We start from the raw sequence: 142,768 nt of genomic DNA on the forward strand, positions 1-142,768 counted from the left end.
TCACTTAGGTTCCCTTTCCCAGAACTTATTTCTGTTTTCACTTTTCATCAGCCCATGTCCTGGTCTTCTTTAAGCCTCATGCACCAGTTGGGCGGGTCCCTCAGCTTGAACTCTGGCTTTATGGGCTTCTCACATCAGCCTTCTGACTGCAGCCTGAGAAGATCCCACAACTGGGCACATGGATGTTGCTTACAAATGCAAGTTTTTCTACCCAATGCTGAAAACAGATAGTTTAGTTGTCTTTTTTCAGACTCCCTTTCCTTTTAATGATTATTTCAGACCTTTACCACTTTTTAGAAGCTTCCAGCCAATACAGCCTCCTTGCTCATATTAAGTAACTTTTATCTTCCAAACACAGTAGGTTTCAGGTACGTTCTTCTACCTCCTACTGAAGTCCTCCTCTGCTCTCTCTGGCGCAGTAATCTCTTAATGGATCTTAATGTTCCATTACTGGTCTCCTCCATCCCATATCCTCCTCAGTGCTGCAGCCAAAATACATACCTCAAATGTGTAACACCCTTTGGTGACTTCCTGTGTCCTGTGGGATAATGTCCTTCCTGGCTAAAAAGCTTCCTTTTCCTTTCTTCATGTTCTCATGCCTCTTCATAAAATACTATATTGGGAGGAAAAGTTTTCTTTTTCTTTTCTCCTCTTCCTTCACTCAATTTTCCACATGGAATGGGGAAAATATATTTCTGAATTATGAAACCTGTGTTTGCTAATAGGTTTGTCTTCCCTCAAGCTACACAAAGTCTTTTTTTTTTTTTCCAAGGGTAAACTCAGTTGTGCACATCTGGCTCCTGAAGAATGAAGGTAAATGCATAGAACCTTAGATCCCAGTGGCAGTCTAATGTAGCTTCATCAACAGTAAATATGATATTTTGAAGCTTCTCTGAATTCTGTCCCTATTACTGTGTCACTTCAGAATCTAGAGAGGGAAGGATATGAATAGTTAGCATTTATAAACCCATTCATAATAGACCCTTAATTTTCTGGCTCATATTGCTGCTTGCATATCATCTAGTGTCTTTACTTTCAACATCAGTAACCCCTGGCCCCTGATCACTAAGCAGGCTATAATCCAGGCTTTCCAAATTACCTGTGATTCCTTAAATAAGTAATGTTATTTCACTTGTCTGCATATGCATGGCAAAATATTTTCCTATTCAGATTCTCCACTTAACTCATCCTAAATCCCTGCTCAAGTATCATCATTACTGTGAAGTCTTCTCTGATTAGCTCCAAACAGAGTAACCATTTCCTCCAAAGCTTCATTTCATTTCTTTCTTTCTTTTTTTTTTTTTTTTCCCAGAGATGGGGTCTCATTTTATCACTCAGGCTGAAGTGCAGTGGCCTGATCATAGCTCACTGCAGCCTCAAACTCCTGGGCTCAAGCAATCCTCCCACTTCTGCCTCCCAAAGTGCTGGGATTACAAATATGAACCACCTTGCCTGGCCTCCAAAGTTTCTTATACTTTTCTCTCTTAACAGCAGTTTCCACATGCTATCACAACTACTAGACCATATACTTTTACAGTGCAAAACTATCCCTTGTTCCTTCACGTACTGCCTGGCATTCATGAGTGCTAAAAACGTTTCCTTGAATACAACATTAAGTAAGTGAAGAAACACAGGAATAAAAATGAATGCTACAATGAACCAAGATTTCCGCTGAGTGACCTGAATGTTACAAAGAAGCAAAAATGTCTCACTGTAGAGGAACAATTACCCTGCTTGGAATGTAGGGATTATGTTAGCATACAAAATTGATTGCTTGATCAATCTGGAGTAGAATAGCTCATGAAGCATAGTTATACTTAATAATATAAAAGGCAGAGGGGCCTGAGGGGATCTTACTGCTTAATCTCTGTCCGTAATGTCTTCGACTTACAGACAACTTGAGTTCAATGATTATGATGCCCCTCGCCTCAGGGATCTGTTTCCATCCAGCTTCCAAAGATGGGCATACACCAGCACAAGCATAGAAAAATAACAAATCTGTATATTGGACCCTCTGCTTAGTACTGAGAAAGCTGGTTTGAAGCCAATAAAGTCAGGCCTATATGTGGAAATTGGCACCATGGATTATGGTTTATGGGGTATGCCTCCAAGGGCAACTCTGCACTTATCCTGTGGCTTCTGGCTTCCAAATTTTCTAGACACTTCCCTCTTGGGTAAAGGAATAACAATTGGCTTACTTCCCTTGCAAACCATCCTTGGAGACTAAGTACTGCCTTGTCTTCTACTGAGAGATGACCATATTTTTGGTACCTGCCTTTCCTTGTGGGAGATGTTTCCTCTGTTTACATAACAAAGGGGCTGTAGCAGAGATGATTGGAGCTGGACTTACAGCAGAACCAAGTCATGACAGCCTGTTTCTGCTTTGTTTTCAGCAATTTTCTGCCAGTTCTGGCCACCTCCCTTCCTCTGGAACATGCTGATTTCAGCAAGTCCAGCTCTGTCAGTTCTCCCTCCCGAGTCTATTGGTTTCTGATCATCTGATAATGCTTTGACCACACTCAGGACCCGTCTTTGTCCCTCCTCTTAACATACTTGCAGCTCAAACTAAATATTGCTGCCTGGGGGCCTCCTTCCAGCCTTAAATTTCAGCTCATCATCTTCAGCTGCCTTGGTCATGGCTCTGCTATTCTCCTTGATCCTTGGTGAGTATCTCTGCACCTGCTGGTTTAGGCTTCAGAGTTTTCTGGAACTTTGATTAGGAGAACTTTCTCCCTGCAAACCTGGAACAGATTTGGATGTTTTTCAAGGGTGAGCTTCTCCTTCCTTTCTACATTTGGTAACTAGTCTAATCCTTAAAAGCCACTTAATCCATACACATTTGTAATTCACTTTATCAGATTTTTTTCTATTTTCCTATATTTGTAATGACAAAGTAATGATAGTTTATCCCATTTCTCTTTTTACATAAATGTTCCTAAATGTACTATTAGTAAGAAGACAAATGAATGGGCACTGGGTAGCAGCAAGTAGAGCCAGGAAAGGAAGTAGAACTGCAAGACAATCACCTTTCATTGATCATATTGTCTGGTTTCCTCTGAAAAGTGTTTCATAGAATGTTTTTTTTAAATATAATTTTCTGCAGTTTCTCATTGCTTAGAGTAATCTAGAGATCAACCTAGTTAATCTGGTGATTGTGGAGCCAAAGACACCTGGTTTTCAATCCTGCCTTTTTGATTTCTTAGCTTTATGAATTCGTAGGTTACCACACCTCTCTGAAGTCTTGCTCTCTCATCTATGAAGTGAGGATAAGATTACATTCCTCAGAGGTTTTTAGCAGTATTTTTTATAAGATAACTAATATAAAGCATCTAACAAGGCCTGGTAAGTCCCTACACTAATCAATCACATCCACTTTTATGTCTTGACCTAGTGCATCACCAAAGCCCACGCAAGCCTCTCAGCTGGACACTTTTGTGTTCAATGTAAGGGACTGACCACATCTTAAACATCCATACAGCCCCCACACCACTCAACGGCTAGTCCTGCCCCTCATGGATATACTACTGGGTCTTCCAGGCTCATCTGCACTTCCACCTGCTTCATGAAGCCTTTCTGGTCCATGCCTTCTGCAGTTACCCACCCTACTGCAGAGCGTCCAAGTCACTTACTGGCGATATCACGTTTGCACCTGCATATCAGGCTTGCCATGCTCACTTTCCTTCACATGTACACATGCTGGGGTGGGGGTTATGCAATTTTTCCCATTATGTATAATATAACCTTGAGTTTTGGACAGTTGCAGAGAAGGCCTCCTTGAGTCCGAGAGTGGCCACATTCTGAAGATTAAGGGAATGAGGGTCATGAGAAGTTACTTGGAAACCAAAAAAAGAAAATATTCCAGGGTAAACCACTGAACTACTTGAATCTTCCTGAAAAACTGTAGGCTGGAGGTCCAAAGATATTTGCTCCTTCCGAAAAATCCTATAAGATGGGGGAGGTGGGTGTTTTGCAGTTGAAAATGCATAGGCCTCAGGGACTCCTGAAGGTTACAGGGTTCAGGACTCTCTGCAGCATTAGGAGGGACCTTATGGAGAAAGGAGTCCAAATACACAGAGATCCTATAGGAAGAAACTCCCATGTGTTAAAGATAGGCTGGTGCTGGAATCTGGAGGTTTGGAACTACATATAGAGCTACTTTCTGAGCTATTCATCTAAATCAACTAAAACAGCCTGCAAACTGATAATGAGGTTTATAATTTTAAATGGTAGGAAAAAAACAAAAGAAAAATCATATTGTATGGTGCATGAAAATGACAAGAAATTTAAATTTCAGTGTCTAATAAATAAAGGTTTAATGTAGCATAGCCATCCTTATTTGCATACATATATGTGACTGTCCTCAGGCTACAATGGCAGAGCTGACTGGTTGCAACAGACACTATATGGCCCACAAAACTGAAAATATTACTGTCTGGCCTTTTACAGTAAGAGTTTGCTTACCTGGTCTAAATGCTGTGCCAACGAACACAGGCATATCCTGCCCCTTTGCCCTACTTTCTGCACTGCGCACCGTGGCATCTTTATCTTCCCCAGCCAGTGCATCTTCCCACTGGCCTCCAGCACTCTTTCTTATTGAGTCAAGAGGCTGCATCACCACACTTTTACTTCAGGCAGTAATAACCAATCAATCTAATTGACTAGAATAGGAAACCAATCTATCCACCACTGTGTGTGAAGGAAACAGGCCGAACCAGTTAGCTGTGGTAGAATTGGTCTCTGTGATTTCTAGCCAGTGTCCCTGTGTCCTTGGAGGATGGTCATCCCAGAAGAAGGTCCCAACAGGACTGACATTGGAGGTGCTGCATCCACCACTCTTGTCTCACACGGTTCTGTGAAGGCTTTCTAGAGAGTCGTGTTCTTTGAATAAAGTCTTGGAAATTGACCTCACTCATTTCCTTCTTTCTTCACCAGCCATTTGCACCAGACCTGGATTCCTAGGTAAGATTTTTGGGGGTTTCTGAGAGGGAGGCTTCAAGCTCAGGAGAGGGGAAATTTTGAAGTTTCTTGAGCCACAGAGAAAGACTGGTTCAAAACAGGCCCAGCGTACTTCCTTTCTGGCTTCCTACCTCACCCACTCAGTCTTGTGTGGGCAGATTTCCACCTCCAGAATTTAGAAGGGTTTGGGTGGTTTATTCTGGCAGGGCACCTCTCCCCACTTGGTTTCTGTGGCCACTTGGCCAGCATCCAAGTAAGAGCTAGGTTCATTTCAGGTCTAGAATGCACTTCACTGCCTTATGGGCATACCTGAAAAATGAACTTTCTTTCGGTGTCTTCCTGTTTGGTTTCCAGCATATCCAGGTCCCCCTGCCAGGCTTAATGGTATCTTTGTTTGAATTAGAAATGTATTGTTGCTTGCAGCACATAGCTTGACCAGCAGAGTATAGGCTGGATTTCCTGCTCAGGCAGTCTTTGGGTAATGCACTAATTATAAACCCAAGGAAAGGGTGCACAGAGAGAGTGAGTTTATAGAAGGGGAGGCTACGGGTTGTGGATTAGCAGTTTCTTGTATATTATCCCTCCACTCTCCCTTTCTGCTTAATCATAGAGACTTTACCAGAGAGGGGCAGCCAGAAACATTGCTATTGGTATGAAGAATTCTATACCCTGATGGATGCAACCTTCCTGGGTTCTCATCTGGACATTCAGATTATTCTTTTCTCAGTCCTTCTGTTTCATCAAGCTGAATTTCTTGTTTTAAAAAAAATTTGTTTTTTAATTTATTTCTTCTTTCTCTGAATTTCTTGTTTATTTATTTTTTGTTTTTTGGTTTTTTAAATTTATTTCTTCTTTCCCTTGGCTATTTTAGTCTTCTACCCCATAGAAAATGAAAACTGATTAAAAATTGAGAATTTTGTAATCAGCAAGGAAAGAAATTATACTGTTAATCCTGATAGCTAGTATTTCCTGTAGTACGCAAAAATGCCAATCCAAACTCTAATCTCAGATACAATGACCCCAAAATTATTTATGGTTCATGCTACTCATGAAGATAAAAAACATTTTTGGGTAACTGCTCTTAAATTATATTTTTATCCAGATCTATGAGCCTTAAACTCAGTTGTGCGGAAATGAAAACTTTTCTTAGTTTTTTATGGTTTATATAAAAGTCTTATTTTTTTATGGTTAACTTTTAATTGCTATCTATAGCCTCCATTTTTATATATTTTTTTCCCAAAAAAATTTAAGGGAGAAAAGGAAAGAAACAAAGAAACAAATGCATGAACTAAACATAAGCTTCCTGATGTAGTTTAAAATTAGCCAGATTAGAGTTTTCTCACTGAACTACTTCTCTTAGATTGATTCTAAACTCTGGGGAGTTTGTGTGCAGTTGAGACAAGGCAGTCTGTGGGAAATCTGGTCCTCAGCAGTCATGTTCCATCCATGCATGCAATCTGGCTCATCCCATGTGAACCATGTTGGCCCTTATTAAGCTGTTCATCTTCCAATAGGCCATAGACTTCCAGTCCAAATGTGACCTCTCCTGGTGCACCAGAACTCTCTCAGCTAACTGTCTCTCTCCATGTAAACATGGAAAATTCAGCCTCTGCCATATTGCTCTGAGGCTGCAAGAGGCTTGGTGGGATTGCCAAGCATAATATAAGCTTCTTGAGGGCAGCAATGCTATCTCTCTTGTTCATCACTGTTCTCTGAGTTCACTAAAAAACAAACAAACAAAGCAGAAATATAGTACTCACCTAACAAGTGTTTGCTGTCTAATAGGCTCTTCCCTGGTCTCCCTACACAGCCATCTCTACTCTCCTTGCATGTCTTGGTGGAAGGAAGAGAATTTCTGTTAGTCTTTTCTTTTTTTCTCTTTTTTCAAGACGGAGTGTCGCTGTTGCCCAGGCTGGAGTGCAGTGGCATGATCTCGGCTCACTACAACCTCCAACTCCTGGGTTCAAGCAATTTCTGGCTAATTTTTGTATTTATTTATTTATTTATTTTTTTGGTAGAGACAGGGTTTCACCATGTTGTCCAAGCTGGTTTTAAACTCCTGACCTCAAGTGAGCCACTTGAGTCAGCCTCTCAAAGTGCTAGGATTACAGGCATGAGCCATCGCACCCCACTTCTGTTAGTCTTTTCTACTGCCAGAGTTCTAGTCATGAAACTGAACCAAGTCCTAGATTTCTCACAACTTATCTGGAGGTTCCATGGATCCTCTCTTGTGCTGCTAGTCCCTAGAATTAGATCAAACTCTTGGGGCTCTGAGACTCTGACTCTTCCCTTTCCCAGTGCTCTGTATTTCTTCTGAGGTGGGCACTCGAACAAGGAACAATTTCATAGGAAGCAGCAAGGATGGGCATGGATTGGCCACTGAGAGTGAGAGATAGTTAGGTTGTTCAGCCTGAATTATAGACACTCTGCCTCAATCTGGCTGCCATGGAGAGAGACAGAGTCAAGAAGGAGAAAAACACAACAGATATTCTCTTTACAGCTCTGTTCGGGCCTGGGGCTTCCTCTTTTGGACGATGTAGCCATCAGACCACCACTTTCATGAGCATGATTTTCCTCATCTGTGAAATAATGGGGTGGACTTTATGATCTCTTTAGGTCCTTCTGATTCTGACCTCCAGAGAATCTAAAACTCTGCTGGATCTTCAACCAACCTCTTTTCTTTAATCTTCAATCTGAAAATGCCAGCAGTCATGTCCAGGTATCTTGAAGTAGAGTTTCTTGGCAGGGTACCATTAAGGCTATAGCAGAACCAGAACTCAGAGATGGAGTTCTGAAGCTCCTCTTCCTCACCTTTTCTTCTGATCCCTCATTTCTAGTTCCTCAACACTCTACACCATTTGAATGGTGGAAGAGTCCCAGATTGACTGAGTACATGCCTAAGGACCCTCTGAGCTCCTCTCAGGCCTCTAGCTAACAACCTGTCTCTTTGTAGCGTCTCCACCTGGAGTGCGGTTGGTGGGGGGCCTCCACCGCTGTGAAGGGCGGGTGGAGGTGAGACAGAATGGCCAGTGGGGCACCGTGTGTGATGACGGCTGGGACATTAAGGATGTGGCTGTGGTGTGCCGGGAGCTGGGCTGTGGAGCGGCCAACGGAACCCCCAGTGGTATTTTATATGAGCCACCAGCAGAAAACGAGCAAAAGGTCTTCATCCAAGAGGTCAGTTGCACAGGAACAGAAGATACACTGGCTCAATGTGAGCAAGAAGAAGCTTACAATTGTTTACATAATGAAGATGCTGGGGCATTGTGTGAGAGTGAGTATGGCAGGGGCCCCGGACCACTTGCCAGCTGCCATACCCCTCATGGCCACTCTTGTTTGTCTTCACTCCCCACCATAGACTTTCATACAATGGCTAATTGGCCCCTCACCCCCCACATTTCATACTTTCCCAATTGTCAGTGCTGGAGATAAACAATATCTTCACCTGGAACTGCTATTTCTACTTGATTGACCAAATACTTTTATCTTAGTTTCAATCTATACGAGAACTTGTTTCTCTTGTTTACACACATGCCAACATACACACCACTAAACATTTGTTGAATAGAGTATCCTGTATCTGGAGCTGGGCATGGAGTTATGGGGAAAGAAATGAGCTCACAAAGTACAATGTATGCTTTTTAAAAAATAGTCTCAATTTTCCAGGAGTTTATCTTCTAGTCAGGTAGATAGGAAATACTCATAGGAAACTAACACAATCTAATAGGTGGATAGATGATAGAAAGATATATAGACAAACAGGTCTGTGTTCCTTTACTTCCCCCCGTATACTTGCTTTCTATGTATGAATAGTCTCTTCTCTTTTGTTCATTAGACAGTGATGTGACTGAGGAGCTAGTCCATGACTCCTCTTTCTTTGTCTCCCCACATAATTTGTTTCTAGAGAAACAGTCACCTTTTGCCTTGACATTGAAGACTCAGTCCTATTTTTTAGAAAGATTGAGGGTTGGGAGCACTAATCTGATACATTTAGTTTGCAACGCCAACAGTGAACCAAAAGGCATTTGGTGTTGGACATATCTTGTATGTTATTGAATTTATTTTTAAAAGTCTATACAAGATCTCTTGTGAGGATCAAATGACAAGTTGAATGTGAAAACAATTTGAAAAACTAAAATGCTACAGAAATGATAATGATTCAACTTGGAATTTGGAAATTACATTTTCTTCATTAATTCCCTTATTCATTCTTTCAGCAGGCATCTATGAGGCAGTGTTAAGCACTTTAGCATGCCTTGTACTAAACATCAAGAACTGAGAGATGTGTCCATTGGGCCCCCTTTACTGAGAAGACCATGTTCTGGCAGGGAACAGACACACTCTCTTTCTTTCCCTTCAGACCCAGAGAGCCCTTTATCCCCAGTCCCAGAGAATGTCAGGCTGGCTGATGGCCCTGGGCATTGCAAGGGACGCGTGGAAGTGAAGCACCAGAACCGGTGGTATAGTGTGTGCCAGACTGGCTGGAGCCTCCGGGCCGCAAAGGTGGTGTGCCGGCAGCTGGGATGTGGGAGGGCTGTACTGACTCAAAAACGCTGCAACAAGCCTGCCCAGGGCCAAAGATCCATCTGGCTGAGCCAGATGTCATGCTCAGGACGAGAAGCAACCCTTCAGGATTGCCCTTCTGGGCCTTGGGGGAAGAGCACCTGCATCCATGATGAAGACACGTGGGTCGAATGTGAAGGTAATGCCTGTGCATCCAGAGACTAGGTTTATTCATGGATTTAATTATGTGGAATCTCATTCAAACAGTATTTACAAAGAGCTACTCATGCACCAAAGGACCATTGCAAACTTATTTAATTGGACAGATAGCTAATTCCTTTGTTTTTGAAATGGATATAATGATACCCAATTTTGTACCTGAAAACGCTTTAAATATTAAGCACTATATTAATATGAACTCTTATTATTTTGAATTCTATATTGTAAGAACAAGGTACATCTTTCTATATATCTGTTAAGTTCTTCAATTTTTAAAACTTATTAGAATGTCATTTATAAATATTAGATTTATAAAATAGATGGGGAAGTGAAAAGATCCTTGTGAGGGAAGCCGACCTGGACAACAGGGGTTAGAACCTGATGGAGAGCGAGAGAAGGAGCTCTAATCACAGAAATACAGGTGGAGAGTTTCAAATGTGCTTATGGGGGTGGTGAGGATGTAGATGATCTTCTTGGCCAGTTGCAGTGGCTCACACCTATAATACCAGCACTTTGGGAAGCCAAGGTGGGAGGAGCACTTGAGCCCAAGAGTTTGAGACTAGACTGAGCAACATATGTAGAACTCTGTCTCCTAAAAAATAAAAAGAAAAACTGAGCTTGGTGGCATGTACCTGTAGTCCCAGGTACTTGGGAGGCTGAGGTGGGAGGATCACTAGGGCCCTCGAGGTTGAGGCTGCAGTGAGCAGTGATCACACCACTACATTCCAGCCTGGGCAACAGAGTGAGATGATATCTCAAAACAAACAAACAAAGAATACAAAATGAAAAAATTTTAAAAATAAATGATTTATTTTTTCTCCTTTCCCTTCCTGTCTCCAACCCCTGACTTCCTCCCCCATCCTGCAGATCCCTTTGACTTGAGACTAGTAGGAGGAGACAAGCTCTGCTCTGGGCGACTGGAGGTGCTGCACAAGGGCGTATGGGGCTCTGTCTGTGATGATAATTGGGGAGAAAAGGAGGACCAGGTGGTATGCAAGCAACTGGACTGTGGGAAGTCCCTCTCCCCGTCCTTCAAAGACCGGAAAAGCTATGGCCCTGGGGTTGGCCACATCTGGCTGGATAATGTTCGTTGCTTAGGAGAGGAGCAGTCCCTGGAGCAGTGCCAGCACAGATTTTGGGGATATCATGACTGCACCCACCAGGAAGATGTGGCTGTCATCTGCTCAGGTAAGTCCTACAGATGGAGAGTTCACAAGGGCTGGCAAGGAGGATGATAAAGGAAGAGGAAATGATGGGGGTGTACTCTGGGGAAAAGGGTATCTCCACAAGCGCCATGAAGCTGCTCATAGTCATCACCTGCTCTGTAAGTACTTCCAGGGATATGGCTGGAAGTTCAGGTCCTGTGGTAGGTTTTATTCCTGGGGCTGGTGGGTAGAGGTAGGGCTGACACTATGCAGGTATTGATTGTAAGAATATACAGGTATTGAATGTAAAAACGAGAGGTGTTCTGAAAATTATTTGATCAATGTCTTTATATTAAACATGAAGTGAAAGTTGGAGAAACTAAGCAACTCTTCAAAATCATTAAAATTGCTTTCAAATCATATAGCAGAACCATAATAAACAGTCTTTACTCTCAACCCAAGGTTATTCTCTTAGATGACCCTAACCTTGAAACTCTAAGTTAAACTATGAAAGATGGTTCTACCTCATTCTATTTGCCATCACTCCTAGATTTTAAATTGGTCTGTGAGAGTGGAACTATGGTAGGGGGCTTTTTGAGAATGCCCATGAGAGAGTCTTATCAGAGAGACCACAATACCAGCCCTGAACTATAGACTTCTTCAGGGGATTGAAGGAAGAAGCCCTGTCCCAATTTGGTTAAAAAATGCAAGTGCAGCCCCTGGGTGGCTGACTCAAAAGAGCCTCGGGTCTGAAGCCTCATTGTGTAATCCATGTGGGGCTACTTGGTTAAACCACTGACTCTGGAACTAGATAAGAACTGATAGTTGATCAAGGAATATGGGAAGCAGTTAGTGCCCAGAGATGAATAAATTTAGCTGTAGGAGGCTAGGGTTTGACCCTGCTGCTGCTACTTTGAAGCTGTGTAATGTTAATCACTTAACTCCTCTGAACCTAAGTGTTTTCATGGGTAAAATAGAAAGACGCTTGTCCAGTTTACCTCAAAGACTTTGTGATTATTTGAGGATAAGATATGTTAATAGATATCAGTACTGTTTGTGACTCCCATGGAGCTAGCTGAGTAAGTCCCTGGGATACTGCACCAGGTTCTGGCCTGGCTCACATCAGTGTGGGATCTGTACATAGCTTAGCTCTTTTTCCTGTGTTGAGCCCCAGACTTCTCCCTTAGCTAATGTGAGTTTCAAGTGAATAATTCCTTCCTGGCCTTTATACCCATCCTTACTGCATTTTCCTCTTCTCTTTACAGGATAACATCCTGGTGTTCTTGATGCTTGACCTGGCCCCACTAGCCCTGCCTGCCCTCTGCTTGTTCTCCTGAGCCCTGATTATCCTTGTACTCATTCTGGGGCTCAGGCTTGAGCCACTACTCCCTCATCCCCTCAGGAGTCTGAATACTGGGCTTATGCCTTGTTCTCAGGGACAAGCAGCCCCCATTGCTGCCTGTAGATGTGAGCTGTTGAGTTCCCTCTTGCTGGGGAAGATGAGCTTCCACGTGTCCTGTGCTCACTTCTGACCCCTTGACGTTGGTTCTGGCCTTTCATGCCTCTTCCCAAGCTGCCTGGAATCCTCAGACCTGTCACTTTGACCGAATGTGCAGACCATTACTAAGGCAAGATCTATGTCTGCAAACAACATTAAAGAAATGAAACAATGAAAGGAACATTTGAAGGAAAATGTGGGTAGACATTTTCTTGAAACTTGGGGGAAAGCTTAGAATTCTTTTGATTGAACTACTTTTTTTTCTCCTAAAGTTTCAGGTGATCATAATAGCAACACTTCACTATTCTGTTACTTCTTAGTGTAAGTACACAATTCTTTCAGGAGCAGAGCAGTGTCCTATAATCCTAGACCTTTTCATGACACTTAAAAAATGATGTTTCATCCTCTGATTGCCCCAGTAAAAATCTTTGTTGTCCATCCCTGTACAACCTGCCAATATGGTTGATGTTTAATGAGAGGGATGTCAAAGATACATTTTACTTTATTCAAATAAAAATAATTGGTTACTGGGAAAAGGTCAAGAAAGAGGCAGAAAGAGGTCAGGGAGGGATAAAGTTGTGTCTTATGCCAAGCAAAGTGAAAAATATCATTTTCACTTTATCAACTGAGTCTTTGGGGCCTGTAAGCTTGAGGCAAGACAGAAATAAGAGAATCAAGATTTGATTGTAAAAATTGACAACTTTAGATTCTGAGGCTAGACTGAGTACTTATTATATGGCTACATTTACACATTGACACTTATCTAATAAATCAGATTTCACAGTCTCAACAGTTGCTTCTCTGTGTGATATGCTCTTTCTGCACATGGAGAAGCAGCTGTGTCAGATTCTCCACAGCAGTCTCCCATACAGGGTTAAGTAGAAGAGAACTTTCCAGCAAATACAACCATATGCGTAAAAAGCTGTCCTCTGGGTGTGGAACTGTCTCCCAGTCTATTTCTGCTCCAGCCTGTGTTCCCAAAGTCAGTTCTGCTGCTCCTGCACTTCAGGCTAACACATCTCTGATAAGCCAACTCTAATGCCATGCCTGTATCTGACATTTTTTTGCTTTTTCTTCTAACCAATGTGTTTATGTTTCTAACCCAGATCACACTGGTCTCTGGCTCCTTACTCAATTAACTCTGTCAAAACAGTTCAACAGTCAAGGAAAGACAGAGAGTAGGAGGAGGGGTGCAGTGGGACGGGAGGAGAATGGGAGGGAGAGAGCCCAACACTTGGCTGGGAGTCCGGAGGCAAAACTGTGATTCCCTAAGTCACTACCTGTCCTAGAGGATTCATTCTTAAGGCACTAGATTTTAATGAAGGATGAAAAAACACTGAAGAGAGAATGAATTTCTGACATTGTAAAGCTGAAATGGTGGAATAACTGGGTCCTCTGAAAAAAAAGTCCCTAAGGAAATGCACGGAACTGATATTATTTGCTGACAGACTTGTCCATTCATTAGGTTCAGGGCATGCTTGTCATGTTTACTCTGCATTATTCAGATAGGAAATGTAAGACAGATTGCCTACAGAAAGAGCTAGACTCTTGAATACCGGCTATGGGATCCCATGACTGCTAATGACACTGGAGTGTGTCTCTGTATTCTAACCCGTGGTTCCATTGTAGTTCAATTTGTTTAATAAATATTTAAAAGCTAGCAGAGGAAAATAGGTAGAGAAACCTAGCTTCAGAGAAGGGAAGAAAATGCTCTACCACATGGATCAGAGAATCAGAGGAAGCCCTTCCTCAGAGATATATGAGTAAGAATGAAACAGATGCTCAGAGGGGAACATAGATGAAACACACAGAAAACCCAGAAAGTATTTTTGATTTCTCATTTTTGTCTCTTCCTGGGGTCAAATGGCATTCTGGCCTTGGGTTCTGTGACAAACTTCTGTATTGTACATAATAATTTTTTTGAAGTTTTTGGTTGACTTATGTTGGCTTTTGTACTTCCAACCAAAAGAACCCCAGATAATATATTTATTTTAAATTCATAAAATGATAATTCATTAATTTTTTGTAAGGCTGAGTAGCTAAACCTAGTTATTACTAATGAATAGACTCTCATTGCATTTGTAAAATCATGTTTATGGATCTGAAAAGATAAGGACCAGGGGCTATAAACACAGGCCTATTTCTATTTCTATTACTCCAAGATATTACTTTTGTGTGGACCTGGTTGTATAAATGCCCAATAATTCTTTTACAAAGGTGACATTTAAAGCTCATGGCCTCCGCATTAAAACACAGATCAATTAAAGGTCTAGTGAAGGTGGTTTATAGAAGATAGGCAAATCAGAACTGATAGTGATTCATGCTTCCTGTTTCCTCTGTTGGAAAAGCCCTCTTCGACTTTGTTACCTGATGAACTTTCAATTATTCTCAATGTCTCATTTCTCTGTTAAAACGTAATTTAAATCAGGTTATAACCCTGCTAAAGGGCCTTTGAGAGCTTCTCATTGCACACGAGTTAAATGTAAACTTCTTACTTTGACTTAAATGCCTGTGCGTGATCTGGTCCTTGCCTACTCCTCCAACCTCATCTCATGCTACTCTTGTCCTCTAACAACACATTCCCTCCACATGGGCTTTCTCTCCTTTCCTCTAATGCATCAGATTTACTCAATTGTGGTAAATCTTCCAGAGGAGCAGAGTTTTTGGAGAGGAGCTATCAGAAGCTCTGTTTAGACATGTTAAGTCTGATACCTATTAGATCTCCATGTGGAGATAAAAGTTTAGAGGAGTGGTCTGGGCTTGGATACATAATCTGGGAAACCATTGCACATACATAGTATTCAAAGCCATTAGACTAAAGGATTTCAGTCCCAAGAAAATGAGTGAGACAAAAAAGGAGAGGAGATCCAAGAACAGAGCCTCAGAGAACCCACATTTAATCCAACATTTAGCTTGGATTGCCTTGAAACGAGGATTTAGGTGCAGATTTTTTATTAGGTCATAATTTCAGGAAACACTTGTGAGAGACTGAGGAAGGTTAGTAGGAAAGAAATAAAATCCAATAAAGTGAGCATTAATAAGTTGGTTACTGCTAGGGGCAACTGAGTCTCCATCTCACTGGGGGTCTTCTGAGGCACTGTGTAAAAATTATTTCAAAATATTCTCATCAAGGAATGAGTAAGCTGAAGTATTTATCTACCAAATCTCATATCCCATTGATTGAGAGTTGCTCCTGCTGGTGTTAAACCTTGTGTATGGGCTGAGTGAACTCCTGAGTAACACTGAAAATTACAGGTAGAAAAGCTAAGACACACGGACACTTGAGTAGGGAAGCTGTCAGCATGCATAAGACCTGTCCATCACAGGTGTAGAAGACAGTGAAGTAGGAGTAAGCATGAGACTGGTATATTTAAACCAAATGAAGAAAGTGTTTCAACAAGGAGATATGTATTGACTGCGTTGTTGGACCAAGTAAGATGAATTGACTATTGGGTTTGACACCATGGAGTCTACATTTTCTAGATGCACCCTAGAGGTACTCCCCTCTGAGGTCCCACTGTCTTCCTAGGGCATTGCAAGGAAATGAGACTTAAGTTGTTGCTCCACATAGAACCCAGAACCACTCAATCACTCCTCCTCCACTTACTCTTCATTTTTTCCCTTCCTCCATCAAAGGTTAATTTGAGTTATACTGTGAAATGGTTGAGGCAGAAGCCAAATATAAACCTTCTTCTGGGTTCTAGAAAAAAATGGAACATGAGGAAGAGCTAATAAAGTTGCAATGATAATAAACTAGAAGTGATAATGGCACTTTTAACTATTCTACTATGGGAATTTGCAACTAAGTTATGCTTGCCTCTGGACCCCACCTTATGCTGCCTACCCAGATACCTCTGGTTGGGCTCTGTCTTGGTTATTTTTCTCCTCCTTAATACTTTCCCTGAAACTACCTGTGATGATTAATTCTGTACGTTCATTTCACGGAGTCATGGGGTGTCCATATATTTGGTTAAACATTATTTTTAGGTGTGTCTGTGAAGATGTTTCCAGATGAGTTAGTATTTGTATCAGTAGATTGTGTAAAGCATGTTGCATTTACTAGTGTAGGTCAGCATCATTTAATCTGCTGAGTGCCTGAATAGAAGAAAAACACAGAAGAAGGGAGCATTTACTGTCTACATGACTGCATGAGATGAACATTGATCTTATTCTGCCCTTGGACTGGGGCTTATACTTGGTGCCCCTGATTCTCAGGCCTTCACAGTTGGATCAGAACTTACATCAGGTCTAGTTCTCAGGCCATCAGACATAGTCTGGAACTACACCACCACCTTTCTTGTGTCTCCACATTACACACAGCAGATTCCCAGCTTCCATAATTGTATGTACCAATGTTAAATAAATTGTAACACACACATACACACACACACACACACACCCCATTTGTTCTGTTTCTGTGAAGAACTCTGACAAAATACAGATTTTGGTACTGAAAGAGATTCTAGAGGAATGGAATTTTAAGGATAAATTTTCTGAATTGGTTATGGGGTTTCTAAAATTGGCTGTATAATCTGATTAGATATAAAAATCCTGGTAACTTTATTTACAATAATAAAGATAGCACTGTTTGTTCATGGCTTGAATTGGTAATAAAGATACAAAAATTTACACATTAGATATTCCAAATCAACCACTCATAAGAAGCAAGAAGCTGAGTGACTATGTTTATGATACTTTCAAACATTTTTGGAAAACTAACAAATGCAATGAGATTAGCTGGTTACTCTTAATACTACTGGACAAAGTGGTGAAAGAAAAAGATGAGCTCAGGGATTTGAATTCACAGCTCAATTACCACATTAGTCACCTGAAAACTTTTATATGCGCTCTGAAGGGAGACCCTTATCTCCTGTAGCTACAGAGTTGAGATTACTGAAAATCAAATGCTGGATTTTAATTGTGCAACTGGCTAAACTACAAAACAATTTAACCCCCTGGAACTTCAGCATATCTACCATTAAAGTGCAGGCATTGATTGGGAAATAATGAGATCCTGTAAGTTAGGATGGGGATGTGTGAGAAAACTCTAAGGGAGCCTAACCACACCTGGCAGAGTGGTATCCACACCCAGAGGTACTGGCCTCTCTGTTCCATCTGAGGGACTAAACTTGCATTGCCTGAGGAAACTGTATGGCCTCCCCAGAGTCATAAAAGACAATGTTGATTCTCCTCAGGACCCACTCCTTCACTCCTACCACTTTTCTTTGATTGTAGATCTATAACTATACTCACATTGCAACAGGCCTCTAAAGGTGAATATAAATTTTGACCCATGAGGAAGTCACACTACACTCCAAAAGAACTGCTTGAGTTTTTCTAATTCAAACAGACAGAAATCTAGGGAACACATGTGGGAATGAATACTAAAGGTATAAGATAATGATGAAAGGAACCTAAGTTTGATTAGGCATAATTTATTGATATGGGCTTACAAAGTATATATTCATTCTTTAATCTTGCAGCTCAGGAAGGTGAAAAGGGCTCTCGCAGTTTGTTTGGTTAGTAGGACAAAACATGGAACAAAAGGTGGCCCACAAAGAGTGAGGCAGCACACACTGCCTTGGATTAATGTAGAAGAAGAGATTCAATGACTTAGGGAAAGTGGACTGTTAAAGAGGTTTTATCATTTAAGACCTACTTACACATACTAGAATGGTTCGGAAGACATACATTTTATCATTAGCTGTGAGAAATAAATTTCCGAGGGGAGCCCTGGCATCTGAAAAATGGTCATCACTCTTCTCTGTAGGTTGGCCTTGCAGTGGAAATTGCAGTCACTGAATTGGGAATCAAAATGCAATAGGAGCAATTGGATCCCAGGATGGCAGGGGCCAAGTGATAGCATTCAACTGCCAAAGGCTATGTAGGTGTGGTTACCAAAGTGTACAACAAAGTCAAAGCAACCATCAGAATAATCTGACTCACAGAAACCTATGACACTGACTAGATCATCATGTGTTTCTGGAATTGAAATAGACAGGAAGCCTACTAATTTCTTACTTGTTCTATATAAACAGAAACATTTTAGGTCAAGCAAACAACAGTCTAACCTAAATCATAGAAACAGAGAGTCACAGTCCTCAATCAATTTCTAGAGTCGAGCCAATTTACAAAGCTAGAACCTCCTGAACGAAGGAAAGGGCAGGTCCCTTTGAGGAAGAACACCAGTACAATACCAAAAATTTGTTAGTAATCTTTCTCTAAAGCCTCTCCAAAGGGACCTATAGCCTTTTTCCAGGATAATTGTGCACCGGGGAAAAGAGAATAATCAGACTTCTTGGGGACTATTGGATTCTGGCCCTAATTCATTCTGAATAAAGAAGACCCAAAACATAATTGTGCTCCAGAAGTCAGAGTAGGAGCTTATGAAGTTCAGGTGATCAATGGAATTTTAGCTGAGGTCTGCCTCACATTGGGTCCAATGGGTCCCTGAACCCATCCTGTGGTTATAACCCCAGTTCCGGAATACATAATTGGAATAGGTATACTCAGCAGCTGACAAAGACCCTACATTGTTTCTCTGACCTGTGGAATGAAGCTACTGTGATGGTAAAGTCCAAGTAGAATCCAATAGTACTGCCTCCACCTAGAAAAATAGTAAGCTAAAAACAAGACTGCATCCTTGGAAGAATTGCAGAGATTAGTGACACCATTAAGGATGCAGGGGTAGTGATTCCTACAACAATTCTGTTTAACTCACCTATTTGGCCTGTGCAGAAGACAGATGGGTCCTAGAGAATGCCAGTGGATTATCATAAGCTTAACCATGAGGTGACATGAATTGCAGCTGTTGTACCAGATACGGTTTCGTTGCTTAAGCAAATTAACACATCCCCTCATACCTGGCATATAGCTACTGATCTGGAAAATGCCCCTTTCTCCATCTCTGTCAATAGGGCTCACCAGAAGCATTTTGCTTCCAGCTGGCAAGGCTAGCACTACATTGTCACTGTCCTACCTCAGTAGCATTTCAATTTTCCAGCCCTATATCATGACATACTTCACAGAGATTTTGAGTGTCTGCCTCTTCCACAAGATATAACACTGGTCCATTACATTGATGACATTATGCTGATTGAATCTAATGTGTGAGAAGTAGCAGCTGCTCTAGACTTATTGGTAAGACATTTTTGTTTCAGAGGGTGGGAAATAAATCTGAAAATAATTTAGGGGCCTTGTACCTCAGTGATATTACATGAAGAGGCAGTTAAAATATCCACAATCTCTACTCCTGCTACACTGCCTTCTCTCTCCCAGCCTGTACCTGTGGCTTCATGGGGAGTTCCCTCCAATCAGTTGACAGAGGAAGAGAAGACTCTCTGGCCTGATTTATAGATGGTTCTACATAATATGCAGTCACCACGTGAAAGTGGACAGCTGTAGCACATTCCTGAGACATTCCTAAAAGACAGTGGTGAAAAAAAAATCTTCAGTCAGCAAAACTTAAAGCAGTGCACGTGGTTGTGTACTTTACTTGGAAGGAGAGATGACCTGAAGTGCAACGCTACAGAAATTCATGGGCTGTGGGCAAGTTTGGCTGGATGGTCAGAGACTTGAAAGAAAGATGACTGGAAATTTGGTGAATAAGGAAATTTGGAGATGGGATATGTAGATAGACCTCTTTGAATGAACAAAATAAATGTGAAGATATTTGGGTTCCATGTAAATGCTCACCAAAGGGTGACCTCAGCAGAGGAGGACTTTAATCATCAAGTGGATAAAATGACGCATTCTGTGGAAGTGGGTCAGCCCCCTTCTTCCAGCCAACCCTGTTGTGGCCCAATGGCTCATGAACAAAGTGGCCATGGTGGAAAGATGGAGTTAATGCAGGGGCTCAGCATCATGAGCTTGCACTGTCCAAGGGCAACCTGGCTACAGCCACCTTGGAGTGCTTAATATGCCAGCAGTGGAGACCACGCTGAGTCCCTAATATGGCACTACTTCCCGGAGTAATCAGCCAGTTACCAGGTGGCAGGTTGACTACATGGGACCACTTCCATCATGGAAGGGGTAGTGTTTTGTCCTTACTGGAATAGACTCTTACTCTGGATATAGATTTGTCTTTACTACACACAATGTTGTCTCTATTAAAGATAATAATTAAAAAATTAGTTGGGTATGATAGTGCGCTCCTGTAGTCCAAGCCACTCAGAAGGCTAAGGCGGGAGGATCACTTGAGCCTGGCAGGTTGAGGCTGTAGTGAGACATGATCATACCACTGCACTCCAGCCTGGGTCACAAAGTGAGACCCTGTCTCAAAAAAAAAAAAAAAAAAGCATTAGCCATATGAGAAAAAAATGATTAATTGGGCTTTACCAAAATTAGATAATTCTGATCTTTTTTCTGTTTTTGTTTTTTGACAAAAATTGGAGAAGCAGCCTTATGAATAAATAGGAGAATAATATGAAGAGACATTTCAAGGAAGAAAATATACAAAGGGCTAATAAACATATGAGAAATGTTTAGCTTTATTGGCCGCCAAAAGATGCAAATTAAACTCATAAGATATCTCTACACATGCATTGAATTGGCTTTAAAAAAGAAGTTGGAGAGGATATGGAGAAACTGGAATTCAGACTGCTGGTGGGAATGTAAAATAGCAAAAACCACATAAGGAAGTAATTTAAGTTTATTGAAAAGATAAGCATATTCTCACTCAATAATTCCACACTGGAATATTTACCCAAAATTTTGTACATGAGTGTTTATAGCAGCTTTATTCATACTACATGGATGAATCTCAAAAATGTTATGCCAAAGGAAAGAACTTAGAAACAAAAGAGTAAATATTATATGTTTCAGTTTATAGGAAATTCTAGAAAAGGCAAATCAAATCTATAGAAAGCAGATGGAGAGTTACCTAGTTCTGGGAGGTTTGGGGTGACTGGGAAGGCACACAAGGAAACCTGTTGCGATGATGGAAATGTTCTAGATCATAACAGTGACTGCATTTACATCAGTGTGTATGTTTGTCAAAAATCATTGAATTATATGCTTATGATGGGTTCATTTCCATGTGTATTAATTATAATTCAATAAGCTGATTTTTAAGAAAGAGAACTATAAACAAAATATTGAGAGTGGTAGTTACTTCTGGAGAGTACACAAGGAGTGGATTAGAAAAGTCACACTGAAATAGATGCAATACTATCATATTAGTTATGTTCAGGTTCTTAAACAGTCTGGGGATAGGCTCATGGTTTTTCATTTCATCATAGTATTTCACAATTTATATTCATGTTACTTTTTTGTGTGCATGCATGAACTATCACATTATAAAAACAGAAGTGTGAGAGAGCTTAACAAATAATGTTACAGCCTCTACATCTGTGGAGGAGGAAACACATTTTAATCTGAACAGCTTGTGAAGGCACTGGAGCAGGACACACAGGAAGAGATGTAATGTGAATCAACCTAAGGCCCCAACAACAGATGAATCCATAAAGAAAATGTGGTGTGTGTATATGCAACGGAATACCATTCAGCCATACAAAATGAAATCCTGTCATTTGTGACAACATGAATGAACCTGGAGGACATCATATTAAGTGAACTAAGCCAGACACAGAAAGACAAATACCACATGACCTTACTTATATGTGGAATCTGAAAAAAATAAGAAGTTGATATTACGGAGGTATAGCATAGAATAACATTTATCAGACACTGAGGAGGGAATGGGGAGGGAAGAGAGAGAAAGATTGGTCAACGGGTACAAGGTGACAATTCGATAGGAGGAATAACGTTTGGTGTTTTATTGCACAGCAGGGTGACTATGGTTAATAGTAAGATATTATATATTACAAAATAGCTAGGAAAGAGGCTTTGAATGTTTTTACCACATAGAAATGAAAACTGCACAAGCCAATGGATATGCCAACCACCCTGATTTGATCATCACTGTGCAACATATATATGTATTATACTACAGCGTCAAATTGTGCCCCATAAATACGTACAATTACAATGTGTCAATTAAAACATTAAAAACCCAACAGATTAAAAGAAAAAGAGAGAGATGAAACAGCACGGTGTATGCAAAAACAACTTTACACCCTGGATTTAGAGGGCTCTACATTCTCTTTCAGGAGAATTTTTTGCATTGATCCTGAAACTTTACACTAAGCAAGCGTATCCCCACACAGGCTTTCCCAAGCCAATAAATAAATCTATGGGATACCTATTTGTTTTTAGCAATTTCGCTGTTAGCCTGGTTACCAACATTGCTCCCTTTTCCCTCTAGTTTTGCGTATCACTGACTAGTTTCTTTTCTCAGTCATACTCGTTGAACTGGGTACCTGGACTTAGACATCATTGCCTGATAGCATCTTTCCCCTAATAGGTTACTTTCCACGTGTTCTAGTTATTCTTAATCCTAGACACTCACGGATTTAAGAAATGTTGAAAATTAAGATAGTTTGTTCTCCTCCAATCCCTAATCTAGGCTTCACTTGCCTAGAACTGGTAGTCCTAATGTGCTAAAGGTAGCAATGGGAGAGATTACAGGTAGTACCCTGATTTTGAGGGAAAAGAGGGGCAATTTTACAAATCCCAGAGTTAGTACTAACGGTGAACCCTTCTCAAGTGCCCTGAAGCTAATTTGCATATGTTTATTTTCTGTGTTTCATTTTCAAACATCCCCCAGATTGTAATTTGCCATGATTTTATTTTTCAGTGACTTCATGCTCATTTACTGGTACACTGAAAGTTTAAATATCAAAGCATATATCTGTATGAATAGGTCGACCCTGTACACAAGTCATCATATGCAGCAAGGGTCAGACACTGCACACAGCCTGGGTGACAGCCCCATCAGTCCCTGGCTTAATGACGTGTTTGCATAATATGACTATACTAGAGAAAGTTGGCATAGTGGGACCATATTGCTGAACAAGAAGAATGTGCTGATTAGAAACAATCCAGGAGACATCCCTATCAAAGGTGAAAAGTGTTGTAGATGTATCAAAGATGAAATTCAGCAGGACCATAACCCGATGAGACTCATCAAAGTAGGAACCTGCCTTTAGAAAACTTCCTTTGAAATACCCGAATTCTTGAAAAAGTCCCTCAAATATTGATGTGTACTATTATCTGCAACTTGTGGAATTGAATCAAACTGTATTTAAAAAGGAGCATCTTTAATTTTCTCAGCCTTCATAGAAGAGGAAATGGAGACTGGTCATTGGAGGGCTCTTCTTCCTTCTACTTCTGCTGAAGGGTAACTTCTGATCTCAACTTCCTCAAACCTCTGATGAGCTGCTGCTGCTCGACTCTGAGGTGCATTGTTTTTTTGATGAGAGGCATCTCTAGGTACCATCCCTGACCTGGTCCTCATGCTGCCGAGGCTGTTGCTGTTGATCTGTGGTGAGTTGGACGACTTAGAGCAGGGTATGGGATGCATTCACGCTTGGGCTCTGCTTCCTGAAGGGCTGTAAGGACTTCTTAGGATGAAGGTTCTGTCAGGTAATGCTCAGGGATGCTCAGATCTCCACTTCCATTGAGGGCTCAGAGTCAGGCAAAAAGTTGTAGATACTTCAAAAAGCCAGAATTTTCAAAAAAACCTATCATTTCAGTTTTTGTGTCATAGGAGGTGTTCCCTGTCTGTCTTCCTGTCCATCAATAATTGTCTTTGTTCTTAGTGTTTTCAACAGCTGCCAAAAAAAAAAAAAAATCTACATAATAAATTGACCTCTGAATTCCTTGCCCTTCTTACTACCAACATTATTTCCTTTTATCCCTCTCTGACTCCCCATTCCCACAGTCAAACCTTAGAACTTATCATCCTATGACCCTTTGTTTTCAGTATACATCCCCCGCCGCCCCCAGTAAGTTGTGTTTCTAGCTCACTTTCTCTCGCACTCTATTTCCAACAATTACCCCAGGACTACTTTTCCATTATCAGTGACTACACTTCATGTGCTCACTTCTCATGGTACTCAGCTCAGATTCTGCAGCTCACCACACAACACTCCCTCGAGTACACCTTCATCTCTTTTCCCCCATAGCACTCTCAGGTTTACACGCCTTTATGCATGCTTCACTCCCAGGCATAAACAGCTGAATGGGATTTTCTTTTTAAACGCACAACCCTGTTGAATTATCCCCTTTTAAGTGTAGGACCCCTGAATCTCAGGTAGCCAGCAGCAATGCCAGGCAATTATCCTACATGTTCATAATCCATGTTGCTCCATGATCACTATTGAATACCTTATCCTGTCACCTCAAACTTCTCTGTTCACTCTCATTGTATAATCTTGCTTCATATTTCATTGAGAAAATAAAAGCAGTCAAAAGAAAACTCTCTCATCTTTCTGTTGCTGTCAACCTACTCAACTCTGCATTCACATACACTGCCTTCTCTTCCCCTACCACGAATATATTGCCCCTCATCCTGTTGATGACAAGACTCTCCACTTGTGCATTGGGCCCAAGACCCTCTTACTTTCTCAAAAACTTTGCTCCATCATCAATATGTTTCTTCAATCTAAATTATTCTCATAAGTATACAAACATGCTACAGTACCTTTTATTAAAAAAATATGTGAAATATTATTCACATATAACACAATTCACCATTTAAGCTATACAATCCAGTGGTTTTTAATTACAATCACCGAGTGGTGCAACTATTACCACAATCATTTTCGGAAAGTTTTCATCACCAAGAAATAACTCCATACCCACTAGGAGGCATCCCCAATTTTTTTTCCAACCCCCTCACCTATACTCACCGCTCTATCCAGTGGCCACAAGCAATCATTGTCTACTCTCTGTCTCTCTATATTTGTCTATTCTAGACACCCCCCCATATCTAACTGTAATTATATACCCATTGAGCAACATTTTCCTCATTCCTCCCTCCCCACTATTACCCAAGCTTCTTGTAACCACCATTCTGCCCTGTCCTTCTATGAAATCAACGTTTTTAGATTCCACATGAGTGAGAGAGTGCAGTACTTGTCTTCCTGTGCCTACCTCATTTCATTTAACATAATATCCTTCAGGCTAACCCATGTTGTTGTAAATGATAGGATTTCATTATTTTTATGGCTGAATAGTATTCCATCATGAATATATACTGCATTGTGTTTATCCATTAATTTTTTGATGAACATCTACATTGATGCTGTCTTGGCTATTGTGAATAGTGCTGCAATAAATGTGGGACTGCAGATGTCTCTTTAACATGCTGCTTTAATTTCCTCTGGATACGTGTCCAGTAGTGGGATGGCTGAACCATATGGCAGTTCCATTTTTTATATTTTAAGAGCCTTCATACTGTTTTCCATAATAGCTGTTCTAATTTACAGTCCCACCAACAGCACATGAAGATTCTCTTTTCTACACATCTTTGACAATACTAGTTATCTTTGGTCTTTTTGATTATAGTCATTCTCACAGGTATGGGGTAATATTTCATTGTGGTTTTGATTTGCATTTTTCTGATGATTAGTGATGTTGGGCATTTTTTAATACACTTGTTGGCCACTTGCATGTCTTCTTTTGAGAATTAGACCATTGTTAATAGGGTTGTTAGTATTGTTTGAGTTTTTATGTATTTTGGATATTAATTTTTCTCAGATTTTTTGACTGCAAGTACTTTTTCCTATTTTGTAGGTTGTCTGTTCACTCTGTTGATTATTTCCTTTACTATGCTGAAGCCTTTTGGTTGTGTGTAATCCCGTTTGTCTATTTTTGCTTTTATTGCTTTTGCTTTTGAGGTCCTAGCCAAAAAATCACCGCCAAAAACAGCGACATAGAGCTTTCCCCCATGTTTTCTCCTAGTAGTTTCAGTTCAGGGTCATACATTTAAGTCTTTCATCCATTTGGAGTTGATTTTTGTCTATGGTGAGAGATAAGAATCTAATTTCATTCTTCTGTAGGTGGATATCCAGTTTTCTTAACACTATTTAGTGATGTCACTGTCCTTTCCACATTATGCATTCTTAAAACCTTTGTTGAAAATCAGTGAGCTATAAATGTGTGGACTTATTTCTAGGCTCTCTATTCTGTTCCATTGGTCTGTGTGTCTGTTTTTATGCCTGTACCATGCTGTTTTGACTATTATAGGTTTGTAGATTATTAGAGTTTTGAAGTCAGGTTGTGTAATATCTCCAGCTTTTCTTTTCTTCAAGGTTGTTTGGCTATTCAGGGTTTTTTATTTGTTTGTTTGTTAGTTCCATACAAATTTTAGGATTGCTTTTTCTATTTCTGAAAACAATGTCATTGGTATTTTGATAGAGATTGCATTGAATCTGTAGATGATTCTGGGTAGTATTGATATTTTAACAATATTTATTCTTCCAATCCGTGAACATGTTATATCTTTCAATTTATTTGCATCTTCTTTAATTTCTTCATTAATGTTTTATAGTTTTCGCTATAGAGATATTTCATCTCCTTGGTTAAATTTATTCCTAAGTATTTTATTATTTTATAACTATTGTGAATGGGATTGTTTTCTTGATTTCTTTTGCAGGTAGTTCACTATTAGTATATAGAAACACTACTGATTTATATGTTTTGTCTGTCTATCTATCTATCTATCTATCTATCTATCTATCTATTATCCAGCAACTTCATCGGTGAAGTTGATGCCCAAATCAGTGACATAGAGCTTTATCATTTATTAGATGAAATTTTGTTGGTGAAGTCTTTAGAGTTTTCTACATATAAGATTATGTCATCTGCCAACAGGGACAATTTAACTTCTTCCTTCTCAATTTGGATGTCCTTTCTTTCTTTCTCTTGCCTAATACTTTAGGTAGGACTTCCATTATTATGTTAAATAGTAGTGGCCAAAGTGGACATCTTTGTCTTTTCTAGATTTTAGAGAAATGCTTTCAACTTTTCCCCATTCAGTATGATATTAGCTATAGACTTGTCATATATGACCTTTATTATGTTGAGGTACATTTCTTCTATACCTAATTTTCTGAGAGTTTTTAGCATAAATGGATGTTGAATTTTGTCAAATGCTTTTTGTGCATGTGTTGAGCATGTGATTTTTATTCTTGATTTTGTTAATGTGATGTATCATGTTTATTGATTTGCATGTTGAACCATTCTTTCATCCCTGAAATGAATCCCATTGATCATGGTAAATGAATTTTTTAAATGTTCTGTTGAATTTGGTTTGCTAGCATTTTGTTGAGAATTTGCACATCTATGTCCATCAGAAATATCAGCCTGTTCTTTTTGTTGTGTTTTTGTCTGGTTTTGGCATCAAAGTAATATTGGCCTCTACCTAGAATGAGTATGGAAGTGTTTTCTTCTTTTAATTTCTTTGAAATCGTTTGAGAGTAATTGGTATTAGTTCTTTAAATGTTTGGTAGAATTCAGCAATAAGCTATCAGGTCCTAGGTTCCTTTTTGATGGAAGACTTTTTATTACTGATTGAATTCCCTTAGTTGTTATTGGTCTGTTCAGATTTTTTATTTCTTCATAATTCAATCTTGAAGTTATATGTGTGCAGGAATTTATCTATTTCTTCTAAGGTACCAATTTCTTTGCATATAATTGTTCACAATAGTCTCTTATAATCCTTTACCCTTTATAATCTGTGATGTCAGCTGTGATGCCCCCTTTTTATCTCTGATTTTATTATTTGAATTTTATCTCCTTTTTCTTATTTAGTCTGACTAGTTTGTCAATTTTGTTTATCTTTTTTAAAAAACTGACTCATTTCATTGATCTTTTGTATTGTTTTTCTAGTCTCTATTTCATTTATTTCTGCCATAGTCTTTATTATTTCCTTCCTTCTACTAATTTTGGGCTGAATTTGTTCTTGTTTTTCTAGCTCCTTGAGGTGAAACGTTAGGTTACCTATTTTAGATCTTTCTTCTATTTTCGATGTAGGCATTCATTGCCATAAACTTCCCTTTTAGAATTGTTTTTGCTATATTTCATAGATTTTTGTATGTTGTGGTTCCATTTTTATTTGCCTCAAGAAATTTTAAAATTTCTTTTTAAATTATTTTTCATTGACTCATTGGTTCTTTGGGAGCATGATGTTCAATTTTCATGTATTTGTGAAGTTTCTGAAGTACCTTGTGTTATTGATTTCAAGTTTTATACCATTGTGGTCAGAAGATACTTCATATAATTTCAATCTTTTTAAATTTGTTAAGACATTTTGTTTCCTAAAATACAATCTATCCTTGAGAATGTTCCATGTGCAGATGAGAAAAATGTGAATTCTGCAGCTCTTGGGTGAAATGTTCTATAAATGTCCATTAGATCTATTTTGTCTACAGTGTAGTTTAAATTTGATATTTATGTGTTGATTTTCTTTCTGGATGATTTTCCATTGCTGAAAGTGGAGTGTTAAAGTCCCTTACTATTATTATATTGCAGTCTATATCTCCTTTTAGATCTAATAAAATTGCTTTGTATATTTGGGTGCTCTAGTGTTGGATGTATATATGTTTAAAATCGTTTATATCTTGTTGATGAATTCACCCCTTTGTCATTATACAATGGCCTTCTTTGCATCTTTTTATAGTTTTTGACTTAAATTCTATTATATCCGATATAAGCATAGCTATTCCTGTTCTCCATTTTCATGGTATTTCTTTTTCATCCTTTTACTTTCTGTCTATGTACGTCCTTACAGGTAGAGTTTCTTGCAGGCAGAATATAGTTGGGTTTTGTTTTTTAAAATCCATTCAGCCACTCTATATTTTTTAATTGAATAATTTAATCTATTTACATTCAAGGTTACTATAGATATGTACGGACTTACTCCTGACATTTTGTTGAGTGCTTTCTAATTGTTTTGTAGCTCTTTCATTCCTTTGTTTCTCTCTTGTTATTTATCTTTGTGTTTTGGTGGATTTTTTGAAGCACTAGGCTTTGATTCTTTTCTCTCTCCCATTTATGTGTCTGCTGTCAATTTTTTCTTTGCAGTTACCATGAGGCTTATATAAAAAATATTATAGTTATAATAGACTACTTTAAGCTGATAATAACTTAACTTTGGTCTAGACATTTTCCATTGCCCCCATAATTTATATTTTTGTTGCCTTATGTAACATATTTTATATTGTATACTTCTGAACAACTTATCACAGCTGTAGTTATTATTGACCATTTTCACTTTTAACCATCATACTAGAGATTTGAAATATTTACAAATCACCATTACAGTAATGAGATTTTCTGAATTTAATGATCAATTTACCTCTATCAGTTAATTGTATACCTTCACATGTTTTCATGGAGTAATTATTGTCCTTTCACTTCTGGTTGGAACACTCTCTTATGCAGTTACTTTAAGGCTTGTCTAATGGTCTTGAATTCCATCAGCTTTTGCTTGTGTGGGTGAGACTTTATTTCTCCTTCATTTCTGAAAGACATCTTTTCTGCGTATAGTATTCTTGCTGAAAGTTTTCTTCTTTCAGCACTTTGAATATATCATCTTATTCTTTCCTGGCCTGCATGATTTCTGGTGATAGATCTGATGATACTCTTATAGAAATTCTCTTACGTGTGACTTGATGTTTCTTCTGTGTTTAGAATTCTATTTCTACCTGACCTTTAACAATTTGTCTATAATGTACCTGGAGAGGACCTCTTTGGGTTAAATCTATTTGGGGATTTTTGAACTTCATGGATCTGGTTGTTCATATTCATCCCAAGACTTGAGTAGTTTACAACTACTAGTTTATCAAATATGCTTTCCATCACTTCCTCTATATCTTTTTCTTCTACTACTCTAATAATACAAATATTTGCTCACTTAATGGTGTCCCAAAAGTCCTGTAGGCTTTTTTCATTTAAAAAAAAATTTTCTTCAGCTATCTGAGGTACTTCAAAAGATCTGTATTCAAGTTTAGAAATTCTTCTTCTTGCCAGGAGCGGTGGCTCAAGCCTGTAATCCCAGCACTTTGGGAGGCCAAGACGGGCGGATCATGAGGTCAGGAGATCGAGACCATCCTGGCTAACACGGTGAAACCCCGTCTCTACTAAAAAATACAAAAAACTAGCCGGGCGAGGTGGCGGGCACCTGTAGTCCCAGCTATTCGGGAGGCTGAGGCAGGAGAATGGCGGGAACCCGGGAGGCGGAGCTTGTAGTGAGCTGAGATCCAGCCACAGCACTCCAGCCTGGGTGACAGAGCGAGACTCCGTCAAAAAAAAAAAAAAAAAAAAAAGAAAAAAGAAATTCTTCTTCTTTATCTGGTTTACTGTTGAAACTCTCAATTGTAATTTTTATTTCATGTGTTTAATTTTTTAGCTCTATGATTTCTGTTTGGATTATTTTCATGATAGCTATCTATTTTCAAATTTCCTCTTTAGGTCATAAATTGTTTTCCAGATTTTATTGAACTTTTCATCTGTATTCTCTTATAAGTCAGTGAGTTCCCTTAAGATTATAATTTTGAATTTTTTAGGCAATTAATAAATCTCCAGTTAGTTATTGGAAAATTATTTTGTTCTTTTAGTGGTGTCATGTTTCCTTGCTTTTTCACGTTTGTTGTGTTCCTGCTTTGACATTTGTGCATCTGGTGGAAGAGTCTCCTCTTTCAATTTTAGAGTAGCTTTTGTAAGAAAAGACTTTCACCTGCAGATTGATCCTAGGCCACCAATGGATCCTTAGTTGAGGAAGGTGCATTGGTTTGGTTCCAGGTGAGCATAGTAGTGTGGTCTCTGTGTAATTTCTTCAGCAGTAATCAATGTCAGCAATGCTTGTGTGTGCCTCAGTGTCCTAGACTGTAGGAGTTTCTGGGGGTAGTGGTTGGCAGGATAGATTGTTACAGTTCTCAGTGGCAAGAGCTTTAGGGATCTTCTTGTTCTTTTCCTCATAGACCCTCATACCTGAGAGGGTCTCTTTTGGTGTTCGTTCCCAGCATGGGTCACAGGCAGGCACGGTAGTACTGTGTTCCAGGGCACAGATGCTTGAGGTGGTTGTGGTCCTGCACTCATTGTCCTGCACACAGTGCCACTGCTGTGGCATCTGTGCCTGGATGTAGGTTCATTGTCTTAGGCATAGATGGACACAGCTCTTTCACCAAGGCAAAGAATGTGACTCTGAAGCACTCTCCAGTATCTCAGGCCCAGTGGGGAAGTCAAGGGGCAAGGTTGTAGCTGTGACTTTGATCCTGGGGGGTCAAGATACAGCACTGTTATGGCTCTAAGGATAAAGGGCTTTCCAAAGGCTCAGACACTGGGAAGCATATCACAAGTACAAATCAAATCCCAGAGTCAATGGACACAGTGGCAACTCAGGCACCAGGAGAGAGTGTATTACATAGTGGTGACTCTGGACCCTGGAGTGGTGGGACACAGTAGTGGCCCTGGCTCTATGATGCCAGGTGTAGTGACAGCAAAAATCCTGGAATGGTGATAGGATGCAGTTGTGGCTTCAGCTCTGGAGAGCAGGGAACAGGACAATATTGGGCTCACTCCCCCATATCACACCATCACACCAAGGAAATGGTGTGTGTCAGCAGCTCAGGCTTCAGAGGGCTAGTCCAGATCCAGGCAGGACACTTAGGTTGTTTGACCAGGAAGGGCAGAGTAATACAGATTGGCAGGTGCTGTGTTTCCCCAGGGGTGAGGTGCCAGGCTGGTTTTCACACCAAGGGGGCATGCAATTGGTCTGCTGGCTCAGCTGTGGCTTCCCTAGGGGCAGGATGCCCGACTGGATCATATGCCAAGGAGGCAAGCACATGGCTGGTTTTCTGGATAAGGCTTGACTTCCCCACTGGGCAAGACAGCCTGTTCCTTGGCAGGGCAGAGTGTCATGTGGACTCAAGTGACAGGATCACAGCTGTCTCCCTGAGCCTAGATTTTGAGTCCCTGGGGTTGGGGCACTGAAGCCACTAGGATGGAGAAAATTGAGTGCTTCCTAGACAGCTTGTTCCCCTGGGTTAGGATGCAGGGCAGCTTGGCTAGCAGATGGTGTACTACTGTGTGTAAGCATGATGCAATGATGGTGAAGCCTCAAGGATGAATAGACGCAGTGACTACTGCCCCCAAGAACAGAACACACTCTAGTAGTTGCTCTAGTTTCAAGATGGTGCTGTGCAGTAGTAGCTTGGGTTATGGATGGGAGGAGCCACAATATGGGCTCTTACTCTAGCATAATGCAGCCACATGAACTCCAGGCAGATTCCAAAACTGGACTTAGGGCCTGTGAGAACTGCAGGATACTCCAGCAACAAAGACTGCCAGTGTCCACAGATATAATGGGGGCTTCTGGGGTCTTCTTTACCTTTTGTTTTTGGGAAAAACCCCTTCTAGGCCTGAATCCCAGCCTGCATTCCAAGCTGATCCTGACTGAGGAGACAGGGTTGCAGAGGCAGGGTGTTCCTTTGCCTTCTTTATGTAGCCATCCTGAGTTTCTGTGCTCCGCAAGGTTTCTGCCACTCCCCTGCTATACATTTCAGTGCTCTCCTTTAGACACTCCAGTCAAAATGTAGTTGTTTCCTTATTGTTTCAGTGTATTTTAGGAGGCAAGGGGATGAGTAATAGACACCTCTAGTCAGCCATCTTGCCAACATCACCGACAATGTCTTTTCCCTTAAAATACTACAAATATGGCTTCCATTTACTACACCATTTTTCTGTCTCCCTTTATAAAGTTTTCAGTGCACCAGGTGTGGTGGCTCATGCCTGTAATCCCAGCACTTTGGGAGGCTGAGGCAGGAGGATCGCTTGACACCAGGTGTTTGAGACCAGCCTGGACAACATAGCAAGATCTCGTCTCTACAAAAGATAAAAAATAAAGATAAAAAATAAACAGTGTAGCATGGTGGCACATGCTTGTAGTCACAGCTACTTGGGAGGCTGAGGTAAGAGGATCACTTGAGCCCAGGAGGTTAAGTCTGCAGTGATCTGACCTCCAGCCTGAGTAACGGAGCAAGATCCTGTCTCAAAAAAATAAAATAAAGCAAAACATAAAGTTTTCAGTGAGTTGCTGTCTTTGCTTCACTTTCTTTCATTCTTTATTTAATATTTATTTTTAATTTACATTACATTAAGGTTTACTTTTTTGAAACACTGTCTATAATTTTTGACAAAGATTTAGAGCAACATAACCACCAGCAGAATCAAAATACAGGACGTTTTTATCCCTTCAAAAATTTCCTGGCTGGACGCAGTGGCTCAAGCCTGTAATCCCAGCACTTGGGGAGGCCTAGGCAGGTGGATCACCTGAGGTCAGGAGTTCAAGACCAGCGTGGTCAACATGGTGAAATTCCATCTCTACTAAAAATACAAAAATTAGCCAGGTGTGGTGGTCCATGCCTGTAGTCCTAGCTACTCGGGAGGCTGAGGCAGGAGAATTGCACGAACCTGGGAGGTAGAGGTTACAAATGAGCTGAGATCATGCCACTGCATTCCAGCCTGGGTGACAGAGTGAGACTCTGTCTCAATAAATAAATAAATAAATAAATAAATAAATAAATAAAAGAAAAAAATTTTCTTATGCCCTCAATCCCTTTTATAGTCAAATCTTCCCCCATTCCTAACCCCTGGTAAACTCGTCTAAGTCCTTGTAATTCTTCCTCACTCTTCCTTGTACCCACTTAAATCAGTCTTTCATTCTTACCATTCCATTGAATTGTTCTTGCACATAGCATCAACCATCTTTTTGTTGCTGCATCCAGGGGTCAATTTTAATTTTTTAATTTACTCAATTTCTCAGGGGCATTTGATCGCTCTTTTTTTGGAACTACTTTTCACTTGGCTTCTGGAATATCATATTCTGCTGGTTTTCTTTCTAATTCAGTATCTGTTGCTTTTCAGGTTCTTTGCTAAATTATTTAATTTTTTTAGAGTTAGGGTCTGACCCTGTTGCCCCAACTGAAGTGCAGTGGTATGGTCATGGCTCATTGCAGCCTTGAATTCCTGGTCTCAAGTGATGCACCTGCCTCAGCTCCATGAGTAGCTGGAACCAGAGACACATGCAACCACACTCAGCTAATTAAAACATTTTTTTGACTGGGTGTGGTGGCTCACATCTGTAATCCCAGCACTTTAGGAGGCCAAGGCAGGTGGATCACGTGAGGTCAGCAGTTCAGACCAAGCTGACCAACACGATGAAACCCAGTCTCTACTAAATTAAAAAAAAAAAAAATTAGCTGGTTGTGGTGGCACATGCCTGTAATCCCAGCTACTTAGGAGGCTGAGGCAGAAGAATCCCTTGAACCCGAGAGGTGGAGGATGCAGTGAGCCGAGATTGTGCCATTGCACTCTAGCTTGGGCAAGAAGAGTGAAACTCCATCCCCCTCAACAAACTTTTTTTTTTTTTTAAATAAATTTATTTTTTGCCGCCCAGGCTGGTCTCAAACTTCTGGCCTCAATCAATCCTCTCACCTCAGCCTTCCAAAGTGTTGGGATTACAGTCATAAGCCATGGCGTCTGGCTTGGATCCTTTGCTGACCTCAAAATGTTGGATATCCTCAAAGTTGATACCTAGACTTCATCCATACTCACTTCCCCAAATTATATAATTATGTCACCTCATGTGCCACTTAAAGCTTAAATGCAAGCTTATTTCTCTAGCTTTGGCCTCTCTTTTAAATACCTCTTACATTCTGGTATCTAATAGACATCTTAATAAACATCTTAAACTTAACATCAGGTGTTTAACAGGCATCTTAAACTCAAACAGATCTCTTGATCTTCCACCGTACTACCACCACCCCAAAACTTAACCTATTTTCCCCCACAACTTCTCCAATTCAGGAAATGTCACAACCATTCTTCCAGTTTCTGTGGCCAAAAATCTAAGAGTCATACTTAATTCTCCTCTCTCTCCTTTTGCACTTTCTATTTAATCCACAGCAATTCCTATTAATTCTACTTTTAGAATTTATACTAAAGTCTGACCATTTCATATCACCAGCACTGTCTAATCTGAACCACTATCTTTACTCCCCTACACTAAATTCCCACTAATGTTCTCCTTGCTTTTCTTGCACTTCTATACTGTTTTCCTCACGGTGTCAGAGTGATATTGTAAATTAAGCAAGAACTGTCCATAGTTCCCCATCACACCTAGAATGAAATCCAAAACTATTGCCAAGTCCATAAAGTGCCCATGACTGGATCCTTCCTATTTCTCAGACACCGATAACGACCCCCTGCCCCCTTACTTGGTCAGCTCCAGCCGCCCTTGCCTTCTCATTCCTCCTTGTACAAGCGTATTTCCTCCTCAGGATACTTGCATTTGATGTTTTCTCTGCCACAGATGCTCTTTCCCAAATATTCAGAAGACTTGTTTCCTGATTTCATTTAGGTTTTTACTGAGTCTATCTAAATCTATCTAAACAGTTAAGACCATCTAAAGATGCTCTGTATCTTATTTCTCTGCTTTATTTTTCTTAGAGCACCAATCACTCTCTGAAAGAATATTATATACTTATTTTTAAATTGGCTCTCTCCCACTGTACTATAAATTTCTTGACATCAAAGATCATCATTCATGTTCACTCCCATCACTCCAGGGCCATGCACAATGTCTGGCATACAGTGAGCACTTCAAATTATTTGTTGAATGGATAAATGTATAAAATATGATTTTATAGTACCTCCTATTGATTATTTTCTCTTACCTAAGGAACTAATTATTCAAGTAAACATTTAACCTAAGAAAAAGTAAGTGTCTCAAACCAAGCTTGGCTAAAATAGATGATAGTAATGACACAATATTTACTGAATAAGTAAATTCCAGGCACTAGTCTAAGCTCCTTAAGAATATCAGTTTATTTAAGCTTCACAAAAACTCTGTGAGGTAGGTGCTACTATTATCTACACTTTACAGACAAGGAAACTAAAGCACAGAGAGGTGAAACATTTCTCCCACAGTCACACAGCTTGTAAGAGGAAGAGCCAGTACTCAAATCTGTGTCATCCAGCTACAAAGCCTGCATTTTCCCCAGAATTATTTTTTCTTCATCATTGAGCCATAATATTATGGTCAAATCCTTTGGATAGAAGAGAATTTTTGGAGGAATTTGAATTCCTTTTCTGTACCTAAGCCTCCTTTGATCTGAAATTGGTAAACAAAGGGTCTCTATGCATTGAGTATGAGGCTTTGCACTCTCCTTGCCTGACTCTGTTGTTCCCACGAAACCGTCAATACAAAGCTGGACCCTCAAGACTTTTGAGAGGAGGAGGTGGGAGTGGGAATAAGGAACTTGAAGAGGGAGCTGCTAAGTAATTAGTAAAGACGCCACCTCCTAATCACAGACAACACAAGTCATTGGCAATTACTTTCTGATCATAAAAAAGAGCCATGTGTTGTTCTGTGGGTAGGTGCTCTGTGGGTGATGCAGAATATGGGGAAAGGAGCAGAGAGAAAGAAGAAAAGAAGCGGCGGTAAGATAAGGAGGGAGGAAGAGAAGATGAAAGAAGGAAGGGGAGAAGAGAGAACGAGGGAAGGAGGGAGGAAGAGAGAGATGCAGGGAAGGTACAAGGGATGGAGGGTGTGGTGCTGGGGAAGCTCTCGGAGGATTTAAACTTTGGAGATGTGTGGGATTTGCTGCTCTGTACTGATCTCTGCTGAATTCTCTCCCAGCTCCACTCTGTGAACCCGCCGGTGAGTTGCACTTCCTTTTCTTCTTCAAGGTCTGTGGGTATTTTGTTACTTAGGTCAGCACAGGAGGCCTGCGGATTGCTGTCTTAGCAGCCCCTTCCTGCCCAAAACATATCAGGGTGACAACTACTGAGGTGTACAAACAGCAGTGACTCCCTTGGGCCTGGGCTGCTCTGTCTTCACATCAGTCTCTGCACCTGACACATGTCTGCTCAGTGGGGTGAATAGGTCTTGCTCTGACCTTCTCAAGAACACAGTCTTATTTCTGGGAAGTCCCAGCACAGGGAGGGAGACACTGTTTGCACAAGGAAGGCAAAGGGTGCTGAAGATTCATGCTAGAAGCATCTCTGTCCTCCCAGCCTCAGGAGTTCCAATTCCCAGTTGTGCTCCTCGGCTGGGTGTATCACCATGGGTGATGAAGGAAATGCCGAAATCACGCATCCACGGAGAACATTAGAGTGAATCCTCCAGCCATGTGTGGAATGAAGTAGTACTGCTGCCTCCTTCCTATTTTTAGCTCTCCTCTGCAGCCACACCTGTTACCCCAACTCATTTTCTCTTTCGGACTCTGGTTTATGCAAACTTACTTCATTGCTCTGATCCTGACTCAAAGTCTTACCTTTACCAGAGGAGGAGAGTAGAGACTTCCTTTCCCCACCAAGGACTCTTCATTAGATCATGCTTAATGTTAAAAATGTAAAAATTGCTATCTTGTGCAGAAAATACTAGCCACAGAGTTAAAAGAGATTGTCCTGCCACCTCAAGAACATCGGCTGCAAGTGCAACTAGGGAACACAGGTTCTCAAGTACCCTAGCAATTCCTGTGACCAGAAAGATTCAGAGTCAGTCTAGCCGTCTAGGTTCCTTATCTAATGTTTGTCCAAGTCTAACTCACGACTTGTGTTAATACCATGCATGCCTTTTGTCTGGTCTCATCTTTACCCCTAAGCCCAAGTGCCCAATCCTAGCCTAAGCAGAAATCCAAAGCCATATCAAAGATGAGGAAACCAAGTTTCTCTCACCAGGTATTTTCCAGATAGTCTCTGCTATCTAAGAATTATCTGAAACAAGTTCTGAGCTGTAAGACTGAGTTCCAGACCCTTGCAATCCGTCCTGTCCAGTTTCCCACTTCATCACCACTCTAGCCTCATTGAGAATAGTGGGTTACAGATGCCCAAATACTAAATGCCCCCCCGCTTTTTCTTTCTGAGACAGAGTCTCACTCTATTGCCCAGGCTGAAGTGCAGTGGTGTGATCTCAGCTCACTGCTACCTCTGTCTCCTGGGTTCAAGTGATTCTCCTGCCTCAGCCTTGGGAGTAGCTGGAACTACAAACGCACGCCACCATGCCTGGCTAATTTTTGTATTTTTAGTAGAGACAAGGTTTTGCTGTGTTGGCCAGGCTGGTTTTGAACTCCTGACCTCAGGTGATCCACCAGCCTCAGCCTCCCAAAGTAGTGGGACCACAGCCATGAGCCACCACGCCTGGCCTAAATACCTTTTTATTTATTGCCCTGCTTAGCTCCAAGAGCTGTGCTACTGGTCAGTCTTCTGGGGACCACAGTTTTCCAAGGAAAGACAGTGACTCTAAGATATTCCATGCCTTAGGACAAAGCGAATATTCTGGTACTATGGATGGAACTGATGTTTAAAAGTTTCCAAAAAAAAAAAAATTTCAGCAGAAAAAAACTTAGAGATTACAGATATTGAACTAAGAATCACCCCTTACTAATCCAAAGCACTTGTCATTTTCTTCTGGTGAGGAAAGAAAGAAGTTTTGTCTTAGGGAAAGTATAATATTTTTCAAGAGGCAGAGGCTCTGAGGGTTGGATAAACAAATGTCCACACAACCCATATCTATTAGGTGTTGTGACATTTCTACGGGCTGCTGCAAACTGGGGAGATGAGGAGAGAGCAGAGCACAACTTTATCATCTTATCACCAGAAAAGAGCCCCAGGCCAGGAGCGGTGGCTCACCCCTGTACTTAGTACTTTGGGAGGCCAAGGCGGTAGGATCACTTCAGCCCAGGAGTTTGAGACTAGCCTGAGCAACAGAATAAGACCTTGTCTCTAAAAAATAAATAAATAAAATGAGCTGGGCTTGGTGGCATGTGTCTCTAGTCCCAGTTACTTGAGAGGCTGAGGTGAGATAACTGCTTGAGCCCAGGAAGTTGAGGTTGCAGTGAGCTGAGATAGCATCACTGAACTCTAGCCTGAGAGTCAGAACATGATCCTGTCTCAAAAAAAAAAAAAAAAAAAAAAAAAGAAAAAGAAAAAGAAAAGAGCCCCTAATATCCCAAAGGATTAAATTAGCTCTTTAGATCATGGTTTCTACAGAGGTTTGTAGAGAAGCTGTGTGGATGGTGGGTACTGGGCATTTCCAAGCAAATACACCCCATTGCTTCTAATGGAAACAGCAATAATAGGGGCAGGACAGAGTCAGCGATGAGGGGATTGGATTCTCCTATGTCTTTCCTGGACAGATCAACCCTGCAGGTCCCATATTCTGTTTTTGAAAAAGATAGTGTGGTTCTGAGATGCCAGGGGAAAGGGAACAGAAGAAGATAATGAATATGGCTTACAAGGATAAAAGAAGCATATTCACTTTGAATAAAACTTCAAGCTTCACCATCTCCAATGCCAACTCCAGTGACAGTCTTCAATATTATTGTACTGGCTTCAAGAAAGGTACTTTTGGTTTATGGATAGGAACTTCAAAAAATAATAAGATCCAAGTCAAAGGTAAGGGTTGCCTTCTGCAAGATAACACTGCACAGGGGCAGGATGTACCAGGCGTGAGCAGGGTGAGTTCATGGAAGACCCATGGGCCAGTGTGGGGAGGTGGAGGCTTGTGGAGTGGCCTGTGTGTCCAACTGGCTGTTTCTTTGAGTCTTGTTGGCAAGTGCTGTGACACAAAGTGCCTCTTACCAGAAACTCTGAACTCCATTAATCATTTGTGTTTAATTCCTCTCTCTAGGGCTGTTGTTGATAGTCAGCCCCTCCCATCCCACAGAGGGGAGCCCAGTGAACCTGACCTGTAAGATGCCCTCTCTACAGAGTTCAGATGCCCAGTTCCAGTTCTGCTTCTTCAGAGATGCCCAGGCCTTGGGCCCGGGCTGGAGCAGCTCTCCCAAGCTCCAGATCGCCAACATGTGGAAAGAAGACTCAGGGTCCTACTGGTGCGAGGCACAGACAATGGCATCCAAAGTCTTGAGGAGCTGGAGATCCCAGATAAATGTGCACAGTGAGTGTCAGTGGGGTCAGTCTGCCAGGATAGATAGGCTGAGAAGGACAGTGGCAAGAGGCTAATCCTCACTGTTATGGGTTATATCTCTGCAAGAGTAGGAGCTGTTTGAAAGATATTCCTGAGTTTCTCTCATTATTAGGATCCTTAAGGGATCTTCCCTTATTCAGTCTGTTTCCATTCAGGCAAACAGAGAGTATTTAGGAAACCCTTACTGTGTGTCTTCACCGTGCTGGAAGGTGTGGGGAGAAGAGCTGCATAATGTTTGGTCCCTGACTACACGAAGTTGATGCTCAGCCAGCACTCTGAATGACTAGGGTTAAATATGTGATGCTGCATTGTGTAGGACTGGCTGTTGACTACAGACAAGGGGGATAAAGGACTGAGGTACTCAGAGAAGGCTTTGCCGAAGGAATATGTAGAATAGGTTACCGGAGCAGGGTTTATGGAAGGGCAGTTGGAGCTTGATTTCCAAAAAATAGAAAGAAAAGAGTGCTTTGTAATTCATCTTGTTATTCCACGTCAGCGTTGACAATTCCAACATCCTCTGCCATTCTATCGTGCCATGAAGCAAATGTCTAATACTTCCAAAAGGCTGTGCTCTCCCACGCTTGCTAAAAACTCAATACTGGTGAAACTGGACCACCACCACCACAATAATCATTGAGCAGTTTATACATGGCAGTCCCTATCCTAGTGCTTCACAGATATTGTGTAATTGTGAACCCTCCAACTGCAGGAGATAACTGTCATTACCAGCAATCTTTTACATATGGGAAATTGTATCTCAGAGAAGTTGAGTAATTTGATCAAGCACACACAGCGAGTAAAAGAGTTGGAACCACTCTTCAAACGAGGCAGTTCGATTTACAATTTGGACTTATAATCACTTTACTATACTACTGTGCCTTGAAAAAATGAAAGTTTGAGAGATTAGGGTAGTGGAAGTCACACTGTTCTAAGGAGAGAGCTGATGCTACACCTTCTATAGTAATACTATGGTGTCTTTCTTATCCTATCACCATCACCCAATCAATCAGCAGACCCTTCCCCCTCACCCAAATTAAGCTATATATGTCATTGACTTCACTCATGCTCTTTGCTTTCAGGACTATCACATCTACTTACTGTCTTTGAAACTCTCCCTACTCAGGGTCTTCCTATGTCATCTTGTGTTCACACAGGGGTCCCTGTTGCTGATGTGAGCTTGGAGACTCAGCCCCCAGGAGGACAGGTGATGGAGGGAGACAGACTGGTCCTCATCTGCTCAGTTGCTATGGGGACAGGAGACATCACCTTCCTTTGGTACAAAGGGGCTATAGGTTTAAACCTTCAGACAAAGACCCAGCGTTCACTGACAGCAGAGTATGAGATTCCTACAGCGAGGGAGAGTGATGCTGAGCAATACTACTGTGTAGCTGAAAATGGCTATGGTCCCAGACCCAGTGGGCTGGTGAGCATCACTGTCAGAAGTAAGTTCCACTACCCTCCATTCAGCCAGCCAGTCACAAACTGGGCTCCACGTTTCCCTGGGGCACACAAAGTTTCCCTGGGGCATGCTGAGGAAGTTCAATGGGGCTGAGCATCGGTGGGCAGGGATTATGGGTTTGCTGCATTGTCAGAGACTGTCTCTTACAGTCTACTATCTCCCTCAGTCCCAGTGTCTCGTCCCATCCTCATGGTCAGGGCTCCCAGGGCCCAGGCTGTGGTGGGGGATGTGCTGAAGCTTCACTGTGAGGCCCTGAGAGGCTCTCATCCGATCCTGTACTGGTTTTATCACGAGGATGTCATCTTGGGGAGCAGCTCAGCCCCCTCTGGAGGAGGAGCCTCTTTCAACCTTTCCCTGACTGCAGAACATTCTGGAAACTACTCCTGTGAGGCCAACAATGGCCTGGGGGCCCAGCGCAGTGAGGAGGTGACACTCAACTTCACAGGTATAGCTCAGGCTATGGAACTGTGTTGGTCAATGTCTCCTTCCCAGCATCCTGGGAGAGTTTTGCTGGTTCCACTATGCTTCCGGGGGTGTGCCACCAATGGTGGGGCCTCTGTGTGAGGTGCTGTCATGAGTGATGTATCGGAGGGGCATAGAGAACTCAAGGTTGGGTGCCTGTCTTCTCTTTTCATAAATGTGATAAGCCACAAGTCCCCAGACAAATAAATAAATCGCCACTTGGAAGAGCAGACCTTGGGTAAAACCCACACCCAAGATGTCTGCTCTCTAAGCCCCAAGCCCTTCCTCTGAGCAGATCATGCACAGGTCTCTCCCTCTAGTGCCTACTGGGGCCAGAAGCAATCATCTTACCTCAGGAGTCATTGAGGGGCTCCTCGGCACCCTTGGTCCTGCCACTGTGGCCTTATTATTTTGCTACGGCCTCAAAAGAAAAATAGGTTAGTATTTAAAAGAGAGTGGCATTTTGTTACTGTGATCTTTGTTTTCACTGAAACTGTGACATGTATACCGCAAAAGATGTATATGCTGTTAACCACCTTGCCTGTGAATCTGCCAAAAACCCCAGCAGGTAGGAACAGTGCCTATTAACATAGTGTAACATTTTTGGTAAAGTTCTCCACCCCTCATGTGCTATCAATTGAGGTTCGAGTGATATTTTGTGCTTCTGTGATTTAACTTTTATACAAAAATGTAATGATTTGGCCAGGGGCAGTGGCTCACGCCTGTAATCCCGACACTTTGGGAGGCTGAGGTGGGCAGATCACGAGGTCAGGAGATCGAGACCATCCTGGCCAACATGGGGAAACCCCGTCTTTACTAAAAATACAAAAATTAGCTGGGTGTGGTGGTGCATGCCTGTAATCCCAGCTACTTGGGAGACTGAAGCAGAAGAATCACTTGAACCAAGCAGTCGGAGGCTGCAGTGAGCCGAGATTGCACACTGCACTCCAGCCTGGTGAAAGAGCAAGACTCTCTTTCAAACAAACAAACAAACGAACAAACAAACAAACAAACAAACAAATGTAACTATTTAAAATAATTTGCCACAGAAGAGAAATATGGTTAGCAGTTCCAGCTATCCTGACTATGTCCCAGTACTAAAGTCAGTGCATCAATTCTTAGTCACCTTCAAGTATTGTCACATGCTTTTTCTTCTCTCTGAAATGCACGTTCACATGTCCACATGTTCTACTTATTGCTGGAAATTTCTCAACTTTCCTCTGAAATGTCATTTTTTCCAAGAGGCTTTGCCTGGCCTGCACAGCCTGCAAATGTCCTCTCCCATTATGAGTTCCAAGTTATTTAGATTCACATGTTATTACGATTGGTAATTACATATTTATTTATATATTTAACCTTGGTCTCCTCTTCACTGAGGAAGTTGGAGACAGGGCAAGAGAGGACACTACGAGATTCTCATTTAAATTCCAAGCTTTTCTGACATCTTTGGGTACCTCACACCATCTATAGCATGGTTATGGCAGCACCTGCCTCCAAGGACTTTTGTCACAATAAGATTGGGTGGTGTGGTTGTAAAACAAAACCAAAACATATAATAAATGTACAAGTTTAGAGACTTGGGTCCCAGGTCCTAGATCTGGTACTAACTGGCTTTGGGAATCTCACTTAATTATTCAGGACTCGAGTCTCCGTCTGTGAAATGAAGGCTCTGGAAATGATTGCCAGGATGTCTGCTGGGCACACAGTGGCACCCGCAATGGGCATCTAAGCATGAGGCATATCCCTGTGCAGGGTGTATAAGAGCACTGACAGTGAGGGTTCTTCCATTTATGTGTATGCTCATTTGTTTGTTTTGCAGGAAGACGTTCAACCAGGGATCCACTCAGGTGAGGCCTGTTTTCGCTGTATGTGCCAATAATGCAGAAAAATCTATTTTAAAAATAGATTTAGATTTGTTCTCTCCTGAACTTTTTTTTCTGTTTTATTATACCCAGAACTCACTACTGAGTTCTCCTACTGGCAGCTTTGAACAATTCATCGTCACTTCCCTTCTTTTAGATTTCGTACATTAACGATTTTAAATCTTTTTGTCATTTTTCCTATTGTTCCCTTTCAATACCACTGCAGAATATTAAAATCACATTGCAGCTGGGCACGGTGGCTTGCACCTGTAATTCTAGCACTTTGGGAGGCTGAGGTGGGTGGATCACCTGAGCTCAGGACTCCAGACCACCCTGGGCAACATGGTGAAACCCCATCTGTACCAAAATACAAAAAATTAGCTGGGCATGGTGGTGCATGCCTGTAGTCTTAGCTACTCAGGAAGCTGAGGCAAGAGAATCCCTTGAGTTTGAGAGGTGGAGGTTGCAGTGAGCCAAGATGGCACCACTGCACTTTAGCCTGGGTGACAGAGCGAGACTCTGTCCCATAAATAAATAAATAAAAATAAAATCACATAGCTTTCACCAGGATCATGCATTCATTCAATCAGTCAACCAATATTTGAGGATCTGTAAGCCATTCCGTTGAGTGCTGAGAGGTGTGAAAATATAAAAAGCTCTTGAAAGTTTTAAAGTATTTTAGGATAGGTAAGATACGTGTACATTTCTGGAATGTAAGACAGACAGGAATAAACATACCGAACAGTTATTGGTGAAATTCTTTAGATGTTTAGAGGAGGAAAATATTTTTTTTAAATACTCCCATCTAGAGATACCAATGTTTAGTTGTCTTTTTAATATAATGTATTATCATTTATGCCAACAATAAACAGATTTTTTTTTTCAAATGAGAGTAGCACTCTTTCACTGGTATCTGCACAAGAAGGAGCATTTTCTTTTGCCCCTTCCTCAAGTTGCTTGTTCTGCCAAGCAAAGTGTTTTCCATCTGGAGTGAGTCAATATTTATTCGTTTAATATTTAGGGAGCACTCATGATGCAAACGACACTATTCTGGGAATGGGCAATACCATGCCTTACGCTCATGTGCTTGGTCTGCAGTGCCCCACAGCCTGTGCAGAGGGCCATGGCTCGTGCCACACTGCTGTGCCTTCTAGCTGCTCATTTCCCCATAACTCGGTATTCTGCTCAGGACCATTTGTCATAGGCTTCTCTCCTTCAGTGTGATATCTGCATTATCTGGGATGTAATTTCAGATAAGTAACATGTGTCTCTGTGTTTGCAGGAGCCTTCCCAGCCCTGTACCCCAAGAGTTCCCCTACCTCAACTCACCTACCCCAGGACAGCTACAGCCTACATATGAAAATGGTGAGCCTTTCCAAATGACCCAGGCCAAAGTTGGTACAGCAAGCTTGGGAAGTGACAATGGGATAACATCTGCTAGCCAGACCTGACTTTGCTGTGCCCCAGCCTCTACTACAAACAAATGACTTATCTGTCTTCATGGCTGTGACAGGTGGAAGGTATGGAGTAATTTTAAAGACAGGAATCAGGAGCTGTGTCATGAAGTCTCCTTCCTTCTCTTGCAGTGAATGTTGTAAGTGGGCGTGATGTTTATTCGTTGGTGTACTATAACCAGCCGGAGCAGGAATCAGCAGCAGGTGAGACACAGGGGAGTAAATTCCTCTCTAACTTTTGTCTTTCCTAGAACCAAGAGAACAATCAGTGGCTGTGCATGGCAGACAACAGCATTCCTCAGAGCAGAAGGCTGTGAGCATCACTGTGTATACTTAATGGCTGTCCTTGGGTCTGGAGCTACCTTGAGTAGAACCCAGAGCTAATGCTAAGGTTCTTTCTTTCCTCTAGGGCTGGGCTCTCAAATTTCTTAAATTATAGTCACTTAGAAAGAGCAAAAATCCCATTATGGCCTACCTCTTCCCAACCTCCCAACACAATGGAGGTAAAAACATGTAGTTAACAATAAGGTGTCATTGTAAGGCTTACATTTTATGCCTCACTCCCCAGTCATGTGGCAGCATCAGAGGTGATGGCTTCTGCCTGCCCTCTTTGAGTAGCCTGACACGCTCCTCATAACCCCAGCACAGCTGCCTAGCTGTTGCTTTTGTCCCATCCTACACATGGTCGGCCCAGAATAGCTGAGACGTATAAAGGCCCCTCCTGGCATAGGGGCTCTACTTACCTTCCCACCCCCAGGCTGCCAATTTTCCTCTGGCTACTAAGGGAATCATACTTGTGATAAACAGAAAAGCAAGACAGAAAATATTAATGGAAATCAATTAATGGGAAATAGATGGGAGAGGAAGAAGCTTTTCTTAACACAAGTTTAATGAAGGACTTTAAATGTAAGTGGAATGTCATAGCACTTGCCTTTTCTCCGCAGCAGAAACCCTGGGGACACATATGGAGGACCAGGTAAGAGTCTCTATTGTTCTCTTCTCCATGTTCTTTCTTTCTTCTGGGGACTGGTTCTCAAACTTCTTAAATTGTAGCCACTTAGAGCAAAAATCCCATGGTCTACCTCTTCTCTATCTCCCAATGCAATGGAGGTAAAAACATGTAGTTACAACAATAAAGGGTCATTGTACAAGGAAATTTTGGAGGCTTACCAATTCACTTACTTTAGCAATGCACACATGAATGATTTTTAGTTAAACTAGGGTGCATACCTAGTCTCAAAATTCTATTTATTGGAAAATCTTTATCCTACAATATTATTGAGCCATACATGCATCACTTTGTATTATAAGGTTAACCAAACAATCTACAGCAACTAAATTAATATTGAACAAACCTAAGTTCATAGTAATTTGTGTCACTAAAAATTAGCATTTGGTAAACTTTGAATAATTCAAGATATCGCTGATACAAAAATACTTCCTTAAAACTGCAGAAATTCCAACTCTGTGCATGTGTGCAAAAACAGTAGGTGCTTTGCAGTTTTGTCTAGTGTAGTGTGGCAGCCAAATATCTCAGGACAAAATTCAAATCCTTGGTAAACTCCAGTGACATGCTAAATTTAATTTATGAACATAAAATTCTGACAACCTTTTAAAAGATGACAGCCCATGGGGCTGCCTAACAATGGCCCATAAGAATGAGGAAAGGCATTGTATGTTTGCATCAGTTTGCAGCTTATCAGGATCATCTCTGTAGTCTGCCAGTGGGATACAGGCACTCTGAAAATGCTGGCCTTGGACCACAGTTTTTCAAGAGGCCCTGATTTTTGCATTGTGTGATGAGCCATGATAAGATGCATCCAAGCTGACTGGGGAAGAGGACCAGCGGAGGCATATTCTGCTTGTCTTCCCTGTTATAGTCCTAACCTTTGCTTCCAGGTTTCCTTAGACATCTATTCCAGGCTGAGGAAAGCAAACATTACGGATGTGGACTATGAAGACGCTATGTAAGGTTATGGAGGATTCTGCCCTTTGAAAACCATCCATGACCCCAAGCCTCAGACCTGATATGTTCTTCAGAGATCCTGGGGCATTAGCTTTCCAGTATACCTCTTCTGGATGCTATTCTCCGTGGCACTATTCCTTCATCTACTGATCTACTGTGAAGTGAAGTTGGCGCAGCCCTGAAGAAACTACCTAGGAGAACCAATAGACACAGGAGTGACAGGAACTTTGTTATCAGAACCAGATTCCTGCTGGCTCTTTTGAGAAAGGTCAACTTGTGCTCTTCTATTTACAAGAGAAAACAGGATGGAATAAAATAAATTAGGATCTTGGGGTGGAGGGACAGTGAAGCTTAGAGCACATGAACTCAAGGTCAGTGATTCTGCAGGACTTCACAGAGAGAGCTGTGACCATCATCATTCAGTCCAAGTGCGTTCTCTGCCCAGACAGCACAGAACTCCAGCCCTGCCACTTACATGGGTCATCGAGTTTCCACCTAAAATATGATTCTATTTATTTTGAGTCACTGTTACCAAATTAGAATTAAAACAAAGTTACATAAAAAGTTATTGTGATTACACTTAATTTTAGTCACATATTCTGTATATATAGGCCAACCTATACCACATCCAAAATTATGTATCTACTACAGCCCCTAGAAGCTTTATGAATACAGTGTGTCTTTTTTTATTCACAAAATTTTTGAAATCTTGGTAATATGGTTTGAAGTCTGTATCTTATTTTTTCTTTTTTAAATTTGAGACAGGGTCTCACTCTGTCACCCAATTTGGAATGCAGTGGCACAATCTCGCCTCACTGCAACCTCTGCCTCTCAGGCTCAAGCAAACCTCTGACCTCAGCCTCCTAAGTGGCTGGGACTACAGGCACATGCCACCAAACCTGGCTGATTTTCGTCTTATGTACAGACCAGATGTCACCATTTTGCCCAGACTGGTCTCAAACTCCTGGGCTCAAGCAATGTATTTTAATTTTAAAACAACCAGACACTCATTCTTATGAATGAATAAACATTTGGAGGTATATAAAGTAAAAAGTTAAAGTCTTTCCTGTAAGTTAACACAAATGTTTACTATTGCTAAAACCTTTACAGGTAGCTCTCTAGATAATTTTCGATTTTTGTGTACATACTTATACATACATGTAAGTATATAAACATTTAGAAGTATACCTATCTAACAAACCATCATGAAATATTTTCAAATAGATCTATTATACTATTTTAAAAGTCTCAATAGTAGTGTGTTATATAGATAAATCATAACTTTTTTCTTTTTTATTGTAGCAAAGATACATAACATAAAATTGATCATTTTAACCATGTTTAAGTGTACAGTTCAGTGGCATTAAGTACTATCATAATATATTTTAATCCTTCTCACCACTGGTGGACATTAAGGAGGTTCCAAAAAAATTCATATTATAAAAACAAAGTTCAAACAAATGTCTTTGTACAAGCATATTATGCACTCCTGCTGGACTATCTGAAGGATAAATTTGTAAATCTAGTATTGCTAGATTATGCATATTAAATATTCTTGTTAAATAGTCTTCAATGTTTCTAAGGTAAGGCTGTATCAATTTATACCTCCACCCATAACATCTGGGAAATCAGTTTGTGGGGTGTGTCCGTTAGTTCTCACATTGCTAACAAAGACATACCCAAGACTGGGCAATTTATAAAGGAAAGAGGTTTAATTGACACACAGTTCCAAATGGCTAGAGAGGCCTCCGGACACTTATAATCATGGCAGAAGAGGAAGCAAACATGTCCTTCTTCACATGGCAGCAGGAGAGAGAAAGAGTCCTGTGTTCAGCCTTTGCCCATTTTCTATGTCATTTGTGTTTTTCTTACAGTTTTTATAGGAACTATTTATTAAGACATAATTTATAACAGTGAAATACACAGATTTTATGTGCATAGTTCCATCAGTTTGACAAATGTATGCATTCAAGTAATCCAAACCCTTATCATGATTTAAAGTATTTTCATCACTCTAGAAAGTTCCCTCATACTCATGTCCAGTCTATTTATGCCACTCTGAAAACAACTACTGAACATTATGCTTTTGACCATTTCTCCATTGTATGTGATGCCAATATTTTTGTACAATCTTTCACTTCACTTTTTGTTTACAGTGAATTTTAAAATATGGAAGGTTAGTTTTTGCACAGCTGAACTCAATTTTTTAAAATCTTGACTACTAAGTTTCCTATATTTCTGTCATTTTCTATCAGACCATGTTGCCATGTTATAAAACATTCTAATATTTTCTTACAATGCCTCCATAGTTTTATTATATATTCACTCAATACATTATGTGTATATGTGGTATGAGGTAGGAATCTAACTTTTACTGTTTTTATCTTTATGTATTTTTTTTAATTTAAAATGAGGGGTAGGGATTTAACTTTTTTTCAAACACATATAAATTGTTCACTACTGTTTATTTAAATAGTCTGTTCTTTTCCCTTTTATTATTATTCTATTTTATCTCACTTAAATTCAACCTAAGCCTGTTTTGGACTACAACTAATACTACAGATCTTCCTACCACTCTTCCCCTTGCATAATTCACTTCAAACACATTAGTCTCAGGTTTCCTCAGGCACATCAAATTTAGTCCCAGCTCAGAACTCTGTACTTTCTATTTCCATGCTTTCATGTTCTTTCTCTTGATATCCTTGCTTTCTTATTTTCTTCATTTACATTTTCTGTTTTGATTTTCTGTTTCTGGTCCATGGAAATTTTCATTTTCTTTTTATAAAACTAACACAGCTTTTTTACATTTTATATTTTGCCTGCCAGTGCCATGTGCCTGGAGCTCATGGAGGGCCTCAAAGGATGAAATTGGAGTATCATGTGATCAGGAGTTTGAACTTGTTTGTATTGTATGATCATCCCTTCTTTACCTTAATACTCACATTAAACATTATCTATGGCTTCTTACATTCCACTTCTTCTTAATCAATTTCTTTCTTTAAGAACTTAAACTTTCCCATCATTTCTGATAGGGTCTCTGAGTTTATTTGTCCAAAAAGTCCAAAAGCAGAATTTAAGATCAATAGCATAGCTTTCTGCACAACAGTTGTCATATTTTATTCTATGGTCTTCTAGCTTCTACTACTTTCTTTGAGAAATCTATTTAATTGTTGTTTCTTTATAATTAATCTATCTTTTCTCTCCAGTTGCCTTTAAGACTTTTATATTTGATATTATGCAATTTCACTATGATTTGTCTAAATGTGGATTTATTTTGCTAGAGATTCATAACTCAAGTCGAAGGTATCATGCCTTTTAAATATCCGGTTATTATCTCTTTATTATTATGCTGCTGCAGCATTATTTGAATTCTTTCCCTCAGAAATTTATGTTAGAAGTTTCCTAGACTTCATTCTATTCTCATGACTCTTAATTAGTCTTGCCAAATTTTCATTTCATTATCTCATTGCGTTTTAGGTAATTTCTTAATCTCTATCTTCCAGTTTGCTAGTTCTTTCTTCAACTGTTTATCTATTTTATTGTTTAACCTATTTATTTTCTATTTCAATGATTACATTTTTTGAGATTTTATTAGCAAAATGGTTAAAAGGATGGTTTCGGAGGATTGTCTGGATTTACATTTTGCCTCCATTATTTACTAGCTCTCCAGTTTTGGTTAAATTAATTAACCTTTTGTGCTTCTTGATGTGTAAAATTGAAATAACAATTGTATATAAATAAATATAGTGTTGTTTTGGTAATTCAGTAAAATTATTTGTGTAAAATGCTTAAGACAGTGCCTGAAATGACATTGAGTCCTCAAAAAATAAATTATTATTAGCATTATTATCATTCCTTCACAGAGTTTTTTGTTATTTGTTGTGTTTTACTATTATTGGCTTAACACTTGATTTTATGATTTTTAACAAGCTTAAAGTTTAAATACACTGTAATTCTCAGATAAATCTACTACTTGAAGTTTTAGACATTTAATCCTGAGTTAATCACTTATTTTATTTATATTTATTTATTTAATGTATTTATATTTATTATAATATTTTTAGAGACAGAATCTCACTCTATCACCCAGGCTGTAGCACAGTGGCATGATCATAGTTTTGCTGCAACCTCAAACTCCTGGACTCAAGCAATCCTCCCACCTCAACCCCCCAAGTAGCTGGAACTAGTGGTGCACCGCCATGCCCAGCTAAGTTTTAATTTTCTTTTTCTAGAGATGGGGTCTTACTATGTTGCTCAGACTGGTGGTCTTGAACTCTAGCCTCTACCAATCTTTCTTCCTCTCACGTATTTAAACCTTGTTTATGGTAGTTTGGTAGATTTTGTGATTTTACATTGAGAAGTGTCCTGTACAATGTGGGGATTCCATGTGGCCTGGGTTCCTTTATTTTTTGCGTGTGTGTGAAGGCTATTATGGTATTATTGGCAAATAAACATTGTATATATTTATGGTACACAATGTGATGTTTTGATATATGTATACATTGTGAAATGATTAGATTTGGCTAATTAACATATACATCACTTTGCATACTTACCATTTTTTATAGTGGGAACATTTACAAGGTAATCTTTTAGCAGTCTTCAAATATAGAATACATTACTATTAACTATAACACCATGCTGTATAATAGATCTCCAAAACTTTCTAACTGAAATGTTACATCCTTTGTCCAATAACTCCCCATTGCCCCGCAATCCCTGGCAACCACCATTGTACTCTTTGGTTCTATGAATTGGAGTTATTTAGATACCACAGGTAAGTGAGATCATGTGGTATTTGTCTTTCCATGCCTGACTTACTTCACTCAACATAGTGCTCTTCAGATTCATCTACATTGTCATAAATGATATAAGTTCCTTCTTTTTGAAGGCTGAATAGTATTACATTGTGTATACATACCACATTTTAAAAATCCATTCTTTCGTTGATGGACAGGGAAGTTGATTCCATATCTTGGTTATTGTAATGCTGCAGTGAACATGGGAGTGCAGATATCTTTTTGACATACTGATTTCATTTCCTTTGTATGTAAACCCAGTAGTGAGATTGCTGGGTCATATGGTAACTCTATTATTATGCTGTTTTCTATAATGAATGTTTTAATTTACATTCCCACAGACAATTCCCTTTTCTCTACAACCTTGGCAACACTTGTAATCTTTTGTCTATTTGATAGTAGACATTCTAACAGGTATGAGGTGCTATTCCACTGTGGTTTTAATTTGCACTTCTCTGATGATTAGTAATGTTTAATATATACCTGTTTTATATACCTGCTGGCCATTTGTGTGTCTTCTTTTGAGTAATATCTATTCAGGTTCTTTGCCAACTTTTTAACTGAATTATTTGTTTCCTTGTTGTTTACATGAGGTTCTTATATATTTGGCATACTAACTCTTGTCAGATATATGGTTCACAAATACTGTCTTTGGTTTTTTTTGTTTTTTGTTTTTTGGTTTTGCCGATAATTTTGGGAACAGATCCAAAAAAATCTTTGTCAAGATTGAAGTCAAGAAGTTTTTCCTTATGTTTTCTCCAGTATTTTACAGTTTCAAGTTTTAACATTTAAGTCTTTAAGTTGATTTTTGTGTATAGTGTAGGATAAGCATCCAATTTTATTATTCAGCATGTAGATACCCAGTTTTCCCAACACCATTTATTGAAAACACTGTCCTTTCCCCATTGTGTGTTCTTGTTCCTGTTCTTGTGTGTACTTTGCCAAAGATCAATTGAGCATAAATATGTGAAATTATTTATGGGCTTTCTACTCAGTTCTATTGGTCTATATTTCTGCGTTTATGCCGTTGCCATGCTTGTTTGATTATTAAGCTTTGAGTACATTTTGAAATCAGGTAATGCAATACCTCTAGCTTTGTTCTTTCTGCTCAAGAATATATTTCACCATGTCAAATTAAATGGCATTAAATTTTAGCAGAATTAGTTTGCTAAATTGTTTTTTGTATTGGGGCCTTTTGTGGTTCCATACAAATTTTAGGATTTTTTTCTGTTTGTTAAAAATTTTATTCAAACTTTAATAGGGATTACATTAAATCTGTAATCTCTTTGGGTAGTATGGACATTTTAACAGTACTAATTCTTTCAATCCATTTATTTGTATCTTCTTCAATGTCTTTCACCAACATTTTATAGTTTTTGGTATAGAGACTTTTCATTTACCTGGTTAAATTTATTCCTAAGTATGTTATTCCATTTTATATGGGATTGTCTTCTTGATTTCCTTTTTCAGATAGTTTGTTGTTAGTGTATAGAAATGCTACTGATTTTGTATGTTAAAGTTATATCTTTTATACTACTGTATAGCAGTTTTTTGGTGGAGTCTTTATGGTTCCCTGTGTGTAAGATCATGTCATCTTCAAGCAGAGACAACTGTACTTCTTCCTTTTCCATTTTGATGCCTTTGGGATTTTTTTCTTGCTTTCTTGCTCTGGTTTGAACTTCCAGAACTATGTTGAAAAGAAGTGGTGATAGCGGACATCCTTGCCTTGTTCCTAAGCTTAGAAAAAGAGCTTTAAGTTTTCACCGTTGAGTATGATGTTAGCTGTGGGCTGTGATATATGGCCTATATCATGTTGAGGTACATTCCTTCTATCCTAATGTGTTGAGAGTTTTTATTATAAAAGGATGCTAAATGTTTTACAATGCTTTTTATGCATGTATTTGCATTTGCATTTATTGAGATGATTATATAGTTTTTGTACTTCATTTTGTTAATGTGATGTATCAATTTATTGATTTGCTTATGTTGAATCATCCTTGCATGCCAGGGATAAATTCCACTTGATATTATGGTGAATGATTCTTTGAATGTGCAGTTGAATTTGGTTTGCTAGAATTTTGTTGAGGATTTCTGCACCTATGTTCATCAGGGATTTTGGCCTGTAGTTCCTTTTCTTGTAGTGTCCTTGTCTTGTTTGGGTATTAGAGTAACGCTCACCTTGTAAAATGACTGTAGAAGTATTCTGTCTTCAAATGTTTTGCAATAGTTTGAGAAGGATTGGTGTTAGTTCTTTTTAAAAATTGTTGGTAGAATTCAGCCCTGAAGGTAACAGGTCCTGCGCTTTTCTTTGATGGGAGATTCTTTAAATTGCTGATTCAATTTTCTTACTCATTTTTGGCCCATTCAGGTTTTCTATTATTTCATGTTCAATCTCAGTAGATTGTATGTTCCTAAGAATTAATCTGTTTCTTTAAGGTTATCCAATTTGTTGGAATATAATTGTTTATAGTAGTCTCTTATAATCTTTTTTATTTCTGTGGTATCAGTTATGTCTTCTCTTTCATTTGTAATTTTTATTTATTTCAGTTTTGTCTATTTTTATGCTTGTCTAGTTAAAACTTTGTCAGTTTTATCTTTTCAAAAAGCAACCATTAGTTTCATTGATCTTTTCAATAATTTTTTTCTAGTCTCTATTTTATTTATTTTTACTCTAATCTTTGTTATTTTCCTCCTTCTACTGATTTTCAGGCTTAATTGGTTCTTCTTTGTCGAGTTTCTTGAGGTATCATGTTAGGTTTTTTATTTGAGGTATTTCTTATATTTTTTAATGTAGGCATTTATTGCTACAAATTTTCCTTTTAAAACTGCTTTTGCTGCATATCATAAGTTTTAGAACATATCTTCATTTTTGTTTGTCTTGAGATTTTGTTAATTTTCTATTTGATTTATTCTTCAAACCATTGATTGTTCATGTGTTGTTTAATTTTCATATATTTGTAAATTTTCCAACATTCCTCCTGTTTTTGATTTTTAGTTTCATAACGTTGTGGTTGGAACATTGTGGTTGAAATCAGCAATATGATTTCAATCTTCTTAAATTTATTAATAATTGTTTTGTGTCCTAACATGTGATCTATCTTGAAGAATATTTCATGTATACTTGAGAATACCTATTCTGCTACTGTTCAATGGAATGTTCTATAGATGTTAGTTAGGTCAATTTGCTCTAAAGTGTAGGTCAAGTGTGATATTTCTTTGCTGATTTTGTGTCTGAAGCATATAGAGGTGTCAACAGCAGAATTGAGAATCTGAAGAAAAAATGTGTGAATTCAAATACAGGTTATTTGAAATATCCAATCAGAGGAGAAAAAATAATGGAAAGGAATAAAGAAAGCCTATGGGATTTATTGATTTTGACAATCTATTCATTGTCAAAAGTGGAACATTCAATAATTTTACTATTATTATATTGCAGTTGATCTCTCCCTTAATATCAATTCAATTTGCTTTATATATTTAGGTGCTCTGATATTGAGTGGTTATAAATTTATAATTGCTATATTCTCTTGAAGAATTGACCCATTTTTATTATTAATAATCTTCTTCATCTGTTTTTATAGTTTTTGAATGAAAGCCTATTTTGTGTGACATAAGTATAGCTACTCTTCCTCTCTTTTGGTTTCTATTTGCATGGGCTACCTTTCTCCATCTTTTGACTTTCTGTCTATGTGCTCCCTTAAAGGTGAAGTGAGTCTCTTGTAGGCAGCATATAGCTTGGTCTTTTAAAAAAGTCTATTCAGCCATTTTATATCTTTTGATTGGAGAATTTAACACATTCACATTCAAGGTTATTGACAGGTAAAAATTTACTACTGTCTTTTGTTAAATTATTTTCTGATTGCTTTATAGATCCTTTGTTCATTTCTTCCTCTCCTGCTGTCTTCCTTTGTGATTAGATGATTTTCTGTAGTGGTATGTATGCTTTAATTTCTCTCTTTATCTTTCATATACCTATTATAGGTTTTTATTTTTATTTTGTGGTTACCACTATGCTTATGTAAAACATCTTGTAGTTATATCAATGAAAGCTGATAACAACTTTATTTGGATTGCATACAAATACTTTATACTTTTTACCTCCCCACACATTTTATGTTTTGATGTCATAATTTACATCCTTTTATATTGTGTATCTATTAACAAATTATTATAGCTATAAATTATTTTTAATACTTCTGCATTTTAACCTTTACACTAGAGATATAAATGACATCCATATCACAATTACAGTACTAGAATATTCTGAAATTGACTATGAGTTAATATTTACCAGTGAGTTTTCTACTTTACGTGTTTTCATGTTATCAGTTAGTGTCCCTTCTTTCAGGTTGAAGAACTCCACTGAGCATTTCTTATAAAGTAGATGTAGTGGTGATAAACTCTCTCAGCTTTTGCACATCTGGGAAAGTATTTCTTTCATTTCTGATGCACAGCTTTGCTGTATAAAGTATTTTTTGTTGAATATCTTTTCTTTATTTTATTTATTTATTTATTTATTTTTTGAGACGGAGTTTTGTTCTTGTTGCCCAGCCTAAAGTGCAGTGGTGCAATCTCAGCTCACTGCAACCTCCACCTCCTGGGTTCAAGTGATTCTCCTGCCTCAGCCTCCTGAGTATCTGGGATTACAGACACCCGCAACCACACTTGGCTAACTTTTGTGTTTTTAGTAGAGATGAGGTTTCACCATTTTGGCCAGGCTGGTCTTGAACTCTGGACCTCAGACAATCCTCCAGCCTCAGCATCCAAAAGTGCTAAGATTACAGTCATGAGCCACTGCGCCTAGCCAGTTGGACATTTTTGTTTCTTTCTGCACTTTGAATATATCATCCCACTGTTTCCCGGCCTGCAGAATTACTGCTGAGAAATCCCCTGATAGCCTTTTAGGGATCCCCTTATAATAGGATCTTCTTTTCTCCTGTTGCTTTCAAGATTCTTTTTGTCTTTGACTATTAACAGTTTGATTATAAAATGTCTTGGTGTAGCCTTCTTTGGATTGAATATGATTGGAGATATTTGAGCTTTCTGTACCTGTATGTCTATATCTTTTCCTAGATTTTGAAAGTTTCCAGACATCATTTCATCAAATAAACTTTTGGTCCTTTTCTTGATCTCTTCTCTTTATTAAATTCCTACAATGCAAATGTTAGCTGCCTTGATGCTGTTCCATAAATTCCATAGGAATTCTTTCTCTTTTTCTTTCAGTCTTCCTTATCCACTGACTGGATATTTTTTAAATAATGTCTTCAAATTCACAAATTCTTTTGCTTCTCAATTCTGCTACTGATGTTTCTATTGCCTTTTTTTCATTTCATTCATCATATTCTTCAGCTTTAGAATTTATTTTAAAAAATGATTTAATCCCTCTGCTAAATTTTCCATTTTGTTCATATCTTATTTCTCTAATTTTGTTAAATTGTTTGGGTGTTCTCTTGTAGTTTACAGAGCTTTCTCCAAACAATTATTTTGAGTTATTTGTCAGGCAAATTTGGAATTCATTTCTTTGGTGTCAGTTACTGGAAGATCATTGGGTTTTTTGTTTGTTTGCTTGTTTTTGTTTTGTTTTGTTTCGTTTGAGACAGAGTCTCACTAAATTGCCCAGACTGGAGTGCAGTGGTGGTATCTCAGCTCACTCCAACCTCCGCCTCCTGGCTTCAAGTGATTCTCCAGCCTCAGCCTCCCGAGTAACTGGGATTACAGGCATGCAATTTTTGGTGGTATTTTGTTTTCTTGTTTTTTTCTTGTTGCCTTTCTTTGATGTCTGCACATTGATGGAGCAGTCATCTCTTCTAGACTTTATAGACTGATTTTAGCAGAGAAAAATCTTCCCCTTGAGATGGGACCAAAGGTACCAGCTGGGGGTGAAGGAGTGCAGCAGTTCTAGCTCCACTGAACGTGCAGAAGTTTAGTCTCCATGCAGCTCTGTCAGCTGAAATTGATGTTGACAAAGATTGCAGGTATTCTCAGTGGCCAACGCAGTAGGTGTCCTCAGCAATAGTGAGAGCTGTTAGGGTCTTCAGTGGTGAAGGCTATTGTGGTCCTTCCAATCTCTTTTTGTTCCACTGGGGAAGTCATGGCTAAGAGGCTCTCTTTTTTGCCAGGTTCATCTTGAGGGCATGCTTGCAGTGATAGTGGCACCAGTGTCTGATGTATAGTGTCCATGGAAAAAAGGCACAGAGTTGGGGTCTGAAGCATGGTCACATGTGGAGGAACCATGGCTTGAGTCTGGCGTGGTGTGCTTAGGGCACAGGCATCCTCATTGCTGCACTGATAATGGTGTGCAAGGTGGCATGCAGCAGCATCTTCTCCTTGGGAGTCTGCAGCAGGGATGGCTGTTGGTTGCCTTAGTGGTGAAAATGCCCATGTTTTCTCAGAGCCGGCCACCTACTGCCTGGCTGATCTGAATAGCTCCTGCCTGTCTTGGTTTCTAGCCATCTCCAGATGTCTTAGGTACACCATTCTCCCCAGAAATTATTTCTGTGTAATTATTTTTCTTTTTTTTCTTTTTAAATCTAATCTGTTGCTGTAAATTCTTAAATGGACCCTAGAGCCCTCTTAAGGCTATTATCATTCATAGATAACTATCTTTTTTGTGTGAGAGGGAGGATGAAGCCTAATATCTTCTAGTTTGCCATCTTGCTGGTGTCACTGTGGCCTGGGCTTCTGCTGTGTCCTTCAAAATCCAGTTTGCATTTGTTTCTGCTAAGCCCTGGAAATTTCATTGGCCTAGGAACAATTTTTATGGTAATTCCTTCTTTGGACTTTCCCAGAGCACGCACATTAATGTGGCATGGTCCTGGGCTTTAGTTATTTCAGGGGAAATTTTATGTTTTTCCCAGAACTCATACAAAGACAAACTTGCTTATCATCTCTCTGTGCTGATGGGTGGATTTTTCCCCTCGACCCACCGTTCGTTTATTAAAAGGTAGCCTTTTGAGGGTTCACACTTTATGCAGGTGTTTTAGTTTCAAGTTTCTTCCTTTTGAAGCCTTAAGGTTTTGTTTCCTAGTTCCACATGGACTTTAAACACTAAGCCTATAAAAAGTATCTAGTGTTGGCTGGGCATGGTGGCTCACACCTGTAATCCCACACTTTGGGAGGCCGAGGCTGGTGGATCACTTGAGATCAGGGATTCTAGACAAGCCTGGCCAGCATGATGCAACCCCATCTGTACTAAAACACAAAAATTAGCCGGGCGTGGTGGCGGGTGCCTGTAATCCCAGCTACTTGGGAAGCTGAGGCTGGAGAATCACTTGAACCTGGGAGGCAGAGATTGAAGTGGGCTGAGATTGCCCCCACTGCACTCCAGCCTGGGTGACAGAGCAAGAGTCCATCAAAAAGAAAGAAAGAAAAAAAAAAAGTAGCTACTGTTTAATTTCCTCCCTTACTCCTCTCAGGGTAACACTAATGCCAATTTACATGTTTAACACTCTGCTTTCACTTCCTCATTTATCTACAATGGGGGAATTTCTCTTCTTTCTTACATATATAGTTATGTATTTAAATAATGTGTAATATTTATTCATCACTTACAAGCATTTAAGTGGGAGAATTCAAAGTGGGAGAATTTTCAGGTGTTTTAGTCTACCCAAACCTGCCAGAAGTAGTATTCCCCGCTTCTTGTTTTCCCAGTGGTGGTGAATTTTATTTTGATTTTTAAATTTTTTCATCATCTAAGGGGATTTTGAAAGTAAGAAAATTTAAATACCAGTGCTTAGTTTGCCATCTTGGATCATGTCTTCCATTATAAGTAACTGATGATTCAATTGGCTAGAGTCAGAGACTTTCTGATAATATTGATGACCCTTAATTTTCTCTGTATTTGTGGAGAGCTATTATTCTATAATCATCTTTCCCTTGCAACCAAAACCTTTTTCTTTCTCCCAATATTGTATCCACCAATACCACAATTATATCTTTAAACTATTTTTCTTTATAGTTTCCTATGTATCTGATGCCAGATAAAAGTGAAAAATTTAATTAATTGAGAAGCACTGGAAGAAAATCCTATTTTTAGTTATGCACAGACACTGAAATTGTTGGAAGTTAGCTCTAGAACTGATCCCACCCTTTGACTTATCCTTGTCTCAGTTCTGGGTTCCTTTGTCAGTGGGCCATTTATACATTTATACCTTGTTCTTATGACTAGTTTTCCTGGACAGATCAATAATGGTGGTTTCTTGTCACAAGGTGTGTAAGTTTCCTGTAAGACACAGACAAATCTGCCGCTATGGCATTGAGGAAATAACAGTGCTAAATTTGAGTGAGATGGTTAAAGAGAGAAGAAAGAAGAAAGGAGGCTAAAGCTGAGACAAAATATGAGGAAGCAGCTCATCTGGCAGATCCCTGCAAAATTTATATAATGAGATTGCAATGAGCTTGGTCACAGGAAGTGTGGGATAGCTTCTAAGAGGAATCTTGGGGATAAAGGATTATGAGGGAAAAAAATAAGACTTCAATCCAGAGAAGCAGAGCAGGCTGCCGTAAATAAAATTGAAGCAGATTTGTCACTCAGTAAAAACAAAGTCCAGGAACCTAGATATCTTTCTGGATTCTGGTTCCATTCTTACACCCCACACCTAATCAGTCATGAAGCTCTGCAGATTTCGACTCTGGCAAAATTTATCTCCTCCTCTTCGTCAGAACCACCTTAGTTCAAACCTTCGTCTTTTCTATCCTGGACGGTATCAGTGGCCATACATCTCTTCTATTGATCTCTAGCTTTATTCCCTCTAGTCCACATACACCCTGCTGTCCCAATTCAAAATGATCATGTTCTGATCATGGTTGAAATGCCACCATTAGTCTTGAAATATTTCGGAGTTTATGGGTGCTACTCACCTTATGTCTCTTCTCCAGGTTTGGAACTAAGTTGACAAAGTCAGACTGGAGACAAAATATCAGCTTTAATAATGACCATACCAGACTAGATCATGTGACTTATATTTGAGCCAAATGGAGATTTTCTCTACTTTTCTATCAATAGGCTTTGGGACTTACTGTTAGGAGAGTTGTGTTCAGACAGCAGAGGACCCTGGCTTCTGTGACAACTCATTGAGATAATTACACATAAGTAAATGAGCAGGAAGAGATTATTTTCTGTTTGAGAACAAGTGAAGAGAGAGAACAAGGTCATGAGCTGACATATTCAACCCAACTCACCAATCAGATGAGCCTCTCCTCCCACGCAGAGGAACAAATAGTAGGAATAAAGGGACAATGGTAAAAGGAACGAAAGAGTTTTATCTAATGGTGTTCTTTCCTGGGAATTGAGTGGGTGTCTCCTCCACCCTATGAAAATATAAAAATTTTCCCACTTTCCCACCTTTGGGCCTTACCTCTTGTGATGCTCCCCCTCATACCTTTGGATCTGCCATTCTAAAGTGCCTGTGGATATCTGAGCAGCCTGAATGGGTCCCTGACCTCTTACCGTGCTCCTGATGCTTTCTAGGCCTGGAACTTCTACATCTTCCTAAGTCTTATTTGCTTGATTAAAATCTACCTATCTCTCAATATTCATTTCTTCTGGAAGCCTTTACTCCTTAATCTCCACTGTGTCCATTCACATACTGTACAGAGCTCCACCACAGCAGTGGGACACAAGTATGTTTACTCTTTTCTGTTAGTCTTCTGATGCTAGAATGCAATTTCCATAAGGATATGGACCATATCTTTTTATCTGGGTATGTCTAGTGCCAAGTATATTGCCCATCAAGTAGAGGACATTGAATAAAATTCAACTGAGTAACTGAATGCATGGCTTCATGCATGCATGAATGAATGACTGAATGAATAATGATTCTGCTTGGGAATCATATATTTATGAACTGTGAAAAAGTTATTAGCAGAGTGTGTTAGAAGAGTGAGCAAAAAACAAAAAGCAAAAACCGTGGTAAAACAAGACAGAAAGCCATCAGTGTAATCTGGATCTTGGTTCTTGCTTTCTTCTTCTACTACAACACAACTGATCCTCACCAGTCTGCCAGAAAGACACCCACAGGAATCTGCTGTGGGTGATTCTACTAAGGGTTGGTGTAGTTGACGATCCATGGTTCACAGCTCCCCTTGGTCATTGACCTTCTTGTCTGAAAAGTCATAACCCATCCACCTTCTGGAAAACCCACACATTTACAATTAAAACAGAAAGTAGAAAGCTGTGAACTGAATTTGACCTCTAGGCATCTTTCCCCACCTGCTGTTCTCAGAGAGCCCAGGCCACTTGCTAGGAGGTATTTTCACACGTGGAGAGAACGCTGCTCCCCACTACAGATATTGCTCTGATGTCTTCTATGAGCCTCCCTAAGTCTTCCTGCGTCTCTGCCTCCCTTCAGACACCAAGGCTGGGTTCCCCTCCACTTCCACCGTAGGAATAGTAATACCTTCTTTAGTAAAGATTTACCATAGCTTCTATTGCTACTAAAGGAACTGATAATCTTTATGAAGGAGGAAAAAATCGAACTTTGTTAAACTCCAGTCCCCTAGAGATACACTATCTAAAACTTCAACTTACTCTTGTCTTCTCTGATTCTCTGGGGTATCATTATCTTCATATCTTCCATGAAGGTAATGACCACTAGCTTCCAAGCATTTAAACAGTCTGAATTCTCTTTCATGCTATTTGCTCCATGCAGAGCCCTAGTGGACTTCTAGAAATAATAAATTTCATTGTAAAAAATCTTCTGGGCAGAAGGGCCTGGCTCTGTCTAAATTACATTGGAGAGTGTCTGCATAGACAATATTTGGTCTAACCAGTTCTGTCCCAGAAGTTCTTCAACAATCAATATCACCTCCATAGAACTCAGAAAGTATCTAGTTACTATCTTGGGCAGGAAATTATTAGGGACAGCCCCGCTCATCAAAGATATATCATGCTGCTCAAGGTAATTATAGTAATTATTAAAACTGCTACTACCACTGCTGCCATAACAATGATGGTGACCATGACTATGACTACTTCTACTGCCATTTATGGAGCAATTACTATGATAAGTAATTCACATATATTATAATATTAATTCTCTCATAGTGACCTGGGAACCCCAAGCTCAAAAGATGTTATCTAGGGATCTTGGAAGTTAACCTGTTTCATTTTTTAATTTCCCACTCTAACTGTCCTAGTAATCAAATTCATCAAGTAAGAGGTGTGATTTGTTTTATTCTGACATATTTTTTGAAGGCTCCGTTTGTCTCTGTCTCAGTTCTGGCATGCCCCAATTAGGCACTGTACTTTGTATTCCATTCAGGACGTTTAACATGGTTCACAGAGATGACTGTTGCTCTGCGTATGGCAGAATAGGCTTCAGTATGTTACCACCTGTGGAATCTCCATGTTAAGGGTTTACCTGGTTGATCAAGAGGCATTTATATGTATGTCTAATGCTGCTTCTTTCTGATACCTGTGACTCCCTCCTGTTGGTGGCAAAGCATCCTTGCACAAAAAGTATTGTTATCTCTCACTTTGATCAAACCTCCAAACACATAATTTTATTTCTGCCACTATTGCCTTAATTTTTAAGTTACTTTCCCCTGCCCCCGCCTCCCCCGCCACCCAAGTGTCTATTAAGCCTCTTAATCTCTGGTCACAGTGCCTACTGTGCATTCAAGTTTAGCTATGCTTCCAGGATATGCCCTATTCACATGTAAATTACTGCGATCTGTCAAATACAGAGTAACACCCACATGAAACATGTTAACCGTCTTAGAGGATATGTTGCCACCTCTATGGCCCACCCACCTCATTATTGCTGCTTTCCACCTGCACCTTTTATACCAACTGAATTTTACCTCATACCATTTGGTAATACCTTAAGAAATATTGATTCTTAACTGAAGAGGCCACATTTCCATAGAGGTATATAGAAATCAGTGAAGGGATATGGATATTTTGAAAAATCTCCTTGATGTCTATGAAAACTTGTACCTACCACCAATCCACCACCATCCTTTTCATGATCCTCTCTGTACTCCTTTCCTTAATTCCCTCCCAACCACAAAATTTCTATAGCTTCCAGATTGGTCAGAATGGGAAGGAATTATAGGCCACCTAGTAACCCATTCAGTAGGCAAGACCTGATGATAAGATCAGTGACTAGCTTTGGTCCTGGGAAAGAGCAACTTGTACTTTCAAACACATGCAAACCATTTGCCTATGCAGAAAGTTAAAGTAGTATTGTTTTCAACACTTTAAGATGAGAGAGGCCATAAAACCTAGTTTTTAATGAATCTTTAAAAAGTACATAAATAGCATATGTTTATTGTAAGAATACTAGAACACACAGATAAGCAAAATGAGGAAAGTAAAAAATCAGCTTTAATTAGATTTTTTTTTATTTAATTACAGTAACTCTGTGGTGCTAATTGTCTCAGACACTTTTTATTGGAGAGCGGGGGATGATGTGCAGCAGATAAAGTGCACTCTATAGTCACTTTTTCCTTTTTTCTTTTTCTTTTCTTTTTTTTTTTTTTTGAGATGGAGTCTCGCTCTGTCGCCCAGGCTGAAGTGCAGTGGCACGATCTTGGCTCACTGCAAGCTCTGCCTTCTGGGTTCACGCCATTCTCCTACCTCAGCCTCCCAAGTAGCTGGGACAACAGGTGCCCGCCACCACGTCTGGCTAATTTTTTGTATTTTTAGTAGAGACAGGATTTCACCGTGTTAGCCAGGATGATCTTGATCTCCCGACCTCGTGATCCACCCGCCTCTGCCTCCCAAAGTGCTGGGATTACAGGTGTGAGCCACCGCACCCGGCCCACTTTTTTTAAAATCATATATCCTAGACATCTTGCTATTAAATATTATTCCGCAGAATTATTTTAACAGCTGTTTGGTTCTCCACAGCATTTTGATATGTAACTTATTTTTAACATACATCTCTCCTTGTGAGATATTTTTAGTATTTTCTTTTAACATTATTATAAGCAAGGTTTTAATGACCATCACATATAAATATTAGCATTTCTCAAAGTAAAACCATGATAATAGAATAAAATGTTAAATATTCAATTGTTAACAATTCAATGTTAAGTATCAGGTAAATGTTAAGTACCTGAACAGGTAACACTGAGTCTATGAATATTTTCAGTCAGTCCTTCATTTATAAGCACTTGTGATTCTGTGGTTTAGAGTTTCATCCTGCATAAGGTTCATTTATGAGACAACATCCACCAGGACTACATCTGATCAAAGTGAGTGTGATAATAGGTGTTGACGTAACACATGCTTTGCTTTGTGTGAGATAACTATATTAGGATCAGCCTGGGGTACAAAAAGCAATGCAGTTTAGAAATAGGCAATATTTTGATTACAGATTAGAAAGATAGCAATGTTTTCAGCAATATAGTGCAAGTGTTTTGAAGTTTAGTAAAATCTCATTCTAGAAAGTCAGCGATTGACTAAGAAAAATTTTACTTAAGAAATATGAGCTATTGAAACAATGGTCTTATTATTTTAAGAACATTGAGAAGCAATATACCAAGATAATAGGGTACAATGTTTAAGAGCCAGACTGTGGAACTGGGCTGCCTGGGCTGCCTGTTACTACTAGAAATTGACTATGCTGATCTTGGTCATTTCACTTGCTGCTGTGGTCTGAATGTTTGTGTCCTGGCAAAATTCTTATGTTGATACCTAATCCTCAATGCAATAGTAATAAAAGGTACACCCACCTTTTATTACATGACCCTTTAGGGGTCATGAGGGTGGAACTCTTACAAAAGGGATTAGTGTCCTTGTAAAAGAGGCTTGAGGGAGCTTTTTTGCCCCTTCCATCATGTGAAGACACATAGAAGTCACCATCTATGAGAAACAGGCCCTCATCAGACACTGAATCTACTGGTGCCTTGATCTTAAACCTCCCAGCCTCTTGAACTATGAGTGATAAACTTATGTTGTTTATAAATTACTCAGTCTAAGGTATTCTTTAGAGCAGCCTCAATGGACTAAGACACTTACTTTTACTAGTGCCTCAATTTCCTCCATCATGTGAAAGGGGATAGTGCCAACTTCAGTAACTTGCTGAAGGTAATAAATAACTTTGTTAGCACGAGGCACTTAGAATTGTGTCTGACTCATTACAACCCATATGTAAATGCCAGGTATTATCATGAGTGTCAAGATACAAAATTTCTCTGGCATTGAGAGGATCAGCTATGATTGATTTAGCCCTTCCAGGACAAAGATAATGGTTAAACATTGTGGCACTATTCTACTTCCTTTTTTGCTAATTATACAAAACCTATTCTGAAAGGCACATTTCATCGCCTGCTCAGAGGCTCCAGTTGGCGGCCAAGAGTACATCTCCTTTCAAATAGCTGGATTAGGTCATCATGCTGCTGTGGTCATTGCTGGTCATCTTTGGTGAGTTCAATAATTTGACTGAGAAGTGAGGTGGCAGCAGAATGAGGTCTACCGCTCCCGAAAGGTCGGAGGTTTTATCAGAGCCCCGGGACTGGTGGGGATGCTTAGGTTCTGCCTGCAGCTTGGGCTTCAGAGGCAGATGCAAAGAAGTAGGCTGAGGACAGTGAAATTGCAGCACATCCATTAAGCATTAAGCACAATGCTTAATGTTCAAGGTGGACCACTTTACCATTTGCTGGTCATGAATTGCTATTTTGGTATCTTAGATCTCATTGAGTAATATAATATTCTCATAGTAAAATGTTCATAATATTAGCATTTAGCACTGCCCTTCTCCTCCATGAACACCGATTATTCAATTGTTGTCTATAAGATTTGGGTTCAGCAGATGCATTGAGACCCCTTGCTAATATTCCTCTGTTTAATCGTGGACGACGAGGGAGATGACAGCTGCTGCTAGAAAGTAAGATTCCTGGCTGGGTGCGGAGGCTCATACCTATAATCCAAGCACCTTGGGAGGCCAAGGCGGGTGGATCACCTGAGGTCAGGAGTTCGAGACCACCCTAGCCATCATGGTGAAACCTCATCTCTACTAGAAATACAAAAATTAGCCGGGCGTGGTGATAGGCACCAGTAATTCCAGCTACTCGGGAAGCTGAGGCAGGAGAATTGCTTGAACCTGGGAGGTGGAAGTTGTGGTGAGCCAAGATTGTACCATTGTACTACAGCCTGGGTGAGAGAGTAAATAAGATCCCTTTCTCTATGCTGTGTAAGCACTAAATAAATATTTGTTATTGGAATAAAAGGGCCCTAACATGAAATATGGCCATAGGAAAGAGACTGATTTATTGATTTCTTGGAACTCTCACAGTGTATGTTTCCTGATGAGCCCTTTGTGATCATGTTGTCATGTCTATCTACTACTTGAAAAGTCTGAGTGTGAGACAGAGTGGTGGGGATGGTGGAAGGAAAATGAAATCAAGGAGAGTCACTAAATATCCAATGTGGGTATTCTCGACAATCCCTTTAGTCAAGCGTTGGGTTTGCAACTTGCCTTGTGACTACAATTAATGAGTTAGATATGTGCTCGAAGGAGATTGAATTATTAGTAATGAGAGATCAGGGAAATAGAAAAGAAAGGAAAAATGGAAAGAAGTTTTTTAGCAATTTACCACAGTAATGTAAATTTATAAATTATGAGGGCAAATGCTGTGTGCTAATCTCTGGCTCTTGATCTCCTCACAGCTGCAGTCACTGAACAGGCAGGTGAGTCCTCCTTGTCTTTGTTGTTCTTGGTCTCTGACATATCAGTCACACAGCTGCCCCAGGATTCTATAGAGATGGCTCTGGAAAGCCTGTGAAGATGTCCTAATATGACTGCCCTCTAGGCTGACATATTCTGAGGTCATGCAATCTGTTTCCAACACCGCTTGCACGTCTGGGTGACCAGGTACCACCTAGCCTTCTCAAGACCCTGCATGCTTGCCTCTTCTTTAAAAGCCTGGTTTTAAGAAGGGCAGTAACATCTGAAAGAAAGCATGCAGATTGAAGAAAAGAACAATTTGGAGAGAACTACTTTCCTGCCTATAGGACTGTAATACCTCATTATTGTCTGGCTGAATGCTGAATGTTTTCACAGTTCTTAAAACAGTTATTTATAGAGGAATATGTCAGAAATACAAACTTCTGCAGAGCCAGAATAAACATGTGTCCTCATTGCTTCTCTAGCTCTAGCTCTATCTCAGGAGTCAGCAAGCTTTTCCTGTAAAAGGCAAGAGAGTAAATAGGCTAAGCTTTTCAGGTGTGTGCCATAACTACTCAATGCCATTGCTGTGGTAGCAGGAAAACAACCATAGACCATATGTAAATGAATGAGGATGTCAGTGTTCCAATAACATTTTATTTACCAAAACAGTGTTGGCCAGCTCACAGGCCACAATTTGCCAACCCCTGCTCTAGAATTAGTATTTAGTTTTGATTTTTAAAAAATACATGTATTACTGTTCTAATCATAAAGAGTGAAATAAAGCTAATTTTATTTCACTCTTTCTGAGTTAAATCTGTGCTCAGTGAAGAAAGTCAATGGGAAAAATATTCTATTCTATATACAGAATCTTCACATGAGCTAAGACAAAATCTAAAGAAAGGGAGAATTGTTCCCTTGCCCATTGAATGCTGGCTACCAAGTGGAAGGGGCTCTTTTTGCTCTAAGGAACAGTGTGGGGAAAAGCAGATCCCGGTCTCACCTTGAATGGAACAAGAGTGTCCAGGGAGACATTCAGGGGTCCTACCTGGAGCTTGCTCAGGAGAAAGTTTGGTCTCTTGCATTCATTCAGTCCCACATACGGTCCCGGAGTCCCACCCTGTGATACCCATCACTCCACTATCTGTCTGGATGGAAATTAGAGGAAACCTTTATTAATACTCAGGAAGTTTCTGACCATTAGTGGAATCATGCCAAGGCGGCAGGCTCCCTGAAGTGAATCACCTACAACCGTTCAGAGAACAGGGAAACAGCCACTTCATTCTCTTTCCTTTCCTTTAGCAAGAGTTTCTCAGAAAACTGAGATGTTCTTCAGAAGTTTGAGATCTTTTCTTTTTAAAGAGAGTAAGAGAGAACTTAGTTCAGCATGATGTACTGGAAAGAGCAGGACTTATATAGCCAGAAAGAACAAACTGAAATCATGGCTTTGCTACATATCTGCTATGCAGGCTGGGGCAGTCACTTGGCCTCTGAACCCCAGTCTTGTCTCCAGAGAAAAGTTTCTGGTCTGTTGAGAAATACACTCCCTTCCAAGGTTTGAACATGCTTTTCAGCAGAGCAGCTGAAAAGGTCTTTCTGTCCCCATCCATTGCCTCAACGCAGTCTTCTATCCCATTTCCTCTTTTCAGCCCCACCTATACACTGCACTTACCACCTGCGACCTTGCCCTCACATGCAAAGCTCTGAGAAATAACATTTGCTTTTTGTTTTTGCTGTTGCTCTGGTAAAGATATTTTTCACTGAAATACTTGTGAAAAAACTCTTCAGTCCTGTACATCTTGCTCTGAGTTAAATCTTTGTGCTCCTATTTACTTGCTCTACAGAGAACTTCTCTGTTCTCCCAGCCCCCTACCATTGTCCCTCCACTGCAGTTCTCCTCTGTACTCTCTGGGGGTCAGCATGATTCTATTGGGCACCTCTGCAGGTAGAGCCACTCTCAGCCAGTTGCTGGAGGATTTGGAACTCCCTGAGGATGAACAAGTCAGCTTTGAGACTTGTTGCCCTCCCTTTCTAGGGCCTCTGACTCCTTGCACTCTGCTAATGGTGCACACAGATTAGAACTCTTGAGGTTGCACCACAATGACAGCCAGTGTAGAGCCAGCACTCTTCTGCTGAGGCCTCCAAACTGCCAGGTGGTTGGCATCGGAGCAGTCACAGTCATGCTAGAAGCAAGTGGATACAAACTCTCACACAAACCCTATTCTGACTCTTTGGGGTTCCCTGATATGAAACTATGGACCAACTTATGTCTACCCCATAGGTAGGACATCACTCTCAGGGGGTTTGACTTCAAGTCACCTTCATTTATTCAGTATCCCCGAGTCCACCCCATCTCACAGACCTGAAACCCATTATTTTAGTTGCTCTTGAAGTGCAGTTATGATGTCCTCTTATTCCTCCTCAGCCATCATTAGCTTCTGCAACAAAGACATCCCCCGCTACGGTTGTGAAGATTTGTGGCTCACTGAGTGGTCCATAAATGCCAGCACCATTGTGTGCTGCTCTCACAGAATCCTTAAGGCAGCCTGATGAGAGGCAAATACTCTTTGTTGTTCCATCTCTTAGATGAGAAACTGTAACTGAACACAGGTCCAGCTGCTCACTGCTTGCAAAGTCCAATGAATAAGAGAGAGATCTGGTAGAAAGAAAGTGACTTTTTAATTCCAAAACTCAGCTGAGGGGAAGTAGTACAGGCTTCTGCCTTGAGGGTACCACTTCTACTTCTGGGGCAGAAGGCAAGGGCTTTTAAAGGGGGACTTGGTGTGAACAGCATGCAGAGGAGGGAGAGAGGTGGTGCCAGTCTACGTGACTTGCTTTGTATGTCATCTGTCAAGTGATTTGGCTGGCACCAGTGTGGGCAGAACTAGGTTGTAAATTGAAGCAAGCTTCTGGTGGGAGAGTTCTAGAGGCACCTGGTTCGAGTTTCTGTCTCTGGAACCTCTGAAGTAAACACATAGCTAGATACGCGTTCAGTGCAAGGAGTGGATGATGGAGAGAAGGTAAAAATTATAATTGCATGAAAAAGGTAAAAATACTTCTTTTTCTTTTCTTAGAAAAATAGGATACTTGGTTACAAAACCAAGGTCCAAAGAATAAAGTGCTTTGTCCAGTATCACACAGCCAATAATAGTAGACTTGGATTCAAAACAGTGTGATCTGGCTCTTCACCATTAGGTTAAAGGTTGTGAGAACTGAAATCAAGCAGTATCTCCTGGTGGTGATGATGACTCTTTCTGGCTGCATCTTCACTTCCAGGCCTCCGAGCTTTAGCATCTCTCCCCAGCGGATTCCTCTCAGAGCTGCAAGTCGGCTCACCCTGCTGCTCCCACTTGCTGGTCTGCCATTATGGACTCAGGATCATCCGCTCCTCACTGCTCTGCATCCTCTGGCTTGCTCTTGGGGCAGTCTGCCTCTTACCAAGCAGTTTGAGGATATGAATAATTCCTAAAGACCAACTCAAGGTCTCACTTTGTCAGCGGCAGCCAGAGCCAGTGAGGCTGCCTGTCATGCCCTTTTCAACAGCATCATTAATCATAACTCCTCTTCCTATCCCCAGAGGTGTTCTCCACAGGAATATTTCCTGTTTGTGGAGGAAGACTGTACCAGTGGTTTAAGAGTTGGCTTGATCCCAAGTCCCACGGTGGAGTTTCCATGAGATCTAGTATCCATTTGCAAAGGAGGGCACAAGTCTTGAATTAAGTTAATTGTTTCTCCAACCCACCTTTTCTGCCCTTCTAATTATACACACACACACACACACACACACACACACACACACACACACACACACAAAATCAGATTGTTCCCCAATGTCCAACAGGTAATTCTGGTTCTGTTGAAATAGCCAGTAGCAAACCATATATTTTGCCAAAAATTATACTTCCAAATGCCACAGATTTCCTGTGGTTTTTTAGCTGTAGCTCTGCAGTAGTATTTTATGAATCATCACATCTCTTATGTTATTGACTTCTGCTTCCTTCTACTACACATCTGACAGTCATGATACAATCGAGTAGTGATAAGGAAGATTTTTATTTGAGATATAACTTAATTCCTTACTTTGTGGCCAGAATCCTCTACTACAATCATAAAATATCATGATGTCATAGACACAAAACATAGTCTGGTACCATAAATAAATGAAGTGGCAGGGTCAAAATTAGAGAACCTGTGATCAATCTGAGGAAAGCAACCTCTGGGGAGGACATTTGTCTTTGGCAATAGCTTTTTTCTTTATATGATCCTTCTCTAGGAACTGAGCCTTGGATTAAAAATAATCTCTACTTCTCTGAATGGATGAGAAAAATTTTCTGAAGGCATTTGAGTAGAAAATTCGAGTAGATAATTAAAGATACTGGATCTTATTCCAGTAACTGGCTTATTCCCAATAATCCACACTACTTGATGGTTTTTATTTGGTGAGGCAAGGAGAAGGCATGGGACCTGAATTTATAACACAGTGTAGAGTTCTGAGGGCTGGATGAAGGCACGGGGCATGAGAAAATGAAGGGCCCACTGAGGGCAATGGTTTCCCTGTGTGGTGTCACTGATGGAGAAGGCTGAAGATGAGGAGTTTGTCAGAACACTCCTTCATGAACATTAAAAAACCATGTTTACCTTGACACCCCTGCAATAGACTGAATGTTTGTATCTTCCTAAAATTCATATGTTGAAACCCTAATCCCAGTGTGATGGTATTTGTAGGTGGTGCCTTTGGGAGGTAATAAGACCGTGAGGGTGGAACCCTCATGAATAGGACTAACACTTTTATAAGAAGAGGCCAGAGAGTTAGCTGATTCTTTTTCCACCATGTGAGTGTAGAGCGAAAAGTTGGCAGTCTGCAGCCTAGAAGATGGCCATCACCACAACCTGACAATGCTGGAACCCTGACCTCAGACTTTCAACCTCCAGAACTGTGAGAAATAAATCTCTGTTACTGATAAGCCACTCAGTTTGTGGAATTTTGTGATAGCAGTACAAGCTAAGATATCCCCTCAGGAAACATGGGATGAAACTCTCAGTTATTAAGGCATGGATTGGAACCTCCACCTTATCTAAAGAAGTAGAGGCTATGCCTGAGACCACCTCACTGCCAATGGAGTCTGTCTGGGTTTTCTGCAAAAATTAAGTTTTTTTTCAAATCCAGTTTCCCTCCTTCTCTTGCAGATTCGTTGACCCTTGTGGCGCCCTCTTCTGTCTTCGAAGGAGACAGCATAGTTCTGAAATGCCAGGGAGAACAGAACTGGAAAATTCGGAAGATGACTTACCACAAGGATAACAAAGAGTTATCTGTTTTCGAAAAAGTCTCAGATTTCCTTATCCAAAGTGCAGTTTTAAGTGACAGTGGTAACTATTTCTGTAGTACCAAAGGAAACATCTTTTTGCGGGATAAACGTTCAGATATAGTAAAGATAAAAGTCCAAGGTAAAACCCTCACTTCTGTGGGATGGGCTGGGTAAGAGACCATGGCAGCAAGCAGGGTGGGTACTTGGTAGGGGAAAGTTGCTCATGGGCCAGATATAGACGGGAGTGCTTGTGGTTCGACCATCATGGGAGCCATGATGGGTGAGAGGTGTCTGGCTCTGAATGTCCAGTTTGCTGGGGTTGCTTCTTACCAGGGGCTTTTCAGCAGGAATCTTAGCTCTCACTGCTTTGGGGACTATTGTGATCTGTCTCTCTAGAGCTCTTTCAACACCCTGTGCTGACAGCCAGCTCCTTCCAGCCCATCGAAGGGGGTCCAGTGAGCCTGAAATGTGAGACCCAGCTCTCTCCACAGAGGTTGGATGTTCAACTCCAGTTCTGCTTCTTCAGAGAAAATCAGGTCCTGGGGTCAAGATGGAGCAGCTCCCCGGAGCTCCAGATTCCTGCCATGTGGAGTGAAGACACAGGGTCTTACTGGTGTGAGGCAGAAACGGTGACTCACAGGATCAGAAAACAGAGCCTCCGATCCCAGATTCATGTGCAAAGCAAGTATCAGTGAAGCTGAGCCTGGAGAAAAAAGATAGGAGTGCTGTAGCTTGAGCTTGAACTACTAGTCTTTTTGTTTCTTTGTTCAACTCCTGTCCTTAAGGAAAGTGAAAATTAAGCTAGAAAACCCCTCCAGATTGCTCCTGGCTTCCTCCTGCATAAGAATCAGAAACGGACTAAGCCCTTTATAATCTTTCTTTTTTGTTGTTAGTTAAGTAATATTCATTGATCAAGCCTTCATTGATCACTGACTGTATGCCTTGGCATCTAGTAGTGGGTGGGGCACTTCAAAAGGCAAACCACCTGCTGTCTAATGGCTCTCCAAATGTCTCCACATGATGAGATTGCAGCACAAATTGACTTACTAGAAGACAATGTGGTGCTACATATATACATATGTATACATATATATGTATACATATATATGTATATATAAAGGGTGGTTTGCCTTTTGAAGTGCCCCACCCACTACTAAATGCCAAGGCATACAGTCAGTGATCAATGAAGGTTTGATCAGTGAATATTACTTAACAACAAAAAAGAAAGATTACATGTATATATATATTTATATATATATAAACATATAGTACTACCTGAAGCATCAGGAAAAGCAGATGTGAATGAGCAGAGTGGTCAGAGGAGAAGTTGTATTTGGTTGAACCTTGAAATTCAGAATGATAGAGGAACTATTATTGGGACTGTTGGTTAGGAATAATGACTTTTCCAAGGCAGGACTGAAGATATCAGTGCCCCTCTATGTTCTGCGCAACAGATGTCTGTGACTCATCCAAAAAATTGAACAGTTTCCTGTCCCATGGAGTGGCAGATCCATCACAAATTCTTTAAATATTACTACCCATGAAATTGGCCAGGGTTAGGACATACAAATATCTTTATCCACATTCCTCAAGGATAATTGTTATAGATTCCCTACCTCCATGTGAATGCTTATGATGGATTATCTATACAATATCCACATTCCCACTCCTTGCATTAGAGAATGGAATCAGTCAAACTCTGTCGCCAGAGTTTCCCTTACAGTTCTCACCTGTTATCTTATATCCATCTAGGAATCCCCATCTCTAACGTAAGCTTGGAGACCCGGGCCCCCGGGGGACAGGTGACTGAAGGACAAAAACTGATCTTGCTCTGCTCAGTGACTGCGGGTACAGGAAACGTCACATTCTCCTGGTACAGAGAGGCCACAGGAACCAGTCTGGGAATGAAAACCCAGCATTCCTTGTCAGCAGAGCTGGAGATCCCAGCTGTGAAGGAGAGTGATGCCGGCAAATATTACTGTAGAGCTGACAACGGCCATGAGTCTATCCAGAGCAAAGTGGTGAATATCCCTGTGAGAAGTGAGTGATACTCTCATTCGTATTTTCCAGAAATTCCCAAACCAAGGTCATGGTACACAGAAGTTCTGAGGAAATTTCAGGAGGCCCCAGGGATTAGTGTTGTGGAGAACCAAAAGCAATTTGAAAATGGGTTACCCTTGCAGGTTAGACTGCTGACCTGTTTCTTTTTGTAGAAGGAAATATAAAGAGGGCTGTAATTGATTATGAAGCAAAAGCATTCTTGCACTCCTAAAATAGGATAATAAAATACCTATTACATGAAACCTTTGGGCTCTGGGCCAGGGAGTATCATGGATCTAAAAGGTTCACAGTGGTAACAACCGGCTTCATTTTATGTCATCTCCTTCAGAGTGATTAGAGTGTTTCTAGCTTGCCGAAACTGCACCCAAAGGGAGACATTTGGAGCCATGTTATTGGTGATTTACTGGTGTGGAAAATTACCTGGTGGTGTAACCAAGTAGCCGTTTTCGTTCTAACCCAGTCCTATAGTCCTGAACTGGGCTGAACAAACATACCTAAATATAGGCTTAGAAATGCTCCTATGTATCAATTTTCCCAGGAACAACTATAATATTATAGAAATCTCACAATTATTTCCTAATAAAAAATTATAGGATACAAAAAAAAAAAAAGAAATATGAAGGGAGCTGGATGGGCACAGGAAAACAATCAGATGAGAACAGCAGATGACCGTGTCTGTAGGCAGCACCCAGAACTAATATTCCCCTCAAACATCTAAATATATTGTTGAGAAAATTACCTCTAACTGTTTTAGTGGAAAAGTGAGAATGGAAAGTATGCAACAGCCACAGGGCCAGGCCCTTTGCTGAGCCTGCAGGATGGCAGTTTGTGAATCTATTGCAGCATCACAAATCTTTTCTGATAGCCCCTCTGTGTCTGTCAGTTCCAGTGTCTCGCCCCGTCCTCACCCTCAGGTCTCCTGGGGCCCAGACTGCAGTGGGAGACCTGCTGGAGCTTCACTGTGAGGCCCTGAGAGGCTCTCCCCCAATCCTGTACCGATTTTATCATGAGGATGTCACCCTGGGGAACAGCGCAGCCCCCTCTGGAAGGGGGGCCTCCTTCAACCTCTCTCTGACTGCAGAACATTCTGGAAACTACTCCTGTGAGGCTGACAATGGCCTGGGGGCCCACCACAGTGAGGCAGTGCCAGTCTCCATCTCAGGTGGGTGGGTGTTACCTGGATACAGAGTTTGGTGACAATGGCTGTGTCTCACCAGCCTGGAGATGTCTGCTGTGTGTGAAGAGGGGGAACGTGATCTCAGCGTCCAGTTGCTTCTCTTCTCCCCACACCAACCTGAAGAGTACAGACTCCACTTCAATGATCTCTTACATGAATTTGTATTTACCATCCCTATATAGCATTTATATGAAGGGCCCAAGTCTTTAACCTCTGGGGCTGAAGCACTGCTTTCTTTCCTTAGGACCTGATGGCCATAGAAGAGACCTCATGACAGCTGGAATTCTCTGGGGACTGTTTGGTGTCCTTGTTTTCATTGGTGTTGCTTTGCTGTTGTATTCTTTGTTCCAGAAGATATCAGGTTGTATCTACTATTTGGATTTTCCATATTTTGCTAGGACCTTTCCACTACTGATATAGATTGAAATTACAAAAAAAAAAAAAAAAAAAAAAAAAAAAAAAGAAAGAAAGAAAAGAAAACACTCCAAAATCCAATAATTTCTTTTTATGCTTCACAATTCTGCAAGACTCTGTGCAATGCTCAATGTGATCATACTGCTAATTATACAATATGTCGTTGTTCCCCGTGCATAGTCACTTGAGATTAAATTATTTACACATTCCCTCCATGCTTGACTTTTAAATTAAAAAGTCTAATTCTTAATTGCCATTTAGTAATTTTCAACTGGTATAATTAACTTATGTACAACAGAGCAAAATGGAGTAAGGAGCCAGATTTAAAGGAACGCAAACAATTTAATGTGCTCTTTTTTCTTTTTATTTATCCATTTCTTATTAGCCACCTTCTTTATGAAAAGAGCAATGACTCCTTGAATTCTTGGATCCATGATATAGACCATAAGAAGCCATCTTTACCCATATATCTGGCCGCTGATGCCAGCTATAGTTTGCAATTTCAGCTAAAAGTCAACTAGAGCACATATATGCAGCCTCTCAACATGGCCTGGATTTCCTCATAGCATGATGACCTTAAAGTAGTCAAACTTTTAACATGTTGGTTCAGGCTCCAAAAAGCAAGTGTGATAATGAAGCTGCAATACATTTAATCAATGAATTCCAAAAAGTATGATGTTGTGTCACTTCTACGGCAATTTTATTATGTCCTGGTGCTTCAAACTTGCCCAGGTATCAGTGGAGAGGGCACAGACTTCATCTCTAAATGGGAGAACTGTCAAAGAATTTTAAACCATATTTTTAAAATTTCCACATATAACACCATGAGTTCGAAACTGCTATGGCTCCGAACCCCAAAACACTGTCAAAAGCACAAGACTCTTGGTGTTCTCTCTGCAATCAGTAAATGCTCCATGGAACAAATGATTTCAGAAGTTAGGTTTTTCTCCCTGCGCCCCTCTCCATCTTTTGTTGAAGATTTTTGTGTCTATGTTCATCAGGGATATTGGCCTGTAGTTTTCTTTTTTGATTGTATTCATGTCTGATTTTGGTATCAGGGTAATTCTATCCTTGTAGAATGGGTTAGAGAGAATTCCCCTCTCTTCAATTTTTTTGGAATGGTTTGAGGAGGATTTGTATTAATTCTTTATACATTTGGTAGAATTTGGCAGTAAATCCATCCATTGTTTTTCTTTTCAAAGGACCAACTTTTGTTTTATTGATCCTTTGTATTTTTTTTTTTTTTAGTTTCTATTTAATTTAGTTCTGCTCTGTTATCATTTCTTTCCTTTTGCTAATTTTTAATTTAGTTTGTTCTTGGTTTTCTAGTTCCTTGAGGTACTTCATTAGATTGCTAATTTGAATTCTTTCTACTTTTTTGACGTAGTTGTTTATTGCTGTAAACTTTCCTCTTAGCACTACTTTTGCTGTATCCCACAGGTTTTAGTATGTTACATTTTCATATTAATTTGTTTCAGATATTTTTGATTTCCATCTTAATGTCTTCATTGACCCAATGGTTGTTTAGGAGCATGTTGTTTAATTTCCACTTATTTGTACAGTTTTCAAAATTTATCTTGGTATTGATTTCTAGTTTCATATCCTTGTGGTCTGAGAAGATACTTGATATGATTTTGATTTTAATAATTTGTTGGGACTTGTTTTGTGGCCTAACATATGGTCTATTATGGAGACTGTTCCATGTATAAGTGAGAAAAATGTATATTCTGTAAATGTAAACAAAATGTTCTATTGAATAGAACTGTTAAGGCTATTTGGTCTAAAGTGCAGTTTAATTTCAATGTTTCTTTGTTGATTTACTATTCGAATGATCTGTCTAATGCAAAGAGTGAAGTGTTGAATTACCCCGCTATTATTGTATCAAAGTCTATCTCTCTTTTTTAAGTAATATTTACTTTATGAATCTGGGTGCTCAGGTGTTAAGTACATATATATCACCTATAACCTCTTGCTGGATTGATCCCTTTATTTTTGTCTTTTTTTTTTTTAACTGTTGTTTATTTATTTATTTATTATTTTGAGGTGGAGTCTTGCTCTGTCACAAGGCTAGAGTGCAGAGTGTGGCGCAATCTTGGCTCACTGCAACCTCTGCCTCTTGGGTTCAAGTGATTCTCCTGCCTCAGCCTCCCAAGTAGCTAGGATTACAGGCACCTGCCACCACGCCTGGCTAATTTTTTTTTTAATTTTTAGTAAAGACGCGGTTTCACCATGTTGGCCAGGCTAGTCTGGAACTCCTGACCTCAAATGATCCTCCCGCCCTGGCCTCCTAAAGTGCTGGGATTACAGGCGTGAGCCACTGCACCCCGCCTGTATATTTTAAGTAAAGAATTTAATCAATTTACATTCAAGGTTATTATTGATATGTAAAGTTTTCTTCCTGTCATATTAATTGTTGTCTGGTTGTTTTGTGTATTCCTTGTTGTTTTTTCTCTTAGTGTGTATTTTCTACATCTAACAATCTTGGGGAATTTAAGTGGTTTGCAATGCTTATTCAGTCAGTACCTGACTACCAAGCCTAACTTTGTTGCACCTCCTGGCTATACCTATGCATTTTCATGATGGTAAGTATTGTCCTTTCGCTTTTAGGTTTAGGACTCCCTTAAGCATTTCTTGCAGGGCTGGGCTAGTGGTGATGAATTTCATCAACTTTTGCTTGTCTGGGAAAGGTTTTATTTCTCCTTATTTATGAAGAATATTTTGCTGGTTTTGGTTTCCTTCACTGGCACTTTATTTATTTTAGCACTTTGAATATTTCATCTCATTCTCTCTTGGCCTGGAAGGTTGGAGTGTGTTTCTGTTTTGTTTTGTTTTGTTTTGTTTTTCTTTATAGGTGACTAGAGGCTTTTCCCTTGCCATTTAAAAAATTCTGTCCTTGTATTTGACTTCAGACTGTTTTATTTTAATGTGCCATGGAAAAACCTTTTTGCATTGTATCTGCTTGGGGATCTAAGAGGTTTTGTATCTGGATGTCTAAATCTCTTGCTAGACTTTGGAAGTTTTCATCTATTATTTTGTTAAATAGGTTTTCTAACCTTTTCGTTCTGTCTTTGCCATCTGGTACCCCAACAATTTGAATAAAAGTGTTAAAAAAATGTGCCAATTCTTGGTCCTCCAAGTGACTTAGTCACATACCCGAAGTGGCAATGCTGGGCCAGGGAGGTGAAAGGATTCTCAGGCCCCTGGGCAGCCAGCATGGTTTGGGCAATGGCAGTGGCAGGTCCACCCTCTGAGTCCCAAACAGTTCATACTGGTGTTGGTAGTGGCTGTGATAGGCTGGGCAGGTAAGACTCCAGACCTGCAGATGGTGCATGCGGGTAGGTATCAGTTGTGGTGATAGTGGCAGAATTGGTAAGCCCAACCTCAGGTCCCCTGGAAGAGTGTTAGGTGCCATCGTGGTGCACTGGGCTGGGCAATTCCCTGGCCCCCATTCTGTGTGCTCTGGCATGGTCAGAGGAAGGGCAAAATCATGCTGGGTGGGCTTGTCCTCACGCTCCCTGATCCTCTCTGCTCTCTTGTCTCCGCAAGTCTTCACTATCTTATTACCACTTCAATGCTTGTAAACAGACTTTAAACTCTTTTGCCCAGTTTTTCTAGTTGTCCTTAGTAGATTTGGTTCAAATGCATTCAGTAACCACTACTGGAAGTTTGAAGGCATCTACCTTTTACAACCAACATATTCCTTAAGCTGCCGTGTTTTTCACATTTTCAGCATGACTATTTGTTTTTGTAACATATTATTTTTAATGTCAAGAATTTAGATAAATCAGAATGATTTGTCATACTGAGAGCCCTATTACTATTTCGCAATTCAAAAAAAATTACCAATGACCCAATTATTGTGTCAACCACATATGGCAGGTTTACATATATTATCTGTAATTATCAAGTTATTTTTAAGTGTATCCTTTTGGGGAGACAAGGTCTTGCTCTGTTGCCAAGGCTGGAGTGCAGTGGCACGATCTTGGTTCACGCAGTCTCGATCTCCCAGGCTCAAACCACCCTCCCACATCAGTCTCCTGAGTAGCTGAAACTACAGGCCCATGTCACCATGCCCACCTAATTTTTTTGTAAAGATGGGGTTTTACCATGTTGCCCAGGCTGGTCTCGAATTCCTGAGCTCATGCTATCTGCCTGGCTCAGCCTTCCAAAGTGATGGGATTATAGGCGTGAGCCACCACTCCCAACCTAAGTATCTTATTTTCTATGTCTAACAATTTTAGGGAATTTAAGTAGGTTTTTTTTTGTGGTCACTCAGCCAGTAGAGGGCAGACCAGAACCTATATCTACTAAGCCTGAAACCTAACTTCGTTGCACCTCCTGGCTTTACCTATTCTCTTCGCATAAGTTTCACCTATGTCAGTAAGGTGTTATTTATTTTAACCTATCAGATACAGGACAAACATGGGGCACATCAGAATCTCAATGATAGCTTTGAAGCTCTTGTAAAATGCTTTCTTATGCTTATCTACTACAACAGGTGAAATAAACTTTGGACACTCATTAATTTTCTTCTACATAGTAAACATTTAAGCCAGTATTTTATTTTATTTTTTACTTCCAACATTTATTTTAGGTTCAAGAGGTACATGTGCAGGTTTGTTACATGGGTAAATTAGTTGTGTTGCAGGTTTGGTGTACAGATAATTTTGTCACCCAGGTAATCAGCATGATACCAAATAGGCAGCCCTTCCTTCCCTCCCTCCCTTCTTTCCTTCCTTCCTGACTTCCTCCCTTCCTTCCTTCCTGACTTTCTCCCTTCCTTCCTTCCTGACTTCCTTCCTTCCTTCCTTCCTTCCTTCCTTCCTTCCTTCCTTCCTTCCTTCCTTCCTTCCCTCCCTCCCTCTCTCTCTCTCTTTCTTTCTTTCTTTTATTGTTTTATTGGCGAAGTCTCACTCTGTCTTCCAGGTTGGAGTGCAGTGAACAATCTTGGCTCACTGCCACCTCCACCTCCCGGGTTCAACCGATTTTCTTGCCTCAGTTTCCTGGGTAGCTGAGATTACCGGCACCTGCCATAACACCCAGCTAATTTTTGTATTTTTTTTTTTTAGAAGAGATGGCATTTCACCATGTTGACCAGGCTAGTCTTGAACTCCTGGCCTCAAGTAATCCACCCACCTCAGCCTCACAAAGTGCTGGCATTACAGGCGTGGGTGATCCATCATACCTGGTCCCAATAGGTGGCTTTCAATTCTCACTCTCTTCCCTCCCTCCACCCTCAAATAGGTCCCAGTGTCTGTTGTACTCTTCTTTGTGTTCATATTTACTCAACGTTTAGCTCTCACATATCAATGAGAACATGTGATATTTGGTTTTCTGTTCCTGTGTTAATTCACTTAGGATAATGGTCTCCAGTTCCACCCATGTTGCTGCAAAGGACATAATCTCATTTTTTATAGCTGCATAGTATTCCATAGTGTATATGTAACACATTTTCTTTATCTGGTATACTATTGATGGGCATCTAGGTTGACTCCATGTCTTTACTATTGTGAATAATGCTACAATGGACATATGCATGCATGTGTCTTTACAGTAGAACGATTTATATTCCTTTGGGAATATATCCAGTAATGAAATTGCTTGGCCAAATGGTAGTTCCATTTTAAGTTCTTTGAGAAATATCCAGACTGTTTTCCACAGTGGCTGAACTAATTTACATTGCCATCAACAATGTGTTAAGTGTTCCCTTTTCTCTGCAACTTCATCAGCATCTCATTTTTTGACTTTTTAATAGCCATTCGGACTGGTGTGAGATGGTATCTCATTGGAGTTTTGATTTACATTTCCCTAATGATTAGTGATATTGAACATTTTTTCATATGATTTTTGGCTGCATATATGTCTTTTTTGGAGAAGTATCTGTTCATGTCCTTTGCCCATTTTTAAACGGGGTTGTTCGGTTTTCGCTTATTGATTTGTTTGAGTTCCTAGTAGATTCTAGATATTAAACCTTTGTTGGATGCACAGTTTGCAAATATTTTCTTCCATTCTACAGATTGTTTATTTACTCTGTTAGTTTCTTTTCCTGTGAAGAAGCTCTTTAGTTTAATTAGGTCCTATTTGTCAATTTTTTGTTTTTATTGCAATTGTTTTTGGAGTCTTCATCATGAAGTCTTATCTTGGCCAATGTCCAGAACGGTATTTCCTAGGTTTTCTTCTAGAGTCTTGTATTAGTCTCTTCTCACACTGCTATAAAGAAATACCCAAGACTAGGTAATTTACAAAGGAAAGAGGTTTAATTGACTCACAGTTCCACATGACTGGGAAGGCCTCAGGAAACTTACAATCATGACAGAAGGGGAAGCAAACATGTCCTTCTTCACAGGGTGGCAGGAGAGAGAAGTGCCAAGCAAAGGGGTAAAAGCCCTTTTTAAAACCATCAGATCTTATGAGAACTAACTCACTATCACGAGAACAGCATGGGGGTAACCAGCTCCATGATTCGATTACCTCCCACTGGGTCCCTCCCACAACACGTTGGGATTGTGGGAACTACAATTCAAGATGAGATTTGGGTGGGGACACAGCCAAACCATATCAAATCTTTATAGTTTTAGGTTTTACATTTAAGAATTTGATCCATCTTGAGTTGATTTTTGTATACAGTGAAAGGTGGTGGTCCAGTTTCAATATTCTTCATATGGTTAACCAGTTATCCCATCAGCATTTATTAAATAGAGAGTTGTTTCCCCATTGCTTGTGTTTATCAGCTTTGTAGAAGATCAGATGGTTGTAGTTGAATGGCTTTATTTCTGTGTTCTCTAATATGTTCCATTGGTCTGTGTATCTGTTTTTGTAGCAGTACCATGCTGTTTTGGTTACTGTAGCCTTGTGATAGAGTTTGAAGTTGTATAGTGTTATCCCTCTAGCTTTTTTCTTTTTTCTTTTCTTTCTTTCTTTTTTTTTTTTTTTTTTTTGCTTGGGACTGCTTTGGCTATTTGGGCTCTTTTTTGGTTCCAAATGAATTTTAGATTTTTTTCCCCTAATTTTATAAACAATGTAATTGGTAATTTGCTAGGAATAGCCTTGAATCTGTAAATAGCTTTGAAGAGTGTGGCCATCTTAACAACACTGATTGTTCCTATCCATGAGCACGGAATGTTTTTTCATTTGTTTGTGTCATCTCTGATTTCTTTCAGCAGTGTTTTGTAATTCTTGCTGTGGAGTTCTTTCACCTTGTTGGTTAGTTGTATTCCTAGGTATTTTTTTCCCTTTTGTGAAAGCCACTATTCTCAAGTTCAATGGAAGTTTTATTTTTTAAACAGATGATCTAAGTGTGATATTACACTTCTGCACCCCTCTCTGCTACTTTATTCCCAGAATATCTTCCCAGTTCCTTATTCTTTTATAGAGCTTCCTGCCTCATCACTGCTCTTTCAGGGGTGATATAGCCACCCTCTATGCGGGTAACCAACTCTGCTCTGTTTCCTCGCCCACAAAATGAGAAAGTTACCTCAGATCTACGCCATGATACACCAAGACCATCTTCAACTGTTTTATACTTACAAAAGAGAATAGTTGTTCGTTCCTGTGAAGACAGTGTAGGGTGTCTGTTTTGGTCTTCTTGGGATAGCACAACAAAATACCACAGATTGGGTGGCTTAAAGAACAAAAATTAATTTTCTTACAATTCTAAAGGCTGAGAAGTTTAAGATTAAGATGCCAGCAAGATAAGTTTCATTCTGAAGCCTCTTCTCTTAGCTGTGGGCAGCTACCATCTTGCTATGTGCTCACATGAATTCTTTTTGTGTACATGCAGAGAGAAAGAGCGAATTCTCTGTTGTCCCTTCTTTTTTTAAACTTATACTTTAAGTTCTGGGGTACATGTGCAGAACGTGCAGGTTTGTTACATAGGTATACATGTGCCATGGTGGTTTGCTGTACCCATCAACCCATCCCTACTTATAAGAATACTAATCCTGTTGTATCAGGACTCCACCCTTATGACCTCACTTAAAATTAATTACTTCTATAAAGGTTCTATTTCCAACTGTAATCACATTTGGCATTAGTACTTCCATATATGGAATTTGGGCAGGACACAAACATTTAGTCTATAAATGTGCCCAAGCAAGGACAAGTACTAATATAAGCCTCCTAATTTGTCACTTTTGTTACTGTCTTATTGATCAAAAAGTAAGTCGTATGGTCATAACCAAATGCAAGTGGTAGAGAAATACTATCTACCTCTTTGCTGACAAATGACAGAGTCACATTGCAAAACAATGCGTACAAGAAGATAGGAACAAATTGAGAGCCTTTACTGCGTGGATTTACCACATGGTTTTTGACCTGCACTCCCACTCTTGTAACTTTTAAAAAAATTTAATTAATTTTTAACTGACAGATAAAAATTGTATATATTTATGTACAGCATGATATTTTCAAATAAGTATACATTGTGGAATTGCTAGATTGAACTAATTAACATATGTGTTACCTCACATACTATCTTCCTATTACTTTTTAGTTTACAAGCACATAACCACACAAAATTATTGTTTACTAAATTTGCTTCCAAAATTAGGCTGCTTCAGAAGTTTTCAATCTCAGTTCATGGCTTTGACCTTCAGATATCCAACCTTTTTTTTTTTTTTTTTCAGACAAAGTGTCACTCTGCTACTCAGGCCAGAGTGCAGTGGTATGATCATGGCTCACTGCAGCCTTGATGTCCCAAGCTCAAGTGATCCTCTTGGCTCAATTCCCCAAGTAGATGGGACCACAGGAATGCACCATCAGCCTTGCCAATTTTTTAATTACTTCTGGAGATGACTTTATATATTGCTGAGGCTAGTCTTGAACTCCTGGGCTCAAGCCATCTTCTTGCCTTGGTCTCCCAAAGCACTGGGATTACAGGCATGAGTCACCATGCCTGGCCAGATATCCCAAACTGGCAATTGATTTCATGGCGAGTTTCACTTAAGACAATTTTTTCTTTCAAGTAGATGACTTAATTGGGACCACCTCAATTTATTAAAAGATGATTTAATAACTAAAGAAAGTCAGAGTATCCTTTTCCTTCCATGAAGTTCCTCGGACGCCTATACCCTAAATCATTAGCCATACCCTAAATCATTAACTTTTGAGCCTTGCACAGCATAGATATATAAGGACAAGGCAGTGGCTCTTGCCTAATGAAAGTAATGCTTTCTTTCATTGGCTAATCTCTTATCATGAGGACCATGATACCTCTATGTCAACCTAAAATAAACCATCAATATAGTCCCTTTCAGAGTGGCCCAATATATTTTATTTCTTCTTTAAAATAAATAACTGAATAAATACGTTACAAATACATCTGGTAAAACATTCAAACAATATCAGAGAATATGACAGTAAAAAGTAATCCTTTCTCTCACACCTATTCCTGGACCTCTTGGTTCCCTTCCTCAGAGGCTCCCACTATTAGCAATATCTCATTTATTTTTCCAGAGATATTTTAGACTTACTTGATGTCTTTGTATACATACATATTCTTTATTTTCATACAAATAATAACATAATATATGCTACACTTCACTTTTCTATGAATATTATTTGAGAATTGTTTGATATAAATATATATAGAAGTGTAATATCTTTTTAATGGTTGCAAAGCATTCTATTCACGGATTTGCAACAGTTATCTTAATGTTAATGATTCATTATTGACGGAGATTTAGATGATCTCAAGTTGTTTTCCATGACACACAATGCTACAATAATTTTTCTTTTAGATGTCATTTCTTGCATGTACAGTATGCTTGTAGAATTAATTCCTATAAATAAAATTTCTAGATTCAAATTAGATACCTTTCTAATTTGATAGATATTGTCAAGGGTTACTCATAGTTGTACTAAATTATACTCTCATAAGGACATGTCATAAACATGCTTGTTTATGACACACTAGCCACACAGTGTTGTAAGTTTTGACTTTTTGCCTGTTTCTCAATTGAGAAACATTAATGCCCTGTAGTTTTTATTTATGTTTCTGTTTGTGGTGAGCTCTTTGTTCCCATAGTTTCATCATTTTGCGTTGGGTTTTTAATCTCATTCTTAGGGATTTGTAGATGATATTTTTATATTAAATATATTAGCTCTTTGTCTGAGGTATGAATAGTGAAAAGGGTCTGCAGTCTGCACTTTGCATTGCCTTTCATATTGAAATTCTTACTATAAAAATAATTATTTTTATGCGGTCTAATTTATCAATATCTTCTTTTATGAGTTCTGGGTTTGGTAACTTATTTTGGAAGGCCTTCCCCATTCTTAGATGATAAAAATGTTCTCCGTTTGTTTTTTTTCTTTTTCTTTTTTTTTTTTTTTTTTTTTTTTGAGACAGGGTCTCACTCTGTCACCCAGGCTAGAGTGCAATGGTGCAATCTCGGATCACTGAAACCTCAACCTGCTGGACTCAAGTGATACTCCCACCTCAGCCTCCTGAGTAGCTAGGACCACAGGCTTGCACCACAGTGACTGGCTAATTTTTGTATTTTTTGTAGAGATGGGATTTCTCTATGTTGCCCAGGCTGGTCTTGAACTCTTGAGCTCAAGTGATCTACCAGTCTTGGTCTCTCTAAGTACTGGGATTACAGGTGTGAGCTACTGTGCCAGGCCCATATTTTCTTCTAGAATTATGTCATTTTATATTTATGCTTAAATTTGTGATCCGTCTGTTACTGGAAAGGGGTCTGGATCCAGACCCCAAGAAAGGATTCTTGAATCTTAAGTAAGAAAGAATTCAGGGCGAGTTCATACAGTACAGTGAAAGCAAGTTTATTAAGAAAGTAAAGGAATAAAAGAATGACTATTCCATGGGGAGAATAGCCCTAAGGGTTGCTGATTGCCCATTTTTATGGTTATTTCTTGATGATATGCTAAACAAGGGGTGGATTATTCATGCCTCCCCTTTTTAGACCATATTGGATAACTTCCTGATATTGCCATGGCATTTGTAAACCATCATGCCACTGGTGGGATTGTAGCAGTGAGGGCAACTAGAGGTCATTCTTGCTTCTATCTTGGTTTTGGTGGGCTTCTGCTGGTTTCTTTATGGCAACCAGTTTGATCAGCAAGGTCTTTATGACCTGTATCTTGTACCAACCTACTATTTCATCCTGTGACTTAGAATGCCTAACTGTCTGGGAACGGGGCCCAGTAGGTTTCAGCCTCATTTTACCCAACTCCTATTCAAGATGGAGTTGCTCTGGTTCAAATACCTGTGACACATCCGGAAATCTTTTTTAATAAGTATTGAACTAGAATCTAATCCTTTTTTTCAGATAGCTATTTCATTATTTCTGTGCGATTTATTTAATTATCTTTTTTTTTTTTAAGGAAAGTGATGCCTTTATAATATCCTATGGTATTGTGATATAAGAAGAAATTATTTAATATATTTGGTCTTTGTCCCTAGTTCCTGACCGCTGAGCTCCTAAAACTCTAAGAATTCTTTGAGTGTTGAGTGTCTTTGGTATGCTAATGAGATGACCCTCAACAGGGGGTCTCCTGGATAGCTTCAATATGAGAGCTGGTTTTCAGAAACACCAACCTTGTGATTAGAGGGTTGGAACTTCAAACCCCACCCCTGGACCTCTGAGGACAGGAGAGTGACTGAAGATTCATCTAACCACCAATTGCCAATGATTTAATCAATCATACCTATGTAACTGGACAGCTATAAAAATCCTAAACAATGGGACTTGGGGAACTTGCCAGTTGGTGAATACATCAATGTACTGGGAGGGTAGAGCACCCCATTCCCTTGGGAACAGAAACTCCAGTACACTTCCAGACATTGTCTTAGCTAATGTCTTTCATTTGGTTGTATATTTGTATCTTTTATAATATCCTTTGTAATAAACCAGTAAGAGTAACTGAAGTGTTTCTTCGAGTTCTATATAGCAAATTATTGAAACTGAGGAAGAAGTCCTGGGAACCCCCAATTTATAGCCATTTGGTCAGAAGGATATGAGGCCCATGACATATTATTGGCATCTGGAGTGGGGGGCAGTTTTGCAGGACACGCCCCTTTACCTGTGGGGTCTGCACTAACTCTGAGTAGTGTCAGAACTGAGCTTAATTGTAATTAGTGTCCTAAGAGTTGGAAAATTGGCTGGTATGGGGAAGAAAAACCCCACACACACGGCGACAGAAATGTTATGGATAAAAGCAGTTCAGCTATACTAAGTATCTGATAGTATTCAGATCTAACTTTGAAGCCCTATTCTGTTTGTGTGTATATCAGTATGTGCATACATGTGTTTGTGTATGTGACTTGTATGCCTTTGCTTTATAACAATACATTTTTTTCTTCCATTAAGGTTGTTCCCATCATGACTATGTTATTCTTACAGAATTTTTCTGGATATTATTGCTTATTTGTTTTTCCCCACAAACAATATAATCAGTGTCTCTCAATAAAGTATTTTTGTTAGGATTCTCTTAAATTTTGAGATTAATTAAGGAAGAATTGACAGCTTTATAATGAGAAATTTTTCTATCAAAGGGTGTGTCTACTTTTGGTAAATTTTGAGTCATAGTGTTTTAGAGTTTTACTTATATAGGCTTTCATCATTTCTTGCTAAGTTTACTCCTGAGATATTGATTAATTTTTGGCATGATAACTGATTCATCGAACAAGGGTGCTCTTAGAGTGCAACCATAAAACTTAATTTTTTATCTTCCTTTTCCACTGCCCATTCATACTCACTCTTGGAGGATTATATTTTCCCTGACTCTGGTAGAAATCACAGGCAGGCCCATACTCTATCCACTTACTCCTTGTATTAGTCGGTTTTCATGCTGCTAATAAAGACATACCTGAGACTGGGCAATTTACAAAAGAAAGAGTTTTAATTGGACTTATAGTTCCACCTGACTGTGGAAACCTCACAGTCATGGCAGAAAACGAGGAGGAGCAAGTCATATCTTATGTGGATGGCGGCAGGCAAAGAGATAATTGTGCAGGGAAATTCCTCTTTTTAAAACCATCAGATCTTGTGAGTCTTACTGACTATCATGAGAACAGCACGGGAAAGACTTGCTCCCATGATTCAATTACCTCCCGCTGGGCCCCTCCCACAACATGTGGGAATTCCAGATGAGATTTGGGTGGGGACACAGCCACACCATATCACTCCTATATAATTTTAGGCAAACAACAATAAAAACATAGTTTCTCCATAGAGTGCTCGTTCATTAATCAGCTTTCTGAATCTCAAAGTTAAAGCACTCACCTCCCACCCACTCATCTCAGACCCTCTTCAGGCCAGCCTTCTGCAATACAGAAAGGGTTCTGGCCAGATGTTTCTCTCTTTCCTTGAGTTGCTTCTGTTTTTGAAGCCCCCATGGTTGGCATTGATTTCCTGGCTCCAAAAAAGCTGACTTTCCAGGTTTGTTGGGTTGAGAAAATCAGCTCCTATTTTGGGGGTGTGTCTCTGAATTCTCCAGAGCCCCCCAACTATTAACATTACCTGCCTGCATCTTGTGATGCAGGTGATTCATTTTTCTCCAGCTGAGCACTTAACATCTCTCTTCAGTTTCTAAGAATCTAAAGCCTTCTTTCCCTTCCCCTCCACCCTTATTTTGGAACCCCATACCTCTTCAGGAAGTCCTCTTGGCCAGATTTTGAAATGGCTTCAAGCTATGCCTCTCTTCCACAGGGCTCAGGTCCATCCACAAGAAACACTCACACACCATTGCACCCACCTGTAAATATGCAGCTCCTGCCTCTGGCAGATGACCATATCTCCCCTGAAATAAATGTTCCTTTATCTGCTTTTCAAGAGAAAGTTTGCTCCTTAAGATTCCTCAGGCATGTGTCTACACAGGGCTCTCCTCCCCACACCAAGCTGGCCTTAATATTGTCCTCAAATTGACTATAGGCCCCTCATCTCCCTTTTCTTAGAGCATTTGCTTTAGAGAACTTGCAATTGTAAATTCTTTCTCTGCCTCATTGAGATATAAATCTTCTCTTAGCCTCTTGCCAGTTTTACAACCCAGAAATGTCTCTCTCTAAGACTTGGGAGCCGTCCCTTTGAAATGTAATCATCTAGAAAGATAGTACCTCTATCTCCTGTATGGTAAAACTCTTAGAATTATTATTTTATCTACCAATATTTCTTTCTAATTCTAGAATTCTGCTTTTATCTTTGTTAGTTATTGCCTTCTATTTTTGTTAGTTTTATTCTTTTGAACAAATTGGATAGTCTTCTTTTTTTCTTATGTATTTGTATATGTATTCAGTTGCTTAAGATTTGCTTCCTTTAAATTGATAAATTATAGACATGTGTCAATTTTTTTCAAGTTTTGTTATGAATTACCAGTTCCATTATGATTAAAGAATATTATGTGTACCATGCCTATTTTTGGAATATTTTGGAGGTTTTCTTTGTGAACCAATGTATCACCAGATTCTGTTATTATTCAAAAGTGCTTAGATAGTAGAACTATTTTTGAAGTCCATTTTAAAATAATTTCTTCAAGAAGGAATTGTTGGAAACATATACATTTATTTAATATATGTTTGAATATGACCAACTCCCCCAACTTATGCTTTAACGACGGTTTGGCTTGGTAGACAATTCTGAGGTCATGCCTTTCCTTGAAGACTAAACAAGCTAATTATAAAGAAGTTTTACCTTCTCCTTGGCAAACTAAATCAAAGTTAATTTTCTAGCACTATTTTCTGTAAAGCCTAACAAAGCTGAAATATTGACTGAGCTACTAGCAGTATTTTCCGTGATTGGCAAACTGCATCTAAACTGGGAGGACTTTGACTAGGATTATATAAGCCTGATGGGAAGCATAGCTGGGGTATCCCCAAGTGCAATGTAACCCTTGGAATTTAGCATGTCTCTTGTAGTGGTGACCTCTGGAAGCTACACACATACCCTCACGGGTGTTACAAGTGATACTGATTTCTACCAAGCATAAAGCTTTTGAGCCAGGGTGGCCCCTATACACATCTATGTGGCATTGTTTCTGAGGTATTAACTGGAAGACTAGAAAATATCTCCTGGATCACTATGAGGATTCTCTCTAAAGACACAGCTGATACATCTATGCTAATATGCTGTGTTTCTTGTTTTACATCTCCCCACAAAGCAACAGGTACAAGAGATGGCCTAGTTTGCCTTACAAATGTCAATATCCAGCCTAGCCCCAAGGTCACTCCTACAGACTAGGTATTGCAAATATCAAACGTTTAAATATTAAGCATGGCTGCATAAAATCTAATACAGAAGAGCAATAAAATAAAATCAGTCATCAACGGTTAAAATATGTTTTACATTATGATAGTTAAAACAACATTGTACTGGTACATGAATAGCCAAAGAGACAATAGAACAGAATAGAAAATCAAGAAACAGTTACCAGTGCATGCAAGGTTTGCCATTTCAAGTGGCATTTTAAATCAGTGGGAAAAAAAGAATGAATTATTTTACTGACAACTAGTTGTGTTGGAATATATAAGCAGCCATTTAGATGAAATACAGTTGGATTACTCTTCTATATCCTATGTCTTACCAGCCGATTATATGTAGTTAAATCATGTCAAAATTTTAAGAGATAAAGCTTCCTTCTCTGAAATGAATTTTGTTTTATTTGCATTTCAGGAGAAAGTTCTGCCACTAATGAACCTAGGTGAGAACCCTTCCTAGTAAAAATTTTAATTCTAGAGGTCTCCTTCATTCAGTTTTAAATACCTACTGTACTCTGCTTGTATGTTGAGATTGAGGCTATGTAATTAACACGATATCTTTCTATAATACTTACTCTTGTCTCTACTGCATTACATTTATGCCACCAAGGCACTGTCTTAAGGTGGTCCACATGACCCTAGGTGTTATCTTGTATAGGATTACATACATTTAAATTAATACATAAATTCATATATTCAAGTTTATTGAATATCTTTAATGTATAAGTAAGTTTTTGTTAGCTATTTAGAGGAATGAACATACACACAAAATGTGTATTTCCTCAAGGGACATACTGTGCTATAGGTATATAGTATATGTCCAGAGTACAAGAAGGAGTGAGAGAGATAAAGTAATGAGAAAAAGGCAGGCAAAGTTTTATGACAGTTTATAAGAAAAAAAAAAGATTCTGGAGCAATATCATTGTCTTATTTATAACTTTTGAAAAAGCCAAAGATAAGGAACAGAACATTTTGGCCATATCCAAGTAGACAGTCTATACAAAGGGCCATAAAATCACCCAAGCAGAGAGCCATGACTGCAGGGCTTTTACCTGCTCTCTCCTCAGCCAGTCTCTCTTCTGTTCTCACTCACTGCCCTGGGGACTATCATGCAGTTAATTCACTTTCTCACAGAGGTGATTGCAGGCTGAATCCTCAGGAGTTCACCTATTCAAGCCCAATCCCAAAAACGGAGGAGCTGCAGCCAGTGTATGTCAATGGTGAGTGTCTCCACTGGGAGGGGCTCTGAGGCTGAGGCAGAAAAGAAAGAGGAGACAGGAGTAGAGACCATTAGGTGGTCTAGGCACCTCAACCCCTGAGGCCCAGCCATTCCCAATAAATAAATGACTCTCTCAGCATCATGTTGGGTTGGGAGGAAGGATATAATCATTAAGCCAGGGACGGGGAAGATGTGTGTGAAGTGAACCCTTGGCCACTAACATCTGTGAACTCTTGTCTTCTCCCTGCAGTGGGCTCTGTAGATATGGATGTGGTTTATTCTCAGGTCTGGAGCATCCAGCAGCCAGAAAGCTCAGGTGAGAAACTGCAAAGTGGTTCTTGTCAGATGCATATTCACAGGAAAGTGATGCATTGTATGCAATAGAAGCTTTATTTATTTATCTATCTATCTATCTATTTATTTATTTATTTATCTATCTATTTTTTAGAAGGAGTCTTGCTCTGTTGCCCAGGCTGGAGAGCAGTGGTGCAATGTCAGCTCACTGCAATCTCCTCCTGTGAGCTGAGACAGGAAAATCGCTTGATTTTCCTGTCTCAGACTCTTGAGTAACTGGGATGACAGGCATGTGCCACCATGCCCAGCTAATTTTTGTACTTTTTAGTAGAGACCGAGTTTTACCATGTTGGCCAGGCTGGACTCAAACTCTTGACCTCAAGTGATCCACCTGCCTCAGCCTCCCAAAATGCTGGGATTACAGGTGTGAGCCGCTGCACCCGGCCAGCAATAGAGGCTTTAATACATTGCTTGCCCTTGATAGGAAATCTTTGATCCAGGAGGGAGCAAGAGACACCTGGAGGTAGGCTCTTATGAAGAAACCAAACTTAAAAAAAAATAGGGAGATGGTATAATAAGTCTTCATTTGAATGGCGTTAGATAGTCAGGGAGAATCTAAGATTCAAGGCAAAAGAAGGAAGTCAGGCAAGAGTGAGCATGTCTAAAGTCCAAGAGGAATTCTCTCAGGTGAACAGGGTCATTAAAGTGTCTCCTTTGAAGGATCTGCAGTCTTCATATGGGATGGGAGGAATAACTGAATAAATCAACATGACCTAGAGAATTTTCACTTCGACATGTAGTTTTGCAGGAACTGCTGAGTTCTGCAGCAGTGCAGAGGAGTGTCCTTTAAGCTTCTGCTCCAGTGCCCTTAAAACTATAACCCTTATACCAACAACCCTAAAAGCTATCCTTTGTTCTGTGCTCCTGGTTGCCTCTGATGGAGCCAGTGGCTCTTGACAGCTTGGCTGATTTCCTGGTCAGTAGTCATTTAGCTACTCTCCTCTGAGCCTCTGAAGCTGGGTCCTCTGCCTGCCTTGCTTAGATTTGTGCCACTTCAACTTCCTATAGGGAGTTGATTACTCTAGCATTCTTTTTCTGTGTCTGACCAGCCTAGCAGAATCAAAAAGTGCAGTCATTTTCCAAGCTTCTGGCTGTAAATCTTCAGGGGAAGGAAGGGGATGTCATCCCACTGTGCATACCTGGAAAAAGGGGAAAAGAAGCAGAAATCACTAAGCAGCTCCTGCAACCAGACTCAAAATACTGTATGATTCAGAGTCTGTCTTCTGTTATCTATGATTCTACTCCAATTTCCTTCTATGTACTGAGGTGAACCACACATGGTTGGTTATCTCAGGAACATAAAGAAGCAACAGGAAACAGCCCTGACAGAGTGCTGTAATAGAGAAGTCAAGAGGAAAAAAGTATAAAGACAATGACCTATGGAAAGTTGCATTAGAGAAGAGAAGCACTTCGTTAGTAAGTGCTGGTGGAGGGCTTGGAAGATGGATAGAGTCTTAGAAGGACTTCAGCATTAACAACTTTAAGAAAGGATTTTACAGAACAGGAGAAAATGGAATTCCACACACTAAGCATAGTAGTTATATGCCCTGGGGCATAAAGTCTGGGAGTGAGGCCTAAGTAAGAATGCAAGAGCTCAGAACTATTACTTTTTTCTTAACAGCAAACATCAGGACACTTCTGGAGAACAAGGTGAGCTAGACTCCTTGGAAGTTCTTCATCTTTCCTTCCTCCACCCTATCTATTTTCTTGATCACTTCTTTCCTTATTCCTGTATGTCTCTCCCAGGACTCCCAAGTCATCTACTCTTCTGTGAAGAAATCATAACACTTGGAGGAATCAGAAGGGAAGATCAACAACAAGGATGGGGCATCATTAAGACTTGCCATAAAACCTTATGTAAATGCTCGAGGCTTATCACCTGCCACAGCCACAACATGCTTCAGGAGCCACCTCCTGTCATCATTTTTGTTCTGATATGTTCCTTCTCCAATATCTTCTTTTACTCATTAATATTCATTGAACTGTTACTACATTCAGACACTGTGCAAATAAATTATTTCTGCTACCTTCTCTTAAGCAATCAGTGTGTAAAGGGTTGAGGGAAGAATAAGCAAGAGATACAAGGTCTCACCTTCATCTACTGTGAGGTGATGAGAACACGACTTGATAGTAGTATATTAACTTACTTATGCGCTGCTGGATACAGTTTGCTAATGTTTTGTTGAGAATTTTTGCAAATATGTTCATAGGGAATATTGGCCTGAAATTATCTTTTCCACTGTGTCTCTGCCAGAATATTTGTATCAGGCTGATGCTGGCTTCATAGAATGAGTTAGGAAGGAGCCCTTTCTCCTTGATTTTTTGGCATGGTTTCAGCAGGATTGGTACCAGTTATTCTTTGTACATCTGGTAGAATTCAGCTGTGAATCCATCTGGTCTAGGGCTTTTATGTTGGTTGGTAAGTTTTTTAATACTAATTCAACTTCAGAGCTTGATATTTGTCTAGGAAGCGTTTCTGCCCCTTCCTGGTTCAATCCTGGGAGATTGTATGTTTCCAGGAATTTAGCCATTTCCTCCAGATTTTCTTCTTTATGTGCATAGAGTTGAGTGTAAACATAACTTATATGCACTGGGAAACAAAAAAAATCTGTGTGACTCGCTTTATTGCAATATTTGCTTTATTTTGGTGGTCTGGAACTGAACCTGCAATATCACCAAGGTATGCCTACAGTTGCAAAAATGTCATTTTTCACATAGTAAATATGAGTGTTTGCAATAAACTATGATATTACTTTTATAAGTATATAGAATAAAATATAAATACTCTATGGATTCGATACTGTCATATTTTCTTTTCTCTGTGAATGCACATTTTCCTTTTTTTTTTCTTCCAGCTTATATTTTAGGTTCAGGGGGTACATGTGTGGGTGTGTTATATGGGTAAATTGCATGTCACAGGGGTTTGGTGTACAGATTATTTTGTTACCAAGGTAATTAGCCTAGTACTCAATAGGTAATTTCTCTTTTTCTTTTTTTTTCTTTTTTTTTTTTTTTTTTTTTTTTGACGGAGTCTCGCTCTGGTAAGTGCGGTGGCATGATCTCGGCCTCACTGCAAGCTCACCTCCCTGGTTCACGCCATTCTCCTGCCTCAGCCTCCCGAGTAGCTGGGACTACAGGCAGTAACCACCATGCCCGGCTAATTTTTTGTATTTTCAGTAGATACTGGTTTTCACCATGTTAACCAGGATGGTCTTGATCTTCTCACCTCATGATCCGCCCGCCTCGGCCTCCCAAAGTGCTGGGATTACGGGCAGGAGCCACCGCGCCCAGCCCTCAATAGGTAATTTTTCAATCCTCACTTTCTTCTCACCCTCCACCCTCCAGGAGGCCCCAGCTTCTATTGTTCTCTTCTTTTTCAAAGAAAAATTTAAAATTTTTGTGGGTATGTAGTAAGTGTATATATTTATGGGGTACATGAGATAAATAGTAAGTGTATGCATTTATGGGGTACATGAAATATTCTGATACAGGCATGCAATGTATAATAATCATGCCATGAAGAATGGGGTGTCCATCCTCCCAGGCATTTATCCTTTACATTTAAAACAATCCAGTTACATTATTGAAGTTACTGTAAAATACAAAATTAAGTTACTACTGATTATAATTGTGCTATTAATAAGTAGGTCTTATTCATTCTTTTTATTTTTTTTTGTACCCATTAACCATCTCCACCTTGCCCCCTATTGTTCCCTTCACTGTATGCAAGTTTTTTTTTTTTTTTTTAATTTTATGGCTGTGAATGCACATTTTCACTGGCATTTTTTTCATTCAAAATTTTAGGTGCAATGTAATTCATCTTTATTTCTGAAAATACTTTACTGATCACTTTCATTTTAAAAAATTTCTGTGATCATAAGCCTCTGTGTTAAAACATTTCTTCTGCATTGAATTATCTTTAGAATTATTATAGGTACAAAACTGACCAAAACCATGGAAATAAATTATTAAACATAGAAAGGTAAATTGTATTAAAATCCACCTCTTAATGACTCAGTGGAGTACTTTTTAACATTTTAGGATTGAAACATGTATCCATGAATAAATTTAGTCAACTGATTCGCCAGACATTTATTGAAAATCTATAAGAACCAAGTGTTAGGCATATAGAATATAAGTTTGCAAAAATCTCAACCCTCGACTCTATTTTAATTTTCTTAAAATAGACACATGTCAGCACTGAGAAATCTTCACATGAATAGACTGGAATAAAAGGACTTTTTATTTTTTAAAAATAGAAGTTTTACACAATTTTTTGTAAGACTTGTCTAAAGATCATTAATGTGTCTTTATCACTTAAAAACACCTTGTTTAACCCAAATACACATGAAACGTTGAGAAAAATAAGAATACCCCAACCTGCTTGACTGTCCTCCTTAGAAGCTCACTTAAACAGTGATCTCCTTTAACTGGCCATTGGTCCTGTCCAGTGATGGCGGTAGGTAGTCACCATGCCCACGCCTTCAGTATTCTGATAGCCGCTGGCTCCTGGGTTAATTGTAGGGATGAGGTTGTCCCATTTTGTGATAACCCCACGGGACATCCCAACTTTCAGTCCCGGATGCTCAGAGATCAGAAATTAGGTGGTGGATGTTTAGGATGCTTAATTCTTATGAAGGTCTTTCCTAGGGACACTCAAAGGTATTTCCATTTATTTGATTCCATCTACATGAAATCTCTCAAAATTTCTGTTTTATATGTGTCATTGTGCTTATGTACATTTCTCCTAATTTTTGTTTCTTTGGTCATTTTAATGGTAATATGAAAAGAAAAGAAATTCAGCATGAAAATAAAAATAATTCCAAGGATGATAATAATCTTGAAATAAGTATCTCTCTTCTTTATGATACTTTCTTTACTGTTTTTCTTTTTTCTTTTTTTTTTTCTTTTTTGAGACAGGATTTTGCTCTGTCACCCACACTGGAGTGCAGTGGCATGATCATAGCTTACTGCCTTGAACTACAGGCACATGCCACCATGCTCAGATGATTTTAAAAATATTTTTGTAGAGATGAGGGTCTCACAATGTTGCCCAGTCCAGTCTTGAACTCCTGGCCTCAAGTGATCCTCCAGCCTTGGCCTCCCAAAGTACTGTGATTATAGACATGAGCCAGTGTGCCTGGCTATAATTTGTTAAATTTATATACATAACACTTTTTTCTCATCTTCACTGTCTATTCTGAACTGTAATTCTGTTCCATTATTTTGGTCTATCCATTCTTGGCAGCTATCATGCTAATTTTATTTTTAGAGTTTAAGATGTATTATTATATTATAGCTGATATTTCCTCATTAGCCATTGTTAAAAATAATAGATAGCAAAATGAGTTTTGAGAGAAATTACTAAAGTGGGAGAAATTATTCTTCCTGATGTTAAGGATTATTATATAGCTACAGTAATAATGACAGGATGTTACTGGTGGAAGGATAGACCCATAGGTCAGTGGAACAGAACAGAGGACTCCAAAACATACCTACACAAATATGCTCAAATGATTTTTGATAGTCTATGAAGCAATTGAAAGGAGGAAGTGTAACCTTTTCAATAAATAGTACTCAAGAAATTGGACATCCATAAGCAAAGGAAATGAACCTTAATCTAAATCTCACATCTTACATAAAAATTAATTCAAAAGGGATCACATACTCAAGTGTAACATGTAAAAATTTAGTAAATTTAGAAAAAATATGTGAAAAAAATCTTTGGGATGAACTAAGAATAGGTAAAGAGGTCTTAGAGTTGACACTAAAACAGAATAGAAAAGATTTATAAAAGAAAAAGTCACTGAATTGGATCTCTTCAAAATTAAAAATCTTACTCTGTAAGAGATCCTGTTAATAGAATGAAAAAGCAATTTAAAGGTTTAGATAAAATATTAGTATCCAATATCCAACAAATGACTTGTATCTAGACATTATCAAGAGCTATCAAATGCAACAGTAAAAATAAACAATCCAAGTTAAAAATGGACAAAATGTGAACATTCTCCAAAGAGGGTTTACATACAGAAAACAGGTAATAATCACATGAAAAGTTATTCAACATTAGCTGTTAGAGAAATATAAATTAAACTAACAATGAGACATCAGTACACATCTATCAGAATGGCTAAAATGAAAAATGGTAATCGTGTCATCTTACAAGGAGATATGACATTCTCTGAGCATCCAGGACTGAGAGCTGGGATGTCCCATGGGGTTATCAAAAAATGGCATAATCTCATCCCTACAATTAACCCTAGAGCCAGCAGCTATCAGAATACTGAAGGCATGGGCATGGTGCCTACCTACAGCCATCACTGGACAGGACCAATGCCCAGTTAAAGGAGATCACTGTTTACGTGAGCTTCTAAGGAGGACAGTCAAGCAGGTTGGTGTATTCTTATTTTTCTCAATGTTTCCTGTATATTTGGGTTAAACAAAGTGTCTTTAAGTGATAAAGACACATTAATGATCCTCAGACAAGTCTTAGAAAAATCGTGTAAAACTTTTATTTTTTTTTTTAAATAAAAAGTCCTTTTATTCCAATCTATCTATTCACGTGAATAAGGTTTCTCAGTGCTGGCATACAAGGAATACTGGCAAGGAGACAAAGAACCTAGATTACTCAGTCATTGCTGGTGAGAATGTAAAATGGTAACTGCTCTGAAAAACAATTGGCATTTCCTTTTTAAACATGTATATATCATAAGGACCAGCAATCACACTAGTGAGCATTTATCCCAGAGAAAATGAAAACCTATGTTCATGAAAAATCTGTATATGTGTGTTTATAGAAGCTTTATTCATAATAACTAAAACCGAGAAACAACCCCAAAGTCTTTCACTGAATGAATAAACAAGTTTTGGCACATTCATACCATGGAATGTTAGCGATAGAAAGGAAGAAATTATTGATATATACAAAGATGGTTCTCCAGGGATGTACTGAGTGAAAAAAATCTATCTAAAAAGATTGATTTCCATTTATTTCCACACTTCCATTAATATAGCATTTTTAAATAACACAATTATATGGATGGAGACGAGATTAGTGATTGAAACCAGAGATTAAGAGTGGAGGAAGACCAGAGATTAAGAGTGGAGGAAGGCCAGTGTGACTGTGAATATGTAGCAAAAGAGAGTCGTCTGGTGATGACAGTTATTTCTCCTGATCATTATGGTGGTCATTACATAAAGCTACATATGGGATAAAATTGCATAAAACTACACACACACACACACACGACTTTTAAAAATGTGTAAAATTTGAAGAAAATTTGTGGATGGTAACAATACCAATTTTTTGGTTTTGATAGAACTGTACTGTTATTCAAGATGTTCTCATAGAAAGATGTTGAGTTATGCTTACACAGGGCTTCTCTGTACATTATTTTGTAATTTCCTATGTATATAGAATCATTTCAATATAAAAATTTGAATAGTTACAATAATTATAACCATTCTAGATTATTTTTTTTTTCTGATGAACTTTAAAATTATTCTATGTAGTTTGTACAGCATACTAAATTATTTCTGGGCAAATTAAATATCAGACCCAAGCCCATAGTCACCTATGTTATTACCATTGGTGAACTATCTTTGTTAGGAGAGGGAATTATATGATGGTTAAGCAAAGAGGCATTGTGGTTAAAATTCTGATTGCTGTCTCTGAAAGTTATTTGATTAGAGATCCTCATTTCTCAGCTTTTTGAAACTTCTTATACTGAATTTGAAGTATGAGTAATAATTGTGCATATTTTATGTAATAACCACTTATAATGTGCTACTTATATGCCAGAGGCTAGGCAATTTACCAATATTTATTAAATCTTCATAATTATTTTATAGGTTATTCCCTCATTTAAAGTTGAGGAAACCGAGGGATAGGGAGATTGAGTAGTCTGCTCAAGAATATGCAATTGGGTTTTTGGACAAGATTCTCTAATAGACTCAGCCAAGAAGCACCACCCCCACTTAGAGAGGACAAATCATTGAGTAAATCAGCATAGTTTGGTCAGATCTATGAAGAGAAAATGTCAAGAGTGTATAAAGAGGTGACACTGAAGTAGATGCTGAAGGAGGAAGCTGGGAACCCTGTTTGAGGTATCTGAACACCAGGGCTAGCTCCCAGACCCAGTGGCTCCTGGGAAATAGATGAGCAGGGGAACTGAGAGATGGCTCACTCTCACCATGGACCTCTGTGACCCTAGTTACAGGGGGCCTTGTGTCCCCTATTTACATGTGAACTGGCGGGGGATCTCCCCAGGGAGCAGTGACAGACTTCAGATGATACACAGCCTGGGAGCAGCTTTTGTGCACTGGGCAGCTCCAGCAAAGCATAGCCATAGGCTCCAATCCCTCTGGGCTCCCCATCACCCTCCAGCAGGCACTGGCTTCAGCTGATGGCCGAGCCAGGGAGAGAGTAAGACCAGTGACCCTGTGGGACCAGGGTGTATTTGTTCTGCAAACCCTTCTGCCCAGTGGCTCCTTCCAGGAGCCATGCCCCACTAGCCACCTCACAGTGGTGGGTGTATGTTGCAGCCTCTATAGCCCAACCTGAGTGTGCTACTCCGTCTGAGTAATTTTCCAGTGACCTGGGAGCACATTGCATTCTCCAGTGCAGCTGAAGGCTGACCCTGAGCTGCAGGATGTCCTGGCATCCCCAGGGCTGGGGCGCACAGCTTAGGAGTACCAAGTCAAGATTTCTGGCTGGAACTGAAGTAGGGGAGGAGTCTCCACTCTCAGAGCACTGAGAGGGGCAAGATGCATGAGTCCCTGGGCTGAGTCAGGAATGAGGCATGATTCCCTTTACAGGGCTGGTTCAGAAAAGGTATAGCCTATCTTCGTGCCAGGGCCTCTGCCCAGGAGAGCACACACAGCCTGGAACACCTAACAAAAGAAATGCCACATGGTGCCAGTGACCAGAGGGGGCTCCCCCAAAGCCCAGGAATGTACTTAGTGAGTGAGCAATCTCCCCCCACCTCTCATTGCAGAGCATGTCTGGAATATGAGAGTACCAAAGAGCTCTGTGGCTGGGTATTATCCTAGCTACCAGCCATTACTCTCTGTGCCATCTACTGAACTGCAGTGCAAATGACAAGACCAAAAATTACCCTGCTTATATATACACTTGTGAAACCAAGTGCAAGACTTCACCACACATAAAGATCCTATACAGAGCCCTGCCCCCATGAAAGCATCCAGAAATGAAGCCAACTGACTATATCCAACTTACGCCACAGTTAAAGGAACACCAACCTTCCCAGATTAGAAAGAATTAGCACAAGAACTCTGTCAATTCTAAAAGCCAGAATGTCCACTGATATGGTTTGGCTGTGTCCGCACCCAAGTTTCATCTTGAGTTGTAGTTCCCATAATTCCCACGTGTCGTGGGAGGGACCTGATGGTAGGTAATTGAATCATGGGGGCAGGTCTTGTGCTATTCTTGTCATAATAAATAAGTCTCACGAGACCTGATGGTTTTATAAAAGGGAGTTCTCTGCATATGTTCTCTTTGCTTCCTGCCATGTAAGACATGACTTTGCTCCTCATTCATCTTCTGCCATGATAGTGGGGGCCTCTCCAGCCATATGGAACTGTGAGTTAATTAAACCTCTTTCCTTTATAAATTGCCTAGTCTCAGGTATGTGTTTATTAGCCATGTGAGAACAGACTAATATATCTTCTTACCTTCAAATGAGTCTATTCATTTGGAGCCTCCCAACAATGGTTCCTAACCATTCTGAAATAACTGAAATGACACACATAGAACTCAGAATCTGAATGGCAAAAAAGCTCATCAAGATTCAGGAGAGAGTTGAAATCCAATCCAAGAAATCCAAGGAATCCAGTAAAATGATCCAAGGGCTGAAAGAAGAAATAGTCATTTTAAGAAAGAGCCAATGTTGAACCAGCCTTGCATCCCAGGGATGAAGCCCACTTGATCATGGTGGATAAGCTTTTTGATGTGCTGCTGAATCCGGTTTGCCAGTATTTTATTGAGGATTTTTGCATCGATGTTCATCAGGGATATTGGTCTAAAATTCTCTTTTTTTGTTGTGTCTCTGCCAGGCTTTGGTATCAGGATGATGTTGGCCTCATAAAATGAGTTAGGGAGGATTCCCTCTTTTTCTATTGATTGGAATAGTTTCAGAAGGAATAGTACCAGCTCCTCCTTGTACCTCTGGTAGAATTCAGCTGTGAATCCATCTGGTCCTGGACTTTTTTTGGTTGGTAGGCTATTAATTATTGCCTCAATTTCAGAGCCTGCTATTGGTCTATTCAGGGATTCAACTTCTTCCTGGTTTAGTCTTGGAAGAGTGTAAGTGTCCAGGAAATTATCCATCTCTTCTAGATTTTCTAGTTTATTTGCGTAGAGGTGTTTATAGTATTCTCTGATGGTAGTTTGTATTTCTGTGGGGTCGGTGGTGATATCCCCTTTATCATTTTTTATTGCATCTATTTGATTCTTCTCTCTTTTCTTCTTTATTAGTCTTGCTAGTGGTCTGTCAATTTTGTTGATCTTTTCAAAAAACCAACTCCTGGATTCATTGATTTTTTGGAGGATTTTTTGTGTCTCTATCTCCTTCAGTTCTGCTCTGATCTTAGTTATTTCTTGCCTTCTGCTAGCTTTCGAATGTGTTTGCTCTTGCTTCTCTAGTTCTTTTAATTGTGATGTTAGAGTGTCAATTTTAGATCTTTCCAGCTTTCTCTTGTGGGCATTTAGTGCTATAAATTTCCCTCTACACACTGCTTTAAATGTGTCCCAGAGATTCTGGTATGTTGTATCTTTGTTCTCATTGGTTTCAAAGAATATCTTTATTTCTGCCTTCATTTCGTGATGTACCCAGTAGTCATTCAGGAGCAGGTTGTTCAGTTTCCATGTAGTTGAGCGGTTTTGATTGAGTTTCTTAGTCCTGAGTTCTAGTTTGATTGCACTGTGGTCTGAGAGACAGTTTGTTATAATTTCTGTTCTTGTACATTTGCTGGATTATAAATCATGCTGCTATAAAGACACATGCACACGTATGTTTATTGCGGCTCTATTCACAATAGCAAAGACTTGGAATCAACCCAAATGTCCATCAGTGACAGACTGGATTAAGAAAATGTGGCACATATACACCATGGAATACTATGCAGCCATCAAAAAGGATGAGTTTGTGTCCTTTGTAGGGACATGGATGCAGCTGGAAACCATCATTCTTAGCAAACTATCACAAGAACAGAAAACCAAACACCGCATGTTCTCACTCATAGGTGGGAACTGAACAATGAGATCACTTGGACTCGGGAAGGGGAACATCACACACCGGGGCCTATCATGGGGAGGGGGGAGAGGGGAGGGATGGCATTGGGAGTTATACCTGATGTAAATGACGAGTTGATGGGTGCTGACGAGTTGATGGGTGCAGCACAGCAACATGGCACAAGTAGACATATGTAACAAACCTGCACATTATGCACATGTACCCTAGAACTTAAAGTATAATAATAACAATAAATAAAAAAATAATAATTAAAAAAAAAGATAATTTGACAAAAAAAAAGAAAGAGCCAAACTGAACTTCTAGAGCTGAAAATTCACTACTAGAATTTCATAATACAATTGGAAGTATTTACAGCAGAATAGAACACGCTAAGGAAAGAATCTCAGAGCTCAAAGACCAGTTCATTGAACCAACTTGGTCAGACAAAAATAAGAAAAAAGAATTTATAAAAACAAACAAAACCCCTGAGAAATACGGGATTATGTAAAAAGACCAAAATCTATAACTCATTGGCATACCTGATAGAGAAGGAGAGAGAATAAGCAACTTGAAAAACATATTTGAGGATATAGTTCATGAAAATTTTGCTAATCTTGCTAAAGAGATTGATGTGCAAATCCAGTAAATACAGAGAACCTTGACTAGACACTATACAAGATGACCATCCCCAAGGCACATAGTCATCAGATTCACTGAGGTCAATGCAAAAGAAAAAAAAATTTTTTTTATTCTACTTTAAGTTCTGGGGTACATGTGCAGAACGTTCAGGTTTGTTACATAGGTATACATGTGCCATGGTGGTTTGCTGCACCCACTAACCTGTCATCTACATTAGGTATTTTTCCTAATGCTATCCCTCCCCTAGCCCCCCACCCCCTGACAGGCCCCGGTGTGTGATGATCCCCTCCCTGTGCGCGTGTGCTCTCATTGTTCAACTTCGACTTATGAGTGAGAACATATGATGTTTGATTTTTTGTTCTTGTGTTAGTTTGCTGAGAATGATGGTTTCTAGCTTCATCCATATCCCTGCAAAGCACATGAACTCATCCTTTTTTATGGCTGCATAGTATTCCATGGTGTACATGTGCCACATTTTCTTTATCCAGTCTATCACTGATGGGCATTTGGGTTGGTTCCAAGTCTTTGCTATTGTGAACAGTGCTGCAATAAACATACATGTGCATGTGTCTTTATAGTAGAAAGATTTATAATCCTTTGGGTATATACCCAGTAATGGGATTTCTGGGTCAAATGGTATTTCTGGTTCTAGATCCTTGAGGAATCACCACACTGTCTTCCACAATGGTTGAACTAATTTGCACTCCCACCAACAGTGTAAAAGCATTCCTATTTCTCCACATCCTCTCCAGCATCTGTTGTTTCCTGACTTCTTAATGATTGTCATTCTAACTGGCATGAGATGGTATCTCATTGTGGCTTTGATTTGCATTGCTCTAATGAGCATCTAATAATGATGATGAGCTTTTTTTCATATGTTTGTGGGCTGAACAAATATCTTCTTTTGAGAAGTGTCTGTTCATATCCTTTGCCCACTTTTTGATGGGCTTGCTCTTTTCTCGTAAATTTCTTTAAATTCTTTATAGATTCTGGATATTATCCTTTGTTCAGAAGAAAAAATCTTAAAAGCAGCTAGAAAGAAGGGTAAAGTCATACATAGAGGGAAGCTCATCAGGCTGGTAGCAGACATGTCAGCAGAAACCTTACAAGTGAGAAGAGATTGGGGTCTCTTTTCAATGTCAATAAAGAAAAGAAATTCCAATTAGGAATTTCATATCCTGCCAAATTAAGCTTCATAAGTGAAGGAGAAATAAAATCATTCTCAGACAAGCAAATGTTGAGAGAATTTGTTTCAACCGGACCAGCTATAAGAGGTCTCTAAGGGAGTGCTAAACATGGAACAAAAGAATAACACCTACTACTAAAAAAACACTCTTAAGCACATAGCCCACAGGCACTATAAAGCAACTACCCAATCAAGTCTATATAACAACCAGCTAACATAATGACAGAATCAAAATATCAATACTAACTCTGAATGTAAATGCGCTAACTGTCCCCACTTAAAAGACAGAGTGGCAAGACAGATAAAAAGACAAGACCCAACCATCTGCTGTTTTCAAGAGACCTGCGTCATATGTAATGACACTCATAGGCTCAAAGTAAAGGGATGAAGAAAGATCTACCATGCAAATGGAAAACAAAAAAAGAGAAGCAGTAGTTATTCTTCTATCAAACAAAGTTTAAACCAATAAAAATTAAGAAGGACAAAGAAGGCCTTTACAGAATGATAAAGGGTAAAATCCAATGAGAAGACACCTATCATAAATATACACACACCCAATGTTGGAGCACTCAGATTCATGAAACAAGTTCTTCTTGGCCTATGTAAATACTTAGACAGCAGCCCATAACAGTGGGAGACTTCAACACCCCACTGGCAGCATTAAACAGATCACTGAGGCAGGAAACTAACAAATTCTGGACTTAAACTTGACACTTGACTAATTAGACACTTGACTAATGTAGACATCTACAGAACACTCTACCCAACAACCACAGAATATACATTCTTCTCATCTGTACATGGAACATATGCCAATATCAGCTACATGATTTAACGTAAAGCAAGTCTCAACAATTTTTTTTAAATTGGAAGGATGCCAAGCAAACTCTCAGACTACAGTACAATACAAATAGAAATACATATCAAGATCACTCAGAAAAACAAACACATGGAAATTAAACAACTTGCTCCAGAATAACTCCTGCGTGAATATAAAAATTAAGTCAGAAATCAAAATATTCTTTAATCACTTGAACCCAGGAGGCAGAAGTTGCAGTGAGCCGAGATCACACCACTGCACTCCAGCCTGGATGCTAGAGGAACTCCTTCTCAAAAAAAAGAAAAAAAAAAAGAAAGAGAGAGAAAAGAAAACAAACAAAAAACTAGAGATACAATTTACCAAAACTCTAGGAAGCAGTTAAAGCAGTGTTAAAAGGAAAGTTTATAGCACTAAATGCCTTCATCAAAAAGTTAGAAAGTTCTCAAATTAACAATCTAAGTTTCTACCAAAAGGAACTGGAGAAAAGAACAAACCAACTCCAAAGCTAGCAGAAGAAAATAAATAATTAAAATTGGAAAACCTGAATGAAACTGAAATGCAAAATTTCATACAAAAGATTAGTGAAACCAGGAGTTAGATATTCAAAAAAACAAAAACAAAAAACAAACAAACAAAAAACAAGGTTTATACACTGCTGGCTAGGTTAACAGAGGAAAAATGAAGAGAGGATATCAATAGTATACTCAGAAATGACAAAGATGAAATTACAACTGATCCCATAGAAATACAAAAGATACTCAGAGAATACTATGAACAACTCACTGCACACAAATTAGAAAACCTAAAGGAAATTGACAAATTCCTTGAAACATACACTCTTCCAAGATTGAGTCAGGAAAAAAAGGAAACCCCGAAATAGACAAATTAAAGCTCTGAAATTGAATTAGTAATACAACACCTATCAACAAAAAAGTCCTGGACCAGAGGCATTCATGGCTGAATTCTACCAGACATATGAACAGTAACTGGTACCAATCCTCCTGAAACTATGCCAAAAAATTAAGGAGGAGGGGCTCCTCCCTAACTCACCCTATGAAGCCAGTATCACCCTTATACCAAACTCTGGGAGAGATATAACCAAAAGAGAAAACTTCAGGCTAATATTCCTGATGAACATAGAAGCAAACATCCTCAACAAAATACTAGCAAATTGAATCTAGCAGCACATCAAAAAGTTAATACACCACCATCAAGTAGGCTTTATTCCTGGGTCACAAGGCTGGTTCAACATATGCAAATCAATACATGTGATTCACCCTATAAATAGAATTAAAAGCAAAACCATGTAATCATTTCAATAGATGCAGAAAAAACTTTTGATAAAATCCAACACCCCTTCATAATTAAAAAGAAAACTGTCAATAGACTAGGCATCAAAGGAACATATCTCAAAATAATAAGAGCTATGACAAACCCACAACCAAAATCATACTGAATAGGCAAAAGCTAGAACCATTCCTCTTGAGAACTGGAATGAAGTAGTGATGCCTGCTCTCAGCACTCCAAGTTCAGTTCTAACCAGAGAAATCAAGCAAGAGAAATAAATAAAGGGTATTCAAATAGGAAAAGAGGAAGTCAAACTATTTCTCTCAGTTGATAATATGATCCTCTACCTAGAAAACCCTTGACTCTGCCAAAAGGCTCCTAGAACTGATAAATGATTTCTAGATACAAAATCAGTGTCCAAAAATCAGTAGGATTCCTATACAACAATGATGGCTAGGCTGAGAGTAAAATCAAGAACACAATCTCCGTTTACAACAGCCACAAAGAAAATGAAATATCTAGCAATACAGCTAACCAAGGAGGCAAACAATCTCTACAAGGAGAGCTATAAAACGCTGCTGAAAAAAATCAAAGATGACATAAATAAATGGAAAAACATTCCATGTTTATGGATTGGAAGAATCAATATCATTAAAATGGCTGTACTGCCCAAAGTAACGTATAGATTCCACACAATTCATATCAAAATACCAATGTCATTCTTCATAGAATTAGAAAAATCTATTCTATAATTCATATGGAACCAAAAAAGAGCCCAAATAGCCAAAGCAATCCTAAGCAAAAAGGACAAAACTGGAAGCTTCATATTCCCCAACTTCAAACTATACAATAAGGCTACAGTAACCAAAACACCATGGTACTTGTAAAAAACAGACACATAGACCAATGGAACAGAATAGAAAACTCAAAAATATAGTCATACACCCACAACCACCTGGTCTTTGACAAGGCTAACAAAAACAAGCAATGGGGAAGGTAGTCCCTGTTCAATAAATGGTGCTGGGATAACTGATTAGCCATATGCAGAAGAATAAGATTGGACAGTTGTCTTTCATCATATACAAAAATCTATTCAACATAGATTAAAGCCTTAAGTGTAAGACCCAAAACTATGAAAATTCTAGAAGAAAACCTGAGAAATACCCTTCTCAACATCAGCCTTGGCAAAGAATTTTTAGCTAAGCCCCCAAGGTAATGTCATCGCTTAAGGCAAGGACCGGCCATTTTCACTTCTTTTGTGAAAGTTAAGGCGGGGCAGGGCCTTTTCACTTCTTTTGTGATTCTTCAGTTACTTCAGGCCATCTGGGCGTATACGTGCAAGTCACAGGGGATGTGATGGTTTGGCTTGGGCTCAGAGGCCTGACAATTCCATATCTAGAAAATCCCATAGTCTCAGCCCAAAAGCTCCTTAAGCTAATAAACAAGTTTAGCAATGTCTCAGGATACAAAATAATGTGCAAAAATTGCCAACATCACTAAACACCAATAACAATCAAGCTGAGAGCCAAATAAGGAACACAATCCCGTTTACAATAGCCACAAAAAGAATAAAATACCTAAGAATAGAGCTAACCAGAGAGATGAAAGGTCTCTACAAGGAGAACTACAAAACACTGCTCAAAGAAATTGGAGATGAAACAAACAAATGGAAAAGCATTCAATGTTCATAGATAGGAAGGATCAATATCATTAAAGTGACCATACTGCCCAAAGCAATCTATAGACTCAATGCTATTCCTATTAAACTACCATTGACATTCTTCACAGAACTTGAAAATTCACATGGAACCAAAAAAAAAAGGAGCCCAACAGCATGGTACTGGTACAGACACATGGAGCAATGGAACAGAATAGAGAATCCAGAAATAAGATTACACACCTACAACTCTCTGATATTCAACAAAACTGACAAAAACAAGCAGTAAGCATTCTCTATTTAATAAACGGTGCTGGGATAACTGGCTAGCCATATGCAGAAAATTAAAACTCATTCTTTACACCATACACGAAAATTAACTCAAGATGGATTAAAGACTTAAACGTAAAACCCAAAACTATAAAAACCCCAGAAGACAACCAAGGCAATACCATTCTGGACAGAGGAATGAAGAAAGATTTCATGACAAAGATACCAAAAGCAATTGCAACAAAAGCAAAAATTGATGGATGAGGTGTAATTAAACTACAAAGCTTCTGCACAGCAAAAGAAACTATCAATAAAGAGACAACATACATAATGGGAGAAAATTTTTGCAAACTGAATATGACAAAGGTCTAATATCCAGCATCTATAAGGAACTTAAACAAATTTACAAGAAAAAAAACAAACAACCCCATTAAAAAGTGGGCAAAGGACGTGAACAGACAGTTCTCAAAAGAAGACATACATGCAGCCAACAGTCATATGATAAAAAGCTCAACATCACTGATCATTAGAGAAATGCAAAACAAAACCACAGTGAGATACCATCTCATAACAGTCAGAATGGCTACTATTAGAAAGTTAAAAAATAACAGACGTGGCCAGGCGCGGGGACTCATGCCCGTAATCTTAGCACTTTGGGAGGCTGAGATGGGCAGATCATGAGGTTAGGAGTTCGAGATCAGCCTGGCCAACATGGTGAAACCCAGTCTCTACTAAAGATACAAAAAATTAGCCAGGCAGGAATGGTGGCACACCTGTAATCCCAGCTACTTGGGAGGCAGAGGCAGGAGAATCACTTGAACCCAGGAGGTGGAGGTTGGGGTGAGCTGAGGTCAAGCCATTGCACTCCAGACTGGGCAACATTGCAAGACTCCGTCTCAAAAAAGGAAGAAAGAAAGAAAAATAAATGAATAAATAAATAACAGATGCTGGTAAGTTATGAAGAAAAAGGAATGCTTACACACTGTTGGTGGAAGTGTAAATTGGTTCAACCATTGTAGAAGATGTTGTGGCAATTCCTCAAAGACCTAAAAACAGAAATACCACTATCTACCCAAGTGAATATAAATTGTTCTATTATAAAGACACATACATGCATACGTTCACTGCAGCACTATTCACAGTAGTAAAGACATGGAATCAACCTAAATGCCCATCAATAGTAGACTGGATAAAGAAAGTGTGGTGCATATGTACCACGGAATACTATGTGGCCATAAAAAAGGAGATCATGTCCTTTGCAGGAACATGAATGGAGCTGGAGGCCATTATTCTTCACAAACTAACACAGGAACAGAAAACCAAAAACTGCACGTTCTCACTTATAAGTGGGAACTAAATGATGAGAACACATGGACACATAGAGAGGAACAACACACATTGGGGCCTATCAGAGAGTAGAGGGTGAGAGGAGAGAGAGGATCAGAAAAAATTAAACATGGGTACTAGGCTTAATGCCTGAGTGATGAAATAATCTATACAACAAACCCCCATGATACAAGTTTACCTACATAACAAACCTATACAGTTACCCCTGAACTTAAAAGTCAAATAACAAAAAAGAAAATGTGGTACATATAACCATAGAATACTACATGGCCATAAGAGAGAATGAAATCACGTCCTCCACAGCAACATGAATGGAGCTGGAGGTCATAACCTTAAGCAAATTAGTGCAGGAATAGAAAACCAAATATCACATGTTCTTAGTTATAAGTGGGAGCTAAACATTGAGTATATATGGACATAAACATAGGAACAACAGACACTATGCGCTACTAGAGTGGGGAGAGAGGGAGGGGAGGGTGGGTCAAAAAACTACCTGTTGGGTATTATGCTCATTACCAGGGTACAATATACCCATGTAACAAACCTGCATGTGTACTCCCCGTATCTAAAATAACATTTGAAACTTAAAGAAAAGAGTTAAAGATACATTGAATTATCTGAAGATTTCTTCAAATACCTTAAATCTGCAAGGACAATTGGTGTGATGTATATTATTTCCTGAAAAGTGTTCTTAATTAAAGCTATGAGAACATTTTTAAAAAGTTATGTTTATACAATACTGTGGTCTATTAAGTGTGCAATAGAATTAAGTCTATAAAAGTAATGTACTTATCTTAACTAAAAAATTCTTAATTGTCTAAAGAATGCTAATGATTTCATAAGCCTGAAGTAAGTTGTAATCTGTTTTCTGATGGGGAGGTTGTGCTTCAGTATTGATGGCTGCTGACTGGTCAGAGTAGTGGTTGCTGAAGGCTAAAGAGGCTGTAGTAATTTCTTAAAATAAGATACCAGTGATATGTGCTGCATTGACTGACTCTTTCTGTTACAAAAGACTTCCCTGTAGCATGTGATGCTGTTTGAAAGCATTTTTCCCACAATAGAACTTCCTTCAAAATTGGAGTCAATCCTCTCAAACCTTGCGGCTGCTTTATCAACTCTGTTTATGGGATATTCAAAATGCTTCATTTTCATTTCAACATTGTTTACATCTTCACTGGGAGCAGATTCCAGCTCAAGAAACTATGTTCTTTGCTAATCCATAAGAAGCAAGTCCTCATTCATTCACATTTTATCATGAGATTGCAGTGATTCTGTCATACCTCAGGCTTCACTTCCAATTCTAGTTCTCTTGCTGTTTCTACCACATCTTCAGTTACTTCCTTCACTGGAGTTTTGAACCCCTCTAAATCATCCATGAGAATTGGAGTCATCTTCTTCCAAGCTTCTGTTAATGTTGCTATTTGGACTTCCTCCGACAAATCATGAATGTTCTTAATAACATCTAGAATAGTGAATCCTTTCCAGAATATTTTCAATTTATTTTGCCTAGATCCATAGGAGAAATCATTATCTAAGACAGTAATAGTCTTGGAACACGTATTTCTTAACTTGAAACTCTAACTTACCCCTTGATCCATGGGCTGCAGAATGAATGTTATATTAGCAGGCATGAAAACAACATTAATCACCTTGTATATCTCCATCAGAGCTCTTGGGTGATGAGGTACATTGCCAATGAAGAGCAACATTTTGAAATAAATCTTTTATTCTGAGCAGAAGTCTCAACAGTGGGCTTAAAATATTCAGTAAACCATGTTGTAAACAGATGTGTTGTTATTCAGACTTTCTGGCTCCATTTGTAGAACACAGGAAAATTAGATTTAGCATAACTCTTAAGGGCCTTAGGATTTTCAGAATAGTAAATGAGCATTGGCTTCAACTTAAAGTTACCAGTTGCGTTCATACCTAACAAGAGTCAACCTGTCCTTTGATTCTTTGAAGCCAGACATTGACTTCTCTTCTCTAGCTGTGGAAATTCTAAATGGCATCTTTTTCCAGGATAAGGCTATTGCACTACATTGAAAATCTGTTGTTTAGTGTAACCACCTTTATTAATTATTTTAGCTACTCTAGATAACTTGCTGCAGCTTCCACACAGCACTTGCTGCTTCACCTTGTACTTTTTGTTATTGAGACGGCTTCTTTCCCTAAACTTCATGAACCAACATTTCCTAGCTGCAAAATTTTCTTCCACAGCTTCCTCACTTCTCTCAGCCTTTATAGAATTGAAGAGCGTTAAAGTCCTCACTCTGTAAAAAGCCTTAACAGAGCTTAACACGGAGTTTTTAGTGAGTTAAAGACCTCACTCTGTATTAAGTATTTAAGGGAATGTTGTGGCTGACTTGATCTTCTATCCAGACCACTAAAACTCTCTTCATATCAGCAATGAGGCTGTATTGCTTTCTTATTATGCATGTGTTCACTGCAGTAGAATATTTAATTTCCTTCAATAACTTTTCCTTTGCATTCACAACTTGGCTAACTAGCACCAGAGGCCTAGCTTTTGGCCCATCTCAGCTGTTGACATGCCTTCTTCCCTAAGCTTAGTCAGTTCCAGATTTTGATTTAAAGTGAAAGACATGTGACTCCTCTTTCCACTTGAATGCTTAAAGGGCATTGTAGCGATACTAATTGGACTAGTTTCAATATTTTTTTGTCTCAGGGAATATGGAGGGCCAAGGAGAGAGAGAAAAAGAGCGGAAAGGCCAGTCTGTGGAGCAGCTAGAAAACACATGTTTGTCAGTTATGTTCACTGTCTTATGTGGGCATGGTTTGTGGAGCCCCAAAGCAGTTATAATAGAGAATTGATTACAGATAATCATAACATATATAATAATAATGAAAGAGTCTGAAATATTATGAGAATTACTAAAATGTAACACAGAGAAACAAAGTGAACACACGCTGTGGGAAAAATGGCACAAGCAGACTTTCTGAATGCAGAGTTGCCGCAAACCTTCAATGTTTCAGAAACACAGTATTTGCAAAGCACAATAAAACAAGATACACTGGTGTATAAATTTAGGCTGAAACATTCTAAATGCCAACTTAAAAATAAGAGTCCACGAACCAAGAGGCTTGAAAGGAGTTCGCCTAGACAACCTCCTAGTGTATTCCTCCTAGCCAATCATGCATGAGTCATTGGTTCAGGAGATCCAAAATGAACTTCATAGCAGCATTTGATATCACCCTAGAAATGAGGAACTACTTATTTATTTATTTATTTATTTATTTATTGAGATGGAGTCTTACTTCATTGCCCAGGCTGCAGTGCAGTAGCACAATCACAGCTTACTGGGGCCTTGACCTCCCAGCTCCAAGTGATCCTCCCACTTCAGCCTCCCAAGTAGCTGGGACCACAGGTCTCTGCCACTGCACCCAGCTAATTTTTTTAAAAAAAAAATCTTTGGTAGAGATGAGGGCTCACTATGTTGCCCAGGCTGGTCTCAAACTCCTTCATCAGATACCTCAAGTGATCCTCCAGCGTTGGCCTCACAAAGGGCTGGGGGTACAGGTGTGAGCCACTGCACCCAAGTGTGAAAAATTACTCTTAGCTATTGCTTACACCCAACCATCCTTGGGAGATAGTACATACTCCCCTTTATTAATAGTAACTCTGGAGTAAATTGCTCCAAAGGAATATATCAAAGCGTACATGGGGACATAGGCAACTTAATGTATCTCCCCTCAGCGACTCCCTGCACAAATAACCACCTCAAACTCACATTTATCTGTTAAGAATATCTACATATTTCTGACTTGCCAGAACCTGGTGGGAAGTGCAGGCTTTCAGAAATTCAAGGTCTGGACTGATGGTTAAGTTGCCAGCGACCTCTCTGGTCTCAGGTGGAGACTATCTAAAGACGAGATGTCACTTAACCATTTAACTTTCCTCCGCATGCATAACATTCATACATATGACTTGCCTGTGCTGAAATCTGAGAATCTGGACCCTGAACCTGAACCCCTTAGAACTGAGAAGGGCCACAAGAACCTATGGGGTGTGTGTGTGTGTATCTATTTTAGAAAAATTAGAAGCATGAGAAATAAAAAAGTATAATTAAAAATCACTTTTATTCCATTAACTCTGAGATAATTGCTAATATCTCAATATCCATCAGCCAGAATATTTTCTATGCATGTGCTCACATATACATAAATATACAATTTAAAAATAATGATAACAGTAATCTGATTTTTTCTTTTATAATTTTGTTTTGTTTTCATGCCATAAAGTATTATTCTAAGATATTTGTGTATTGCCTGGTACGTTTGAAAATGTAGGAACTTATTTTGTAAATGATTTATTTGAGGGCCTTTATAGTATTGACAATTACTCATTATGATACACAGTGTTACAATGAGAATCTTTGTGTTTAAGTCAACATTTTGAGTAGTATTACTAGTTTAGAGAAATGAAAGACTGTTACTCTATGCAGTCAGACAATCACTTGGCAATATTTCCCCTGAGATATCCCGATGGTTGTGTGGAGGGTCTATCAGCTTATGATACATTACTACTGAGATAAATAATCAAAACAATCTTATAGAAAAGAGCAATCTCTATTTTCTCGGTATACTATGTGAGAAAATAGAAATCAAACATTGGAGGAGTCTTACTTTCTTGCTTTCCATCTAGGTAAAATATTCTGAAGGGCTGTTTCTGATCCTTGCTTTTGGTTACTTTTTGATAGGCCCCTTCAAGTCAGTCGCTAAGACAATCCCCTCTCAAATAGCTGAATGAGGAAGCCTCAGCTGTGGTCATTGCTGCTGGCATTTTATGAGCTGGACGACTTGGAATGAGATGTGGAACAGCAAGAGAATGGAGGTCCTGGGATCTGGATATCTTTGAGATTTTCTCAGAGCCCAAGTCTGTGGCCATTGTCTAGCAGAAACGCTGGGTCTCACTTCCAATGCAGTCTCCAGAGATATTTGAGAATGAAGAAAATGAGATGATGTAGATTTCCAAGAAAATGTAGAAGCAATGCATTTCAAATTCTACTAGGAAAAAAAGAAATCTTTCTTTTTCTTAAATTTCTGTTCTGATCTTATAGGAAACTTTATACAAGATGTTATTGGTATTTTTTTAATACCACACTCCAGTAATCCATTCCTTCCGAAATGAAATCAACACACTTTAGATAACAGATTAAAATTTGTGTTAAACAATGAGACCCTTTGGCATCACTGTTTAATTGTACACAAGGGAAGACAAAAACTTCACTAAGAAACACAATTCCTTTCTCTGTACTTAGTAGACGCATTCTGTACATAATTTTAGAGTGAAGAAATGGACTCCTAAGGAAATAGTTGACCTAAAATCAAGAAAGGAGGACCTATACAACCCACAGAACATGGGAGAGACCACTTTTCTTCTGTATGTTCTCTCCCTAGCTCTGTGTCTTTTTTTTAACATCTTAATATTTTATTATTTCAATAGTTTGGAGGTGTAAGTGGTTTTTTGGTTACATAGTTGAATTATATAGTGGTGCATTCTGAGATTTTAGTGCACCCATCACCCAACTAGTGTACATCGTACCCAATTGGTAGGTTTTTGTCCCTCATCCCCCTCCTACTGTCCTTCTTCTGAGTCTCCAATGCCTGTTATATCACTCTGTAAGCTTTTATGTACTCATAGATTAGCTGCTACTGTTAAGTGAGAACATAGAATATTTGATTTTCCATTCCTGAGTTACTTCACTTAGAATAGTGGCCTCCAACTTCATCCAAGTGCTACAAAAGACATCGTTACATTCATTTTTATGGCTGAGTAGTATTCCATGGTATGCATGTATACCACATTTTCTTTATCCACTCATTAGCTGATAGGTACTCAGATTAGTTCCATCTGTTTGCAATTGTGACTTGTGCTGCTATAAACATACATGTGTATATGTCTTTTTCATATAATGACTTCTTTTCCTTTGGGTAGATACCCCATAGTGGGATTGCTGGATTGAAAGGTATTTCTACTTTTAGTTCTTTAAGAAATCTCCATACTGTTTTCCATAGAGGTTGTACTAATTTACATTCTCACCAGCAGTGTCTAAGTGTTCCCTTTTCACCACATCCAGGCCAACATCTACTGTTTTTTGACTTTTTAATAATGGCCATTCTTATAAAACTAAAGTAGCATTTCATTGTGGCTTTAATTTACTTTTTCCTGATGATTAGTGATGTTGAGCATTGATTCATATATTTCTTGGCCTTTTGTGTATCTTCTTTTGAGAAATGTCTATACATGTCATTTTCCCACTTTTTGATCAGATTTTTTTTTTCTTGCTGATTTGTCTGAGTTCCTTTTAGTTCTAAATATTAGTCCTTGGTTGGATGGACAGTTTGCAAATATTTTCTCCCAATCTGTGGGTTGTCTGTTTGCTCTGATGATTATTGCTTTTGCTGTGCAGAAGCTTTTTTAGTTTAATTAGGTCCCATTTATTTATCCTTGTTTTTGTTGCATTTGCTTTTGAGGTCTTAAGTTATAAATTCTTTGCCTAGGTCAATGTCCAGAAGAGTTATTCCAAGGTTATCTTCTAGAATTTTTATGGTTTCAGGTCTTAGATTAAGTCTTTGACCCATCCTGAGTTGATTTTTGTATAAGGTGAGAGATAGGGATCCAGATTTATTCTTCTACACGTGGCTAACCAGTTTTCCCAGCACAATTTATTAAATAGGGTGTCCTCTCTCCAATTTATGTTTTTGTGTGTTTTGTTGAACATCAGTTGGTTGTAAGTATTTGGTTTTATTTCTGGATTTTCTATTCTGTTCCATTGGTTATTATGTGCCTACTTTTATACCAGTACCCATGCTGTTTTAGTAACTGTAGTCTTGTAGCATAATTTCAAGTCTTGTTATTTAATACCTCCAGATTTGTTCTTTCTGCTTAGGATTGCTTTGGCTATTTGGGCTTTTTTTATTTTTTATTTTCAGTTCCATATGAATTTTAAGATTTTTTTTTAATTCTGTGAAACATGGTGCTGGTATTTCGATAAAATTTGCATGAAATCTGTAGGTGGCTTTGGGCAATCGTGAAATTGTGAAAATAACCATTCTTCCAATCCATGAGCATAGGATGTATTTCCATCTATATGTGCCATCTATGATTTCTTTCAGCAGTATTTTGTAGTTCTCCTTGCAGAAATCTTCCACCTCTTCGGTTAAGTATATTACTAGGGTTTGTTGTTATTGTTGTTGTTTGTTTATTTTTACAACTATTATAAAAGGGATTCCATTTTTTATTTGCTTCTCAGCTTGGTTGTTGTTGGTGTATAGCAGTGCTACTAATTTATGCCATTGATATTTTAACCTGAGACTCTATGTCTTAAATTATACTAGTGCCCTGAAGATGTGGAAGCTGCAGTGAAAGTAATAAATACTGGAGATGCTGAACATCTGAAAAATGAAGAGCTGTTGGTAATGGGCAATGCATATGTTGGAAAGTTCCTTGTGAGCATAAAATACAGCATAGGATATAGTGTTGTTGGGAAAGGTGTGACTTTTGGGGATATATTAAATATATATTTATTTAATTTGAAAAGGAATTTGAAAAAAGCAGGGAAGTAGGGTATGGACAGGTGCCAAAAAACCCTCAGAATTACAGAGTGAAAAGAGATGATGTACTGCTCTGTGCTCACTTTTCATTCTTCTCTCTCTTGCAGCTTCATTCAGTGGACAATTTGCTGTGTTTCCCTGCTGGTCCTTTTTCACAGATTTTCAGTAACACTGTCCTTCTGACCAGCTCAGGAGGCATATAGATGCTGTCTCAGACACATGAGGTTGAGAACTCTCAGATATGCAAATGCTCGGTGGTTTCCTCAGGCCCTGATTATTCTGCTTTCACATACACCTGCTCTGAAAATACACAATTTTTCTGGTTGGGCAGACACTGTCTGGTCTTTTAAAGCCCTCTAATCGGTCGGGCGCGGTGGCTTACACCTGTAATCCCAGCACTTTGAGAGGCTGAGGCAGGCGGATCACGAGGTCAGGAGATCAAGACCATCTTGGCTAACACGGCGAAACCCTGTCTCTGCTAAAAATACAAAAAAAAAATTAGCTGGGTGTGGTGGGGGGTGCCTGTAGTCCCAGTTACTTTGGAGGCTAAGGCAGGAGAATGGCATGAACCCCTGGAGGTGGAACTTGCAACAACAGAGTGAGACTCTGTCTCAAAAATAATAATAATAATAATAAAAATAAATAAAAATTTAAAAAGCCATCTAATCCTGTTTCAGACTGCAGATTTATTTTGTTTTACTTGCACTTTTTATGCATTAACAAACTTACATTTGTTGACAAGATGGCTTCAGGCTCTTACTATTAAACTGTACCTTGGAAATACCAAATAAACAAGAGGCAAACTTTTGCCTATCAAAAAACCTGGAAAACTGTCATAAACACATAGGAAAACAACTACAGGGAAGCAGAAGCTGCTTAGAGTGGAAGAGGCAGATGAGAGGTAAGAGAATGCTTTCTAAATGAGATCTTTTCTCTCCCCTAGATTTTTCTGAACTGATCATTTCCTATCCCAGCAGGGCAATTATTCCACCAACCAGTGGCAGTGGAGTAATTACTAGGGCAGTATTAGAACCCAGCCACTGTGGGAAGCAGATAGCAATAGGCACAAGAGTACTGCTCCCGAGAATTCCTGTCTCCCCACCACCATACACAGTGGGGTGGGCAACTAGGGAATGACTGTGTCCAGCTAGAGCTCTAGTGGTTTTCTGCCTGAGACTAATCCTCAACACTCCCTCAACACGCCAAATCATGACAAGTTAAATAACAGCTGAGAGAGAATAAAAATGAAAATTATAATTATCAAAATAAGTACCTGACAGGTGAACTGATTAGCATACAGAATAATACTAAAGAAAAAAACATAGTGAGCTAGAAGATCAGGAAAAACTCTCCTAAAAATACCAAGATGAGGTACAGAGAAGGAGAGTATACAAGTTAAGAAATGTGAATGATGGCAAAGGAAGTGTCAATATCTGTGTGATTCATGTACTGCATACAGGTACAAATAAGAGAAGAAAACTTACGGAAAAAATAATAACCCCATATTTTACAAAATCAGAGAAGGAGTAAAGATTTCACAGTGAAAAGTGTCATAATTTGTTAATTGAATTTATTTTAAAAACCTAAATATTAAAGCAAAATTTGGATATATCAATGACCAAGGGAAAATTTTGAAATACTAAAGAGCATAAAGCATTATCTATAAGTCACAGGAATGAGAATAGCCTAAGACTTCTTAACAATAACACTAAATGTAAGAAGTCAATGGAAAATGTTTTCGAAGTGTTCAAACAAAAAAGGCAAACCTATTATTTTACATGTATCTGGACTTTTATTTAACTGTGAAGGTGAATGAAGATTTTTTCTTTGGTATTACAGCCCTCAGAATCTTAACACACAGACGCGCCCGCACACTCACACACACATGCAAACCACTAAAAACACTTTTAGAGGAAGTGCTACAGCAAGATGAAAAATAAATGCAGAAATAGGTCACAAGATAGGGAAAGTGAGTTTGAATAAATAAAATAATAAAATTTTGTTGTTTAAACAATGAAAAACACACATGGAAAGAAGAAGTAAAATAAAATTATATTATTTAAACTCAAGAATGATAATGTGATTGTAGGGTGGGGAGGAAGTTGTTTTGAAGACATGTAAATGAACGCTGTTATTCATTACCACCAGAAATAAGAATAGAATGACCTTTAGAGCAGCATAGGAAAATCCACCGCCTTACCCTGCCGAGCGTCCTGTTGCTGCCACTGAGCAGAAGATGGCTCTCCCTCCCATGTACACTGATCTTGACAAATCTACCAGGGATGTCTTCACCAAGAGGTATAGATTAGGATTAATAAAGCTTCATTTGAAAACAAAATCTGGGAATAGACTGGTTGTTACAAGCTCAGGCTCAGCCAATCCTGAGGCCACCAAAGTGACAGGTAGGCTGGAAACCAAGAACAGATGGATCAAATATGGCCTGACATTTGCAGAGAAGTGGAACACTGACAAGACACTAGGTGCAGAGTTACTGGGGAAGATGAGCTTTTTACAAGAACTAAAGCTGACCTGTGATTCAGCCTCCTCATCTAACACTGGGGGCAAAATGCTAAAATCAAGACAGGGTACAAGTGACAGTACATCGACCTGGGCTGCAACATAGATTTTGACATCTCCAGGCCTTTCATCCAGGGTGCTCTTGTGCTGAGTTACAAGCACTGGCTGGCTGGATACCAAATACATTTTGAGATCAAAGAGTCCCAGGTGACCTAGAACAACTTTTTGCAGTTGACTTCAAGACTGATGAATTCCAGCATTACACTAATATAAATGACAGTGTTTGGCAGCTCCACTTACTGGAAGGTGAGCAAGACTTTGGAGACCACTGTCAATCATGCGTGGACAGCAGGAAACAATAACACTTGGTTTGGAACAGCAGCCAAGTAGCAGATAGATGCTGACAGCTGCTTCTCAGCTAAAGGGAACAACTCCCATGAGAGGTTTAGGATACATTCAGACTCCAAAGCATTTATCAAACTAATTCCGTCAGTCCTGCGAGATGACAAAAACGTCAATGCTGATCTAAAACAAGTTTGTTCTAAGATTGGAATTTTTTTTTTTTTTTGAGATGGAGTCTCACTTTGTTGCCCAGGCTGGAGTGCAGTGGCACTATCTCGGTTCACTACAACCTCCACCTCCTGGGTTCAAGTGATTACTGTGCCTTAGCCTCCCAAGTAGTTGGGATTACAGGCATGCACCACCATGCCCAGTTAATTTTTGTATTTTTAGTAGAGATGGGGTTTTACCATGTTGGCCAGGCTGGTCTTGAACTCCTGACCTCAGGTGATCTGCCACCTAGGCCTCCCAAAGTGCTGAGATTACAGACATGAGCCACCACACCGGCCTAAGACTGGAATTTTAAGCATAAATCAATACTGTACAATTATTTAATTTTAAAGTATTGTGCAGCATAGCTACCTTCAAAATTTAATGTACCCTCTTATGTTGCATGTCTAGGATGCAAGTATTGCTACATAACATGATAAATCTCTAGGTTAAAGATGTTTCATCTTTAAGATGTTACCTTTTCAGAGTATAGAAGGAACCTGATTCCCAAAAGGTCCTTTCAGTTAGAAATTTGGGAGGAATTGGTGGTCCCTCTAGAGATGTCTGGTTTTTTTTGTTGTTGTTTTTTGTTTTTCATTTAGAAATGGCTGCAAGTGGAAGCTGATAACATGTAGGCACGTTCTAAAATTATATTGAGTAAATGAAATTGGGACTTCTTGAGAATTGAACTTTGGTTTCCTATCCTAATGAGAGACTCATTGCTTGATGGTGTGTACAAATATATCTGAGGGATACTTTTTTAGATGTATATTCATGGTCTCTTTCCACTCTACTCTATCACCTCTTTTATACCAAAAGTAGTTTGCAGGGTGTGGTAAGTTATTTCCTTTGTGCCGTTTGTGGGTAGCAAGGGTGATGAAGCCAATGATTCAAGACAGATATGATTTAGATCTGTGTCTCCACAAAATCTCATGTCGGATTGTAATCCCTAGTGTTGGAGGTGGGGCCTAGTGGAGGTGATTGGATAATGTGGTGAAATTCTTATGAATAGTTGAGTCCTATCCCCTTGGTACTATATAGTGAGTGACTTCTCATGAGATATGGTTGTTTAAAAGTGGTAACACCTCCCCTGCCTCTTTTTCTTGTTCCTGCTCTGGCCACGTATGACATGCCTGCTTTCCCTTCACCTTCCTCCATGACTGAAAGTTTCCTGAGACCTCCCCAAAAGCAGAAGCTGCCATGCTTCCTGTACAGCCTGCAGAATCATGAGCCAATTAAATCTCTTTTCTTTATAAATTACTCAGTATCAAGTATTTCTTTATAGCAATGCAAAAATGGACTAATACAGAAAATTGGTACTGAGAAGTGGGGCATTGCTATAAAGATACCGGGAAATTTGGAAGCAGCTTTGGAATTAGATAACTGACAGAGGTTAGAAGAGTGTGGAGGGCTCAAAAGTAGACTGGAAGGTGAGGGAAAGTTCAGAACTTCCTGGAGACTTGTTAAATTGTTGTGACCAAAATGCTAATAGTGATATGGACAATGAAGTCCAGGCTGAGGAGGTCTCAGATAGAGATAAGAAATTTATTGAGAACTGGAGAAAAGGTCACTTTTATTATGCATTAGCAAAGAACCTGGCATTGTGCCTCTGCCCTAGGGATCTGTGGAACTTTGAACTTGAGAGTGAAGATTTAGGGTATTTGGCAGAAGAAATTTCTAAGAAGGAAAATATTCAAAAATGTGATCTGGCTGCTTCTAACAGCCTAATGTAAAACTGGAACTTATATTTAAAAGGGAAGCAGAACATGAAAGTTTGGAAAATTTGCAGCCTGGCCATGTGGTAGAAAAGAAAAGCCTATTTTCAGGGGAAGAATTCAAGCAGGCTGCAGACATTTGCATAAGTATAAAGGAGTCAAGTGCTGATAGCCAAGACAATGGGCAAAAAGCCTCCAAGACATTTCAGAGACCTTCTTGACAGCCCCTCCCATTACAGGCCAGAGGCCTAGAAGGACTAAATGGTTTTGTGGTCTAGGGTCCAGATCCTGCCACCCTGTGCAGCCTTGGGACATTGCTCTCTGCATCCCAGCCACTCCAGCTTCAGCTATGGCTCAAAGGGCCCCAGATACAGCTTGGGTCACTGCTTCAGAGGGTGCAAGCCATGAGACTATGCAGCTTCCACATGGTGTTAAGCCTGTGGGTACATTCTTCCAGAGTGCAAGAGTTGAGTCATGGGTGCCTCCACCTAGATTTCAGAGGATCTTTGGAAAATCTTGGTGTTCAGGCAGAAGCCTGCTGTAGGGATGGAGCCCTCATGGAGAGATTTTACTAGGGAAATGCGGAGGGGAAATGTGGGGTTGGTGCCCCCGCATAAGGTCCCCACTGGGGCACTGCCTAGTGGAACTGTGAGAAGAGGGCCACCATCCTCAAGACTCTAGAATGGTAGATCCATGGACAGCACGCACCATGCTCCAGGAAAAGCTGCAGGCACTTAATGCCAGTCCATAGAGAAGCTGTGAGGGCTTAACACTGCAAAGCCATAGGGGTAGAGCTGTCCAAGGCTTTGGGAGCACTCTCCTTGCACCAGCCTGCCCTGGAGGTCAGACATGGAGTCAAAATAGATTGTTTTAGAGCTTTAACATTTAATGACTTCCCTGCTGGCTATAGCCCCTTTCATTTGGCTAATTTATCCCTCTTGGAATGGGAGTATTTACCCAAAGCCTATACCTCCCATTGTATCTTGAAAGTAACTAACTTGGTTTTTTAACTTACAGTCTTATAGGTGGAAGGGACTAGCCTTGTCTGAGATGAGAATTTGGACTTTGTACTCTTAAGTTAATGTGGGAATGAGTTATGATTTTGGGGGTCTGTTGGGAAGGTATGATTGTATTTTACAATGTGAGAAGGACATGAGATTTTGGAGGGACCAGGGGTGGAATTATACAGTTTTGATCTGTGTCTCCACCAAATCTCATGTTGAAATGTAATCCTCAATGCTGGAGGTGGGGCCTGGTGGGAGGCAGTTGGATCATGGCAATGGTTTCTAATGGCTTAGTGGTTTAGCACCATCCTCCTAGTGTTGTTCTCATGATTGAGTTCTCAGGATCTCTGGTTGTTTAAAAGTGTGTAGTACCTCTCCCATCTCTCTCTTCCTTCTGCTCTGACCATCTGAAACATCTCATTCCCCCTTTGCCGTCCATTATAATTGAAAGCCTCTTGAGGCTTCCCCAGAAGCAGAAGCCATTATGCTTCCTGCAGAACTGTGAACCAATGAAACCTCTTTTATTTATTAATTAGCCAGTCTTGGGTATTTCTTTATACCAAGGTGCAAATGAACTATTACAAAGACTTAATTTCCTCTCAAGTTGTAGTTTTATTGTCCTTGCATCAGAGAATGAAATAGCTTCCAAAAACAATAGCTTGAATGCAAGCCTGAAAGAGTCTCTGTGGCTGTAATTACACCTACAATCTAAAGTGGACTTCTGCTATATTCTTACCAACTTATTTTCTTAACAGTTTAATGAGTATGGTTTAGAGTCTTCCATTTTGTGTGGAATTAGATTCTCCCCTTCAAATGCTATAATTAACTTCACTTAAATAAAATTTAAATAAAATTTTAAAAATTCAAACTCTATAATAAAAACTGGTAGGCATAAGTAGACATTTTTAAATAGGTAAACAGAAATGATCAAATAAAACAGCAGAAATTAGGTCCCATTAGCCTAGTAATTACAATACTGTAAATGAGTTAAACTTAACAATAACAAAGCATAGACTCTTAGATTGTATTTTTAGAAATCCAACAATACATTGAGAAACATATCTATAACAACACTAAACAAACAAATAATATCAATTTAGTTTAATATAATTCAATTGAAATAATACTATTTGGGGTACTACTTCTAACTGAAGCTATTTTTGTCTCTCATCTTACCATTAAAATGAATGCCGTGGTAATAAAATTCTCTTTCTCCTAGAAATTTAAGCAGGTTCCATGGTTTTTCTGCTCACTCTTAGGTAATAGGTAAGGTAAATATTTAACTCTCAATTGGCTAATTAGGACATTAAGTTCAAGGCATTAGCTAAAATTTGAAACTTCCTCTTCTCTCAGCCTAAGTTTATTTTATGCTAAAAAACCTACAGTAAAAACAGAGTAAAAATGTGCTTAATTTCAGCTCTTTTCTCCATTTTGCCCCTCCAGCTGGCATCAACAACTTTTGGCATAGGAAGGCAGGATTAGAAAAGCTCAGGCTTCTGATGACATAGGCATATAGGTATTTAAAACTGTTGTCTTTCCTTTTTTTGGAAGCTCTAATTGGTAGAAAGCTCTCTCCCAGGCCCATCATCAAAACACTTAATCTGCCCTTTCTTTCCCTTTAGATTTCTCAGAAAGGAGTCAGATCAGAGTCCACTGTGCTCTCTGAATACAAGAAACACATTTCAAAGTTGTCTGATACTCTAAAGAGTATCAGAGCCAAGGCAAATTCCGGAAGTATCACCCCAAACCAGTCCTCTTGTAGTGGAGATAAGAGAAAGAAATCCAGTACAAAAACTCTGCCCAAGGAAGCGCATTTAACAATCTCTTTTCTCTCTCTCCGAACACTTTTATATTCATTGAGCAGGTGAGGAGTTTAGGAGTCACGGAACATCTCAGAATATAATTTAAAAGTCACATATGGATATTTGCCATCTTATTGTGAAAATTAACAGCTACTGAATCACTATATCTAATCAAAACTTTTATTTTAACCACTTGTTATACATTTAAAACACTCAGAAAAGTTGAATAAAAAATAAGGAACCAATATTCAAAGTAAATATTAGGGTCCAGAAAACATCGTATATCATGCTTATATACTCATGTAACAATATAGTCTCCAAATATATAGTAACAAGTCAGAACCACAGGAGAAGAAAATTTAAATCAACAATTGTAGTTGAATATTTTAATGTAACCCTTCTGGAAACCAACAGATAAAATAAAACTAAACAAAAGGATAGATGTGAGTAATACATTCAAATATAGATACATTTACGTGGAACCAAAAATTCACTTTGTTTAGGAATACAGATGGAGCAGTCAAATGAGTCAATTATAAATTCAATAAAAAGCTAACATTATAAGTTTTTAAACTACAATGCAATAAATTCAAAATTGATTAAAGAAGATAGTAAAAATAGTCTCATATCTGCAAAAGGAAAAAAAATTACTCAAAATTATACTTTAATTAAAGAGGAAATAAGAAAGATTGTTAAAAAAACAAGAAAATGATAGTAAAAGTGTAATGTGAAAAAATACAGAATACAGCTAGAGCAAAACTGAGAGGAAATTTTATTGAATTAATTAACAATGATTTATTGAATTATTGAAAAAAGAAAAATTAAAGTCAAGGGACCTACCATTGAACTCAAAAAGCTTGTAAATGGAACTACAGAATTCTTCCCTCCAAATGGGGGGAATAGTAAAGAAATAATAAAAAATAATAGAACAATAAAAAAGAACTCAAAAGGAGAACCAGCAAAACCAGTAGCTGTTTCCATAAAAAGACTAATGAAATTAACAAACATCTAGCAAGACTGATTAAGAGAAAAGAAAAAGAAAAAATGCAGTTTTGATTAGATATCGTGATTCAATAGCTGTTAATTTTCACAATAAGATGGAAAACGTCCATACATGTCTTTTAAATTATATTCTGAGATGTTCCGTGACTCCTAAATTCCTCATCTGCTTAAGTTCTCAGATCTAAGTCTTCTGACTATGGGAGAAACAATAACATATATTGGCATAGATAAAATAACTCTGGTCTGTGTCTTGAAACATAATAATAACTTCCCATGTAAACCTAGAAAGGAGAAATCTGAGTAAAAGAAAAACAAATCCACAACATCACAGTGGCCCAGCACTCTTATCAACAGTACCTGGAAGCCCTTTTCGTTGCAGAAAGACAGGAAAAAGAAATAAAAAAATACAAAGAGTAAGCAAGCAGTAAAAGAACAAGTATTATTCACAAATAATATGAATGCAAATGTAGCAAATCCAAAAGAATATATAGATAAATTGTTGGAATTCACACAAGAGTTTAGAAAGATTGCTGAATAAAAATAATTAGTATATAAAAATGAGTAAATGTCTTTATCACATCAACAAAAATGAAACGCACTATATATATATATTATTTTTGATCACATACCTAAGAATAAGGAAGAGACATTTTAGACTTCTACAAAGGTAATTATAAAAGCATTAGAAAAAATTAAAGAAGACCTAGAAAATAGAGAAACATATCATATTCAGCAGTTAAAGGTTTTAATATGATAAGAGCAGTTAAATGTTTAATATGATAACCTCAATTTTTCCCAATTGCTCTATTAATTTAATGAAATCTCAATCTTAATCCTAAAACTATTTTATTTTTGTTTATCTTTTATGGAATTTAACAGTTGATTTTAAATTTGGTATGCATATACAAATGCAAAGGGCAAAGAATAGCAAGATAGTTTTGAAAAAAAAGAGAAAGACAAAATATTTCAGATTCAAATATATTTTGAAGCTATAAAAGGGTGATACAGTCACAATGATAAATGAATCAATGTAATCATATAGGTAATTCAGAAACTGATCCATATATATGCATACACTTCAGTTATAATAAACATAGTACAGGAGGAGGCAGAGGAAGATGAACAAATAGAAACCTTCACCAATCATCCCTCCTGCAAATTTCAACAACTACACACGAACAAAAAATCAGGTGAGCAATCACTGTACCTGATTTTAGCTTTATATTACTGAAAGAGGCACTGAAGAGAGTAGGAAAGACAGTTTTGAATTGCCGACATCACCCCTCCCCGATTCCTTGGCAGCAGCTGGGTGGCACATAGAGAGAATCCATGCAGTTGGGAGAGGGAAAGCACAGTGACTGGGGAACTTGGCATTAAACTCAGTGTGGCCCTGTCGTAACACTGACAGAAAAACCACGCTGGGTTCAGCCAGTGCCCACCCATAGAGGGAACATTTGGACTAGCCCTAGCCAGAGGGGAATAGCCCATCCCAGTGGTCAGAACCTGAGTTTCTCAGCAAACCTTGTCACTCTGGGTTAAAGTGCTCTGGGATTCTAGATAAGCCTGAAACGCAGTCTAGGACACAAGGACTGCAATTCCTAGGCAAGTCCTGGTGCTGAGTTGGGCTTAGAGCCAGTGAACTAGGGTAGCATGTGACCCAGAGAGACACCAGCGCAGTGGGCTAAGGGAGTGCTTGCATCACCCCTTTCAAAACCCCAGGCAGTGCAGCTTGTAGCAAAGAAATTGACTCCTTTCTTCTGCTTGAGAGGAGAGCGAAGAGTAAAGAGGACTTTCTCTTGCAGCTCAGCCACAGTAGGGTAGGGCATTGGGCAGAGTTGTAAGTCCTCCATTCCAAGCCCTAACTCTCAGATGACATTTCTAGACACATCATGGCCCAGAAGGGAATCTGCTGCCTTGAAGAGAAGGACCCAGTTCAGGCAAGATTCATCACGTGCTGAATAAAGAACCCTTGGGCCCTCAATAACCAGCAGCAATACCCAGACAGTACACTATGGGCTTTTGGTGAGACTATGAGATATCCGGGCTTCAAGTGAGACCCAGTACACTCCGTGTTGTGGAGGCCATGGTGAAAGACTCCTTCTACTTGAGAAAAGCAAAGAGAAAAGTAAAGGGGACTTTGTCTTCCACCTTAGGTACCAGCTCGTCTACAGTTGGGTAGATCACCAAGTGGGCTCCTGGGGACCCTAAGTCCAGGCCTGGGCTCTTAAACAGCATTTCTGAACCTGCCCTGGGCCAGAGGGAAGCCCACTGCCATGGAGGGTGAGTCCCAGGCCTGGAAGCTTTCACCACACGCTAAGCATGCTAAGTGAAGATCCCTTGGGCCTTGAGTGAATATTGGCAGTGGCCTGATAGAATTACCCGTGGGCCCGTGGTGGCAGCCACTGAGAAATGCTCGTCTGCCTATGGAAAGGGCGGGGAAGAGTGGAAAGGACTTTGTCTCGTGGACCAAGGAACTGCTTAGCTTCAATAGAATAAAATACCAGCTACATTTCTAAGGTTTTTGACTCCAGCCCCTGGCTGTCAGACAGTATCTCTGGACCTGACCAGGGCAAGAAATGCACAAACCTGACTGGCTTCCCAACTTGCTAACTGTAGAGTCCTAGGGTCTTAAGTGAGCATAAACAGTAGCCAGGTAGTGGTTACAGTGGACCCTGAGTGAGACCTAATGCTGGACTGGCTTCAGATCTGACCCAGCACAGTCAGTGGTGGTGGCCTTAGGGGTGCTTGCATCATGCCACCCCCAGCTCCAGGTTGCACAGCACAGAGAGAGAGACTCCATTTATTTGGGAGAACATAAGGGAAAAGAACAAGAGTCTCTGCCTGATAATCCAGGAAAGTCTTCTGGAACTTATCCCAGACCACTAAGGCAGCACCTCTATGAGTCTGCAGGAACCACAGCACTATTGGGGTTGGGTCCCAAGTTCCTTTGAATACCTGGAAAACCTTCCCAAGAAAGACAGGCACAAACAAGGCCAGACTGCAAAGAACCACAGCAAATACTTAACTCTTAAATGCCTAGACACTAAGGAACATCCGTGAGTATCAAAACCATCTCGGAAAACATGATCACCAAATGAACTGAATAAGGCACCTGGGACCAATAATGGAGAAGCAGAGATATGTTACCTTTCAGACAGATCATGCAAAATAGCAATTTTGACAAAATGCAAAGAAATTCAAGATAACAAAGAGAGAATTCAGAATTCTATCAGGTAAACTTAACATAGGGATCGAAATAATAAAAGAAAATCAAGCAGAAATTCTGGTGTTGAAAAATGCAATCAACATGTGGAAGAATACATCAGCATCTTTTAATAACAGAATAGATCAAACAGAGGAAAGAATGAGTGAGCTTTATAGGCAACTAATGCTAAAATGGACAAATTGGATCACATCAAATTAAAAAGCTTCTGCACAGGAAAGGAAATAATTAACAAAGTGAAGAGATCACCAACAGAATGGGAGAAAATATTTGCAAACTCCCATTCTGACAAGGCATTAATAACCAGAATATATAAGAAGATCAGACAACTCTACAGAAAATAATCTAATAATCTAATCAAAAATAGGCAAGAGATCTGAATAGATATTTCTCAAAAGAAGACATACAAATGGCAAACAGGCATATGATCATCAGAGACATGCAGATCAAAACTACAATGAGTTATCATCTCACCCCAGTTAAAATGGCGTATATCCAAAAGACAGGCAATAACAAACGCTAGTGAAGATGTGGAGAAAAGGGAACCCTCGCACACTGCTGGTGGAATGTGAATTAGTATAAGCAGTATGGAGAACAGTTTGGAGGCTCATCAGAAAACTAAACATAGAGCTACCATATGATCCAGCAATCCCACTGCTGGGTATGTATCATCCCCAAAAGGAAATTAGTTTATTAAAGAGCTATCCACATTCCTATGTTTGTTGCAGCACTGTTCACAATAGCCAAGATTTGGAAGCAACCTAAGTGTTCATCACAGAGGAGTCGACGAAGAAAATGTGAGGCACATACATAACGGAGTAGTATTCAGCCACAAAAATGAATGAGATCCTGTCATTTGCAACAACACGGATGGAACTGGACATCATTACGTTAAGTGAAATCAGCCAGGCACAGAAAGACAAACACATGTTTTCACTTATTTGTGGAAGCTAAAAATCAAAACAATTGAACTCATGAAGATAGAGTAGAAAGATGGTTAGCAGAGGCTAGGAAGGATAGTACAGGTATGAGGAGGAACTAGGGATGGTTAATGGGTACAAAAAATAGTTAGAAGAATAAATAAGACCTAGTATTTGATAGCACAACATGGTGACTATAGTCAATAATAATTTAATTGTATATTTTTAAATAACTAAAATAGTATTATTGGGTTGTTTGAACAGAAAGGATAAATGCTTAAAGTGATGGATCCCCTATTTACCATGATGTGGTTATTACACATTGCATGTCTATATTAAAGTATCTCAGGCATCTCATAAAAATATACACTTACTATGTACCCACGACAAATAAAAATTAAAAGTTAAAAAATAAATGTAGTACAGAGAACAGAAGAACTTTCTATGATTGATCCTGGGATAATTAAATATCAAGATAGAGTAAAATAAATTTTAATCTCTTCATTACTACATATGCAAGCAACACAAAATAATTTCAAGTGAACCATAAAACTAAATGAGAAAAGAGAAACAGGGTTTTAAAAGATAACTCAGTACTATATCTTTATAAGTTAGAGTAGAAAAAATTTCTTAAACAAAACAGCCAAGATAAAAGAAAAGATTGGTAAGTTTGACTACACTGAAATTAAGAACTTCTCTTTATCCAAAGACACAAGGAAGAAAGTGCAAAGCAGGGCCTCAGGGTGAGAGAAAATACTTACATTACAGAAACCCAACAAAGGGTTTGTATCCAAAATTACAAGTCATAGAGAACTACAGATTTATAAAGAAAAGACAAACAACTCAATAGAAAATCACCACAAGACTTGAGCACTTTACAAAAAGAGAAAATCCAAAGACAAAAAACCTGTAAAAATATGGTCAACCTCATTAATAATAAGAGAAAAACAAAATAAAATCATGAGCTACTACTACACACCGATAGCAATGGTTAAATTTAAGTGGAGCAATGAGAACTAGGCTGAATGTAAATTGGTTCAATCACTTTGCAAAACTTTTTGGCACTATCTACTAAAGCTGGCATGCATATATACTAGCCTGTGACCCAACATTCAATTTCTGTATAAGTGTGTGCTTATATATACCAAAATGTTCATAATATCCAGAGTATCATTGTAATAATGCAAAAACTTGATACTACTCAACTGGTCATAAACAGTACAATGGACAAATAAAAGTAATGCATTCATACAATAGAATGAATTTAATAAAAAGAACACAGCAATAAAAATAAACTAGAATAAATGCATGAATAAATCTCACAAACATCATGTTGAATGAAACAAGCAAAATACAAAAGAATATGAATAATTTGATTAAATGACTATCTAGCTCAGAAACAGGCAAAACTAATCAATATTGATTAGGAATGAGTAGAGCAAAGTGAAGTGATTACCATAAAAGCTAACACCCGGGAAGCAGGGAGTTGTGATGAGGAAGAGGCAGGCAAGCACTTCTAGAATCCTTGTAATATCCTATTTTATGATCTGGGTGGTGATTATATGGGTGATTGCTTTACAATAATTAAGCTAAATGCTTTTGTTATACATACTATGCTGTACATATATATTACATTTGGAAAAAAGCCTTAAAAAAGAATAGACTGGTAGTGAGAGATTGGAATAGGGCCATGACAATAAAAAGAGAAATGAAAGGAATCAAGAGTAATTTTATCAAACAGCAATGGTACAGTTGGAAATGATAATAGAAAAGAATCAAACATAATTTTCAGGTTCCTAGTTTAAGCATCTGAGTGAATGGTGATGGGGACACCTGAGGTGGTACATACAGTTTAAAAAAAAAAAAGTGGAGAGGTGTGTTGACTCACATCTATAATCCAAGCACTTTGGGAGGCCAAAGTGGGCAGATCACTAGGTCAGGAGATCGAGACCATCCTGGCCAACGTGGTGAAACCCCATCTCTACTAAGAATACAAAAATAAGCTGGATCTGGTGGTGTATGGCTATAATCCCAGCTACTCGGGAGGCTGAGGCAGGAGAATTGCTTGAACCCAGGAGGCAGAGGTTGCAGTGAGACGAGATCGCGCCACTGCACTCCAACCTGGGTAACAGAGCAAGACTCTGTGTTGGGAGAAAAAAAAAAAAAAAAAAAAAGATTGCTTCAATTTTGGATATGTTCATCTGGAGGTGCGATTAAACACATGAATGATAATGTTCAGGGAATGTTGACTATTTTGGTCTAGACTCTAGAGTAAGAAGAGAAATCTATTTAATGAAGTGAAAATCAAATGCTCTGGAAAACATCTGATCTCAAAAGAATCCTATCACTGCACAGAGGTGTCAAGTGCCTCCACGTTGTGTGTAATAAAACTAAATCTAATTTCACTTATGTGGATGTTCAAGGTTTTGTTTTTTAACCATTCTGTGCCCATTTTATGTGGGCTTGAGGTCAGATGTATTTTCTCCACCATTTGGACTCCCAAGGGACGTTTGACCCTAAGGCAGACTTAGCTACTTTCAAGTCTTTTCAAGAGCTTTGCAGTCAGTAAAACACAAAGCTGCAGTGCCTTTGCACTTGGGCTCTACGTGTGCATTCTGCTTTTTTGTCACATCTGTGTGTGTCCTTCATATTGTATTTTAGCTCATTAATAGAACATTGTGACCAGCTGTCTGAATCAAAAAGGGTAATATAAAGGGAGAGGAAAATAAGAGGGAGGTGAAGTGGGGGAGAGAGAGAATTTTATTCTATTTGCATTTTATTCTATTGAGTGTTAAGCTTTCAGATGTTTTTAGGATCATAAAGATGGGATGACTCATTCTAAGATGAAGTACAAGTGAGGTTATATCTCTACCCTATCCGGCTATGCGATGTCTATGACTTTCTTTCGTCTCTCCACTCATGTGGAAACTTTTCTTCGACAAACATTTGTATCATGTGACTACCTTGTTTAATAAGGTACTTATTTCATGTTTGGTTTTCACATAGAAATTTGTGTATACAACTTTATCATATCTATCACTCTTCACAAAATCTTGTATACTTTCTGTTTTTAGGGATTCTATCTCATTTCTCTTTATATTGCCAACAGTAGCTATCAGAATCCCCGAAAGTTGTCACCCATGTTCACAAAGTTGCTCCCCAGGACCAACCCTGCCCTTGTGGGTATCCTCATGGCACCACTGGTGGGCAGTGGTGTAGAATTTTTCAAGAAAATTCAGAAAAATATGTTAGCTATATAACACAAATGTGTATTGGAATCCAAGGCCAAAATTTTGCTCCCCATGTTTCATGATAAATTAAGTCTGATAAGCAGTTCAGAGGTTCTGCAGTAAGATTAAACAATGAGATCCTCCAATAGCAAAATTATAACAATGTTGAGATGCCACAAATTTTATTACAAACTTTTCTTTCCCCTTTTTAATATCCCTAGGAAGAAATTGAAGTTCAAAGATTAAATCCTTTTGTAGGAAAAATTCCAGACACAGTAAAATCCAAATCAACTAAAACCTTAAATCAAATCGTCTTTAAGAATTTAAAGTAACCTCTGACCCTAATTTATTATATTCTGCTTAATCTCAACTAAGTGTAAGTTCTGGATGAAGCTAAGTTTGTTTTAGCAATTGCTGTCTGTACTGTCTCACAGCTGAATTGAGTCATTTCTTTCAGAACCTTGGAGATTGTGTTGGTTCAATGCCAAGACTCTCATGAGCCACAGTTTTAACAAGTTCAAAGGATTAATAGGGGATAAAAGATTATCACAGCACAGGTCCTATAGTCACTGAATTCTAGAAAGCCCCCCCAACCCTAGAGCAATTATACTAAGCAGGCTTACACTCTTAGAACCCTTATTTAATGTCTCTACAGGCCCTGATGGAGATTCATTCACATATGAAGAAAGAAAAGTAGATGAAGAAATTCATTGTTTAGCTTCAGCAGAATGCCAGTCAGTTGATGCCAGTTGATGCCAGTCGACTCAGAGCCTTTGAACTTACACTCAATTGTGAGGAAGCTCGCAGCACAAGGTTAATGTTGACACTAAAAGCATTTACTATTTTAAGGATGAGTGGGGACCATTCATTTTGTGCCCTTTTTTTTAAGAACAGAAAGCATTTTAAGAATAAGTTTCATTTCAAAGGTAGTAGTACACTCATAAATCCTTACTGAAATCAATAATTACACAGGAAAATACAAATACGTATAGCCTGTCACAGGCTGATCACAAGACTTTATAATAAAGTAGACTATTCTTAGCTTTAATATCCTATATAAGCAAGTATCATGTATGAGGTAGCAGCATTCCTTCTTCTGCTTTCTGAGGATGCCCTGCTTTGTCATTGAGTAATTTCTTTTTTCCCCCAATTTTTATTTGAAGCCCAGGGGTACATGTGTAGGATGTGCAAGTTTGTTACATAGATAAATATGTGTCGTGGGAATTTGTTGTACAGATGATTTCATCACCCAGGTATTAAGCCTAGTTTTCATTAGTTATTTTTCCTGATGCTATCTGTCTTCCCACCTCCCCCACCCTCCAACAGGCCCCATTGTGTTCTGTTTCCCTCTATGTGACCATGTGTTCTCATCATTCAGCTCTCACCTATAAGCAAGAATATGCAATGTCTGGTTTGCTGTTCTTGCATTAGTTTGTTGAGAATCATGGCTTCCAGCTCCATCTGTGTCCCTGCAAAGGACATAATCTCATTCCTTTTTATGGCTGCATAGTATTCCATGGTGTATATGTACCACATTTTCCTTATCCAGTCTATCATTGATGGGTATTTAGGTTGATTCCATGTCTTCGCTATTGTGAATAGTGCTGCAATGAACATATGCATGCAAGTATTTTTATAATCAAATGATTTATGTTCCTTGGGGTATATACCCAGTAATAGGATTGCTGGATCAAATGGTATTTCTGCCTCTAGGTCTTGGAGGAATCACCACACTGTCTTCCACAGTGATTGAACTAATATGTGTTCTCATCAGCAGGGTATAAGCTTTCCTTTTCCTCCACAACCTTGCCAGTATCTGTTGTTTTTTGACTTTTTGATAGTAACCTTCTGACTGGTGTGAGATGGTATCTTATTGTAGTTTTGATTTGCATTTCTCCAATGATTAGTAGTGTTGACCTTTTTCTCATATGTTTGTTGGTCGCATATATGTCTTCTTTTGACAAGTGTCTGTCCATGTCCTCCACTTTTTAATGAGGTTTTTAAAATTTTTTTTTCTTGTAAATTTGTTTAAGTATCTTGTAGACGTTAGATATCAGACCTTTGTCAGATGGATAGATTGCAAATATTTTCTCCCATTCTGTAGGTTGTCTGGTCACTCTGATGATAGTTTCTTTTTGCTGTGCAGAAGCTCATTAGTTTCATTGGATCCCAGTTGTCAATTTTTGCTTTTGTTGCAATTGCTTTTGGTGTCTTTGTCATGAAATCTTTGCCCGTGCCTATGTCCTGAAAGGTATTGTCTAGATTTTCTTCTAAGGTTTTTATAGTTTGAGGTTTTACATTTAAGTTCTTAATCCATCTTGAATTAATTTTTGTATATGGTGTAAGGAGGGTTCCAGTTTCAATTTTCTGCATACGGCTAGCCAGTTCTCCCAGCACCATTTATTAAATAGCGAATCCTTTCCCCGTTGCTTGTTTTGGTCAGATTTGTCAAAGATCAGGTGGTTTTAGGGGTGTGGTCTTATTTCTGAGCTCTCTAGTCTGTTCCATTGGTGTATGTGTCTGTTCTTATACCAGTACCGTGCTTTTTTGGTCACTGTTGTCTTGTAGTATAATTTGAAGTCAAGCAGTGTGATATCTCCAGGTTTGTTCTTGTTGTTAAGGATTGTCTTGGCTATTTGGGCTCTTTTTTTTTGGTTCCATACACATTTTAAAATAGTTTTTTTTTCTAATTCTGTGAAGAATGTCAATGGTAATTTAATGGGCATAGCATTGAATCTATAAATTGTTTTTTCATGATATCAATTCTTCCTATGCATGAGGATGGAATGTTTTTCCATTTCTTTGTGTCATCTCTGCTATCCTTGAGTAGTGGTTTGCAGTTCTCCTTGAAGAGGGACTTCACTTCTCTTGTTAGCTGTATTCCTAGGTATTTTATTCCTTTTGTGGCAATTGTGAGTAGGAGCTCATTTATGATTGGCTCTCTGCTTGTCTATTGTTGGTGTATAGAAATTCTCATGATTTTTGCACTTTGATTGTGTATCCTGAGACTTTGCTGAAGTTGCTTATCAGCTTAAGAAGCTTTTGAGCTGAGATGATGGATTATCTAGATATGGGATCATGTCATCTGCTAACAAAGATAGTGTGACTTCCTCTCTTCCTATTTGAATACCCTTTAGTTCTTTCTCTTGCCTGATTGCCCTGGCCAGAACTTCCAATTCTATGCTGAATAGGAGTGGTGAGAGAGGCCATCCTTGTCTTGGGGATTTTCAAGGGGAATGCTTCCAGCTTTTGCTCATTCAGTATGATATTGGCTTGGCTGTGGGTTTCTCATGCCCCAGGATGCAAGGTTCAACATATGCAAATCAATAAATGTGATTCATCCCATAAACAGAACTAAAGACAAAAGCCACATGATTATCTCAATAAATGCAGAAAAGGCCTTCAATAAAATTCAACATCTCTTCATGTTAAAAACTCTCGATAAACTAGGTATTGAAGGAACCTACATTAAAATAGCATTTTGTGTCTTTCTTTTCCATTTAATCTATTCAAAGCCTCTTAGTTTTCACTTCCTCTTCGAGTGAAGTGCTTCTGACACCTCAACTCTGAGTTCAGTGAGAGTCCTCTTATGTGACACAGCATTTACCGTCTCAAGTGAGCAGACCAGCCTCTGCTTGATATGGAATTGTACTGGCCTAAGAAGACTGCCTCCTAGGGAAGATTTTCACCTTGCACTTACATTTAGTTCAGTTAGAAAGTATATCTGGCCAGATATATGTGTTTGCTCATACCTGTAGCCCCAGTACTTTGGGAGGTGGAGGTGGGTAGATTGTTTGAGCCTAGGAGTTCAGGACCAGTCTGGGCAGCATAGCCCCATCTCTATATGAAAGAATTCAAAAATTAAGCCACCTACAATAACTAAGCAATCATGTCAGTAATTGTTTAAATGTTTTACACCCTTGAGCCTAGAGAACATCACATGAATTCAAGAGTGATCCATCCAGTTTGCTGCTTGGACTTGAAAGCAGGGTGAGATTTGGGGTGACTGAGATATAAGAAGCTTTTCTAGGCTTCATTCTAGCAATTTAAAACTAGATTCTTACTGGTGTTTTGTAGCATACAAGGAATCTTACAGCCAAAAATATTATTCCAGTCACCAGTGCCTAAAAATGCTTTAGAGATTTCTATTTTTGCCCCTCACCCCCTCAAAACAAAACAAAACAAAAGACTATCTGCTTCACCTAAGACTACCTAGAAAATGTGACTCTGCCTACTGTGGGCCTCGAACCATCTTGTAGCCCCCAAAGTTCTGTTACCAGGCAGCACTTGTGTCTTTCCAAGCACTTACTGCCCGTGTGTAAGCCCTTGCCTTGTCTGTCCCTGCTTACAAGGGCTTCGCAGCAATCTTGAAGGCCCTCACAAGGTTTTTGTGCCTTTTGCTTATTGACATTCATGGGTACAGTCCCACCTCTATAGAAGCAGTCACCGGCCTATGAACAAAGCCACCACAAGTTGTGTCAGAAAACCATATGCCCTAAGACTGCAAGCATCTTGCCCAGGTTCAGTAGTTAAGTATAAAAGGCGGCTCAGAATAGTCCTCTGCAATCCGGAAAATGCCCTTCTCTCTTACTAAACAAATCCCAAGGCTGAGAATGACAGGATCTGTTGCCACCAAAAGCCTCTCCTTGTAAATATATAGTTCTCATACATATGATCTTTTGTTTTTAGTTCTTTAACATCTAAACCCATGCCACAATTATTTGTGTCTCTGAAAATTTGCTCTGGAACTTTAGACTCCCCCACTCCCTCCCGACTTAAATCTCCATACGGAGGAAGGCATATGCTTGTTCATAAATCCTTCTACCAGCAGAGTTGCATCCAGGGGGAAGAGCATGGAGCTAAGTTTAGCATGGAGCCAGGCGCGGTGGCTCATGCCTGTAATCCCAGCACTTTGGGAGGCCGAGTGGGTGAATCACGAGGTCAGGAGATCGAGACCATCCTGGCCAACATGGTGAAACCCAGTCTCTACTAAGAATACAAAAATTAGTCGGGCATGGTGGCACGTGCCTGTAGTCCCAGCTACTTGGGAGGCAGAGGCACAAGAATCACTTGAACCCGGGATGCAGAGGTTGCAGTGAGCTGAGATCATGCCACTGCTCTCCAGCCTGGGCAACAAAGTGAGACTCCTTCTCAAAAAATAATAGTAATAATAATAATAAGTTTAGCATGACTAAATTATTCTTCCCAAATTTACCAATCACATAAGGCATGTCACTTCTTCCAGGGTGGAGTGAGTTAAGGAGCAGAAGGAGGAACGGGAGTAGGAGTTGCATGCACATGGAAGAAAACAAGTGTCTCCCCAACACAACCATTCATTAATTTATTCAGGCAAATGAAAAGTTATTCTGTTCAATTAGATTTGCCATATTTAGCAAATTAAAATATGGGACTCCTACTTACATTTGTATATCAGATAAACAGTGACTACTTTTTAAATGTAATTATATCCTGATATGGCTCTGTGTCCCCACCCAAATCTCATCTTGAACTGTACTCCTATAATTCCCGTGTGTTGTGGGAGGGACCCAGTGAGAGATAATTGAATCATGGGAACCGTTTTCTCCATACTATTCTTCTGGTAGTGAATAAATCTCACGAGATCTGATGGTTTGATTAGGGGAAACCCATTTCACTTGGCTCTCATTCTCTCTCTTTGCCTGCTGCCATTCGTGTAACTTGCTCCTCCTTGCCTTCTACCATGATTGTGAGGCCTCCCCAGCCATGTGGAGCTGTAAGTCCAATAAACCTCTTTATTTTGTAAATTGCCCAGTCTTGGTATGTCTTTATCAGCAGCATGAAAACGAACTCATACATATCCCAAGTATTGTATGGGACATAATTATAGTAAAAATTATTTATTTTTTATTTGAAATACAAATTTAAATGAGAACCTTGTATTTTACCTGGCAGTCCTCTACTGAGTGAAAGGCACTGTGCCAAGGTGCTAGAATAATGTGAATATGACGTAGTCCCTGTCTTCAGAGACAGAGGTAGAAAAATGTAACACTTTTGGCTACAGATGAACAACTAAATTCAAAATACTCTTTTCTGAGCATATCTTTCCAACCACAGGAAACAACAGTTCAGAGTCATCAACAACATCTTCACCTTTGAGCACGAAGTGAATTTGAGGCTTATTCATGTTTCGAATTAGTCTGAATTGACACACTGAATCTTGAAGCTATCCATATCCCACTGAACCTTCCTTTTGTTGATGACCATTCTGTCCTCAGAAAAATGAAAAATAAGCCCTAACCACTTCCTTCCCTAAAGATGCTTAGATCATTGAGAAATACCATCAAAGGGACGGGATGTTTCAATTCACTGTGATCAGCTCTGGGGTGAAGGAAATCGAAGTGTTATTGATGCACATGAGAGGAACACCCAGCCCAAATGTGGGAGGTCAGAGAATGCCTCTCAGTAGAAGTGGCAGCATACTCTACAATTATTAATGGACCCTGTACTATGGATTAATTGGGTACAATTTTAATAAATAATTTAGTTTAATTTAAATAAATTGATATAACCAATACATCTTCTCCAGAATATTGGAGAAATCTCTAACCAGGAGTGACTAAGAACACATTGAAACACATCCAATCCTCTTCTATTGTCATACTGTTCCTTACTGCTTGTTGGTCGTTCATTCAGCAAGTCCTTATTGACAAATTGGTATGTGACAAGTGATCTGTTAGGCATTGAAACAAAATAAAGAACAAACCAGGCTTGTTCCCAAACCTTGCAATACTATCTAATGAGAAAAACAGGTATTATACAATCACATAAATATAGAGAGAAAGATAAAATTTGGTGAATTCCATAGGAGAAAGAACATAATAATATTCGTTTAAAAAAGAGGACCCTCTTTCCATTACATGCCAAGGTTGGGCACCCTGAGGATGGGACATTTGATCTGAGATCATCTTCCATTTCTAATGTAAAGGTCTCTGAATGATGACAACTTTATCCTGGTAGGTAGATTCCTAAGAATGGCTTGCCTCTAAGTCTAAAACATGCATTCCTAACAGAAGTGATATCACCCTCAAAGAGGCAAGAATTGACTCTTGGGAAGATTAAAAAAACCTAATTTTTTAATGTATCAAACACAGCTGTACATGCAGCACATAAACATATAAATAGTATATTTGTGGTATTAAATTTTCATGGAAAAAGGGGGTGGCTAAAAACAAAAATGTCTAAAAAAGATCCTTAGGGGAGCAATAATGAAACAATGGTTGAGA

General features: G+C 39.1%; 3 protein-coding genes across 19 annotated transcripts; all 3 read left to right on the forward strand.

The window, feature by feature from the left end:
• Positions 1-2,528: 2,528 nt before the first annotated feature.
• CD5L (CD5 molecule like) lies at positions 2,529-12,516 on the forward strand. Its single transcript, XM_001116945.5, has 6 exons — positions 2,529-2,663; positions 4,933-4,959; positions 7,910-8,230; positions 9,317-9,658; positions 10,546-10,866; positions 12,089-12,516. The coding sequence occupies exons 1-6, from the start codon at positions 2,636-2,638 to the stop codon at positions 12,091-12,093; spliced, it is 1,044 nt and encodes a 347-aa protein (XP_001116945.3). The 5' UTR covers positions 2,529-2,635; the 3' UTR covers positions 12,094-12,516.
• A 10,692-nt stretch (positions 12,517-23,208) lies between these two features.
• Positions 23,209-47,926, forward strand: FCRL1 (Fc receptor like 1). Of its 14 annotated transcripts, none has more exons than XR_013396538.1 (11): positions 23,572-23,706; positions 36,869-36,889; positions 39,863-40,129; positions 41,314-41,601; positions 41,785-42,063; positions 42,401-42,517; positions 43,900-43,927; positions 45,225-45,307; positions 45,456-45,600; positions 46,341-46,372; positions 47,296-47,926. XR_013396538.1 is itself a non-coding variant. In XM_028827331.2 (11 exons), the coding sequence occupies exons 1-11, from the start codon at positions 23,676-23,678 to the stop codon at positions 47,365-47,367; spliced, it is 1,290 nt and encodes a 429-aa protein (XP_028683164.2). In that variant the 5' UTR covers positions 23,572-23,675; the 3' UTR covers positions 47,368-47,926. The 14 variants fall into 14 exon arrangements, 11 of the variants coding, with proteins under 11 accessions (XP_014968061.3, XP_077797843.1, XP_077797870.1 ...); XR_013396541.1 differs by having other exon boundaries at positions 46,344-46,372; positions 47,296-47,400; XM_028827331.2 differs by having other exon boundaries at positions 45,529-45,600.
• Positions 47,927-66,353: 18,427 nt separating this feature from the next.
• On the forward strand, positions 66,354-95,538 carry FCRL2 (Fc receptor like 2). 4 transcript variants are annotated; one of them, XM_001116902.5, is made up of 12 exons: positions 66,354-66,532; positions 67,778-67,798; positions 72,963-73,220; positions 73,478-73,762; positions 74,834-75,121; positions 76,026-76,304; positions 76,564-76,680; positions 92,357-92,384; positions 93,076-93,161; positions 93,411-93,476; positions 95,136-95,164; positions 95,261-95,538. In XM_001116902.5, exons 1-12 carry the CDS (start codon positions 66,502-66,504, stop codon positions 95,297-95,299), a joined length of 1,527 nt encoding a protein of 508 aa, XP_001116902.3. In that variant the 5' UTR covers positions 66,354-66,501; the 3' UTR covers positions 95,300-95,538. The 4 variants fall into 4 exon arrangements, with proteins under 4 accessions (XP_001116902.3, XP_077797814.1, XP_077797825.1 ...); XM_077941688.1 differs by having other exon boundaries at positions 92,357-92,383; positions 93,042-93,161; XM_077941699.1 differs by having other exon boundaries at positions 72,963-73,142; positions 92,357-92,383; positions 93,042-93,161.
• The last annotated feature ends 47,230 nt before the right edge of the window (positions 95,539-142,768 follow it).

Source organism: Macaca mulatta, chromosome 1 (genome assembly GCF_049350105.2).
Source record: "Macaca mulatta isolate MMU2019108-1 chromosome 1, T2T-MMU8v2.0, whole genome shotgun sequence".
Taxonomy (NCBI): Eukaryota; Metazoa; Chordata; class Mammalia; order Primates; family Cercopithecidae; genus Macaca; species Macaca mulatta.

Bases quoted from the DNA above. Each gene is read 5' to 3' on its own strand.
- CD5L (XM_001116945.5), top strand. From the start codon at position 2,636: ATGGCTCTGCTATTCTCCTTGATCCTTG. The intron at 4,960-7,909 runs GTAAGATTTTTG...GTCTCTTTGTAG, and splicing joins CACCAGACCTGGATTCCTAG to CGTCTCCACCTGGAGTGCGG. The intron at 8,231-9,316 runs GTGAGTATGGCA...CTTTCCCTTCAG, and splicing joins TGCTGGGGCATTGTGTGAGA to ACCCAGAGAGCCCTTTATCC.
- FCRL1 (XM_028827331.2), top strand. From the start codon at position 23,676: ATGCTGCCGAGGCTGTTGCTGTTGATCTGTG. The intron at 23,707-36,868 runs GTGAGTTGGACG...ATTCTCTCCCAG, and splicing joins GCTGTTGCTGTTGATCTGTG to CTCCACTCTGTGAACCCGCC. The intron at 45,601-46,340 runs GTGAGACACAGG...TTTTCTCCGCAG, and splicing joins GGAGCAGGAATCAGCAGCAG to CAGAAACCCTGGGGACACAT.
- FCRL2 (XM_077941688.1), top strand. From the start codon at position 66,502: ATGCTGCTGTGGTCATTGCTGGTCATCTTTG. The intron at 76,681-92,356 runs GTTGTATCTACT...TTTGCATTTCAG, and splicing joins TTTGTTCCAGAAGATATCAG to GAGAAAGTTCTGCCACTAAT. The intron at 93,477-95,135 runs GTGAGAAACTGC...TTTTCTTAACAG, and splicing joins CCAGCAGCCAGAAAGCTCAG to CAAACATCAGGACACTTCTG.